At 43.0% G+C, this 144,179-nt stretch overlaps 4 protein-coding genes across 4 annotated transcripts in view; 1 reads left to right on the forward strand and 3 right to left on the reverse strand.

The window, feature by feature from the left end:
• C1d (C1D nuclear receptor corepressor) overlaps positions 1 to 5,516 on the reverse strand; it is an 11,762-nt gene extending 6,246 nt beyond the window's left edge. The window contains exon 1 of the mRNA XM_041669401.1: positions 5,430 to 5,516. The gene's annotated coding sequence lies outside the window, so the exon portion shown is untranslated. The remainder of the gene's footprint in view (positions 1 to 5,429) is intronic.
• Positions 5,517 to 16,227: 10,711 nt separating this feature from the next.
• On the reverse strand, positions 16,228 to 40,869 carry Dnaaf10 (dynein axonemal assembly factor 10). The gene is made up of 8 exons (XM_041669199.1): positions 40,615 to 40,869; positions 34,622 to 34,722; positions 32,401 to 32,531; positions 29,893 to 29,994; positions 26,316 to 26,431; positions 25,337 to 25,471; positions 20,516 to 20,613; positions 16,228 to 17,358 (listed from the first exon to the last, which is right to left on the reverse strand). Exons 1-8 carry the CDS (start codon positions 40,795 to 40,797, stop codon positions 17,151 to 17,153), a joined length of 1,074 nt encoding a protein of 357 aa, XP_041525133.1. The 5' UTR covers positions 40,798 to 40,869; the 3' UTR covers positions 16,228 to 17,150.
• A 361-nt stretch (positions 40,870 to 41,230) lies between these two features.
• Positions 41,231 to 46,765, forward strand: Pno1 (partner of NOB1 homolog). Its single transcript, XM_041669445.1, has 7 exons — positions 41,231 to 41,469; positions 41,589 to 41,738; positions 43,236 to 43,319; positions 43,469 to 43,529; positions 43,724 to 43,841; positions 45,789 to 45,859; positions 46,342 to 46,765. Exons 1-7 carry the CDS (start codon positions 41,266 to 41,268, stop codon positions 46,407 to 46,409), a joined length of 756 nt encoding a protein of 251 aa, XP_041525379.1. The 5' UTR covers positions 41,231 to 41,265; the 3' UTR covers positions 46,410 to 46,765.
• A 5,461-nt stretch (positions 46,766 to 52,226) lies between these two features.
• Ppp3r1 (protein phosphatase 3 regulatory subunit B, alpha) lies at positions 52,227 to 98,666 on the reverse strand. Its single transcript, XM_041669505.1, has 6 exons — positions 98,297 to 98,666; positions 75,199 to 75,238; positions 60,293 to 60,469; positions 58,756 to 58,815; positions 58,200 to 58,384; positions 52,227 to 54,319 (listed from the first exon to the last, which is right to left on the reverse strand). Exons 1-6 carry the CDS (start codon positions 98,297 to 98,299, stop codon positions 54,272 to 54,274), a joined length of 513 nt encoding a protein of 170 aa, XP_041525439.1. The 5' UTR covers positions 98,300 to 98,666; the 3' UTR covers positions 52,227 to 54,271.
• Between the last annotated feature and the right edge of the window lie 45,513 nt (positions 98,667 to 144,179).

Here is a 144,179-nt window from a genome sequence, read left to right on the forward strand (position 1 = left end):
AATACTAAGGAAATGAACCTGTAGCACAACAGGAAGAGCCTCTGTGAATGCATTTAACAAACAGGCAGAAACTACACACAACTCCACAGAAAGTAGACAAAGAGGCGAGCAGCTCACAAAAGAATCCAGATGACTACAAAGAAAACTACTTGGGGGCTGGAGAGATGGCTCAGTGGTTAAGAGCACTGACTGCTCTTCCAGGGGACCCTGGTTCAGTTCCCAGCACCCACATGGCAGCTCACAACTGTCTGAAGATCAGTTCCAGGGGATCTGACACTTCACACCAATGCACATAAAATAAAGTTAAATAAACCATAAAAATATTAAAAAAAAAACTACTTGACTCCACCAAGGAAACCACGAGAACAAAATGCCATTTTTCATGTGTGAAACAATACCTAATATAAGCAAAAGGTGGCCACGAACAGGCCCTTTTCACCGTTAGCCGTTTGATTTAATTAAGCATCTTCTGGATTTGATACTTCATTTCAAAATCGTATGCATGTGTTCATTGACCCAGTAAACATATTTCTCAGAAATGTACATTTAATTTACATGAAACATGTTAGTGTGCATCCGCAGCAATATTTCTCAAAACCGCAAGACAGTGCCTACGAATACAGACTGATTAACTAAATTAGGACATACCATCCGATAAAGCACCTGCAGTAGTAAAAGCACTGAGGTGTGGTTCAGAAAGATTTGTAAGGTAGGTCAGGAGGTGAAAACTGAAGAGCAGCATAAATAATATACCTCACTTGTTTCTTTACTTAAAAAATTAATGTCCACAATGGGTTCCATTATGATACTGAATATGCGGGCCTTATTGCACCACGCGCATATTCAACCCTCATATTACCTTCTCTTTATTTAAGAAAACAACATGAGTAGACACATACTTGGTTGCTATGGCCTGGGTGTGAATCCCAGAAAGACCCATGTCAGACTGTGGTCCCCAGCTCATGACAATTTTGGAAGATAGCAAAACCTAAGAAGTCTAAGAAATAGGGGGCTGGAGAGATGGCTCTTCCAGAGGTTCTAAGCTCAATTCCCAGCAACCATATGGTGGCTCACAACCATCTGTAATAAGATCTGGTTCCCTCTTCCGGCCTGCAGGCATATATACAAGCAGAACACTGTGTACATAATAAATAAATAAATTTTAGAAAGAAAGAAAGAAAGAAAGAAAGAAGGAAAGAAAGAGGCAGGGAGGGAGGGGAGGAAAGGGGAGGGGAGGGGAGGGGAGGGGAGGGGAGGGGAGGGGAGGGGAGGGAAGGGAAAAGAAACCCTAAGACCCGGCTGGCAGTTTTTTTAGTCATACTGGGGGAGGGGGCGGTCTCCAAGAAGACTGTGGACTTGGGTGGATTTCCCTCCCTCTCAGCCTCTCCCTGGCACATACAAGAGCAGCAAGGACCAGTCATGGACTGAATCTCCAAAACTATAAGCCCAACAAGTCTTTCCTCTCTTTACATTTATCCCTTTTTCAAGCAGCAACTGAAAACTAACATACTTATACATACATGTGAGTTCTCTAAAACATACAAAATAAACTGTTAACTGTAGCTACTTCCAGGAAAGGAAAAGCAGGGAAGTGAGACAGCATACCTAGTTCTCGGAACTAGGACTATAGGAGATTTACACAATGTGTTAAAACAAATCTATAATAAAAGCTTCATGTGTTTGACAATTTGAAATGTACTGGGGATGACAGACAGATGATCAATCCCCCTACTTAGCAGCTATAGGCAAACCTATGACTCTTTAGCTCCACTACCACATTCAAAGAACCAAAATGTCTTCTTTTCCCTGGGGCTGAATTTTCTGGCCAACATAGAGGTATATATATTCTTCATCAATCTTATTGCCTCTTCTAGCTTAGCTTTCTGAACGGTCACACCTCCCACCAACTCTCTCAGAGACACCACCACAAACCTAACCTCCCTTGGTGCCCACCAGCCAGTTCTCAACCTTAGCTCGAGGTGCACTAGCCTTCCTGAGGACACAAACACAGAGCCCAGCTGGGAGCACTATCAATGCCCTCATTCATTCCTGAACCGACTGTGCACTGTCTCCTCGGCTTGCGGGGCACACTGGGATATCAAGAAGAGCATGTGCTGAACAGTCACTCGCCAGCCACAAGGGCTTGCTCACTCACCACACAAGTATCCAGAATTGACAACAAACAACCCTGATGCTTGGAATGCATTGATGAGCAGAAACCTGGACCCTGAGCTTCTGTGCTTACTGCACATGATACACCTCAATCCAATAATCACAGAAACATAAAAACACAATGGCGTGGGGAGATACAGGGTGCCCTGACACTGCAAACTAGCAGGCATAACAAGACCCGAGGAAAGCAAACCCATCTCCAAACACTCTTCAGAGTGGAGTCAAGTAGACAAGCACAGTGGGGAGGAGTCTTCATGGCAATACCCTAACTAGGTACTGACACTCGGCTCGTTGAGCCCTGCAATGGCGCCTTATCCTTTCAGGACAAAACACTCTTTTATACAACATGAAAGCAACGTCAAAGTCTGGCCCTGTCATCCTTCAGCCTTAATTCTCTTTCCCTCCCACCAACACCACATGAAGCTTCTGCGTCTGTCCTTAATCTACAAGAGTAAAATCAACATCTACAACTCTGGAGCTACACCCATCACGGAAGCAGAATCAGCTGTGGGTAGCAGGAAAGAGGACTTGCTAAAGCGCCCTTCAAACAGCTGACTGGGGCAGGGTGGGAGTCCGAGGAGTTAGGAGAGGAGTGCAGTGAATATGATAAAATATATTGAATGCGTGTTTAGGATTAGGTTAGGGCTAGAGCTAGTTCTCAACAAATTAATAAATGTATTAGAATCCAGCTGACTGGGAGGTGTGGCAGGGCGAGAGGGGAAGAGACCAGCAAGTAAAGCAATGAAAGTCCTCTGCAGGCGTGGCGGGCCACGCTGGCTGCTGTACAGGATGGATGAACTGTAGGGGACTAATTATGAAGGATGAAATGACAGCATCAGCTATGAACCTAAGCAGGCAGAAGGAACTGAAGGTGGAGGACAGTGGTCCAGCTTGGGTTGGATTTTGTAGGCAAAGGCAGCAGAATCCACTCAGGGGCTGATTGTGGGTTACGAGAATAAAGTGAAACAACCATAAGAGCGGAGCTGCTGCTAACCAAGACTTGAGTGGACACAGTGGTGCACACTCACGACCCCAGCCTTGGGAATCTGAGGCCAGAGATCCTGAGTTCAAAGCCAAGTCCTGTTACCAACAAAGCCAAGCAAGCAAACAAACACAAAATCTGCCCTAAAGCAGGATGGGCAGGATTGTGGGAGCAGAAAAATATTCAGATGTTTGCTGAGTCATCAAATAGAAGGGTTGAGGGGGAAGCTAAGTATAAGGAGTCTAGAGTTGAAGGAAGTGGTCGCTGGTTAAATAAAAAATTGAAAATTGTGAATGAACAGATGGTATTTAAAGTCATAAGATGGGAACCAGTCACTAAAGGAATAAATGAAGACAGAAAAAAGAAGTTGGTCCAAGGCCAGAGTGCTGAGGTGTTGAATATCTCACTAAGTACACTACACACTATGTAATTTACCCTCAAGATCACAAGAGTCACTTGAATCCATGCTGATACTGCTCACCGTCATGAGCACCATAGCACACATCATGAGCCCAGAAAAGATGAAAACTCGGAGTTCAGCTTCTACACCCCACACATAGTCAACTGGGACAAAAAAGATGAAATCTCAGAGTACAGCTTGTACACCCCACAGACATGCACACTCAAAGTACAGCTTCTACACTCCCCACACACACTCAAAGTACAGCTTCTACACACCACACATACAAACTCAAAATGCAGCTTCTACACTCACACCCAACCCCCTCCCACACACAGAGAGTTAACTGGGACCCAAGTTTAGAGAATCTTAGCATCATGTCACAGTTTGGACTTACAAATACTAGAAGTTACTACATGGATTCAGGAGGAAAATATATGGTAATGTATATTTGGAAGCTGTTTCCATCTCTACGGCAATTAGAGTTCCATATAATAACCATATTAGTGACAGAAAGAAAATACAACATATACTTAATGTATTTTTGTAACAAGAAAGCAATTTGCAGGTTCGGCACCATAATTCTATTCTTATAATTACATTTTATACAACATTACCTTTGAAAATAATGATGAACCGTATATATAAGTTCTCAATAAATACTACTGTCTTGGTCAGTGATTCTGTTAGTGTTACCTGCAATTTTCAGTAAAATCTGAGAATATACAAGGCTACCTTTTCAGATGTATTAACCTCTAAAAACACATCACAGGAGTTAGAGAAGTTGCTGACTGGATAAAGCACCTGCCCCCACCCCAAGCTTGAGGGCTGGAATTCAGATCTCCTGCACCCTCATAAATGTGGGGCGGGTATGGAGGGGGCCCAACACTCAGAAGGCAGAAACGGGGAATCACTTAGCATCCTAGCTAGAATGGCTGAAGTTAGTGAGTCTCGGGTTCAATGAAAAACATTGTGGAGTGCCACTCAATAAACAAACTGAAGGATGGAAGAAGAAATCATGTGCGGACTTCCACATACACACACGGGCACATATTCCTGCAGATGAGAAAATACACACACACACACACACACACACACACACAATCCAAAAGTTCAGCAATAAAAAAGCACATAAATTACAAGGCTGGCAAGGTGGTTTAGCAGTTAAAAGTACTTGTTTATCTTCCAGAGGACCCAAGTTTGGTTCCCAGCAACCAGATTGGGAAGCTCGCAACCACCTGTAATTCCAGCTCCATAGGGCCTGACTCTTTTTACTGTTGATGCTGGCAGGGCATGGTGATGCACGCCTTTAATCCCAGCACTTGGGAGGCAGAGGGAGGGGGAGCCTCTGAGTACAAGCCCAGCCTGGCCTACAGAGAGTACTCCATGGCACCCGGGGCTACATAGCGAAACCCAGTCTCAAAAAAAAGAAAAAATGAAGAAAGAAACATTAAGGAAGCCTTTATCTCAAGTGAGCTAACATTGCCAACGTGAGCGTTCCGATCTTGGGCAGAATAGTAAGGAGTGCATGGAAAAATTACTCTTTTCGCCTTCCATCACAGCCTTTCTCCGTTTAGATTTGAAATCAGTTAGAAACAGATTTCGTTGGGTTTTCACTTGTTGCTTTTCAACCCTTGAAAGGCAACGTTAAACAAGAGAAGGGCAAAGGCAGAGTAGGGAGAGAAACCAGGGGCCGAGGAAAGGCAGAGCCTGAGAGCGCCATTGCCAGGCTCAGGGGACTGCAGGGACCACGCTAGCGGCACCGAGGCCCCGCTGGCTCCCCAGTCGGCCACAGGACGGACGCGATCCCGGGACGCCGGAAAAGGGGCCCTGACAGGAGCGCGACAATCACCCGAACCCAGCTTTGCACTATACCTCAATACCGTGGACGACCGGCTCCGGGAAAGAGGTCGCACGTTGATGACGCCATGTCCCCGCCCCTGCCTGCCACGCGTGCGTCGCTCCGAGGCTCGCGCATGCGTAGTTCAGTACCGCGGCTCACACCTCGCGCCCGGATGAGAAGCGTGAGGAAGGAAGCCCTGGCATGTTGTGTCGATTAGGTTTCTGCCCTCACCTACCCTAGAAGCAAGTTGAGCGTTCTCTATGGCTTTGTTCAGATCTTTCCCTTGCCGGAAACTGGGTCCGGAGTTCTCAGATCAAATTTTTGAGGGGCTCCTCTAGACTAGGTAGGGTCTGCTGCCTGTCTGCCAGCTACTAGGCTAAGGGATACTTATGAAATACAGTAAAACAAAAATTTTTAAATAGGGCCGTGGCCATATGCAGAGTACAAGCCCGGTTTTCGTTATTTTGCTTCTGTTTTTGAGCGGGTCTCATGCATTATGGATGGCCTTCAATTCACAACCCGCTTCACGTGTGTTGGCTGTGCCACCCCAACTGCTGGGGAGTTTTATGTCAACTTGACGCGAGCTAAAATGACTAAGAAGAGGGCCAATTAAGAAAATGCCTCCAGGGGGCTGGAGAGATGGCTCAGAGGTTGAGAGCATTGCCTGCTCTTCTGGAGGTCCTGAGTTCAATTCCCAGCAACCACATGGTGGCTCACAACCATCTGTAATGGGGTCTGGTGCCCTCTTCTGGTTTGCAGGCATACACACAGACAGAATATTGTATACATAATAAATAAATAAATAAATAAATAAACAAATAAATAAATAAAAAGAAAATGCCTCCATAAGATGAGGTTACAGGCAGTCCTGTAAGGTATTTTCTTACTTAGAGATTGACGGGAGAGGCTAGCCCATGACTACTGATGCGGATCCTGTGCTGATGGCCCTGGATTCTACAAGAAAGCAGGCTGAGCAAGCCTTGAAGAGCAAGGCAGTGAGCAGCACCCCTCCCTGGCCTTTGCATCATCTCCTGTCTCCGTGTTCCTGTCCTGTTTGCTCCTGTCCTGACTTCCTTAATGAAGGACTATGATACAGAATTGCAAGCTGAATAAATCCTTTTCTTCCCAACCTTTACTGAACTGAGCCATCTCTTGGGTCCCTCAGTTTAAACATTCATCTAGGATAAAATATGTAATACTGTATTTTCAGAATTTATCATCAATATCTATTCAGTTGTCAGTTCTAACAATTTACCCTTTAAAATTGCCTTTTAAAGTTATTGAATTTTATTTAATCACAACTAAATTATTTGGGGGTGCTTTTCAAGACAGGGTTTCTCTGTGTAGCCCTGGCTACATAGGGCTACACTATAGACCAGGTCACACTATAGACCAGGCTGGCCTTGAACTCAGAGATCTGCCTGCCTTTGCCTTGTAAGCACTGGGATAAAATATAAAAGATATGTGCCACCACCACCTGACTAAATACAGATTTTACACATTGCTGGAGTAAAACAATTTCCTAACATTAAATTTTCTCAAACTGTTATTAGCAAAAGCCATTTCATTTTTGTAAAGCTTTTCTATTTTTGTTAAACTTGCAAATCCAGTAAGTACAGCAATTTGGCTATGTGGTGGTTTAAAAAAAAATAGCCCCCATAGGCCAGCTAATCCAACAATGGAATATCCAAGAATCCAGTAGTTCTTCAGTTCAGAAAGCTGGATGTCTCATCTGGTTGTCAGTATACACTGGGATCCCAAAGTAGCGGGCTCTAATGCCAGTGGACTTGCTATTAAGGGCAAGAACAAAAGGGGCAATGAAAAACTTTCTTCTTCCACGTCCTTTTATAGGCTGCCATCAGAAGGTTTGGTCCAGATTAAAGGTGAATCATCCCACCTCAAAAGATCTGGATTAAAGGTTTATCTTCCCAGCCTTAAACGATCCCAATTAGAAGGGGATCTTCCCATTTCAAGTGATTTAAGAAAAAGCCCAGCTGGGTGTGGTGGCGCACGCCTTTAATCCCAGGACTTGGGAGGCAGATGCAGGCAGATCTCTGAGTTTGAACCCAGCTTGCAGAGTGAGATCCAGGACAGCCAGGGTTACACGGAGAAGAGAAGAGAGGAAAGGAGAAGAGAAGAGGGGAGAAGAAAATGTAGTACAATGGAGTATTACTCAGCTTTTAAAAAATGAAATCATGAAATTCGCAAGTAAGTGGTATTAGAGAAAAATCATCCAGAGTGAGGTATCCCCAGACCCAGAGTGACAAACATGGTACGTGTTCCCTTATATGTGGATATTGGCTGTGAAGTCAAGGAGCACCACAGAGGGTAGGTAGACAGTAAGGGACTAAAGAAGACAGAGAGATCTTATTAGGAAAGGGAGATAAACTAGATGGTTATGAATGGGGTTGGCGGTTGGAATGGGAGGATCAAGTGGGGAGGAGGAGAGAAGACGAGAAGGAATGAGAGAATACACGGAGAGAGAGCCAAAAATAAGTGCATTTGAGGGGTAGTAGGGAAACCTAATACAATAAAAGCTTCCTAAAGTATGTACATATATTAAGGTGATCTAAATGAAATCACCAAATAATAGGGGCTACAGAGTTCCATCTGGCCATCTCTTGTCACCAAATGAAGCTTCCAGTACCAGGACTGGGTTACATCTAACCAGTATATGTATATGGCCAAAGGGAATTTCATGGGAATCCCCAAACAACCAAGGCTGTTGCCAACTGTAGCTTGCTCTCCACAAACTGAAGGCAAGGCCTCATTGCTGAAAATGACACCTACACAACTCAATGAATATGAAGGAATCAAGCTGGTGGCTACATAGAGACCTCACCCCTACGACGTTCAGTGTCTTTGGCACAAGAAGGTACTCTTTGCCGAGCAGTGGTGGCGCACGCCTTTAATCCCAGTCCTCAGGAGGCAGAGGCAGGAGGATCTCTGTGAGTTCGAGGCCAGCCTGGTCTACAAGAACTAGTTCCAGGACAGGTTCCAAAGTCACAGAGAAACCCTGTCTCGAAAAACAAAAAACAAAACAAAAACAAAAAAGAAGGTACTCTTCACACTACCAAAAGAGAAATGTAAACACCGACCCAGCCACAAACCCTTGGAACAACAATGGTGTCCTGGCTGCAACGCAATGGTGGCACAAAGCTTGTACAAGTAACCAACGGATATCTGATTTGACTTAAGGCCCACCCATGAGAAGGAACCCATCCAAGCATGGCTTGGATGACCAAGAAGCTGAGCCTATACAACCCAGGGACTTATGGTAAAACCAAACACTACTAGTCTTTAAAAAAAAAAAAGTAGCAGGTCAGGGCATGGTAGTGTATGCCTTTAGTCCCAGCACTCAGGAGGTAGGGGCAGACAGACATCCATGAATTTGAGGCCAGCTTTGTCTGCAAATTGAGTTCTAGGACAGTGGATGCTGTTACACAGAGAAGCCCTGTCTCAAAATATACAAAAATATAGTCTTAAAATGACTCCTAATGATATTCTACTATACTCATAGATCAGTGCCTTGCTCGGCCACTGTCAGAGAAACATCCTTCTGCAGCAAATGGAAACAAATACAGAGATCCAAAGCCAAATGCTACACAGACAGTGGGAGACCTTGGAACACTCAGCCCTAGAGAGGATGTCTTTATCAAATCCCTCCCTTCTGGTTCAGGGAATCCTGAAGAAGAGAAGACATAAGGAGTCCTTAATCTTGGGCTAAAGACATCCCTCTTTCAGGGCTCAGGAATCTTCATGGCGAAGGGGACAGAATGCCGTAGAGAGTGAATGACAACGAAGTAGTGTTGTTTCCGTGTGAAAGGCATTGCATATGAACTCGAAGTGACTGTGATCAAATGCACAATTTCTTTTTCAAGACCAAGCAAGATAAAATCCTGGCATGGGAGAAGGAAGGGTCACGAAATTGCACCCCTAGGTAGGGAGCTATCTATGGGCAACTGATGGCTGTGGGAAGCAGAAAGTAGTGTAAATTCTAATTGATCTTAATAATAAAAACCCTGAGTCAGACTTTAGGGGGTGAAAGCTGAAAGATCAGAGAAGCAGAGCAGCCAGTCACAAGTTTTTACCTCTATGAAATCCTCAGACCGAATGGGGTGTCCTGTTTCTACAAGTCTTCAGTCCTGTTTCTACAAGTCTTTAGGCGGAATGGCTTGAGCTCCTGTTTCCCCCACGCCTTTTATTCCTTTCTCCACCCAGCCATATCCCTTCCTGTCTCCACCCACCTAGTGTTGGGATTAAAGGCGTGTGACTTCCAAGTACTGGGATTAAAGGTGTGAGCCACCACCACCTGGCTCTGTTTCTCTTTGAGATTGGATCAATCTACTGTAGCCTAGTGTGGCCTTGCCTGTGGCTCTGTTTCTCTTTGAGGTCGGAGCAATCTGCTGTTGCCTAGTATGGCCTTGAACTCACAGAGATCCTTCTGCCTCTGCCCCCTTGGTGCTAGGATTAAAGGTGTGTGCCACCACTGCCTGGCTGTTTCTCTTTGAGACTGGATCAATCTACTTGAACTCACAGAGATCCTTCTGCCTCTGCCTCCCTGGTGTTGGTGCTAGGATTGAAGGTGTGTGCCACGACTCCCTGGCCTCTATGTATAACTAGTTGCTCACTTCTCACCCAGATCCTCGGGCAAGCTTTATTTGTTATAACAGAAACAAAATATCACCACAGAGAGCCCATTCTCTTCAGGTACATGGCCCTAAGAGGGTGCCCATGGTCCAGGGGATGGCCTATACTCATGCATACAAGGGCAGCATCAACTAGGCTGAGTGGGTTTAAGAATAAATGTCGGGAGTCTTTGTCCTGCCAGCATTCTCTCTGCCCCCAAAATTCTGCTTAGTTAGCTATTGGCTATTTAGCTTTTTATTAAACTAACCATAGTGACATACTTCACTCAGTATAAAGGAATATTCCACAACAAATAAAAGCACAAGAAATTGGGAGGAAACAGAGGAGAGGGAATAGGAAATGTATTGGGAGGATGAAAATGGGGGGGGGGTCATCAAAACACATGTACGTATGAAATTCTTTTTTATTTATTTACCTTTAAAATGTTTTAAGTGTTCCTTTTTTTATTTGTATTTGTATGAGTGTTTGGCCTGCATGTTTGTGCACCACATGCATGCCTAATACCCACAAAAGTCAGAAGAGGGCATCAGTTTTCCTGGAACTGGAGTTACGGGGGGGGGGGGGTTGCCATGTGGGTACTGGGAGTCAAACCCATGTCCTTTGCAAGCATATCAAGTGCTCTTAACTGCTGAGAAATTTATTTAGACCCATGTATAAAATCTTTAAACAATAAAAGGAAAATAATCATTAGAAATTAAGTATTTTTTATTTTAAAGAAACTGATTTGAGGGCCTGAGAAGACAGTTCCAGTTGGTAATGTGCTTGTAGCCAGAATAAGGACCTGAATTCGATACCTGGCACCTGCATGAAACACCAGGCACAGTGGCTCGTCCCTGTAACCTCATAAACTCAAGGATATGAAAATATTTTCACATGTATTCCCCCCTCTCTGAGACAGGGCATTTCTGTCCTGGAACTCTAAGTAGACCTGGCTGGCCTTGAACTCAAAGAGATCCACCTGCCTCTGCCTCCAGACTGCTGGGATTAAAGATGTGCCCTGGGATTTTCAGCTTTCTGGGTCTTTCCACTGCTTTGCGGAGGGTCTTTTTCTCTGTATGTCTGCAGCATGCATGCATTTCCTTACCCTGAAAAACACCTTTCTTTAATTGCTAAATAAATGTCACCTTTATTTTTTTATTTCATTTTATTTTATTTGATTTTTGAGACAGGGTTTCTCCGTAGCTTTTGGTTCCTGTCCTGAAACTAGCTCTTCTAGACCAGGCTGGCCTCGAACTCACAGAGATCCGCCTGCCTCTGCCTCCCGAGTACTGGGAATAAAGGCGTGCGCCACCACCGCCCAGCTCCCTTTATTTGTTATAAGGACCAGTCATTGTGGATTCCCCACATTTTAGGTAGCTGTCAATACATTTTCAATTTTTTCCACAACCATCTTTCACCATGTGGCAGTTCCTCCCACCAAGGGGCAGAGTATGTTTTCCAACTTTTGACTCCAGGTATGGCTACTTGAACTGTTGTGGCCAGTAAAGGATACAGGCTTATGAATCAGGGTTTGATGTGCTGGGCTTCTGTCTTCACCATCAACAGAATAGGCCCTCACTGGTATATTGTGCCAGGGTGAGAGACAGGAAAGAGAGCCAGCTGTGCCCACCGGTATTAGCTCACACTCACAGCTGACTCAGACAGAGTCCATCTCCTAACGAAATTTGTGAGCCTAGCCGCAACCAAGAGGTAGTTCAATTTAGAGAAGCATTCTTCCTGAGAAGTGGACGGATCATTATTACTTATAGGAAAGATGACAGTAAAGCAAAAACATGGAATGCAAGTCTTCCATGAGCTAAGGAATCAGAACTGGGGGGAAATCTTGTCTTTGGGGAGCTGCTCTCCTGGGGCCAAGGCTTCAGGCTGCTGCTCTCACTGTGAGCACTGAGTTTCCTGGAGACATTTGCACTCGGGACACTTTACTTTTTAGAGGGCCCTGTTAAACTATCTCACAATGTCATAGCGCTTCCCCAACATAAACTTCTGGAGACACTAGAATGAACCATGAATTATCTTCAGGGAAGAGATTTTTACCAAGTCTCTCTAGAGACAGGCTAACAGTTTTCTCCCTGACTCGACCCCTCTGAGGGCATCTTGAGCTACAGTAACCTAAACATGAAAACAAGACAAAACATAAGAAATAAAGTGAGAAGCATGTCATTTCTCCTATCTACAACTTCACTAAGCGGACCTGCAAGTTTCATTCAGGCTCCAAGTGCTTTAGTAGCCTATAGCTCCTGGGGCTTTCCTCGATCTGCCTTCATAGAGCTCAGTGCTGTGATAGCTTGGGAGTGTAGGGTCCCCTTCTCTGAGCACTCGGAGTGTAATACCAGGGCGTTGTTCCAAAGCCTTCCTTCAGTCAGGGTGGGTCTAACCAGGAGTTAACAGATCCAAATCTCCTTCTCACAAAGACAGACACTCTCTGTGTGAATGTTATCTCCTGCCAGATAAGCGATCAGCAGGTCAGACACCTCCTTATCTGTGGGTGGAGAGAGCCAGCTGCTCTGCTCCTGTTGCTACCTGGCTTATTCTTCACCCTTATTGCTAGTGACCTGGCATTGCTTGTGCACCTTTCTCGGGTTCTAACTACCTAAACCAAGAAGTTCCTGGCTTCTCAGAGGGCAGAAGCACACCTCAAAATAGTGCAGACTTTCAGGGAGGTCCTGAGATTTCGATCTAGGGGTCTGTCTCCAGACAGATGCATTGGGAGCAATGCCTCTGAGACATCTCCTGAGCTAATATCCAACTGTGAACAGCTGAGGTCTGATAAAGAAGGAACAGTGAAGAAAACAGGGTACAGAAGCGAGTGCCTTCAGCTTCCTGTGGGAGGGAGAATGTCTTTTGACTACAAGGTTCTTTTGCGGGTTTTGTCTGAGCTGAATGATACACGGCACTGCAGGACAAGTCGGGGACTTTACTCAGGCTTTCTAAAGAATAACGGCTCCCTCCCATGTAAATCTGAAGCAAAGAAGGTGGGAAGAAATCTCGGTGTCCTTCAGGGAGAGAACTGATGGTGTGAAGAAGCCCTTAATTGAGAACATGTCATTAAAATCAGAACTTCCAAGCAGATGACTGGCTGGCGGGAGGTGAGGGATTTGACATTTCTTTTGTAAAACAATTACTTGCTTTAAAAGCAAAGCTAAGTCTTTTTCCTGGTGCTAGGAATCAGATCGGCTCTAGGATGTCATGATGCAGCTTTACTCTCTTTGCATCAAAACAACCACAGATGCTATGTACACAGTGGGCTTTCTCATGTGTTTATAATTGGGGAGAGAGATCCTTCTTAAGGTAATGTATTTCTTGGGGTTCAGTCTGACTTGTGTGTGCTCTCTGGGACTTAAACTGCAGATTTCCCCAGCTGGCTTTAAAAGGCTCAAAATCATTTTCTTCTTGTCATCAGAGCTCTACAGTGCAAACATCACCCACGAGGGGGCAGTGCCCTCTGGGTATTCAGTTAAACTAAGCTTGGGATTTGCAAAGCCCATCTCCAGGACAGCAGTCACCAGGACACACGTGGTGAAAGGCAGGTCTCAGCACATGAACATTACCGAATTTTGTGTCTCCCAAGCACTCAGCGTTTATCAGGAACTTTATGGCCCTTTCTAAGGGTGGGGTGAGGAATACAACCGTTTTCTGTTGCATTGTCCTTAGACCTCCACAAGGAAAAAAAAATCTGTAGAGATGCAAAATACACGCACTTAAGACACCAACAGATATGACTTGAGGCAGATGCTGGCACTGCCGGGACAGGAATGCTCTTCTGTTGGTTTAAGTTCCTTTTGTGAATTTGTGAAGATCTGAGGACAGCCGAGTTCCTCCAATGCTTTGTACCTGCCTTGGGACTGCCCTAGTTGCAACAAGTACTTAGGGTTTGGAAGAAATTACAAAGTGGGACTTTTCAAGGAAAAAAAACGTTTAATCTAGAAGATCAAGTTTCTTTTACTATTTCTACGAAGCTGGGTTTCCATCCACTGGGCACAAATATAATGCACATGATCCGAAGCAGAAGAAATAAAAGCACGGAACATCAGACCACAATGACAGAAAGGTGATGAAGGAGTACTACTGGGTACTCCCAGATGAGGAGAAAGATGAAGGGAACACTGGGTACCAAACTCCAAATGATGAGAAAGATGAAGAAACAGCACTGGGTACCAAAGCCCAGAAAGTGTCTATAAAAGCATGAGTTGACCACACCCCAGCATTTGCCCCTTGGGTGAACTCTACCAGAGGATCATGCTTGACTGGCTTACTGTACGTAGCAGGATCTGTTTGCATCTCCTGATGGCCTCCGCTCCACCTGCCTCAGCACCAGAACCCCCAGTTGTCTGCTTGCTGTTTGGGTGCACATCACCCTATCACGGCTTTTAATGTCTACTTTCCAGCGGTGGCACCATGCTGACTGCAGGCAGAGCCCTTAGTGGGGAAGACCTAACCGGAGGAAGTAGCAGTGGGCCCTTGAAGGTGCTACCTGGCAATCTGGTTCTGGTACCATTCTCTGGCCTGCTTCCATGCGAGCAACTTCTCCCACATGTTCCTGCTGCCACAGACTTTTTCTTTTTTTTTTTTTTTAGTTTTTTGAGACAGGGTTTCCTCTATGTAGCCCTGCCTGTCTTGGAACTCGCTGGCCTCGAACTCACAGAGATCCGCCTGCCTCTGCCTCCCGAGTGCTGGGATTACAGACATGAACGGTCACCTCCCCACATCCAGCAAGATATTGTAAAACCCTCTGAAGCCACAAGACAAGCTAAGATTCATCTTCCTTTGTCTATCAGGCACAATGAGTGCAACAGTGTGCACACAGGGCGATTGTGCAAATCAGCCTGAGTTTGCCTCATTACAGTGTACGTGGTGCTGTGACCAGTATGAAAGCGGAGGGACAGCCTTTCAAACAGCAAGGGGTCTTCCGGCCTTATTTTCCTCTTTTGTTGATAGGGTGAAAGCCGGCACTGAAATGGAAGTCTCAGCATCCACGTTGGGCAGTTAAGGTGAGAAGCATACAATGCATGGTTAAGAGCACCGGCTGCTCTTCCAGAGGACCCAGGCTCAATGCCCAGCACCCACGTGGGGATCTAAGACCAGTGGCAAGACACCAATGTGCATAAAATAAAAATAAATTAATATCTAATTCCTTTAGTGTATGCTGAACATGTGTGAAGCCTTGGGAACAACGCCTGGTTCCACTGGTAAGAAAGCATGGTATCATCACTGGTGGCATCTGATAATTCTACAGCTGATGACATCTTAGATTTAATGAAATATATATTATATATATATAAATTGTTCTACTTAAACCTTTCTGCATTATCAATAACAAATATTCGAAGCCAGATTTTCACATATTTTCCATTTTTTGAACATTGGGGAAATCCAAGCAGACTTTTTAAAGGTTAACTGTTGACTGACTTTTCTGTCCTGCCCGGATCCTACAATCATTTAGTCCCAAAGAAATCACACAGAGGTCTACATTAGTCATAAATTGATTGGCCCATTAGCTCAGGCTTCTTATTAACTAATTCTTATAACTTACATTAGTCCATAATTCTTTTCTGAGTTAGCTAGCCATGTGGCTCGGTACCTTTCTCAGCGAGGCAGTCACATCTTGCTTCCTCTGAGGCTGGGTCAGGACTGCAGACTGAAACTTCCCTCTTCCTAGAATTCTCATTGTCCCGCCTATACTTCCTGCCTGGCTATTGGCCAATCAGCATTATATTAAAAATAATACAAGTGACAGGATAAAAGACCATTGCCCCACAGCAGTTAATTTTATTTTTACTTTAATATTATACCCACAACCTCGTTCCTTTTACAATTCCATGTGTATTTCATGTGTGCACACATGTGCCTGTGGCCAAGGGTGAGACAAGGCACTCATCACACAGCACTTACCCACTGAGCCACTGAACCATCTCCTCAGCCCCCCAACAGCTCCGTCTTATAAAGCATTTTGGAAATAAAAAGTTCAGAGTTTTGTATATTATGAATGCTGTAGGTGGCTCTGTTCTTATGGAAAGTGTGATTCATTCACCCAGTGGACTTGAGGCTCAGCTTATGATGTGGACCAGAGGCAAGGACAGTGAGCTAAAGGTACATACTGAGAACTCAGAAAGGGGGAAAAAAGGGAAACAGTCTGGCTCTCTCACTACTACTAAAAGAATCCAAGCTTCCACAGACTTTAAGAACTGGTTTATTTAAAAAATATATTTTAAAGGCTTAAAAAAAAGCAGTCTTCAACAGCTCATCATCGTTTAGCACAGTCAAGGCCAACCAGGTCTCCCCGACTCAAAAGCTGCACTTGAGCAGAGAGACGGTTCTAAGTCGCAGTGCGGCTGATCGGGCTCCAGCCTCCCAGGCCTAACAGTGTTTCCAGTGCTTTACAAATGAAGTGATTCCTACAATACGGAAACGCTAATATGAAGCACAAACGTACAGAGAAAATATGGAACTTTTGAGATACAAAACAAACTTAAGATACAGTTAAAAAACAACTACTGACTTTGGTCTTTTTTTTAATTTAAAAAAAATTTAAATACAATTTTTTAAAAAATTCCTAAGTCAGTGTGTGTGCCTATGAGTACCATCGCCTGCTACAGCCAGAAAATGGCATCAGAAGCCCTGGTGTGGAGTTACAGGGTGTTGTAGGCCACCTGACGTGGGTGCTAAGCCCCAAACCTGGGTCCTCTGCAAGAGCACCGAGCACTCTCATCACTGAGTCGTCTTCAGTGCCACCCCCAACTGTTTTTAAAGGCAGCCCCTGACTGTGCCGGTCAAGCTAGTCTTGATCTTAGGGACTAAACTGATCCTCCTGCCTTAGCCAGTTATATAGCTCGGGCTAAGAACAAATACCGAGCACCTGGTTCTACATTTTTTAGTAGAAATATGGGGAGAGGAACAAAGCTGGCCCTGTTGTGTGGCACCTTCACGCACAGCAGCATGCCAGCCAGGCCACCAAACACCCCGGGAAGCTGGAGGAAGACTGGCTGTGTGCTCGCGGCTGTCAGTCAGCACTCCGATCCAATGTCTTCAGTGAGGAAGGAGGGTGCAGGACGGACCTCAAATTCTGTGAGCCACCCTCTGGGAAACGTCCAGTTCAGAGCGCTGGGTCAGATGGTCTGGAGCTTGGTAACAATCAGCACGCGCACTGTCTGGTCAAAGGAGCTGCAGATGCAGAGCCCCCTCTTGTCAGGACTCCAGTCCAAACTCGAGACAGGCTGCGTGGACAAGGTCACATTCTGGAGGAGGCTGACGGAACCTGCGACTCCCATCTCTACTCCCTCTGAATCTTTCTTTGACCGATGAGTTGGGTATTCACTAAAAACAAGATCAAAGTGGTCAGAAAGCAATCCCGGCACTCCCTGTTTCAATAACAGCTGATACTGACCATCACTGTGACTTTCCAGTACTGACCTATATGAGTAAAGACTGCCTCCCCTGAGCCCTAGGACAATACACCTAGGGCAGTGAGTAGTTTTCCCGCAAACTTCTCCACAGCACCTCTGCCCAGCATCTGCTGATGCTTCCTCTTCAATGTGAACACTGTAGCTAGCCTGACGGGGTGCTCTCCGCAGTCTTTTTTTCTAATTCTTTCCTAAATTTGGATTGCTAGACGGCAGGTGAAAAAGCTGTAAGAAGCATTTACAAAACTTCCACATAAAGGACTGGTACTGCACCCTGACTCCAGAGTATACCCACCATTCAGACCTGGCCCGGGGACCTTCTCCGTACTACTACTGTGGGAACGCCACTGCATCCACAATGGAGAAGGCAATGATGAGAACATATGATTTTCTTTCCAGCAGAAAATATAAACTTTTAAGCTAAGAAGAGGGAAAGGATAACAACTAAGTAAAACCTGACAGAGATCTGAAAGGTGGAAAAAAAGAAATAGCCTTCTCTACAGACGTGGTCTAAGGCTCCAGGGCAGTGGTCCTCAACCTTTCTAATGCTGAGACCCTTTAGTTTCTCATGTCATGGTGACCCCCCCAACCTTAAAATTATTTTCATTGCTATTCCATAACTGTAATTTTGCTACAGTTATGAATTGCAATGCAAATATGTATTATGCAACCGCTATAAAAGAGTCAACCCCCAAAGGGATCACCACCCAAAGGTTGAGAACCACTGCTGTAAGGTATAGCCCCCCACAGGGCCTTCGGAACGCACTGTGTATCAATTATTATACTTTGTGAATGCAAAAACCCAACAACTAACCAAGCAACAAAACAAGCAAACAAAAACAATGAAAAAAAAAAACAGACCCAGTGTTGAACAGACACAAAAGGATCAGACACAGTAGAAATGGAGGCGAAACCACAGGTAGAAAACACTTTCTCTTCCTTTTAAACCCAAATTATTTTACCTAAAAGAAACAAAATATTCACACACATACACACACAAACATGTCTTAAGTAAATACTTTCCCCACAACTCTTAGTAAACTTTGTAGTTATTCAGTATTAAAACAGGGCCATGTGTGGTTGTGTGTACCTTTAATCCCAACACTAAGAGGCAGAGGCAGGTGGATTTCCAGAAGTCTGAGGCCAGGTTGGTCTAAGTAACAAGCTATGGGCCAGCCAGGGCTAAGTAGGGAGAACTCATCTCAAAAACAAAACAAAACAAAACAAAAACAAATTGGTTCTAAAGTCTCTACATTATCTATGCAAGAGTTTTTGTTGTTTTTTAAACAGGTGTGGAAACTCATCTGCATTTCTCGCCTGGCTAGGTGAACGCTTCCAGTCTGACTGTACCGTGAAGGCAGAGTAGCAAACAGACACAAGTTCCGCTGCATCTTATTTCAGCCACTCTCTAGACAGCGTCACAGCAAAGCTCCAAAGTATTTACAAAGTACACAGGTCATCTGTCCTGACGACGGTCAGTGCCTACCTTAAGATGGCCTCCCGGAGTTGGGGAGACCCCCTCCGTGGTTAAAGCGCTTCTCCGGGAGCCTGAGGACTGGAGTTTAGACTCCAGAGCCAGGTAACTGTCCCTGGGTCAAGCAGGAAGTTCATCTACTAGTCACAATCAGGGAGCTCCCAGTCAACAAATCAAGTGGGGCGTGATCAAGACAGACACCTGATGCAGGTTTTGGGCTCCATATGAACACACAGCGGTCAATTTCAGAGGAGGGAAAGCCAAGGAAAAACTTCAAATGTCTAGGTGCCTACACTCTAGCCTTAGCAACATAAAGAAAAAAAATCTAGCTGCCACCATGCCCCGTTATGGAAAACTGGTATTAGCCTCTTTAGCAGACTCAAAAGTTGGGGAATCAAGGAAACAGACACAGCTGAGCTAATGAGACCTGCAAAACCCAAGGCGAGACTGGGTTAGAACCACGAAAGAATGGAGTGCAAAGCTTCCAGGATCAAACGGTCTCTCCACCCAGCATCATCCCAGAACACCCAAGACATATCTACTGCTTTTTGCTGACAGAAAGCATCGTAAATTAGTCAGCTAATGGTCGCAGTTCTCTACCAAGTACTATCTCACTACAGCCCTGCGTTTCAGCTTCTAAAAGGAGCGTAGAGAAGGTTTGTAAATGAGGAAGTCCAAGCCACACTGAACATGCTGTTTTGTTTTTTCTATAGAGTAGAAAATTTAAAAATTAAAAAACTTTAATTCTGAAATATCCTTCAGTAATGAACTTAACATTTTCTGAGTAATACTTAGAGATTTTTTTGTCACTGCTAATAAAGTTTTTAATCCTTCAATCTGTCCAAGCCCCGCTGAACTGGCAACTGAGCTAGTACCTAGGCCTTGGGAATCTCGGAACACACACATGACTACAGCTTCCACAGTAACTCATCCTGCCTAGGTTTACAGAAAAGAAACTCTGTTGATAGAGGCTGTCTCTGCAGACCAACCAGGAGCCTGGGGCTGCTTTCAACTCTACCATCATGAATTTAGCAAACTCATTACCCAAACCTAAGCAATGTAACCCGCTCCCCGACTTCAGAGGAAATGTTCTAATGACTACGAGGTAGTGTTTAATGAAAGTTTTCAATCAAATTTAAAAACAAAGCTATTCCCACCATCACCCTTCTCCCTTCCTTCCTCCCTTCGTCCCTCCCTCTTTTTATTTTTTGAGACAGGTTCTTACTCTGTAGCCTAGGCTGGCCTGGAACTCATTATGGAGTCCACGCTGGCCTGGAACTCATGGCGATGCTGGCTGGCCCTGTCTTCTGAGTGGTGGGATTATAGGTGTGAACAACTTCAAATTCACCGGGAGAACCACAACTCTGTGTCACTCATACACAGAGATATAAGTACGACAAATATATTTACTGTGTCTGGTAAGGGCGAGTTTTTATTAAATGTAAAATAAATACATTAGCAAAAGAAACTATTTAGAAGGCCAGTACGTAACAACACTGAAAATGAAAATCATACCAAAATGAATTAAGTCCGTGCCAGAGGAGAATAAGGCTGTGGACTCCTACATCACACCCAAAAGGAACTCAAAAGGACTTACTACTTCCACAGGTGAAGACTGCCGGCGCCGCCCGCTGTCAGAAAGAGCTCTCTGTTCTGAGGCAGGTGTCGAACTTGCCATATGGTGGACTTATGGGCCTGCTCAGACAAGACACACGGGGGTTAAAGACTAAACGACACCCTGGAGAGAAGACTCAAAAACAGAGAACCATAACCACTTCGACTGTCAGGAAAGAACATTTTGTTGCTGCTTTAGCTGATCAGGCCGTTTTGCTGAGGAGCACAGTGTGGGTTGGCGGTGGGCCTGTCAGGGCTATTTTGACTAAATTATCAGGCACTGTCCTGATAGGCCTGCCTGCATGAGTGGCCTGAACCTTCTCTTTGGCAGTTTCCAACCCCCCCTCCTTTGTCCATTTTCAGTATTTAGCGATAATATGTGACCGGAGCTTCTCTTCCCATCCCCTGGTCACTCTTCTCCAGGCTTCTTGGACCTGGCTGCGGACTCTTCTAGACTTGAAAAATTCTATGGTTTCAGTGAAAATGTGCCTTTGGTACAGTATTTGCTTTCTTCTATTCTCTTAATTATATGATCTGGTCTGTTTATGGTATCCTAGAGCATCTCATGTTTTATATGTATGTATGTATGTATGTATGTATGTATATGTGTGTGTGCAAAGTAACAGGATATAAAATCAACACACAAAATTCAGCAGTGTTTAATATCTAATAATGGTCTTGTAAAAAAGAAGTTGGAGCAAGAGGAAAGAACCCCGTTCACAGTAGGTAACTTAAAAAATAAAAACTTAGGAATACACATCACCAAGGAGGTGAACAACCTCCACAGTGAAAAGCTAAGACTTTGAAGAGGACACTAAAGGGTGGAAGGATTCTCCACGCTCACAGACTGGCAGAGCTATTACAGTAATGGCTACATTATACAGGGCTACACACATGCAAAACACTCTCCCTTCAAGTTGATACTGTTCTTCCCAGAACTACAAAAAGCAATTAAAAATTCAATGTAAGCACAAAAGAGCTAGAATAGTCAAAATAGAAAGAGTATGTCTGGGCATGGTGGTGTACACCTTTATTCCCAGCACCTGGGAGGCAGAGATAGGAGGATTTTTGTGAGTTTGAGGCCAGCCTAGTCTACATAACAAGCTCCGAGACAGCCAGGATTACATAGAGATACCTTGTCTAAAAACCAAACAAATCCAGAGTTATAGCTGTAAACTGAGCCATTCTATTCCTGAGGTGCTGAGAGCTGTACAATACTAGAAAAAAATCAGACACATAGATCAGTGAAATATAATGATGTCAAAAGTACACACACATAAACACACACAGCTTCTTCAGTAAAGAGACAGAAAAGCACGATATAAACACACATAATGTATTTAGATTCATATCTTTCGTCCTGTACAAAATCAATTAAAATGGATCAAAGACCTTAATGTAAGAATAGAAACTATGAAACTGCTGGAGGAAATAAAAAATGCACAAAGAATTGTAAAACATTAAGCAATAAAGCAAAAAGTCACTCAATGGTCAATGTTTTCAAAAGGAAAAATGTGAATGGCAACACATCCTTGAACTGTGTTTAACAACCTCAGTCATGAAGGAAACACAAATTATAACTGTTCTGAGATTTCATTTCACCTCCATCACAGAGAATATCATCAAAAAAACAAACAATCACTTTCTGAATGGACTGAAGACCTGCTTCACTAGATGGGACCCAGACCCTGTGGCTAGATAGGCCACAGGCCCTAGAGGAGAACCCCCTACTATTACTCTGCTAACAGGACACAGCATTGAAATGACTCCTAAGGACACACTGCTATACCCATAGAGCTCAGCTCTCGTTAGAGGAGCTTCTTCTTGCAGTAGAAGGCAATTAACACAGACACCCATAACCAGCGACTGTGTGTGCTCCATGCTCTTTTCAGGGCTTGGGGTCTTCCCAAAAGAGGAGGGAGGAAGTCTGTAGAAGCCAGGGATGATGAATAGCTTAAAAGAAACAGTGTTTCCTGGACACAGCAGGGCAGATGCACACACGAACTCACACCAGCTATGAGAGCGTGCACACAACCTACACAAGCTCAAGACAGACAAAAGCCCGAGTATGGTTAGGGCAGGTGGGCAGGAGTTCCACCCAACCTGAGGAGTTACTGGCATCTGACAGCTTCTAGATGAGGTGACCACTCCCTAGGGTACAGCCCACACTCAAGAGTGGCTGGGCAACACAAGCTGAACTTACTGGATGTTGGGGTGGGGGGAAGAACACAAAAACAAGAAGGTGGGTGGATAGGGAGGTGGAAGATGTAGGAGTTAGGGAGGGGAAGTGAATATGATCAAAATAAATTATATGGAATTTTCAGTTAATAAAAATATTATTAAAAAAAGAAAATGAACAACAAATGATGGCAAGAACATGAAGAAAGAGGAACCCTTACTGCTGGTGGGAATGTAAAGATGTAAAGTGGAACAGCCAACAGAAGAGAACAAGGAGATTTTTAAAAAGCAACCCAGTCAGGTGGTTCCATCGTGTAATGGTTAGCACTCTGGACTCTAAAAAGCAACCCAGTTATATCAATCCTGGATATAGACCCGAAGACTCTAAGTCAACATATTACAGAGATGATTGCACATCGACTTTTAACATAGCCGAGGAATAGAACCAGGCTCGACAGCTATCAGTAGATGAATAGGTAAAGAAAATGAACTACACACACACACAATGGAATTTTATTTCTTCATTAAAAAAGACAAATACAGATGTTTTCTCTCAAATGCAGAATCTAGGATTAACCTGCTCTGTCTGTGCAGATCATGAAAGCTGAAAGTGTACTGAGAGGAAGGGAGGGTTGTTAATGTGTGAGAAGAGGGGACATTGAGAGTAATGGAATACACGGACAAGAAGGCAGAAGAGGGAAGGAGTTGATGGGGAAACGGGGACCAGAAAGAGGTAAGCAGGGGCATGTGGAAGGCACTGGGGGAGTGCACTGAATAACAGTGATGCATAAAAACACATGCTCAATATGCTGCTTCTAATACTTTTCATATCTGGATAGCTTTTGATTTTTGTCATTATTTAAATGTGTTAATATATTTCCTACATTAAAAAAAAAGTAAAATATATTTCCTTAGGAGAATAAAGATAGGCAAGTGGGTAAAGGCTACCGGTTTATCAGGCCCTTACTCATACCAGTAAACCCCCTCCAGCATGCTGGTTTGCCAGGGGGTCATGAGGAGAGAGAGCTGAGCAAGGGAGGGGAGACCCAGGGAGAGGGTGGCACTGCTCGGTAAAGTAGCTCTGCTATTTGAGCTAAACCATTTCACATCTCAGTGGCTATGAAACTTGAGATTTAATTTTCAATCATGTGTATGGGGGTGGGGTGGGGAGTCTGTGCATGGCAGTAGTGCCTGAGGAGATCAGAAGATGGCATCAGATCCCTGGACTTGGGAGTTACAGGGCGTTGTAACTGGCGCGGATGTTAGGAACCTGCCTCAAGTCTTTTGAAAGAGCAGTGAGTGTTCTTAACTGCTGAGCTATCTCTCTAGTCCTGTATGATACTTCTTGTCATTGAGCTGACTATTCACTTGAGAGCAGGACCATTAGCATAGAAAAACATGAACCTCAAAATATACACTTTAAGTGTATGAGATTAGGTTCATACTGTCCAAATGAACTTGGAAGGATACTACTATATGTAGAAAATAACGAGTGATTTACAAACAAAATATGGAATAATTTAGTAATAGAAGATTGAAAGATTAATTATATTCTAAAATGACACTGACAAAATAATAGTTTGTAGTTACCTTGTTATGAATTTATCTCACCTGACACTAGCAATTTATGCTTCATAGCAATGACTGTATCATAAGATGACACAAAAGCACAAAGGAGGAAGTTGTGTGAAACCCCAGGGCATCCACAATGGGCGAAAGAACTGGAAGTAACTTATTTCCTGAGCAAACGGCACATTTGAGTCTCATGGAAACAAACCACCTGTAGCTGATTTCCTTCTTACGCTTCTGGAAGGAGGGCCACATTCCCCACCTGTCTCTTGCAAGTATCAGGACATTTTGGGGGTTTTGTTTTGTTTCTTTCTCTGTGTAGCAGTCCTGGCTGCCCTGGAACTCACTTAGCAGACCAGGCTGGAATTGAACTAACAGAGATTCGCTTGCCTCTGCCTCCCAAGTGCTGGAATTAAGTGCGTGGGCCACCACCTAACAGGATGTTAACATGGACTGTAGCTACTTTATTCCAGACATTTCTTTTTTTTGTGACAAGTATTTTCCCTTTGTTTTTCTTCCTTATTTATTTTTCTAATGTTAAAAATCAAAAGCCTTTCCCACTAAGCTCTCTCAAGCAGAAGCCAAAGTATAAATAAACAGAACACTCTTGACTATCTATTACGTCAAAACCACAGTAATCAGTGTTTTAAAATAAGTCCACTTTAAAAAAATGAACAAATTAATTAAAAAGTTCACTTAATAAAGCAAATCAGAATATAAAATAAAATGGGTTGAAATAACAGTGAAAATGCAATTTCTGGAAAGTACATTATTAGTTATTAATAAGCATATATTTATTAGAAAACATCAAGCTAGAATTTCCTGTTCAAATTCTTGGTATCAGCAAGGTTTCTTTCACTACAAAATAAGATTCCTAGCTAACCAAGATAATTATTATAATCAAGAAGTATAAAGCTGGCAACCTTTGGAAAAGTAACCTGCACAAAAACACCTAAGATCCCACAAGCACGTGACAGACAGAGGACGCCTGGCGACTCACTCTGCGTACTAGTCCAGAATGACCATCACGGCTCTCCACAGAGAGTCTCTCATTTACCTTTTCTGTAACAGAAGCAAAGCCTTTGGTGGGATGCTGTGTTCGCATGTCAAAGACGTGGAACTTGCCTTCCAGAGATGTAGCTACTAACTTATTCATACTTATGTCCTTTCTGTCAAACTCCAAACTACACACCTGAAAGCAGAGAATATATCTGTTATTGATAGGTTCTTACATTCTTTATTTGTTAAAGACTGGGTATGGGTGTTTTGCATGCTTTCATATATGCACACCAGGTGTGTGCTTGGTACCCAGGGAGGCCAGAAGAGAGGGTCAGAATTCCTGGAACTGGAGTTACAGGCGGTTCTGGGCCATCATGTGTGTGCCGGCAACCAAATCCTGATCCTCTGGAAGAGCATTCAGTGCGCTTTACTACTGAGCTATTTCTCCAGATCTTGTTCTCTTTTAAGTTATCTGAATGGCTTAAAATGGTGCTTGAATATTCATTAAGCCTTTTGAATCTATAATATAGCAAAAATATTTTCTGTTAATTTGATCAATAAAACCATGCTGGATTCCCTTGTTCAGTAGACAGTCACAATGTGATGTTTTCATTATTTAGCACAGGTAGGTGAGTTAAGGCTACCTTCAGAAATCAGAAAGGAAGTAGAGGTGTACAGCTTGAACACCAAAGCCTAAAGGCACTTGGTGAAACTTCTCCTATTCCAGCAAGTAAAAGATGACTTATTTGCTCATTTTGATAACATCTGTGTGGTCCCCATGGTCCTTAGATGGGCTGTGGGCACTACTGACTCCATGAACATTGTACAAACCATATCTGAATATGCAATCACTTTCTTAAGAAAGGATGCTTGGCCACCATTAGATTCAAGATGATTTGGCCCTGAAAGTTTAACTTTTGGTGGAAGGCCAAGAGACATGAGTCAGGAGAAAGGATCTGAGAACTTTGTAGTGGCTAGACACAGACAGTAAATGCAAACATTTCAGAGAAGCAGGACAGCACAGAAATGCACATTACCCCATTTTTAATGTTTGTCTCCCAACGCAGTGACATGTTTCTGAGATCAAACAGCTTGATATCCCCATTGTCATAGCCAGCACAAACAACACGTTCTTCTTGATTATAAGCATTGCCTGGAAATCAAGATACTTTTCAGGTCTTCATAAATCCACAGTGAAGTCTGCTAAGAAAAACTGTTACACATAAAACTTGGGACAGATGTAAATTTAAAAAATTATCCTGGGGATAATTCTGACAGGTGATGGGCAGCATTAATTTTTAAAAATGCTTACTTAGCACGGTGGCACACGCCTTTAATCCCAGCACTAGGGAGGCAGAGACAGGAGGATCTCAGTGAGTTTCAGGACAGCCAGAACTGTTACATAGAGAAACCCTGTCTCAAAAAACAAAACAAAACAAATGCTTACTCGAAATTCTATGGCAAAAGTCTACTTCAAAGTGTTTACGGATTCTAAATGGAAAGGAAATGCTCTCTCAGGCTGGAAATACAGTTCAGGCTTGTCTAAGCAGGAGCAAAGCCCTATGATCCATTCCATACCTACAAAGACAGACCAACTATAGTTCACAGACAGTTGTGCCTGGGAAGATACATATTCTTTTCCATTCCTTGGTAGGAGTTATATATGAACGTAAATACTGGTTTAAAATTATTTTGCAGAATATCTTCTGGTTATTTTATCTTTGAGGAAACTCTGTAATCAACTGGAGTGTGTTTTTAGTGGTGTAGATGACCATACCTAGAATTCAGAATGTGAAGTTAATCTCAGCACGCTTAGCTCCAGGGTGGTTTTCCTGCATAGCTCTTTTTTTTTTTTAATTATAACATTTTTATTGAATATTTGACAATATTATAGAAAGTTTGGGAAAAGACAAATGACCACTGTTTGCTATAAATGGCACAATGGGAAAAGTTACAATTCACAAATCTCTAACATACTTACATATTTATAAGGAAACATTTCCATATTTATAAGGAAACATTTATATATAAGCCATTTCTATTTTATTTCATATATTGGTATCAGTTCTTTTTCTTTCTTTTTTTTTATAATTTTTTTTTTATTAAGAAAAGAAGAAAAAAAACATAAACAAAAACAAGTGAGACAGTGGAGCTGATCTACTGGGAGCTCACCAAGGCCAGCTGGACTGTGACCGAAAAAGCATGGGATAAAACCGGACTCTCTGAACATGGCGAACATGAGGGCTGATGAGACGCCAAGGACAATGGCACGGGGTTTTGATCCTACTTAATGTGCTGGCTTTGTGGAAGCCTAGCCAGTTTGGATGTTCACCTTCCTAGATATGGACGGAGGGGGGAGGACCTAGGACTTACCACAGGGCAGGGAACCTGGACTGCTCTGTGGACTGGAGAGGGAGGGGGAGAGGAGTGGGGGGAGGGGGAGAGGAGTGGGGGGAGGGGGAGAAGGGTGGGAGGAGGGGGAGAAGGGTGGGAGGAGGGGGAGAGAAATGGGAGGCTGGGAGGAGGTGGAATCCTGCATAGCTCTTGCTGACGAAAAAAAACTGTGAGGAAAGAGGCCGGTCCTGTCAGAGTGTGAGGCCCCAATGTCTTCCACCTCAACTGCCTCCAGCTTCCCATTGTAAGCTCCAGGCCTGCACCCCACTGTGAGCTCTTCAGGTACCAGTGTCTTGCTCCTGCTGTGCCCCGAACTGACCTCACGGTTCTCCTTCACCACTGCCACACTGCGTGTGGAGCTTTCCAATGAGCAACAGCTTTCCCTCCATGAGCAATCCCAAAATGTCCCCACCGTGGACAGGATCCTTTTCCTTGTTCCTCATTTTATGGGCACAGAATCGCGAGTACAATTTATTCGGCATCTATCATATGAATCATTTTCATTGCTACATATCTTCTGTACCTGCAATACTGTCTAAAACTTCTGAACTCATCCGCACTATGCTGTCTGCCACCCCACACAATCATCACCAGTGACATCTGAGATGTTCTGCCTCAGAAGTTCTCACCAAGCACAGACCTTCCAAGGCCGACTGACCACTACGTCCAGTCCACCCAAACAACTGTGCTTTTATGGTGGCTATGGCAACTGTGGCGAGAGTTGTCTCTGTGGCCAATCTCTCCACCATCCTCTTCCACGGCACTTTGCATTTAGTCCCTATGTTGAAATTTCTCTACCAATTTAATGATTAAAAACCTCTATAAATCCTTGATTTGAGCTCAAAATGATTTTCCTCCCTCTGCGTCCTTTCTCCCTCTGCATCTCTCCCTCTGTCCCTCCCACTGCGTTTCTCCCTGTCTTTTCCTCTGCACCTCTCTGCATGGACAGATATTCCTTGTGATGTTTTATTACTTCTGTTTTATCCTTAATAAAGTGGATGCCAGTCCATCTTCACTAAACCGTATGTCTGAGGGCTCAATATGACTCAGTTTCACTATTGCATGTCCACAGCAGTTACAAAAAAAGGAGTAAAGCCAGGCATGGCGGTGCTCATCTGTAGCCCCAGTTAGTCAAAAGACTGAAGCAGGAGTATTACTCGAGTCCAGAAGTTTGAAGCTAGCCTGAGCAACATAGTGAGATCTTGTCTCCAAACAACAAAACAAAATAGAAACAAAAGCTCACAAAAGCCAGGTGTGGTGGCACATGCCTTAATCCCAGCACTTGAAAGGCAGAGGCAGGAAGATCTCTGCCATTCTGAGGGCAGCCTGGTCAAAAAGAAAACACAGTTTAAAGGTAAATATGGAGCTGCAGCCAGCAGTGCATGCCTGTAATTGCAGCTAGCCTGGGCTCTGGCCCACATCTTTTACAGTCAAAGGCAAGCACCAACATTGACAGGAATCAGTGGGCCTTATAAGTGTATTAATAAAGGGTGACAATTATCAGACTAATAAGAAATAATTGTGTAATGGCACAACTATGTCCTAGAAAAGAAATAAACTATGGAAAATGTGACAGTTTTTAGGTTATCATTTCCATTTGAGGCTTTATTTAGCCTTATTAATAGCATCTGGTACCAAACTAGGTCAATATTATCATAAAAACCTCTCATAATAATATTAGATATTTTAACACTCAACAATCTATGCACATTCTACAACAGTGGTTCTCAACCTTCTTAATGCTGTGACCCTTTAATATTCCTCATGTTGAGGTAAGCCTCAACCACAAAATTATTTTCACTGCTACTTCATAACTGTAATTTTGCTGTTATGAATCATAACATAAATGTCTGTATTTTCTGACTCCTGTGAAAGGGTCCTTAGACCCCTCACAAAGGGATTGTGACCCACATGTTGAGAACCACTAATCTAAGAGCTTTAGCATTACCTTATTGGCTCCTCAACACTATTAAGTAGTAAATTCAACTAGCACCACTGTGTAAATACAATAACCAAGAAGGAGTGAACTCTGGTGACTTTCTCCAAGCCACACAATAAACCAGGTGGTAAAGATGCAAATGCCAGCCTGAGCCTGATGTCAGCTACTATGATACTTGCCTGAATAACCTCTCAGAATAATCCACAGAACAGATTTCTGGAGACCACTGAGAATTTCCTAAAACACAAACTTCAAATGCAATAACCTTTTCAGTAACTTACCAAATGCCACGGTCCAACAGTCTCTCTTGTTTTCTCCTTGTGCGGGTTCCATGTTAGCAACAGGATCATCCTTTTGTCTTGGGTCCCACACCTTGACAGTTCCTGCCATGAATAAAAGGGAGCTGGCAAAATCCAATAGTGACTGATCACATTTCCCGTTTGCATTCTCCTGCCAATGTGACATGTGCCAATACTGTAGATGTTACAACATCTGAAAACTATTCGTGCTTTCGTGACTGCAAATTGGTTAAGCTGTACTCGATACCAGACATAACCCATATGCTAGTATTAGAAATGATTCCGAAAATAATAGCTATACATAGAAAAACACACAAGTGCTCCTAGGCTATCTATAAGTATTGACTGACAAGGCAAAGACAAGTGTATAATTCAAAACATGCCTTATTTTCCTGGTTCACACTCAAACTAATGTATGTATTTAGAAGACTGGAAGTGTTATTTCTTCATGTTTTCCTTACTACACACATAACCATTGGCACTTTTCCTATGCAGAAGAATAAGCACTGTTACTACACTTTCATAAGCGCTTTTAGAATGCCATTTCAAATGCTGGGGGAGGCAGTTCACAGCAGAGTGACCACCATGCATGAGGTCCCAGCTTAGCTTGTTGGCATCAGAAGAAACACCACCACCCATTTCATTATATAACTAAGCTTAACTTTCCATAACAAAATAGTAAGGAGGGAACTATTAAATAAAATTAGTCTAAATTAAATTTTAATCCTCTTATATCAATGGATATTATAGGATTACTAACTTGTGCGACTGCCAAAACCAACATAAATGCGTGCAAGGAGATGGCTAACAGGCACACATCTGAGCAAGAACAGGGGAAATCCCTGATAGAGACAAGAACTTAAGACTCATCTCCATGCATAGAGCTGGTCATTAAAAGACTACAATCCTGCATGGAGAGGACTCCCACCAATCTGACAGAGATTACCACTCAGCTACAGATTTTACACAAGCCACCATGATCTATAATACATTTTCCACACTTGAATTAGCAAAGAACATAAAAGTGATTCATAATACAAAATAAGTTAGCAGTCAAGCAAAGACGTTCATGCAAGTGGAAATGGTATACAATTTCTAATCTACAAACTTACAGGAAAGAACAATCAGTATTAGGCAATTAGTCCCTCATCCACCAGAGCTGACCAGGTAGATAGGTACAATGGGTGATTTAGAAATCCACTTTATAAGTTATAAAATATTTATCACCAAGGAGTTACGTACATAACAATAATCACTTCTCCATAATTTCAAACCACTCTCCTAAGAGTACCCAGAGTGCACGGTTATTGCAGAAGCATAGTTGAGTGGAGTGGTAGAGCCACACGAAGGAATGGTGCAGCCGTCAGAGTAACAGTTACGGAAACAGAAGCATCTGTACATGACAAAGTATAAGGTAAGATGCATCATCTCAATGGCTGTGGTGATGGAGGAAGGTCATTGGTTAAAAAATAAAGAAACTGCCTTGGCCCATTTTATTGGTTAGAACATAGGTGGGTGGAGGAAACAGAACAGAAAGCTGGGAGGAAGAGGAAGTGAGCTCAGAGACGCCATGCTCCCCTCTCCCGGGCAGATGCGAAAGCTCTGCTCTCTGAGACACACGAAATGAAGCTCCGACCCAGGATGGACGTAGGCTAGAATCTTCCTGGTAGGCGCACCTAGTGGTGCTACACAGATTATTAGAAATGGGCTAAATTAATATGTGAGAATTAGCCTAGAAGAGGCTAGATATAATGGGCCAAGCAGTGTTTAAAAGAATACAGTTTGTGTGTTGTTATTTTGGGGCATAAGCTAGCCAGGCGGCCGGGGTGCTGGGGACGCAGCCCCACCGCTCATATTACTACACTGTGGCAGCATAGTGAACTGCTCATCATCTTTCCTTCTGTGTCCCACACGGCTTCCATGAAAAATTAATTTCCAACACAACACTGCACTTGAGTAACTACTAGAAAATTATATCTCATTTTTATTATAAAACAATTATTTTATAGAAACTAATACATCTCCATGTGAAGTAGCAAAACCTGGGACTCCATGGCAGTCACTGAGACCTGTCCTGTTGGTCACTATCGCTGAAAGCCAAGCTGGTGCCTGTGGAGCTTCTACAGGACTCAGGGACAGGTCACAGGGGGCATTTCCAGGCAGCTGTCCACCTGACACTTCCCGAAGGAGAAGAGAAGGAAAGGCTGCCACCCTAACCACATCACTGTCATCCACCCGGAGGACTTCTGAGTCTGTCAGAGTCAGGCCATTATTAGCTGTTGAACTACTCCACACTAAAATACTCAGGGCTATGACTCTCCCTGAAAATACACAAAAGTCTGAAACAAATGAAGAACGTGCAAGAAAACTTGCCTACTAGGATGCAGATGCACAGATTGGTAACTGCTGAGTGAGGCCAAACAAAGAGGATTCCATCACATAGATGTTTCCATTAAACGTTTGCTTAATATTTAAAATACACTGACTCACCATCCCGGCTGCCGGTCACAATTTCAGGTGCTCCTTCCCCAATTCCAAGTCCACCTATACCATCTATAGTGTTTATAATTTCTTTGTGGCCCTTCACAGAATACACTGGCATCTCTGGAGCTTCTAAATTCCTAAGCAAAAAACAACAACAAAATAAAAACATAGCTACTTATCACATGTGGCCCAAAAATCAATTCAAAATGAAATAAGTAAAAAAAAAAAAAAAAAATCCAAAATGGATCAAAGACTTTAAAACCCAAGACAGAGACTCCAAAAATGTTAGAGGAGAAGAAGTCAAACGCTGGGCGATACAAGCAAAGGCAAGGATTCTCTGCAAAGAATGTCAATTGCACACAAACCCAGGAAAAAAGACCCATAGAGACACAAATGGGTAAGGTTATACACAATTACATTTTATTCAGTCATGAAGAAAAATGAAATCATGACATTTGTAAAAAAATGGACAGAAGTGGAAGCCATTATGTTAAACAAATAAGCTAGAATCAGGAAAACAAATACCATGCTTCCTCTTATACATGAAAATAAATTAAAAATTATATACACACACACGTGTGTATAAATGCATATGTATGTTTGTATGTCGGTAATAAAATTGGAGAGGTTGGCCAGTAAGATGGCTCGGCAGACTAAGACACTTGCCACCAAGTATGACAACCTGCACAGAAGCCCAGATCGTTCAAAGCATAAGAGAAAACAGACCCCCAGAAGCTGTCTTCTGCTCTCCACTTGTGCGTGTAAATGTACACACACAGACACTGACTAAAATGTGAAAAAAAAATCTAAACAACGAAACAAAACTTGAAAAGGGGGTCAGAAGGGAGGAAGTGGGCAATGGAATATACACACTAAAGATATATCTCGCCAGGCGTGTTGGGGCAAACCTTTAACGCCAGCACTCGGGAGACGGGCAAATAGACTGTTAGTTAGAGGCCAGCCTGGCCTAGTAGTGAAAATCTGCCACTCGACACACTAACCCCTCCAGTCCCCTGGCCCAATAATGAAAATAAGACGCTGGCCCTTCTTTCCATTTCTCTGAAATTCTGTGTCGAAGTCTGAAATGACAACTAAATGTGAATTTAACAGACAAGCAGTTAAGATCAAGGAGAAATCACACCAGTTTCGTTTTGATGTTCCTGTTCTAAAACAGGTAACCGTGTGAGTGGAATTTAACTATAAAGTAATACAATCTAAGTGATAATCAAAACATCTTATTAGGCAGGGTGTGGTGGCCCTCTCCCTCTAATCCCATCATAGGAGGCAGAGGCAGGCAGATCCCTGAGTTTGAAGCTATTCTGGTCTATATAGTAAGCTCCAGTCCAGCCAGTGCTGCAGTGACCCCAACACAGAAACAGTCAAGCAGCCCAGATTAGAAATGAGCTAATAACAAACTGGGTGTGGTGGCTCACACCTTTAATCTTAGCACCTAGGGAGGAAGAGGGGCGGATCTCTGTGGGTTTGAGACCAGTCTGGTCTAGTATTCCAGGACATCCAAAGCTACACAGAGAAACCCTGTCTTAAAAAAAAAAAAAAAATTCTAAAAAACAATTAAAGAGATATATGAATTCATTCAACTTTAATATTTTATTTTATAGAGACAATGGACACAACTGTGATTTTGTTCATTCAAAGTTCAAAGCAGGGGTTTACTGAGTTGCTCAATAGACATTTTCCTAAAAAGTTGTGTCTAGATCTTAAAGCATTAAAGACTAACAAAAAAAAAAAACTTTAATTGCAAGTTCTGCATGGAAAAAAGTAAAATCAGTGTATTGCTCTATAATGCCAAACTTATGGCTAAGATGGCATTAATTACCAGTACCAAGCAGCCTGTGGGCTAAAAGAACTGGTAACACTGTTTCAAGTTCTAGAGTTTGGTGATCTTTTTAAACTTTAACTTTTTAAACTTGTTTAACTTTTGAGGTTATATCATGCCCCACCCCCTTTCCTCCCACAGACCCCCTCCTTGCTCTTCATTCATGACTGTTTGTTCATTGTTATTACATACCTATACAGACATATGCATACACATTCCTACATGTAGTATGAACAGCATAGGATTTACAACAGCCCTCATGATTTTAGTTACTTGTGGAAGAAATCAAAATATTGGAAAGAATTTTAAAATGAGAATTCTCTTTCAGAAGGGTAATGAACCTATCAAACAGAATGCGTAATCCACTGGTATGCTGTTTAATCATCTCACCATATATGAAGATTTCCATCAAAATCCCCAGTAGCTAAGTGTCTCTGCTGCAAAGACGCGGCACCAAATGTTCCACACTTAATGGGCTTAGCCTTTTCAATCTGGACAGAAAGGAGAGAGGACACTTATATAAGCAGTTACTTACAATCACAAGGTCTACAGCTTTGTTCTGAGGGTTGAATACATTATATAATATAAAAAGCAATTAAAACATTTTCTGATAAAAATTTTTAAATTCTTTAATTTTGTATAATTTAGAAAGATATCACTATAAAAGAAACGTTGTTTTTGAGATAGGATCTTACTGTGTAGCCTTGGTTGGCCTTGAACTCAGAGCTCTTAGGCCACTGACTTCTAAGTGCCAGGGTGAAAGGCATGTTTTGGCTTTTTTTCTGGCTATTTTTAGATTCGGGGTGGAGTTTATTTATTTATATGAGTATGGGTAGTTTGTCTTCATGTATGTCCACATGTATGCAGTGACCTCAGAAGATAGAAGAGGGCATTGGGTTCTCTGGAACTGGAGTTACAGGTGGTTGCCATATCTGTGCTGGGAATCAAATCCAGGCCCTTTGGAAAAGCAGCCAGTGACATTAACCTCTGAGCAATCTCTCCAGCCAGATGGTCTGAGACGTGGTCTCTTACTTTGATGCCCAAGTCAGACACAATCCAGAGATCCTGTGTCCGTATGGGATCACAGGGGAGGGAGCGGAAAAGAGATGCCCAGTGAATGATTGCTGCTGCTGTTCTTATCTCACTGAGACTTGAGGCCCTGGTGTGATGGCTCACTCCTGCAGCCCCAGCACTCCAGACATGAAAGCAGAAACACAGTTGTGAGTTCAGGGTTAAGCTAGGCGACATAGTAAATTCTAGGTCAGGCTGGACTATAGAAAAGGAGACCCTGCTTTAACCTCTCACAGTTCTGAAAAGCTCTAACATCTCTGCTGGTGGGCATGTAAAAAGGCTCACTATGTACCATGCAAAGCTCTCAGCAGATACGCAAACACAACAGAGCCATTATTTCTTGAAGGATACAGGAACACAGCTGTCCATGAGCCTCTAGTCCTACCTATAGGACCTAGGAGGTGCTCAATACTCTCTGAATGAGGGAGCACACCTCTCATAGCCCTTCCGCACCAAACCTTGGGGCAGAGAAGCCAGCACCAGAGACCTCTCCCTGGTCCTTTCTGTCCTCTGGGTTTTCATGTGCTGTGTGTCTAAGATGGTGTCCGGTGTCACTTGCACACAATCACAGAAACAGTTTTCATATACTGAGCATATGACAGCAGACATCATTCTACATGCTTTTTCTAGAAAAGACCATTTTTTTTAAAACATGTACATCGCTGCAAACTGTTCAGGATATCACTGTGTGTGCTTGTGAGTGCGGAAATCAGAAGAGGACTTGAGGTATCCAGATCTATCACTCTGTTTTCTTCCTTTGAGACAGGGTCTCTCATTGAACCTGGAGCTAAGCTAGCTGACAGCAAGCTGCAGGGATCTTCCTGTCTCTGTCCTCCACATGCAGGAATCACAAGTGTACAAATGTGGCTGACTTTTTATACGGCCACTGCAGATGAAAGCCCAGGTCCTCATCTCTGCACGACAAGCAGTCCCTAAGCCTTACACGCAGTCCAGGGTACCATTTCAATTGAGAAGTGATGGCCCATACTTAGAATCAAGGGCCAAGCCAACCTCAGGCTCTCGTTCCTAAGTTCTAAGCTTGGAAGAGTGAACAAAATGGTGGAGGAATAAATTAAAGCTAATTTCAGATTTCTCTATTTTGGTTTTTTTTTAAACCCTCATTCATTTTTTTGCAAGAAAAATACATTGTATCATGCTTCCCTCAGAGTTTCTATTTTTGTATCAAAACCCAGAAACTTAGGTATTACTTGTGTATTTTTCAAGAATCAAAACTCAAAACAATTGCCCAGAGAGGCTGAGCTCTGTTGTATCTGGATTTGGAAAACAGTCTTGTTTCCTCTAAGCTCAGACACTCATAAAAGTCAGTAACCAAGGGGACATCACAAACACACAGGTTCATGAAGCACACAAAAGCAACACTGTTAAATTTTTTTCTATGAAAAGTGGTAACTTTAATAAAATACTAACTGGTTAAAAATAATGATCTACTTGGTTAAAATTATTTCACACAAAAATCAGCCTAAGAAATTGGTAAATATGATATTGAGAATGACCATCAATGATAGTTTATTTGGCCTAGATTTTTATAATCTTTGCCAGAAGCATATGCCAGCATGACTAAAGAAGCCCATGATCAATAATTGCCACAGAGCTATTTTCGCTCTGCCCGAGGGCGGGTCTACTGCCGCTTGTCAGTACTTCCTCCTCCACATCCTGGCACTACTTAATTAACACTGAAAGCTTTAGTCAGGCAAACGCTAACAAGCACTGAATGCAGGAGCGCAGGAGCTAAAACACCAAAGCCTCACTAGCTCACTACCAACCTCACCCATGATTCGTTTTTCAGGGATGTCTTTGTCCATACGGTACCTTCGTGTACATTAGAAAAGTTGAAGTCTCGGGAAAGGATGACGAAGGGACACTTGGACAGATACTGTTATGTGGCCCTACACAGTGTTCAACTAGGGAAGGAGGCCCTGCCCTCCGTTTATTTATTTATTTTAATGTATGTGTACGGTATTCTGCCTGCACATATGCCTGTGCATTAGAAGCACGACTGTTGCTGAAGAAAGCTAGAGGAGAGCATCAGAGCCCCTAGAAGTGCAGCTACAGACAGTATGAGCTGCCATCTGGGTGCTGGGACATCAAAGCTGGGTCATCTGGAAGAGAAGACAGAGTGCTTTAACCACGGAGTCACCTATCCAGTCCCCTACCCTCCAATTTTATCTGTTCAATTTTTGTTTGTTTTTGGTTTTTGAGCCAGGCTCTTACTATGTAGCCCTGGCTATTCTGGAACTCACTATGTAGACCAGGTTAGTCTTAAACAGATCCTCCTGCCTCTGCCTCCCGAGTGCTGGTGTTAACGATGTATGCCAAACTGCCCAGCCTCTTGCCCTCCATTTGTACCCATTCCTTTAGCAGTAAGATGAAGCGCCAGAAAGGAAACAGCTGATTTGCTCCTCTTACATGTATCTTGTGTGCATAGGCTTTGGTATAAGCCTTGTAGTAATCCACCATAACACAACGAGCATGACTCCTCCTATTGGGGTAAGGAATCCACCTGGTCCCACGGTTCTCAACTCCGGTACTAAAATCAACCAGCAGAAGGTCACATTTGTAGAGGTCACATTTGTAGAGGTGGGAACAGAGCATGGATATTTTAAAACCTGTACGTAGCCAGGATTAGCAGCCAAACACAGAGGACTTGGACACAGGAAAGCCATGGGCCATGCATTTAACCTCCAACCTTTTCTCTGCACCCCTCAATAATACAAAACAATACAATGCAATAGTAAGTTCTGAAAGGCGCTTTGTTCCTAACGTTCTACTTGCTTTTTAGAAGGAAATGTTCAAGTACCTGCGGTTCTGTTTTGGCAGAGGACCTCTACAGGAGTCTCAGTAATTCATGGAATGAAGAGGATCCAAAAACAGAAGTCGTTACGCCTGGGGTTCAGATCATGTGTGATACTCTCTTTTTTAGCCCTACCTATATTTTCTAAATGTTCTCTTATAAACACTTGTTACTTTCACTTAAAAAATAAATAAGCTTGGCGGTGGTGGCACATGCGCCTTTAATTTCAGCACTCCGAAGGCAGAGGCAGGGGTGAGGCAGGCGGATCTCAGTGAGGTAAAGGCCAGTCTAGTCTACGGAGCTGAGTGGAGCGAGTTCCAGGACAGGCTAGTGTTGTTTACACAAAGAAAACCTGTCTTGCAAAACTAAGTAAGTAAGTAAGTAAGTAAATAAATAAATAGAATTCATAAGATTCTTCAGAAATTAGGACACCAGAACACTATTTCACTTGGAATAGCTATTACTGAAATGTATAAATGCACCATAATCCTTGGGAAAACAAAGCGCAAGTCTACAGATGCTTTCTGGCTGAGGGTTGACGGGCATTTATTCCTAATGCTTCATTTTAAAGTTTCTGTTACGCCAACGTTGCCCATGTTCAGAGTCCTTAACCCACACTGACTAGCAATTCCTACACCAGTATATAAAACTCCCAAGTTCATTCATTCCTCTTTCTTTTAACAAATTTGCGTTGAGTCGCTGGTCCTTACAAATGATACTAGAAGGCATTGTCCCCATTCTCCAGCTTACGACCTAGAAAAGTAACACAGCCTGCTTACTTCTGCACAAAAGGTCAGTATTATAGGGACATAGAGCAGGAAGGGCTTCCTCTGTCAGCTCACCTGAACTGGCCACTGGGACAGCAACAGGTGACTGTGGGTTAAGGGATGAAGAACACCAGCAAGGGAGAGAAGACCAAGCCATGTGTAGATTCTCCAAGTTGAATGCTGGCTACAGAGTACGAACTAACCCTGAAAAGAGGCTCTCAGCAAAGCTCACGGAGAGAGGGCGCGTCACACACCTTCTCATGTAAGTTTATGTATCCGCTACCTGTCCTAAACTCATTAAACTCATCTGCAAGCCAACTCTTCGCATAGCTCACCAACACCTCAGTGAGCCTGGTCATTTGCTTCAGTCAACTCAAATGGAAACAGTTTTCAAAACTGTAACTATAGAACTGTTAGCCACAGCTCAGCACCACAGCACATGGCCTATAATCCCAGCCCACTGCGGGGACCGGCATGAGGATTATTAATTTGAGGCCAACTGGATAACACAGACAACACCCATCTCAAAAAGCAAAGGAAATGTTGGTTATTTTCATCATTCTGTAACTGGCTCACACTGGCAGCCTTCTACAAACCCTGTCAATCTGGTCTTGCATCCTCCTAAAAGCCCTTCAGTGGTGTCCTGTTCTTCTTAAAAGAAAAAGAAGGATAAATCTGTCAAAAGTCTTAGAGATCTTGCAAAGGTCCCTACTTACCCCTCTTTTTCAGTAGGTTTTGTGATTATTTTTCAGATAGCATCTCAAGCGGAAATTCTGCTTCTACCCCGAGTGCTGGGATTAAAGATGTGCACCACCACTTCCAGAGTGTGTTTTGTACTTTTTTAAAAATAGTAAACAGCATGGTGGTGGTGGCACGCACCTTTAATCCCAGCACTCCGGAGGCAGACATTGGAAGATCTCTGTAAATATGCACCTTTAATCCCAGCACTCGGGAGGCAGACACTGGGAGATCTCTGTAAGTTCGAGGCCAGCCTGGTCTACAAGAGCCAGTTCCAGGACAGGCTCCAAAACTACAGAGAAATCTTGTCTCGAAAAACCAAAAATAAATAAATAATGAAAAAAATAAATCTATCTCCCATCACTATCAAAGAGCTTTCCCACACGCTGTTTCTTCTGGAACTTCATACTCTGACTTTGCCCTAATTAGTTTCTGCTCACCCTAAATGTTTTTACTCTCATTGAACTCGACTTGATTTACATTTATGCACTCTTGCTTTGGCTGTTTTAACCGACTGTCTCTCCCAACAGAAAATAAACTCCACGAGACCCGTGACATTGCCATTCACATGCCTGGGACTATCAGGCATTCAAGTGATACTTGTCGAAAAGCACGGGGTATTTAGCTGTCTCCACATCCCGAGGCCTCCTAAGCTCTGCTGCACGACACGTGCGTGTATTGCATATACGTACTAAGAGACTATAAATGCAAACACCCTAAAAGGTCCACGAACGTAACCTTGAAATCTCAACTTCACTTCCCAGAAACCTTGCAACCGACTGCACGGAGGGTGGCGGGAGAAGGGGCTGGCAATGAGCCAAGGTACTAGTTCCCCAGTGAGATTTTGGGATGGATGACAAAGTTTTAAGCCCGAAGTATTTCTCAGTCTGTAATCTCCTTCTTTCTGGTCCTGCTGGAGCCAAGCTGGAGCAAAGAGTACTGCAGACCCCAGAACACGCACGCACGCCACAACAGTCGTCCACGCCTGCGCCCACCTCCCGCAGCAGCTTCAGGTCCCCGCGCTGGATCTCGTACACCTGGATAACGCCGGTTCCGCGGGCGAAGTTGCCCATCGTCACGAACTTGGCACTGCAGGGCACCCATTTGCAGTCGAACACCGTGTAGTTTAGGCCTTTTTGAATGTGCACGATGATCTGAGGCTTCTCGAAGGTGGACATGATGCCGAGGAAGACAAACACTAACCTGGAAACCAGACTACAAACATCGCAGGGGCAGTTTGTCCCTCCCTAGCCGCACTCTACTCGGACGCTCAAGCAAGTTGGGCTTGGGTGTCTCTGATAATGCCGGATGAGCCGCTGAGACGGTACCAGATGCTTCTCCACACACCGCACAAGCTGACTTTTCTGACTTTACCACAACGTTTTCAAATACACACGTTAGAGGTTGAGAATGCTTCGGCTCAGAGCGTGTGTGTGTGTGTGTGTGGAGGGGGGGTACGGCGACACTAACAATCAGGCATATACTCGGGCAGCCGGGCAGACACGAGGACCAATCCTGCTTTAGGCCCCCAAGCGTGGGCTCCGCCTCAGGAAAGGAGCGGTGCCCTCGCGCTGATTGGCGGAGGCTGGCGCACGCGCAGTATAACTTCGCACGTGTCCGGCTGGTTGGACTCACTCGGTTCGAACATGGCCGAGATGGAGACGCAGAGCTCCGGGACGGAGGACGGCTTCACTCCCGTCACGCGCAGAGGGAGCCGGCGGGCGAAGAAGCGACAGGCCGAGCGGCCGTCAGAGGCGGGACAGGACGGAGATGCCAGCAGCATGGACACAGAGGAGGCGCGGCCGGCGAAGATGCCGATCTTCCCGCCGCTCTCGGGCGAGCGGCTCCTGGTGCGGACCGAGGCGCGGCGGGGTGGAGTCGGGCGTCCAGGCGAAGGATCCGCTCTGGTTTTAAGTCTCGTCCCGCCGGTCTCCAGTCACCTCCTGAATGTGTGCGTGCTTTGTTGCAGGCCGAAAAAGAAGAAACGAGAAGGATTCCTGTCCCCGCTAACAGATACACACCATTAAAAGAGAACTGGATGAAGATATTTACTCCGATAGTGGAACATTTAGGGCTTCAGATACGCTTTAACCTGAAATCAAGAAATGTAGAAATCAGGGTAAGGAGAAGGGTAGCCCTTTCGCTGCCTACCGAGTTTTCTCCCTCAGAAATGAAGATAAATGAATGCATTTCCCTTAATAGAGCTTTTTCTAGTAAGTGGCTGGTGCTTTTGGTGGCTTTGCTCTCTGAAGAAAACTGTTTTTTTTTCCATTCTCTTCCTACTTAGTTCCAGACAGCTTTCAAGGTCTAGCTCAAGCACTTTCTCGTTAGAAGTTTGTACGTTTCTCTTGCGCTTCGGCACCTGCCTTGTTTATCGCAGGATCCTTAGTTGATGGTCTCAGTATGTGTTTGTTGATGCCATGGATCACGGGCATAGTGTGTTAGCCCGAGGTAAAGCTTGTCATTTGGTCTTTAAGGTATGATGTAGGTACCTTCCCATTCCTTCCCCCTACCCCACACATGCCAAAGGATGAGACAAGGGAAGGTTAGAGATTCAGTGCCTTGGCCAGAGTCTTCAACTTTGGTGCTAGAAAGGACCATTTAGGGTCTTCTACGACGACATTTTATTTTATAGATGAAAAAACATAAATCTGGAGTATTTATGGTACTTGCCAAAAGTCACATATAGAGTGGGATCTAGAGTTTGGGACTTTGCTGTTTCTTTCTTTCTTTCTTTCTTTCTTTTTTTTTTTTTTTTTTTTTGAGACTAGGTTTCACTGTGTAGCCTTGGCTGGCCTGGCACTCAAAGGGATCTGGAGGGTACTGGGATTAAAGGCGTGTGTTCCCCTACCCAGCTGGGTTCTGTTTTTAAATGTGCATATCCTGTTAACACAATCCTGTATGCTTTTAAGTTTGTCAAATGGGGAATCTCTTCAAATGGGTTGTGAATTTGTGTGGGAGACCGGAAGGAGTATTTTAGAAATGAGACTGTTTGGGTTTTTAGTACTTTAATTTTCTCGTGTCTGATAAGTGTTTACATTACAAAGCACTCAAGGTTGTCAAGGGGAAGCTTAGAGCTAGACGCGTAAGGCATATTATTTACAGTGGTGGGCGTTCTCTGAATAACAGCTATTTCTGTAGTTCAAGTAATTACTCACAGACAGGATTCCTGCTTAAACTATTCTTGATTTCCTCAGTGCTAGGCATGCAGGTAGTCAGAACTGGAGTTGTTGATTTGGGAAATAGGAGCATATAAATGGTCCCTTAAGACAGAACGTCAGGTCAGGACTCCTTGGGGGATACTGCCGTGATGGAGAAGAGAGGACTTGTCTGGACATTTACTAGAGGACAGAATGGGTGTGAGCCCCTGGTATGCTAGAGACCAACCTCCATTAGTCATAGTGAATGGGTTTGTGTAGAATTTCCCCAGCTTTGGGGCCAGAAGGTTCCCTTGTACAAATTAAAGGGAATGCTTATTCCACCTTAAAGGGGTCTCAACAATATTGGGGAGGGTGGTTGATGGTGAAGGAAATTATAATAAAATGTCATTTCTAGTATTTTATTTTTAGAAATGCTTTCTTTCTCATCCCCTCCATATGTGCACCTCTTTTTTCAGACTTGTAAAGACACCAAGGATGTCAGTGCCCTGACCAAAGCAGCCGACTTTGTGAAGGCCTTTGTTCTCGGATTTCAGGTGGAGGTGAGTGGTCTCACGAGACTTGGAAATGCACAGTGTAGACTTTTCAGTGGCTGGATCATTTTCCAAACCTTTGAGTTTTGTCATTGTGGTGTCTGGATTTTGGTTGTAAAAATGAAAAGGCCTTGATGATGCCTACTTTTGTTTTGTAGGACGCACTCGCACTGATCAGGCTGGACGACCTCTTCCTGGAGTCTTTTGAGATAACCGATGGTGAGGGAAGCAGGCGGGTGGTTCTTCTGTGTGAACCATCAGCCTTTGTGTTTCCGACTGTGTTGTGTTGTGTCTGGTTTTCTAATAGCTTCAGTTGAGCTGCATTACTAACACTTTTCAGAAGATGTATATTCGTGTTGTTTAGTAGAAAAACTCAATAGCTAGCCACCTGATGTCTTGTTTTTCTTGTTTAGTTAAGCCCTTAAAAGGAGACCACCTGTCAAGGGCAATAGGAAGAATTGCTGGCAAAGGAGGAAAAACCAAATTTACCATTGAGAATGTGACACGGACGCGGATTGTTTTGGCAGATGTGTAAGTATCTTGTCTTGAGAAAATTTTCATGATTTGTAGTTGATCTTACTAGTTTCAAAAAGGTCGTAGTTTTTATTTGTTGTAAATTTTTTCTCCTTTTGGTATTGGGGACTGCCTCTGGGATGTTGTGCATTCTGGTCGTGTACCATACCACTGCTTTATAATAGTTGCCTTTAACCCACATTGGGTTTTTCTAGTTGTGTTGTTCTAGTTGAATATTCACCAACTTGAAAGGATGATGAGATAATCAAGGAAATTTCAGTAATTGTCCCCCTGAGAATAAAAGAAATAACTTAGACATACTGTTAAGATGATTTATTAAAGGGAAGCTTTACATTTTATCTTGGACAAATCTATTAAATCCTTAAGGGAAGTACAAATAGTAGGTGTTTGAAATCCCATTGTGAGGTTTTCCTTTAAGTCAGATAGTTGCATGTGCCTGTATATAAGATGATAGAGGCTATCGACGAAGGTGGGGTTCTGATGCGGAGCTGGGAGTACCTCTGAGGTCAGAGCTGCTCTGTTCCCGTGTTGGTGTTAAACAGGCAGATATGTCTCAGAACTGATAGACTATGAAGTTGGCAGACAGCAGTTGACAGACGGGTGAGGATTTCATTTAATATTGTTTTGCTCTAAACATCATTATTTGGACCACATTAATGTAGGCATTCTTTATATTTAAGGGCAACTGTTATATTGGTGGTCCTCTCCTTGAAGCCAAATATCATAATTCTGCTCTTTTATGAATTGAGTCTTATGAGTCTGAAACATGAGCTTTTTTTCTACTGGAAATTTCAAAGGCACGGAAACAACGATGTTTAAGATGGCTGAACGTAGTCTGAAAGTTTTTGTAAAGTTGTTTGAGAAAGGGTATTTTTGGCACAATTTACATGAGTAAACAAATTCACCTGACAGCCTTGTCAGTCCAGCGGGTCCCTTAGCATGGCAGTCCTGCTGCCCTGCCACACCCATACTGCCCACCCTCAGGGTCCCCAAGCATCATTTTAACCAGTCCTTTACCCCACCCTAGTCCCAGTGTGTATTCATTTAGCACATTGCTTTGAACGCTTCATTTTGTTGGGACAGCAGTAGTTCACTTTTTTTAAATAACCAAGTACCATTCTAATTACAGTTGATGGGCATTTGGAATGTTTCATTTTGGAGTCATTAAATACCAAATTCTGATGTAAGGGTACTTTTTTTTTAATCTTTTGATTAATTTTGAATTAGATTTAAGATGTAACAATAGTTGTTTTTTGTTGTTGTTGTTACATTTAGAATTTTGTTGTTCATTATCATAAGCTAGTGGGCTTCCTGAGTAAAACCTGTGACTTTCCTCCTTTGGCAGCCTGTCAGTATCCCACATCTACTAGCATTGGACTTTTTATGTGATATTCTTTGGAATCAGAGAGAAGCATTATATCTCCCAAGTATAAAATAACATCTTATTTAAATGTATGTAAATATCAAAGCTTCTAAAGTAGTTTTTCTTAGCTTTGTAAGTTGAAATTGAAAGATGCATGGTAAGTGAATCAGTGTTACAGTTCTGGGTGTTCAGTGAGCAGCTAAATGGTCTAAGCTTTCTTGATTTCTGCGTCCTTTTCATGTTGTGTCCTCCATCCTTCCCATCCTTACTGCTCAGGATGAAGTCCGGGGCCTCACCCTAGGCAGGGTGTGCGCCTCTGAGCTACATCCCTAGCCCCAAGTCTGCTGATTTCCGACCTTGTATACAATGGAAATACTATCTACCTAGAAAGCGTCCCTTGGAGGATTACATGATAAACCACAGTCACTGATTTGAGAGTTTTAGAAGATTTAGAAAGTTGTCAGCAATCACCCCCTGCCCTGTTTTAGAATGTGGATCTGTTGCAGTTTCGAGTGTTTAGTTTCCCAGGATTCGGTACTGACATGGCTTCGTGGCTAACCTGACTCATTTGCTTCTTTCAGGAAAGTTCACATTCTCGGCTCGTTCCAGAACATTAAGATGGCGAGAACTGCCATTTGCAACCTTATCCTAGGTAACAGCAGTTTATTATTTCCTTGGTGTTTCCTCTGCTTAGGGAATAGAAGGATTCAAGCCTCACTTACAAAGCAGCTTTCATATTGTTAAAGTACTAAACGGAAGTCAAAGAGCTGGTAAAAAGGGAAAAACAGGAATATTTCACTTAGATTCCATCTGTTAGAGAAGAGAAAGGGTTCCTTGGCTAATCTCATTAAATCTCTACACAGAAGAGCTATTCCAAATATAACAGAACAGTTTAGGTTCTACAAAATGGGGGCTGCTGAACACATCCGGCAACTTGATTTAATCTAGTTCTAGAGTTAGCAATTTGCTTAGAGAACTGGAGGTTTTTCTCTGGTGTTCAGGTCTGGCTAGCTGGCTTTTTGAAATGCTATTTTTACAACTGACTTCTCTTAGCAGTGCAAAGTATTTGTCTTCTGTGTAGTTCTGTGTATTTGAATATATTTGTATATATACTTTGCTTTTTTTCTTGAACAGGAAATCCTCCATCAAAGGTGTATGGCAATATCCGAGCAGTGGCCAGTAGAGCAGCGGACCGGTTCTGATTCTCCTCCGACCCTTGAGATGCACACATAAAACAGGGGAAGATCTCCCAGCTGCCTACAGCTCAGGTTCCACGTCAGCCAGAGCAGAAGCAGAAAGAGGAGGTTTAACAGGACTTGTACTCCCCAGCTTCTAGGATAATTTAAATATCAAAATGTAATACTTGTAATACTTAATAATACATTATGTATAAATTGCTGTATTTTTCCCTTAATCCCATGTGGCAGAGTCACAGTTTAAAATCCTGTCATTTACAGGCAACTTTGTAATTTGTCATTTACAGACAGATTTGTAAATAAAGTTACAGCATTTTTTTCTTCTCTGAAAATTTTCATTAAAATCTCCGAAGACTTGTGAATCATTATCCCTGCTACAGGGCACCGACATGACTGCTTCAGAATTGGGGCATAGCACTAGTCTGTGCTATTGAACCTTACGTGCTCAACTTTGCACTCTCGGTGCAATTTATGAAGCCTACATCACAAGGCTTCTCACGTAAATGATGAAAGTAAAGCCATTTTCCCAAGAACTGTTTTCCAAACAGTGTATTCTTATAACTAGTGTCTGTGTATGTGGATTTACTTGTTTCTTATATTGTTTAGAACCTACTTTATTAAACATGATTTAGATACTACACTCTTTTGTTTCTCAAAGGCCCTGGCCAAAACAGTGATTGGCGTATCAGGAAATAACTAAAAGTAGTAGTACTTTTTTGAGCCAAGTGGTGGTGGCGCATGCCTTTAATCCCAGCACTCCAGAGGCGGAGGCAGACTTTGAGTTTGAGGCCATCCTGGCTCTACAGAGCAAATCCCAGGACAGGTTCCAAAAGCTACACAGAAACCCTGTCTTGGGGGGCAGGGGAGTAAATGTTTAAAAAATTTTTAAAAATTGTTAAGTATTTACGAGTGTTTTGTGCATTGGGTATGTGCACTATGTATGTGCCTGGTATCCCCAGACACCAGAACGGGATCAGATCCCTCAAACTGGAATTAACAGAGAAGGTTGTGAACCATGTTTTCTGGGAATAAGTCTGAAAGGTCAGCAATCTTTAGCACTGAGCCAGCTCTAATAAAGAAGGGTTTGTGTGTTTGGAGATAGGTATCACTGTGTAGCCCTGGCTAGCCTTGAACCCACAGAACTTCCCCTGCTTCTGCTTCCTGAGTGCTGGAATTCAGGGTGTACACCACCACATCCAGCATAAATTTTAGTTTCATTTATGTGAATTTGGTGTGTGTGTGTGTGTGTATTCCTGCCACGTGTATAGAGGGGTGTGTGTGGGTGCCGGCCACATGTATATAGGTGTGTGTGTGTGTAGGTGCCTGCACACGTATAGGGGTATATGTGTGTGGGGGTGCCTGCCACGTGTATAGGGATGTGGGGGGGTGCCTGCACATGTGTATAGGGGTGTGGGGGGGTGCCTGCCACGTGTATAGGGGTGTGTGCAGGTGCCTGCAACATGTGTATAGGGATGTGTGTGTGGGCGGGTACCTGCACATGTGTATAGGGGTGTGTGTGGGGGGGGTGCCTGCCACGTATGTATAGGGGTGTGGGGGGGTGCCTGCCATGTGTATAGGGGTGTGTGTGCGGGTGCCTGCAACATGTGTATAGGGATGTGTGTGTGGGGGTGCCTGCAACATGTGTATAGGGATGTGTGTGGGGGTGCCTGCACGTGTATAGGGGTGGGGGGGTGCCTGCCACGTGTGTATAGGGGTGTGTTGGGGGGGTGCCTGCCACGTGTATAGGGGTGTGTGTGCGGGTGCCTGCAACATGTGTATAGGGATGTGTGTGTGGAGGTGTGCCTGCACATGTGTATAGGGGTGTGTGGGGGGTGCCTGCCACGTGTATAGGGGTGTGTGCAGGTGCCTGCAACATGTGTATAGGGATGTGTGTGTGGGGGGGTACCTGCACATGTGTATAGGGGTGTGTGTGGGGGGGTGCCTGCCACGTATGGATAGGGGTGTGGGGGGGTGCCTGCCATGTGTATAGGGGTGTGTGTGCGGGTGCCTGCAACATGTGTATAGGGATGTGTGTGTGGGGGTGCCTGCAACATGTGTATAGGGATGTGTGTGGGGGTGCCTGCACGTGTATAGGGGTGGGGGGGGTGCCTGCCACGTGTGTATAGGGGTGTGTTGGGGGGGTGCCTGCCACGTGTATAGGGGTGTGTGTGCGGGTGCCTGCAACATGTGTATAGGGATGTGTGTGTGGAGGTGTGCCTGCACATGTGTATAGGGGTGTGTGGGGGGGTGCCTGCCACTTGTGAATAGGGGTGTGTTGGGGGGGTGCCTGCCACGTGTATAGGGGTGTGAGTGCAGGTGCCTGCAACATGTGTATAGGGGTGTGAGTGCAGGTGCCTGCAACATGTGTATAGGGGTGTGGGGGGGGTGCCTGCCACACGTGTATAGGGGTTTGCCTGGAGCTGTAGCTACAGGTGGTTGTAAGCCTGATGTGATTGCTGGGGCTGAAACTCCAATCCTCTGAAAGAGCAGCAAGTGCTCTTAACCACCGAGCCATCTCTCCAGTTCCTCTTTGACTTTTGAGACAGGTTATGTAGTTAGTCCAGGCTGGCCTATGACTCACTGTGCAACCCAACTTGCCCCAAACTTGGGACAGTCTGCTGCCTCAGTGTCCCGTGTGCCAGTCGGGGTTACAAACGTGTGCCATCCATGCCCTGCTTAGTTTTTGTTGAGTCTGGGTTCCCTTTTATTTTTTATTTTTGGTTTTTTTGAGAGGGTTTCTCTAGTTTTGGAGCTCTTGGAGACCAGGCTGGCCTCAAACTCAGAGATCTGCCTATCTCTTCCTCCCAACTGCTGGAATTAAAAGTGCGTGCCACCATCGCCAGGCAAGTCTGGGTTCCCTCTTACCGGTAGTGCTAACTACTCAAGCTGCTTTGTACCTTGGATATACTGTCTACCAACAGGAAATTGCTGGAGTGTCCCACCAAAGGAGAAAATATTATCAAATGTTGGGAATTCTCTATTCTGGAGTCTGTAGAGCCTGTAGGAGGTACAAACACATGCCCAGTGAGAGGGATTAAAAATTGTGATGACGCGGCATGTGCTTTTCTGGGAAATCACGTCTATGGCCTTTTCAAATGTCAAATGTGATCGGTGGCTGGGTAATGGTCAGTGTTTTGGGTTTAATTCTAAGGAACTGAGACAGAGTAACATAGTTTTTGCCTGAGAAAGTGTGAGCGTCTATGTTAAAGTATTTTTATTCCTCCTTCCCAAGCACCATGCAATCAGAAGGAGACAATGCTAAGAGGGACTCTCGGAATGTGGATGAATGCATGAAAAGCAATTTGATTGCATCTTGCTGGTAGTTTATCTTAACAACCTGGACCAAATCACTCCTTTAACATCTCCAGTGATAGCAATCCACAGCCAACCTGAAACCTCAGTTTCTGTGGACTGCTACTGGACTAGCCTGTTAACTGAAAGGCCAATTTTGGATCCGCAGCGTCTTTCACAACTCTTAACTATACTTTACTTATTATTACATTGTCTGGATTAAAAGAGAACTGATTTTCTTAGGTAAGCTATGGTACAACTTGGTAATTCTTCTATTGGGGCTCCAGCTCTTGTGTCTGCCTAGCAATAGTGATAGGGATGAAAGTTGACTGTTGAGCACCTGGAGACAGACTTTACTGTTCTAAGAGCCATGTTATGATTGGAGCAATACACTGTTACATTATTGAAAGCATCTATAGCCATTCTGAAAGCTGCAAAATACCTGTCTTGGTAAAGTTTTACTTATTTGGCCAAAGAAAACCAGAATCTCTAGAACTCTCATTTGGATGCTTAGCTGATGGGAAAGGTTGCAACAGGCCTTACAGCTCTACATCAATGTGAACCTGCAACGTGGGGGCGTTTTAAAGACACAGGTGAACACCTCAAGACGTGAACACTACTTTGTACATCCTGAGAACTACACAGAAAGTAAATCTTTAACATCTTGTCCACACCTCTCATTCTAAAACATTCTACACTAAAAAACTCTTTTTGAGGGCTGGAGAGATGGCCCAATGACTAAGAACACTGACTGCTTTTCCAGAGGACCCAGGTTCAATTCCCAGCACCCACCTGTCTGTAACTCATTTTAGGGGACCTGAAGCCATGGCAAAACACCAATGCATGTAAAATAAATAAAATTCTTTTCTGAAATACAGCTTTCCACATTAATCATTGTTAATTGTAGATAATGCAACTTTGTTACTATTTAATGTGCAACCATCATGTTCTGTGTTCTGATGCTCTAAGTTTTTAATGCTAATTGCATTTCTTCCTGTTGCCCTTGGCACAAATTTCATTCATCTCCCGGAATTTTATTATATCAATATAAAAGTGGAGCTATTTCACGTAACAGAGTTTATCCATGTTAGGAAATATGTCAGGTTGTTCCTTCCTGTGGCAGTGTTTATACTTGCCAGAATACCTGGACTGCTGCCAGCCTCTAGCTGGTGCAATGCTGCCGGAACTGAGCCCCTAGTTCAGTAGTAACTAAAGAGGCGGCCAAATCTCTCTCCAATCCTGTTTTTCTAGTTTTTGGAGGAGAGGAAGAAGTTACAGTCTAAAGCTTGTAAAATAGATGGATTTGTGACTTGCATTCCCTTAATGACAGTGCTATTGAACATCATTTCCTGTGCTTAGTGGCCGCTTGTGCATCTACACTGTTCAAGTCCTTTGCCCATATTTTAATTAGGTGTGTTATTGCTGTTGTGTAGACCTTCAGGTTTGATTATCAATCCCTATTTTTCTATATAGTTTACAAACAGAGTTTCCATTTCATTCTGAAGTCATTTTCTTAGGCTCTCTCTCTTCAGATCCTCAACAGTGTGGAGTCCACTATTCAGTGCACACAAATCTTGAAATCTGTAAACACATATGTATGTTCTGGGTCAAAACACCCAACACCCCACAACTCATTTGGGTAAGGGACTTACTTCATTTACCTACCATGAGTATCTCAACACAATTACAGTGCTAATCACATTAAGAATTCTGCAGTACTTTCAAAAATAGGCCAGGCATGGTGACACAGGCTTTTAATCCATCCCAGCACTGGGGAGGCAGAGGCAGGGAGAATCTTTGAGTTCCAGGCCAGTCTAGTCTACAAAACAAGTTCCGTGACAGCTGGGGCTACACAGAGAAACCCCACCTGAAAAAACAAGTCTCAAAAATAGAAGATATAAAACAGCCGCATTTATAAGATTGTAACCAGCCTGGTTTAGTGTGAAGTTAAATGCAATTACAACATGTGTAATCCAAGAACTGCATATAGTTAATTTCCTAAATAATGATCACATACCAAAATCCAGGTGATACTCTGCAAAGTGGACCTATCTGCCAAACAAGCAAACCGCTACTGTGTAAAGCATTGGTTTTTTTATTCTATAAGCAGGGAAGACAAAATATGCTTGGAAGAGGAGGCTGTGGAATAAAGGAAATGAGACCGGGTAAAAGAGTCCCAAGAGTATTTACGTTTTACACCAGGACAATCAGAAAAGTCCCTTTGAGCCAGCACATACACAGGTGAGCAAGGCATTAAAGGCAACTGGAAACGAGGCTGATACACAAGGGTGGGACAAAAGCAAACCAAACCCCCAAGGCACTAGTAACAGGCCCGGGTCGGGAAAGTGAGTGGTCAGGGAGGTAAGCGGAGTCAGGGGACTTTATGATATCAGCATTTTCGTTTGTTCCAGATACTTTGCCTGTAGCTTATGATTCAAAACAAGAAAGCACTGTATCAAGGTTTGTAAACCCTAAAGCATGGGCTGGCCTCCCAACTGTAATAGATGTAAAAGATGACAGAACACATCCAAGCAAGTTTCAAATATTTTATTGTCTTACTCATACAGTATGAAGTCCTCTAAAGATTTCACAACATGACGTGGATCATGCAGAAGAAAATTTAAACATTCAACATAAACCATGCCCTCCCCGCCTCCCTCACACAAACTAAAAAAGAAAAACCCTCATTCCCCAGTAAGGAAATAGTTCGCACTATTTTTTTGTTTCCACAACGCCAGCCAAGATATGCACAAGCAAGAGATATAGAAAGCATTTGCTAAAATATTTGTAACAAATAATTATGTACAAAAAAATTCACAAAAGCCTAGTTCCCTCTTGAGCAGAGCACATGGCGGCTGACACTGGGACAGACCAAACCGCGGGCTGGGATTGGAAGCCACGCACTGATCCAGAGGAACAAAGTAGTTACATGTCGTGGAGATTTTCATTTTGAGTATTATTAACATTTCCAAAGTTTGGCAACATCATCTTTTAAAATTATGCAAATTATGTAAACAAGAGGTACATTTTAAATTGATCTACATGCAAAACTCCATGTCATGCAAAGACACCAAGCACCGGGATTTTTCTCTCACAGACAGAGCCCATGGTGTGTGCAGCACTCAGTTGAAGGAACAGCGGTGGCAGGCAGGTGTGCTCAATTTAATATTCTTTCACCTTGATTCAACCCGCCCTTTACCAGTCTTGATTATCATTCTTGATTATAAAACCAATTTTAATAGAAAAATTACATAGGGAAGACTCATATAAAACTAACCCAGAAGGGTCTACTTCCAGCCAATAGTACCTTTGCAGAAAAGGGAAGGGATAAGGTCACGTGGTAAAACATGACATACTTTTATGTCACACAAATTTAATGTCATTATCCATCACTAATCATGTGGGCAAAACAACAAAAACCTTTATGTGCTATCTTGCTTTCTGGCAAAGAAATTTTAAAAGTACAAATCTGAACAAAATCTATTCTCCTCTGCATATGGATTAGCAAACAGGATTTTACATAAATATGTGCTCATTAAAGTGTCACTAGTTTTTTTTTTTGATTAACTGATACATCTTTTGAAATGCAGAAGGGAAATTCATGATTCATACACAGTTTAGTGACAAAGTCATTGTGGATAATAAAGCAAGGATAATCCATTACATGATTACTTTGGATTTTCTTCACTAAATAATACATTTTTTAAAAAGTCATGACTGCCTCAGAAAACTCCTGACCTTTATAAAATCACAATTGCTAATTACAATTACTCAGGGACACCTAATAAAAATAACAGCGACTGTAAAGTATCAGCCTGAAGCAGCCATAGCATATGCAGTTCTTCTATGGACAAAAGAGCCCACTCTTGGCAACAGCACTGAACTAGACCTCCAACTGAGATGGACTAAACGCTGCTCAGCAATAAGACGCGGTCCCTGGAAATATATCAGAGATATAAATAAAGTTATAGACTCGTTACAAAAATGTAATTAAGGTAAATAATAGGGCATTAACAAATGCTTTATCAATCTCTCAAAGGAGAAAGCACAGAGAAAGGAAATAGCTGGCCTAATACCTGGCGCAAATTGTACAATCCTATATCTACATATAAAACTGTGTGAAATAAAAGGAAGGATGTTTTATGTTCTGCTTGGCACTTTTTGTACTCTAACATTTTGTTTCTGAATCAAGTATATTAAATTAAAGCCAACCTACTAAATATATAGAAAGCTACATATATCTATATATAAATATTTACATATGTATATATAGATACTTTCTTGTTATAAAAGATGAAGAAAAATAAATTAAAAAGCCAACCCCTTCCCTTTCTCCACCATGCTGATATGCTCTTTTCAGGTTGCTGTCCTTCAAACCTTAAAGTGCTACACAGAGTTATTGAGAGAGTAGGAGTTCAATAACACTTAGTTGGCTTCATGAGGCTCATGTTGGAAAATGTGGCTTCACAGAGAAAAATACTTCCATTTAAATACACAGAGAGCATTGCTGGACGTCTTGAGCAGATCTTCAGAGATGGAGAAGAAAGCAAAAGTGTTGGATGGTATTCTCCAAAGAGTCACACATCTACCACCATCTTTTTGTGGATATCTAGGCCACCTACAACCTGCGACAGACAGAGACAAGTCTTTAGTAGTAAAACAACTGTCCTGGCGACTTTTGTCAACTTGTCAGGCTAGCGACATCTGGGAAGAGCAGCCTTAACTAAGAAAATGCCTCCATCAGAATCAGACTGCCTGTGGGTCAGTCTGTGGAACAGTTTCTTAATTCATGATTGATGTGGGTGGGAGGCCCCAGGCCATTGTGAATGGTGCCACCCCTGGGCAGGTGGGCACTGGGTAGGTGAGCAAGCCACGGAAGACAAGACAGTAAGCAGTATTCTCCGTGGCTTCTGCATCAGTTCCTGCCCTGATTTCCCTTCCTGGTGGATTACAACTCTAAGACGCTGGTGACTGAGAAAACTTAGTGACAAGGTCAGGCCCATTTCTTTCATAGATAAATATCCTGCTCCCTACCCATCCCCCACCCCACCATTCCTTCCTACCATCTGCCTGGAGGATCTGACTGTAGGTGTCAGGGCAGGTTCCACAAGACTGAACATGTTAATGTGCAATTATTTTTATAACAGCTGCTGAAGAACTAAGCTCAGCCCAACTGCTCCTCAAAGCAACTACACACGGAATTGTTACCCAGGATCAGCACAAAGAAGCTGATGCAACTGGTGGACTGGGCCAGGCTCTGTTTCAAGCTGGAAGAACTGGATGGTGTCATCTGTGTGTTACTGGTTTTGAAGGCTTGAGGGGAGATGTAGACCTTGGGAAAACATTGCCTGAAGTCCTGAAGGTGAATCCTAGATTTCAATAGATAGCCTAGAATGTTAGATGCCAGGACCATGGAGGTTCTGCCAGGGAGAGCTGTAGAGCTGGAATGAAGTGGATCAAAAAAGAAGGGCTACGTGTGCTGCAGACAGACAGTCCCACCCCTGGGCAGATGGGCCTGGGCTGATGGAAAAGGAAGCTGAAAAGAAGCCTGGAAGCAGCGATTCTCCACAGCTTCAGTTCCTGCCTTGGCTTCCATGCTCATTATACACACTAAAAATACCTAAGAAGAAACTCCAACTAGGGCTATGCATCCATCACTGGCCCGTGGGGCACTTTCTTGATTCACGAATGATGTTGGAGGGCCCAGCACACTGAACAGCAGTCCCACTCCCACCCACAGCAGGTGGTTCTGGTTGTATACAAACAAGCGGAGCAAGCCCCAGAAAATAAGCCAGCAAACAGTGCTCTTCCACAGTCTCTGTGCCAGTTCCTACCTCCAGGTTCCTGTCTGGAGCTCCTGTCCTGGGCAGGCTACAGTGTGGAAGTGTAAGATAAATCCTTTCTTCTCCTAGCTTGTTCTGTTTGGTGTTTACCACAGGAAGAGAAACCAAACTAAATCCAGACCTGCTTCTGCCAGTGATTTAACTGTAACTTTTCCTTCCTCAAGCTGCTTTTGGTCAGCAACAAGAAGCCAGCTAGAAGACTACTCCAGCTTCTAAGAGGATGGAGGTGTGGGGGTGAAAGCGGTCTGGTTCTTACAGAACGCCTCCATGCAGGACCCCCTCATAAAGGTCTACAGTGACATCAGCTACCCAGCCTTGTCTGTCTGTCCTTCTCTCTGACTTGTTATGTTACACTGATTGCATTTTATATTATAACATGGTTATAACCTTATGGGGACGGGGGTAGAAGGTGTGGCTTTTAAAATGGTGTGCTTGGGTGTCAAGCTGACAAAAGGTGAAGCTGTTTGTTAACCTGACAGTCTAGAATCGCCCTTGACAGGCTTCTGGGTGTGCCTCTGGTAGATAGCAGAGTACCGAGATAGCACTAAGAGTGAGAAGATCCGCCCCACTGCGGGCAGACATTCTCAGGTTAGATCTGCAGGTGGAAAGGAGAGTCGAGTGGAAGCTGCATCCGTCATCATCCTCATCCTGACTGGTGACATGTGACCAGGTGCCTTGAGATCATGCCACCCTCAATGGGCATGGCAGACTCTATCTAGTCTTGAACTGTGAGCTAGAATAAACCCTACCCTTTAGTCACCTGCTACATTTTTAGACCAACAGGGTAAGTCTGTGTGTACACATTACATAATATCCTAAGACAAACTTGTGCTTCTCTCTCACTTTTAGGAAACTTCACTTTAAGCACATTTTATTCCACTCACAGGCTGTACTGTGAGGAAATCGGCCTATGGACAGACAGTGGGGTGTTTGCTTGTCTGATGAACCCGCCGTGAGCTGCACAACTATCAAATGGGCCCACTTGTTGCATAATTTCCATTTGTCTCTATCTGTGTGAGTGACCCCCCCCCCCCGGCTCCAGAAAGGTCAACGAACAACTTGAGAGGCTTGGTTCTCCCCTCCCACCAAATAGGTCACCAAGAGATCAGATCAGTAGGCTTGCAGGCCAGCACTTTTACCCACTCCTTGTGGGGTCTAAATGTAAACCAGGACTGGGAAACCTTCCTAGGTAAGTATCTACCAATGACTGACAAAACTCTCAAGAACGTATATCTTTGCCTCTCGTCTAGAAGCGTCTATATTCTCTGCCTTTAGCTTGTAGTTGAAAATGCTTTGTGCTAAGGACAGTGGTACAGAAGACAAACTGCAGGAAAGCTAAGAGGCACTGAATCCTTGGCTCTGGAGTGAAGGAAGGTTCTACCTCGTGCTAAGTTTCCTAGAACTCCCAGTACCTATGAGACTCCACTGGACACAGAACCCCTGTGACAGAACAGAAGAACCCATTCATTGACACCTTGAAAGAGGAAGGCACAAACCACTAGGCCAACTGCAAAGCATCTAAGGTTAGGATGGCAGGGCTCTTGCCCCTTTTCTAGGGTCCTCGTGACTCAGTTTCTGGTGTTGTCAGCTAAAATTCATGAACACAAGACTGTTTTACACTGAAACATCTTTTTCTCTTTTAAAAACAAATAATTTATTGGTTTTTTTTCTAATGTTCATTAGTATTTTGCCTGCATGCACGTTTGTGTGAGAGTATTAGACACTCTGGAACTGGAGTTATGGACAGAAGTGAGCGTCACGTGGGAATTAAACCTGGGACCTCTGGAAGAGCAGCCAGCACTCTCAACCTCTGAGCCATCTCTCCAGTCCCATCAAAGCATTTTCAAACATGCTTTTTGTTGCTACTTGCAGTACTGAGTGGGCACTGGCCCAATGCTGCATGCATGGTGGCAGGCAAGTGCTCTCCAACTAAGCCTTATTCTCAGCTCAGTGGGTGAGTTGTAAACAAATCTTAAAAATATATCCGACTTATAATTTCGATGGCCTATCAGCAAGTAAGTTACTAGTACCGTAGAGAGAAGGCTATGTTGGTCAAAAGCTTGCCATGCAAGCGTAAGGCTCTGTGTTAGAACCCACATAAAAAGCTGGGTGTGGTAGCATGTATTTGTTGGGTTTTTTGTTTGTTTTGCAGGGGGGGGGGATGGTTTATCTTAGTAGCCCGGGCTATTCTGAAACTCCCTCTGTAAATCATGCTGGCCTTAAACTCAGAGATCCATCTGCCTCTGCCTCCCAAATGCTGAGGCCCACTGTCAGCAGCGGTGAGGCCGACAGGAGACCCTCGGGGCCTGCTGGCCAGCTGGTCTAGCAGAAATCGTGAGCTTCAGAATCAGTGCAGAAGAGTTCAAAAACTAAGGACAGCATATGAGACAGACACTTCCAGCCTCCACATACACCCACGCACACCCATCCCCAATCATACCACTATCATTCCTGCAGCGTTTTATCAGACTGCTTATGTATACTATTTCTTGAGAATAGTATCTCTTAATTACCAGCAGTTAAAACATATTCCAAAATTTGAATGTGAGGCAATTGGGTGAAACAGAATTTCAAATCAAATTAATGCTTATGCAATTGTCTAGTCAATGGTCCTTAAAAGGTTTTAGAACTCGCTAACAGAAGAGTCAGCCTTCGCACTTACAGCACAGAATTCCTCGAAGGATATTCGCCCGTCTCCGTCCTTATCTGCATTTATGATGGTCTTGTCTACAATCTGCTGTAACTGTGTATCTTTCAGGTTATTCCCCACCATCATCTTCAACACCTGGAAGAGTTCCCCATTGGAAATATAGCCATCTTTATCCATGTCATAGATACGGAAAGCAACTAAAAACAAACAAGAAACAGGCAAATCAACGCAATTATAAGGCAGATACAAATACTATAAATGAAAAGCTGTATTACCAACTATCTAGAGTTTACTACGAAGATGGCACCTTTTAAAATATAGAAGCTACATACACAGTTTGACTTAACATTAACTGATTAGAAGTTGAGCTATGGAGTGTAGACTACCCGGGCACAAAAACCAGTACAACTTACAGCACGTGATGTGCCTGTTCTCAGAAACATCTGCTTTCCAGCTACACCGCTACAAACAGCGTATATTCAAATATACTACTAGCTGCAAACATAGTAAGTGCTTTTCAGAAGTCTAAGACGCAACACGCAATGGTAGTTTAAGGGAGAATACTTACACCTCAACTTCTGTTCCTTATCGCCTTTGACACTGAACTGAGAGACTCCTTCAATGAATTCTAAATAAAAGTTGAAAATGTTTATAAATCACAACTTTAAATTTTTATAAAGAAAAGCAACATTCAAAGGGTTATTTCTTGTGCAAAACACTAAAAATAGTGAACAGAGAAATCCTGTCTTGAAAAACCAAACCAAACCAAAACAGTAGCGCTGAAAAACCAGTATGTTAATTTTAAAGCTTCCAAACACAAGGTTTCTTTTTTTTTTTATTTAAACTTTTAATTTTATTTGAGTTCTCAAGATTAATCAATTTGAGTTATATGTTAAGGCCTGTAAAGCCATTAACACTCAAAACCACCCTTTAAGGATATTTATTTAACCAGTTTTCTTTATACTATGACAAGAAAAAGACTGTACATTATTTTAGCAAAACAAAAAAGCATTTAGGTTTGTAGCTATACTTTGTTTATAATGTAACAAAGCTTGCCTGAAGAGGGAAGTGCAGAGCTAAGCCACTAGGTAGCCACAGAGGCCAGGCAATGGTGGCACACACTTTAATTCCAGCACTTGGGCGAAAGGGGCAGAGGGATCTCTCTGAGTTCAAAGACACCCTGGGCTACACAAGATTGAATCTGTCTACTTAAAGAGAAACAGAGCTCACACAAAAAATAATGCCAGCACTTGGGATCACAGTCTTTATTCCCGCACTAGGGAGGTGGAGACAGGACTGATATGGCTGGGTGGAGAGAGGAATACAGGTGAGAGGAGACAGGAGCTCAGAGCAGTCTGAGGATGCAGTCTGCGGCTTCACAGAGAGAGCATTCAGTCTGAGGATTCATGGAGAAAGGACTGCCCTTTCAGTCTGAGGTAGATAGAGGTAAGAGCTAGTAGCTGGCTGTTCTGCTTCTCTAATCTTCACACAAGCTTTATTTTTTAGATTACAAACAAAATATCACTATATATGTTTCCATTCCAAAACATGTAAAAAATACTGTTAGAAATTTCTAGAAAAATTATTTACTTACAATCTGGTAAACAATAATTCTTAAAAAACAAAACAAGAACATTGACAATTCTAGCTAAATGTGTATTTTTAAAAGCTTAAGATCAAATGTACAATGGTACATCAGTTGATCAATATTTGCATAAAAGATTCCTCGATGTCGAGCTGAAATGAAGGACACATGGGCTACCAAAATTGACCAGTACAGGTCTCATTAAAATAAAATTTTAAAAAAGGTAAGAAAAAGGAAAAAATATAGTTTTTAATATTGTTAAGCTGTCCTTGAATGAGAATGATTTTTCTTAAAACAGGAAATATTAAATATTCCTTTTTGTGGTAGACTATACTCTTAAAGACACACATCAACAATTTATGAAGCAAAAAGGATAATTAAATCTACATAACAAATTTTCAAGTTTTAGCATAAACTTTAATTATAAAATCATCAAAAATAGACACTTAAAAAAAAACTAGTTTCATTCTTGTTTAGAGTGTGCTAAGACTAACTTTAAAAGCAAAATGCTCTTCATTACCTTTGAAGTCCACCTCTCCATTTCCGTCTGTGTCAAAGATGTCGATTACCCGCTGCACTAAAGGGTTCTGTTGTAACTCGGGCAGAGACATGAACTCTTCCACACTCAAAGAACCAGAATTGTCCAAATCAAGCTTCTTGAATCTCTTTCCTAGCCTTTTAATTTCATCAGCATCAACTAAAAGCAAACCAAAAAGTAGCAAGATTTTAACTTCCAATTTGATCTAAGAAACCACAAATTGCTTCTAAGTAAATACAACAAATATTTTTGCTTGGTTACATTTCTATTTGTTCTTGCCATAGCCTATGGTTGCTAGGCAGCCAGCTATCCCAGAGTGACAATGCTTTACCAAGCTGACCCTGGAGGTCTGTGATACACACTGAATCAGTTTCTGCTCCTTTATTTCCATTTTTAAAGTATAACTTATGTCTAATACCGCATGATTAAAAATCCCAACCTTTCCCACCCATTTTACCCAGCAAAATATTCGGGGACTTTATGTGGGTTTCTTGAACATTCTTTCAGGTTTTTCAACATTCTTCCAGGTATGAGCAACTATAACACACCTTTTACTTCTCTCCTCAAAACTCGCTTTTCGGTACTTCTAAAGAAAAGCAGAGGGTACAGAGATGGCCAAGTACTTAAGAGAGCTGCCTGCTAGCACTTCCAGAGGACCCATGTTCAACTACCTACCAGCACCCACATAGTAGTTCATAACCATCTGTAACTATAGTTCTAGGGAGTCTGATGCCCTGTGCTGGTCTCTGAGGGCATCAGGAACTTAAGTGGTGCACAGACATACATGTAGCCAAAACATACAAACACATAAAATTTAGAAAAGAAAAGCCGGTGTCAAAGTACCTTCTAAATATCTATGTTTATGACATACACACATGATACTCATCGTAGGAACTTAAAACTAAAGGGTACACTTAAAATATAAAAACATATTAAAATGGATACAGCAAAAAAAATATCTATGATACTAAAGACCAGAGTCACAGGATGGCACTGATGTCTCCCATAATTCAAAAAAGGTGAAGAAGTAATGTCAGTAAAATATGGACCTCTATGTATTAATGGAGATTTCCCCAGTACAGACACTCTAAGACTTACACTCACAGGAATGCACAGAAGACATCACATCTAGCAGACATCACACACTAGCCTTGTCTCACATACATGCATTGACAGCTGGGTGAAACCTAACTCTCCAAGCTGCTTTTGGTAAATTATGCCAAAGGCCCCTGTAACAGAGCACACTACAGAACACGGTATCCACCATGGCAGCTGGTAGTTACAGCTTACTGTACTGTGCAGCGTTCTTCAGAGTATTGGGGGGGGGGGGAATATTTATGTCACATGTATGTGGTTACATAGATACTTGTGTGTACATATACATATATACATACACACACACACGTATATATGTATGTATCACGCATCTTAGAAGACCAAAATTCTCTTCTCAAAAGTGTAGCATCTGCCCCTGATTACCTGATTTAAAGCTGACATGGAAGGCAAAGCCAAAAACAGTGTTTAGGGGTGGAGGCCAAAAAAAGAAAAAGGTGTTTGAAGTCAAGATCAGAAAACACAAAGTTCAAAAAAGGAAGCATAGTTCTCTTCATACACTGCCTGCAGTGAGCAAGACCTGCTGCGATCATGGTAACATATCAGATGGGATTTAACTAGGGAAATGCCAGTTTTTACCAACCTACCACCCATGGAGACAGCACTAAAACAGCTCAAACTAATCCTGTGCCGCCATTCAGGCTTTAGCGGTAACCAGTCAGCAGTGCTGTGCGTAAGCAGTGAAGCATACGTTCCCACATCATCTGATCCTACTACCTTTTACCAAAAATTTCATTTCTCCTTTAAAAACAAACAAACAAACTTCAGTCTGTCATGTGTTTCACCAAACTGTAACGTGTGGTTTTTCCACTTTTTAGAAGGACAGCTATAAAAATATTTTTTCCTTTCAAAACAGGGTATTGTCCTGAGGGAAGGCCTCACTATGTAGCCTTGGCTGGCCTGCAGTCGCTGTGCAGACTGCACTGCCCTTGAGTTCAGAGGATCTGCTTGGCTCTGCCTCCCAGGTGCAGATTACCGTTTCTTTACAACTTACCTATCAAACTGAACTGTGTGAACCCAAGTGAACCGTAATGCCACACTTAGGCCGAAGAGTTTTTAAAAGTGATCAAAATTTCATGATTATGTACTTTTAGTATGTTCCAAATCCAGTCTAAATTATCTTAGACCTTGGTTTCCTTGGTAACTGTAACCTTTGATCCCTGTACCTGAGCTAACACCCTACTGACTATTAGGTTTGGGGTAAATTAACTTAGCAGACCATGGTCTTCCAGCGACCCAAAAGCTAAGAATGTTAACCAGGAGCATCTGAACCTACAGCAAAGATTTCTCGGCTTTAAGGTAATCTATTCATCACAGATCCTCGTCAACAGATTTCCTTAAATACATTAGTTTTATAACTTCCGTTCATTCTGCAGCTATCAAGAAGGAATTTAATGGTGACGTGTTATTCAGATAACCCGACTGTCTGTCCCCGACATATAGTCACTTTTATTTGTGTAGAGAAGACTGCCTTCCCACTGGAGTCCAGGATGGGATTCTCTGTTTCTGCCATCCCATGTGACTCACGGGAGCATCTACTTCACACCGCTGTTTACCTGTCAGCACCTAGGACGATACACCCCAAGATCTGCGCTGCCTTCCCAGGTACATGAGAAGTTCCTTCTGGGGCCTGGATCTCCTCTTTGGTCAGCAGTCTGGTATGTTCTAAAACAGGTCGTTAGATGACCCTCACTGCAGAGTGGCAGGCCTTTGTCTGCCGTCTTTCCTCCACCACTCTTCTGGCTTAGCATTTGCTTCTGCATCTTCTGTTTCCTGTCACCTGGCTACTTTAGTATAGAAATTCTCTGAGCAACTAATCCTAGAAACACTGAAGAGGCCTATGAATTTTCCAGTCCTATAGGGTGCAGGTGTTAAGGGGACCTTCCTAGGACCTTCAATGGCCTCAAAGGGAAGCCCTAAGGTGGCATACTTCCTGCCTAAATTGGAAAAAAACTTCCATATGTGCAAGACATACTTACGGGTAATCTTTTAAATACTGGGCTGCCTCATGACACCCCAAACTCCTGTGAGATAATATTCCTAGTTATTAGTTCCATGGGAGGAACTAAGTACCTCAGGGTGAGAGCAAGGAAACCACTCTTGTTAGCTGCACAGAAATATAATCCAAAAAAAATCCCATCAGATCACATAAACAGTTTTAGGAAAGAAGGCGGACAAAAGACTAAAATGGGAAATAAAACTTCAGGAAAGGAAGCATTTGCTGGGGAAGGGCTAATTAGTAGCTGACTTCACAGTTTACAGTTAGCATTCTACCTGGAGAGCTGCGAGTATTTGGGGAAGTAGAGAATAGCTGATATTCCGGAACGGTCTACTCACTTATTTTTTACATACTACAAGTTCCAATCAAAAGATTAAAAATAGCCAGCCTAATAGGAATTCAAAAGCAACCCAAGAAATGAAGAAATTAGTAGTTTAAGAGAAATTCAAGTGTTTAGCAAACTACGGAACTCGAGGAGCAAAGGAACTATTAAGGTGCAGGAAGCCAATCTTAGAGACACCACGGAACTGAAGGCGAATTCTGAGGGCCCCAACTTGCTCAGCCCCTCGCCTCTCTTCTCTGGCTTTGCCTCCTCACGCTCTCCTCGCCTTAGGAATCCCCAAGGAAACAAAGTACTGCATCAAAGGAAGACACTGTTACATCCTCTACCCAGGAGCCTAAGGGGAGAGAAGAGTTGATACAATCTGTTCTCTGGACAAAAGCCCTGCTGCACATGTCCTCAATTAGAGCCGGACTATGAGATCTGCTAAGGAACTTCAGGGTTCTCTGGCTTTATTCATTAGAAGAAAAGTTCACTTGCAAGGACATTTCCTTTTCTACTCATCAGCCCCTGAAACAAGAAAAATAGCAGTCTATGGGCACACGACACATCGCCTTCTGATCTTATTTAGGTTAAGTTGTGGGTTTTTTTTTTACCTTGTTTTCAGAACATGCCAACTTTAATATGATGATTGTGCTATGTGTTTTTAGTTTCTTGATAGTTTATTTTCCTAATGCTGCTGATTTCACATTAGATAATAAATCCCATTTATCTACTGGTCTAGCTGTCAACCTCCATGGGTGATTTGATTTTGTGTATGTATGTGGGAGACTACAGTACAGCCTTTGCCTCTGCCTACTTGCTCTTGTTTTTTTCCTCACCCCTTCTGCTTCTAAGAAACTGGGTCGTCCAAGCCCATCCTAACCAAATACAGATACAAAAGATAATTATCAAACTAACTTGGGATTAAAGAAAGAAATACGAACTTATGGTAACAGCAATAGGGTTTATTTAAGACAGAACACAAAGTTTTGGCTGGGCAAAGTAATACATAACAAACAGGCGATCTTGATTTCACTTTTGTTAGAACATGGGCCTGCCCCTAAAAGACAGTAGTCACTTAAAACCCCACAGCCAGAGAACAGGCCACACCTCCCTGCAGCAACAACCCCCATTTATGGTCCTAACCAGGATCTGGCTCCTCCATGCTCTGAGACGCCCCCTCTTCTGCATCTCAGTTTGTCTCTCTTCTTCTTCCCCCTTCTCTCCCATCCTTTTCACTTCTTTCTTCTCCCCTCACTCTGACGTTACTCTCCAGACTTTAAAGGGAACTTCTCCATCCCTTAAGGTTCCAGATATACTGTACTGTTTCTGACATGGCCTCCTTTTTTCTTGATCTACTGTGTTTCTTGGAAGCAATTATTGTTGCTCTTCCTTTAGAATATTAACAACTTTGTTCAGGGTCAAAGGACTCAAAAACTGTAGCATCTTGACATATCTCTCTCCCCTCCTTTTCTTCCACCTGTTCAAGTGTGATGCCTGCATACATTCCGTGGGAGGTCAGAGGTAAGAGAGCACTAGATTTGGAGTTAAAGGCAGTTGGGACCCACCTGGTTTGGATGGTGGGAATCAACTCTATTCCTTCCAAAGAACAATATGCGCTCTTTCTTAACTGCTCAACCATCTCTCCAGCATAAACAAACTGTCATGGTCTTCTTATTTTATTTGAGACAGGTTCTCATTATATAGCCTTAGCTGGCATTTACTTCAAGAGATCCATCCACCTCTACCTCCAAAATGCTGGGATTAAAGATATAAAGCAGCACCCGATGCTTACCTGACAGGGTTTAAGAGCCCTTAGTCAGCAAACTGTCGCAGTGTATCTTCCAGCTTTACTGTTCCCAAACCGACTTGTAACATACTTTGTCCTTAGAGTTCTGGTTTTGTCTAGCTTCAATTTGTACAACCCTTCTATGTTTGCAGCTCTGCCTCTTTACTCAATGTTCTAAAGAAGCTCCATGATTTGTTTTTATTCTATGTTTCTCCAGCTAAAAACGTATTTTAATATGCTCTATTTTCCCCCTTGAAACCTTCACTTGGGTTGCTGCAAATGGAAAGAAAGTTGACACTTTAGAGGAAGAAAATCCCATTCGAAATAATTCCGCCTACTTAGTGCATTCCTGCTAATTACATAGTAACTACTGAATAATGTTATTGGGCAAATACTCAAATTATTTGCAAAATTGGTTCTATTACATAAAATTTTCATTGTGCTTATCATCTTCCATTCTCTTGATTAGGGGCTAAATGAATAAATAGCACAGTATGAAATCAACTTTCAAAACTGACAATTCTTTCCTCATTTATTAATATGTGCCAGGTATGGTGGTACACCTGGGAGCAAAGTCTGGGAGATCTCGGTGAGTCTGAGGCCAGTCTGGTCTTCACAGTTTCAGGCTAGCTGAGTTTACATAGTAAGACACTGCCCCCCCAAATTTAAAATAAATAAATAAATAAATAAGTGGGTGTCCCATGAATCTAGGCATCTCTAGTAAATGTAGATTTTAAGTCTTGGTTCCAGTTTTTCTATGGAAACTCCTGGGAAATGAAGAAGTAAGAGAGCCTGAACCAGGAGATGACGTCAGTTAGGAAGCCATCACACCAAGGCATCCTCGGCTTCACTGACAAGGACCATCCAGCACTCGCAACCACCTCCTGTGTTATACAACTGCAGCTTTGGGCTGGCAAGATGGCTCAGTGGTGGGGTGCTTACAGCCATGCCTAAGTTTGATCCCTGAACCCACATGGTTGAGAACTTATTCTTGCAGAGTTTCCTTGGACTTCCACACGTACGAACACATAACATATAGCACGTACAAACACATGAGCACACACACAAACCTCCAGGGGATACACTTGTCATCCCATATCTCACCCCCGATATGTGCAATTCCCTATGTGGGAACCTTCAGATGACTTCCAAACTGTGTTTACCGACTTTCAGCTCTATCAACAAAACTCAAAACCCTCCTGGCTGCATTTCCACTTAGCCCTTTATGGTTATGTATATGCAAACTTATTGAACAGTGTGTTTACTTAAATGATAGGAATAACCCTGCTGCTGGCTTTAGAGGGACCACAGCAGGCTGTCCTAGTTACTCACGCTTTCGTAATGGCTGCTAAGCAAGGCCTCCTTTTACAGGAGCCAAATGTCCACGACTCAGAGTTCTCAAAGGAACTCTCAAAAAAATTCTCTCACGATCCAAGATAAATTGGATTTTGAAAAATTCCAATTTCAAGATCAAACAGGTTAATAGTTCCAGCAGGGGAGAGGGTGAACTCCTGAGGCCCCCGCCCTAGGTGAAGCTGTTGCTGGCTGGTACTGGCAGGTGCTCCAGGCCCCAGCAATGAGCCATGCCCACGTACATACGGGCAGCCTTAGCTGAATTTCATAGGTTAAAGACATCAGTTTTAAAGGGAAGATGCTAAGTTGGGAGTGAGATATCTCAGACAATGTGGAGGGAGTTGGAGGGTGAGCAAGCTGTCCTGATACATTTTAAAGAAATTTCATGACGGCAGGCACTTATTTTAAGTCTTCTAAAAAGAACTCCATTTGGGGGAATGCCTCTACTTTAGATCCCAAACCACTATAGCGAAAACAACAAAATTCCTTCCTACATTTAGAGAAAGAAGGGGTGGGGAGTTATTAACGGGATCCAACCTACTGAATACCTGTTGCTACTGATATTACCAATATTAAGATACAACAAATTCTTAGACGCGATGGTCAATCTGTTATAGCTGCAGCATAACCTATCCTGATGACCAATACGCTGTGCCATGGGCCAGAAGCACTCTATTCCATACACTCTGATAGGAGCCAGGTGAGGGATGCACTACAGAGGAGTGTGGAGGGCTCTGGGAAGTCGTAGGCATGCTCAGACTTCTGCCTACACCAAGCAACTCTCACGCTATTATCTTGTTAGGAATAACTAAAGCTTTTGGGTTGGCTCTTTATCAAGTGTGCCAAAGCAATCTAGTCTCCAATGGCAACCAAAACTGTCCCAGAGCAACACCAAGAGATCTTTCAGGAGGTACTGGATTCTGGAACTAGCTAAACACTTAACGACATACCAAAAAAAAAGGATGCATGCTCAGAAGTAGGAATAATTGAATATTATTGCAAATAAGGAGGAATTCACAACCTAAGAAACTGTACATTTTTCTTTCTTAAAGTATTAAGAAATCTTCATGGTATCCTATAGTGTTAGTCAGAGCTATAAAAATACTAAATAACACATGTATTTTGCCAATAAAATGTAAAGGACAACATTAAAAAGTAACACCTATTGGAATTCCCTTTCTGACTGTGAAATAAAAATAAGATTTGGAGGCTAGCAAGATGGCTTGGCAGGTAAGGACATGGACCAAATACCTGAGATCTGTCCCTGGAACACATATGGAAGGAGAGAAATGACTCCCAGCTATACCATCCTTTCATAGGAACTCTAAGGAAAGAGTGGAACTGTCAACTCCAGGAAGATAGACTGGAGATTCCTAACTGAAACTCATAAAGAGAAACACGCCATGTTTCCTCGGTTTCGAATTCATAGAGAAGACACGAAAGGAAAAGCAAGACTGTCTGAGGGAAAGGGGAAAAACAGGGGGATGAGATTACAGCACATTACACACTGGAACAAACATAGGGGGATATGGTTACAGCTCATTACACACTGGAATACATGGCTTTGTGCAGCCGCCACTAAGTACTCACAGTGAGTATAATGTCAATAAAAACAAGAAGCTTTCTTACAGACCAGCAGTGTAATATTTACAGTCTGAACAAAACAGATCAACTACCAAATGAACAAAGCAAAGAAAGTTATTACCAATATATGAAAGACTGAAGCAATATATTAAAATATGGATAGTCACACACATTTCAGCTGTCTATTTTCTTGAGCATGAAACCTCAGTGGTTTAAGAGCCTAGACTACAGACTGGGAGATGGTTCAGAGCACTCTCTGCTCTTGCAGAGAACCTGACTTCAGATTCCTGTACCCTCATCCAGGGACCTAACAACTGCTTCTAACTCCAGATTTGGGGAATCCTCCTCCGACGTACACAGAGACCTAGGCATAAACATAATTAAAAATAAAATGGCTAGATTTTAGATATGTACCATAAATTTAGAAGGCAAAACTAACTCATTTGGGCTTTCAAAGCTTCTAGATTAAAATTCTTTAGATACTTAAAAATTATCAGGTAAAGTCAAAGGGACAAAGGTAGACATCACCAACAAACACCTCATCAACTGGATGTACTGACAGCTGCTCATAATTCAATTCCAATATCCAGAAGGTCAAGGCAGGAGGACCAGAAGTTGAAGGTCAACTTTAGTTTCAGATAAAGTTCAAGGCCAGCCTGATGTACACATGAAAACAAAAAAAAGTAAACCAGCAATTTCTAAGGTAGATGTGGAACATGTTTACGAGGCAAAGGCTGAAGCAAAGTACAGCTTTAAATTCAAGTACAATCTCACAGCTGCAGGCTAGGCTTGGCTAGACAGCAAAACAAAAGTACAGACTGGCTCCACAAGTCTGCAAACAAAACCGAAACAAACAAAACAACAACAATACATGGGTTCAAACAAATTCAAACCCAGAAGAGTGATTTTAACAGCACAAAACCCAAGAAGCAACGACTCACTGGAAGGCGAGAGGATCAGAGTAAGGCAGAACTAGCCCCAGCAAAAGGGCTAGCAGAGCTGCTTTTGCTGATGCCAGCAGAATGATCCGGAACTCTGGAAGCTTCAAGCTATCATAACCTACCAACAGTCTCCAATACAATTCCAAAGACTCCACCCTTCCCTGAGAAAGGCCCTTTCATGGGATACCTGGTGACCACTAGTCAGTCAACACGAATGACTAAGGTCGTTACATCAAGTCCTCAGCCATCGACATCCCTACTGTTCACTGCGGACACTCGTGTTTCTGGAACAGCTATCTGGTGTTACCAAGGTTTTCTCCTAGAGAGCACTTTTTCTGCGGGCCAAGGGAAGCACACTGCACACACTGTTTCTCTTCTGTGGTGGGGCTTCCTTACTCCTCACCTCCCAAGGTCAGTCACTGTTCCATTCCCGAGAGTGCACAACCTGCAAACATCTTCCATCTTCCCTCAAACTACTGTGCTACCCAGTCAGGGTTCTACTAGAGACAACCCAGATGAGTCATTTGACAGACCACAGGCCTCTGTTGTTTCTTGAGACAGTTTCATGACATACTCTAGGCTGGCCTCCAACACGTGGTGACCCTCCATCCTCAGCTTCCAAATGCTGTAGTTACCTTACCATGCCTAAGTTTAGGCACTGATTTTTAACAATAGAAGACATGAGAAAAGGAGAGGCAGAGAGGGTGGGGGAGAACGAGAGAAGGACTGTATTAACCTTTAAGACATTCCCAAGTCTCACTATGGAACTGCATATCAAATCAAGCATTGCCTACCTACCCTAAAAATCAGGAAGCTACAAACTTAATCTCAAGCTTCCAGCTCCAGAACAGTACAAAGCCACAACAGTACAAATCACACCAGAATTCTACAGGGAAAAAAAAAAAAAAAAAAAAGTCCTGGGTCATTTTACTTTACAAACCTTACACAACTTTACCTGTGGCAGAAACAAAGCAACACAGAACTGTGGCTGCCAAGGGGTGGAATAGGTACTTGCTAGCTTTACAATTTCTAAATACCAGAGCATGGTTGGAGCCACGCCAACCAATGCTGATAACGTAAAGCAAAATTCTACTTTTCCACACTGACAGACCCTACTAGAACTGGAAAACACTGTGACAGGTATGGTGCTTACAAAGGGGGATTACTAGCAATATAAAAAAAAATTAAATAAAAACAGACAAATAAACAAATGAACAAAGCCGCCAACACCAAGAGAAACTGAGGGAATGAAGTTGTTCAGACACAATAGAAATTACAATGTGAAGATTAAGGGGAGCAGGTCCATAAACAGTATAGAAACAGTGTGACTGGGCTGGAAAGACGGCTCAGAGATTGAGAGCACTGACTGTCCCTCCAGAGGTTCTCAGTTCAATTCCCAGCAACAACATGGTGGCTCACAGCCATCTATAATGAGATCTGGCGCCCTCTTAGGAGGGTGGGAAAACAGGCAGGCAGAACATTGTGTACATAATAAATAAATCTTAAAAATTAAAAAAAAAATGGTATTATAAAAAAAAAGGAGAAAACAGCAGTGTGACCAAGCCCATAAGCCATGTGCTTTTTGTTTCTAAATATTACATCAGCAATGAAATAAGATGTAAAGATGTTATTCTACACACCAATTTTTTTTTAAGATTTAATTTCTTGCCCCGGGGATTAACGGGAATCACAACGGGGACAAGTGTGGAGGTAAACTGTCAAGTGTCCCAAAGGCCACTCATCCACCTGAGCGGAGCCTCCACAGAACAGCCCGTCCTCCAGTCACCAACAGCATGGGCCAGGCAAAAGTGATCTCAGTGTCCTCAAAACTCTTACAACACACTGTTCAAGTACTCCATTTACAGTCTAAATTAACACCCAGGCCTTCAAACAGTAAGCTTCCATCTAACATGTATATAAAATTAAGACCTGGGTTGGCAAAATAACTCAGAGGGTAAAGGGCCTTGAGGAGACCTGAGCTCAACCCCTGGAACTAACTTCCTCCAGAGTCGTCTTCTAGCTTACACACACACATGCGCGCGCACACACACACACACACACACACACACACACACCCCATGCACTCATATGCACAACAGTAAGACTAAATAGTCAGGCATGACATAGGAATGGCCATAGGCTTACAGATTTGGATGCTCGGGCACAGGAGTTGACACAATTTAAAAGGATTAGGAGGTATGCTGGTCGAGAAAGTGTTTCACTGGGGTGATGGGCTTTGAGGTTTCAAAAAGACAAGTCAGGCCCAGAGAAACCTCCAATGACTGTGGATCTGGATGTAGGACACTCAGCTACTTATCCAGCAACATGCCTGCTTGCATGCCCCCATGCTCCCACCATAATGGATCTAAATATGAAATGTTTGGTTTATATATATATAAATAGCCATGGTCACATATCTCTTAACAGCAACAGAACACTGACTAAGACACTGTATGAGTTGGTACCAAGGAACAGGGTATTGCTCTGACAGGCCTGCCCATGCTGCTTGTTGGCAGAATGTGGACTTTGGGGTTCTGGATCAGGAAAGCAGGTTGAACGTGTCAAGCTGGTCTTCACGGGCCATCCTAGGAGAAGCACGGAAGACAGTGGCAAGGGTGATGTGAACTGAGGTTCAGCTACAGAAGTTTCAGAGGGGAAGAATATTAGTGCCCTGGACCATTCTTGTGGTATTTTGGCCAAGAATGTGGCCGCTTTCTGCACTTGTCCAAAAAAAATCTACCTGAGGTTAAACTGAAGAGTTTGGATTAATAGCATTAGTGGAGATTTCAAGACAATCTAATACTGAATATACCATGTGGTTATTAGTGGTCACTCTTAAGCAGATCTATAATCAGTAGTGAGCTGCACACGGAAAAATACAACATGTTGAGCCTGAGAGGAAAAGGAGCACCAGGAAGGGTAAGGAAGCTAAGTACACATCTCGAGGAGATAAAACGTACTGGCTTTGTGGGAGCCTAGGCAGTTTGGATGCTCAACTTACTAGACCTGGATGGAGGTGGGGGGTTCCTTGGACTTCCCACAGGACAGGGAACCCTGATTGCTTTTCGGGCTGAGGGGGGGGGACTTAATTAGGGGAGGGGGAGGGAAATGGGAGGCGGTGGCTGGGAAGAGACAGAAATCTTTAATAAATAAATAAATTAAAAAAAAAAAACTCTAAAGAAAAGCCTGACACTAACCGGAATAAAGGGAGTGTGAGCTCAGCGTAAGACCCCACCCCACCCAACCAAGCTTCCTATTTGTGAGCAGTAACTAAAGAAAAGCTAAAGCACTGAAGGAAACCACTGAAAACAGAAAGTTGGTGAAAACGTATCTGAACAAGGCGCCCAAGTTCTTGCCCCATTAAGCAGAAGAACTCGGCAGCCGTGTGGTTCTGTAGAATCTCCCTCTGCGGAAGAAAACTGCTGAGTCCAGGGTGCCCCGGCACAGAAAACCAGAGAGGTCAACATAAAGGCATGAAGGTGAAGCCTGGATTGTGCTGGAGACCCCAAAGTCATGAACTACCCGCCAAAGAAAGCCGCTAACAAGGAGTTGAACCAGCCCAGTGGATAAGAGTGTTACAGATCTGAGGAGCTTTTTGACATCAGACGTGGAGGAGATGCGAGTCTGGAGTTTGTCCAGCTGGCTTTCAGTCTTGCTTTGGTCCAGTATTCCTCACCATGTGCCCTTTCCTCCCCTTTGAAATGATAATGTACATTCTATGCCACTTTATGCTGGAAGTACGTGGTTTGCTTTTCATTTTTATTTCATAGAGGTGAGTTAATAGATTACTTTGAGTTTCAGAAGACTTGAACTATGAATTTTTAAACAATGTTGAGACTTACATAAACTATGGGGAGTTTTGAAGTTAAGCTGAACACATTTTTAAATTATGATATGGCTACAAGCCTATGGGGGGGGGGAGAAATTTGGTTTAAATAAAAATGGTCCCATAGGCTCATATACTTGAATGCATGGCCGCCAGGGAGTGCCCCTATTACTTGCTGGGAGATCGGTTCTGAGATTATTTATTTATTTATTTATTTATTTTTGGTTTTTCGAGGCAGGGTTTTTCTGTAGCTTTGGAGCCTGTCGTGGAACTAGCTTTTGTAGACCAGGCTGGCCTCAAACTCACAGAGATCCTCCTGCCTCTGCCTCCTGAGTGCTGGGATTAAAGCCCTGCGCCGCCAGCCACAGCCAACGCCACCGCAGGAACCAGAGGCGCGCACGCGCCCTCCCTCCCTCCCTCCCTCCCTCCCTCTCTCCCTCCCTCTCTCCCTCTCTCTCTCTCCCTCCTGCCCCTGTGGATTCAGATGTAGAACTCTCAACTACTTCTCCAGCACCATTCCTGCCTGCACGCTACCATGCTCCCCTCCATAATAGGCTAAACCTTAACTTGTTTAAAAAAAAAAAAAAGCCCCCAATTAAATGCTTTCTTTTGTAAGAACTGTCGTGGCCATGGTATCTCTTCACAATGGTAGAACACTGACTGGTGGATGCTTTTAGTCCCAGCACCACGGGAACAGAAGAAAACAGATCTCTCTGAGTTCAAGTCCAGTGTGATCTACATTAAAAATTTCCAGGCTAGCCAGGACTACAAGTGAGAATCTGCCCCACAAATAAATAAGCAAATAAATACAACTATACTGTGAAAACTTATCTCATAAAGAAACAAATAATTAATCAAGAAGGGCTACATTGTGAGAACCTTTATAATTCATAAATAAATAAATAGGGACCCATGGTGAGAGCCTGGTAAGCAAACAAATAAATGTGTGGGTAAGTAGGGCTGCACAGCAAGAACCTACCCCATAGTTCAGACAGACAGACAGAGATAGGTAGGTAGGCAGGTGGGCAGGTGGACAGGTGGGTAGGTAGGAATGGGTAGGTGGAGAGATGGACAGATGGATGGATGAACAGATAAGACAGGGCTGCACAGTGAGAACCTGTTTTATAAATAAGTAAGAAATAAGGGGCTGGTAAAAACTGCTCAGCAGTAAAGGGACTTGCTGCCACACTTAATAACATATATCCAGTTGGATCCTCTGGACCACTATGATACGAAAAAAAACCATCTCCCACAAGCTGCCCTCTGATCTCCACAGGACACCATGTCACACATATAATCCCAACCCCGCCCACACATATGTAGAAAGAGTCAAATGCAATTGTAATTTTAAAAAAACAGCTGCCCTTTCCCTCTAGAGACCTGCTACCCGTCGATAGTCACCCGCCCCAGTCCATCCCAATCTGAAAAACTGCAAAAATGCAATTTAATACATCTGTTTCTCCTTCCTGAACGCACAGAAGGATCTACTCTCCAGTCTATGTGATAACTGACTGGGCTATGTGATAAGTACAAGCCCACGAAAGACCAGCTTTCATGCTCTCGCAATTCCATCTCCCAAATGATTTGGGGAATGCTGGGTACAGCTATTAACATCACAAGGTAAAGGAGTCCAGATCCTTCGACCAACAAACAGAAAAAGCAAAACACAAGACAACATGATTACAAATTCACTCGGAAACTGCAAAGAACCCTCTGTGAACTTAGGACATGGGGATTTGGGATCATAAAATGTAATAATTACAATATGGTGTAGATACTAATCCTAATTTTTTTTAATTCTCTACTCTGCTAACAAAATGAACATCTGATCCATGTGTTCTCCATTTTAAATGTGAGCACATTTGACACAAAAATCAACAAGTATGAATTATAGAGACACAACACACACATAGATTTATAAGCAAAACAAATGGCTGTTACACGCATTATATTCAACTTACAGTGTGAGCACATTTCCAAAGGGTAACTCGCCTCATTTCCCTGGGGAAAGAAAGAAACAATTAGTTATGAGAAACACCCAAACGCCTTTGGAAAATTAAACAACTTTTTTTATGTGACAAGACAGGTAAATGAACCCCAAATTTATTATTTAGAATTATAAACTATACTTAACTGGTAAGAAAACATATTAAGCAATATTGTAGACAAGGGAAAGGGTAAGTTCTCATTAAAATTTATGCAAGCATTTGATAAAATATAGTTCAAGTTTTTTTAATACCATAAACACACTACACACAAAATTCCACATGTTAGAGACTGTCAATGCAGTCACTTGTCTTGCTGGACAAACTAAGTTTGCTGACGTAGAACTCCTGAAGCTCCTGCCTCAACCCCCAAGTACTGAGGTTACAGGCCTCTGCCAACATATAGGGCTAATGAACTCATTTTGTTGAAAAGTTCAGAGTGAAAACATTCCTGTCTTTTCTGCTTAATTAAAGTTTAATTACACCGCAAAACAACCTGTTAAGAAAAGCCTTGGCCTGGAGAAATGGCTTACAACCCAAAATATAAGAGTTCGGTTCCCAGCACCCATGGCTGCTCCTCCGGGTACAAAAACAAAAACAAAAAAAATGTGAGATGTGAGAGCATCTAGCCTAGTGGGGACAGAGCCAGCCCTGCGTGGGTCCTAGATGAGTAAGAAAGCAGATGAGTAAGCCCCGAAGAGAAGCCACTCAACAGTTCCTTCAGTTCCTTAACTGAGCAGTAAGGAATAGTCCAGAGGACACTGTTCCATGTTCTCCCCTTTAGGTCCTGTTTCCAGGCTCTCCCTTCAACAACGGACTCACGTGGAAGCATAAGCAAATGGGCCCTTTCCTCCACAAGTTGCTTTTGGTCATGGTGCTCATCACAGTGACAGAGACCCTAAAACAGTACTTTTTAATAAAAAACAACAAACAAAAAAACACTGTGTAGTCGGAGGCTACTTGTTCGTTCCCTGCTGCTCAGACCCAAAATAATTATACAAAACTGTACTAATTAAAATACTGCTTAGCCAATAGCTTAAGCGTATTGCTAGCTAGCTCTTATATCTTAAATTAACCCATTTCCAATATTTTATATTTTACCACGAGGCTCGTAGTTTACTGGTAAAATTCCCCAGTGTCTGTTTCCTTCCGGCAGAGGCTACATGGTGTCTCACTGACTCTGCCTCTATATATCCTTTCCAGCCTGTCTATAGTCTGTTAAATCATTGACTGAAAGCAGCTTCTTTATTCACCAACAGCAATAAAACATACCCACAGCATACAGAGGGTAATCACAACTGGAATACAGGCTGGAGACTGTCCTGTGCTTTGCATAGACTTCAGACTTTTTACCCTCAATGCTTGCCTGACACCACTTCTGAAGGTGGTGATTGATTTCTTCTTCAGTCTCCAGGGACCGGGGGCAAAGATGATGGAGGGGTCTGACCCTCAGCATCGCACAAAGTAGGGAGGGGCTAGCTGGGAGGTTGACGTGTTCATTCATTTCTAATATTGGTAATCTTAATTTTAATCACTTAAGATATGTCCTCTCAGAGGCAAGCTTGGTGGCAAAGGCCTGAAATCTACCACTTGGGATGTGGAGCAGGGAGATCAGGAACTCACAGCTAGCATGCAATAAAATAATAAAACCCTTCAGTTCTCACATCAGGAGCACAGTGTCTCTCCTTCTGGGTATTTAGTAAGTAAACCTTGGGGGAAGTTATTTCCAGACTAGGTAAACACCTAAACTACACTTAAACTTCACCTAGTAGCTTTAACAACTACAGACAGTATCAGAGTCAACTGTATTGTGTTTATTACCATGGTAGCAGATTTCTAAGATGGTCACAAAATTGTGCATTATCCTGTGCTTGTGTAATCTGCTTTTTAAAAAAAATTGATGTAAAACTAAGGTATGATTACAATTAATTCTGTAATTAGGTTATAAATTACTGCAGAATCTATTGTGCTGATAGTCTTGCATTTTTCAGCTTGCATACTTGATCATGTGGCATGAAACTTGAAGGGGCCTTCAGTCAGCCAAGGAACCAACTGCCCACAGCTGATTAACATAGCTAAGAATCTTTCTCTCAACCAAGCCTTCACTTGAGACTCTGTGCCCCAGACACCCTGATTCCAACTTTTTGAGACAATAAAGCAAGCCAGCACAGTAAACACTGAAATTATGAATATGTTTTAAGCCACTGACGCTTTTGAATAATGGCAACTGACACGACTGTCATGTGGCAATTTTCTAATTTTATCATCCTTCCAACATGTCTTGTTTTCTGTGAAGTTTTCCTTTCTCTCTCTCGAGATAGGGTCTCACTGTGGATGTAGTCCTAGCTGCTCTGGAGCTCACTCTGCAATCCAGGTTAACTCTGGAACTCAGAGATCCACCTGCCTCCGCTGCCAAATGCTGGGATTAAAGGCGTGCAAAACCATGCTTGGCATGGACTTGTGGATTTTTCTGACACTGAGCTATAATCATTTATCAATATTATCTAATGCTTAAATGACTTCAAATATCGCCAGTGACTTCCTACTCAGCGAGTTGGTTCCTGTGTCCTTCAGATCCGTGTACATCCTTCTGCACACTTTATACTTTCCGTGCCAGGGCCAGGAATTTCTCTAAGAAACTGGCCTCCTTTTGGAAAGAGACGCACTTTAAGTCCCGAATTTTAATCTGATTTATTCATACTTTATGTTTTTATACTACGACTAATACCTAACATACTGATTCTTCTTTCATGGTACTATCTGGGTGCAACTTTTCCTATGGAATTTACATCTGACTAAATTGATGTACTAATAATTTAAATATTTTCCTATATGTAAAGACAAGAGTATATTATTAATCCTCTTTAACAGAACTACTTGTAAGGAAAACTGCACAAATATAATGCAATATGGTATGCATGATCAAAGTTTAAACTGATGTTCTCAATACTATTCCTCCAACATATAACTTTGAAAGTATAATCTAATCCATCTATGGATATCCGTGTGTGTGTGTGTGTGTGCGCGCGCGCGCGTGTGCCTGTGTATCTGTTTGTCTGTCAAGAAATTACAGAACCTAGGCTCAGAGGAAAGTGTCACTAAAGACAAAACTTTACAGTTTTGGAAATCAAAATTCTCAACATATACATGGTAAAATTACCTCACCCAAAGGACAGATCATAAAAACCCACATAACATGAATCCTAGCTCAGTGGGCAAGAAATTTGCCTGCAGTTCCAGTACTCAAGAAGCTAAAGCAAGAGGATCACTTGGGCCCACTATTTAAGCTGGCCCACAAAACACAGCTGAGACAGTTATTCAAAACTTAAAAAGGGGGAGAAGGGTAGGCACAGTAGCACACACCTTTAACGCCAGCAATCGAGAGACAGAGGCAGCAGGTGAATTTTTGTGAGTTTGAGACCAGCCTGGTCTACATATCAAGTTTCAGAACTGCCAGGGCTACCCAGTGAGACCTTGTCTCAAAACAGCAACAAAGAAGTTAAAACTAAAACATCACTTAAAAAAAAAAAAGAAAAAGAAAAGCAACCAAAATTTAAAGAATTTGAAGGAGAAATCTGTTAACTGCAAAACGAGCAAATAAGAAATAGAGAAGAGGGCTGGAGAGATGGCTCAGTGGTTAAGAGCACTGGCTGTTCTTCCAGAGGTCCTGAGTTCAATTCCCAGCAACCACATGGTGGCTCACAACCATCTGTACTGAGATCTGGCATGCAGGCATACTTGAAGGCAGAATGTTGTATACATAATAAATAAGTAAGTCTTTAAATAAATAGAGAAGAAATAGAGGTGGGAGTTGTGCTCATGTTTATAACCCTAGCAGCAACCAGATGGGAGCCAAATGCCAGCAGCAAGGCCAGCCTCACCTAATCACACTATCTCAAAACAATGAAAAACCTAATCCAGTGAACACAGTTCTACAGTCTATCATGGCTCTATCATAATCTGTGTTTTTCTATATTCTTAGAATATATGTGTTTATGTAGTCTATTAATATATAATCGATGATGATGTAGGATGCATATAAACAAACTAAGGAAAAACTTTAATCAGTTGTTAAGAGTAACAACAGGGACAATAATTCCCAATTTCCTCTTCACTGTAGATCTTCTATGAATCATAGTATTAGAACAGCACAAACTGAATATGATCGGTAACTGTAAGCTATGCTGGTTGCTAAACAACAAGAAATGATCCACATTATCCATTCCCCTCCTCCCTGCCAAGTGTCTTTAAAGCGACCTTAGGAGATGACATTTTCAAAATGACTTGCTGATCTAGTCTAATATAATCAAAACATTTGTAAAAGTGTGTACGGGTGTTTTACCTGCAAGGATGCCTGTGTCCGTTTGCAAGTCTCGTACTCTTGGAGGCCAAGAGAGGACATAGGTTCCCCAGGGTCTGGAGTCACAGTCATGTGGGTGTCAGGAATCAAATCACAGCCCTCTGGAGAAGCAGTCCGAGCCCTAACCACTGAGCCTCTCTCCCGCCCTCACACACTTTCTCATTTACTAGCCATAGACGACACTATTCTAAGTCTTCCTCTTCAGCTCCTCAGAAGCAAATGCCTGCTTTGTTCACTATGTCCTTTACTGCAGGATGCAGAGCATACCTACATATTCTAGTCCTAAAACATGCTTTCAGAAATATGAAGTCAAATGCTGACTACCGAGCCACTATGGATGAACTTCCAACCATCTTTCCTCTCCGCGTCAACCACTCATTTGTCCAGGAACATTTGTCCACGACATTAAACAAACTCAAAAAGGGTGTGTGTGTGTGTGGGGGGGGGGGTGGCACTATATCCAAAATGGTGTTTTAGCAAGTAACCAGTATACTGCAGGTATCACCGCACAAGACTTCAGTGCCCGGATTTAAGAATATAATCCAAATGTATACGCTTCACATCGAGTATTGTTGGATGCAGCGAAAACTTGTACAAGAGAAAGCCTTCCGAGTCCACACAGATGCAATCTGCTGCTCTCTGTGATAGGTATGTCCTAACAATAGTGCCGCTCTTCCTAAAACCCTTCGGATGCCTCAAATGTATTAATTGAAAACTTAATTACCTTTAAATTAGAACTAAATGAAGACATTTTAAAAGCAGAATAATCTGCTAATAAAGCAAAGAAAGACTCTAGAAGTTAACCGAACATGAGTGTGGATGGAAAGGGGCACTCTAACATTCACTAAATGAAAAAAAAAAATGAATTGACATTTCTGTTGCTGGATCCTTGCTAAGAGACTTGACATTCATATCCGCATTTCCTCTCCAGCTACCCTTCAAGTAGGTAAGGGCAACCAGGTTAAGCAGCAAGTACACAAAGATGGAAACAAAATGTGAACTAATTTGATGCTAATAAAACCGTAATACCAATACTCCTTGGTCTGTTGCACAAAATATAAAGGGAAGAAACACTTTCAAATTAATTTCACAAAACCAGTGCCATTCCAAAAGCAAAATCAAATAAAGAGAACAAAACTAGAAAACCACAGATCCGTTTCTCTGAAAAACAGAGATGCAAAGATTCTCAAAATATTTACAAACTGAATTCAGGAACACAGTAAAATGATTACACCATGACTTAAGTGGACTACATCCTTGAAATGCTTGAAATGCAAGGTTGGTTCAACAAATGCAAATCAATAAATGTAATACATTATATAAAGTTAGAACAGTTATCATGCAATCATCATAATGGATGCAGAAAAGGCACTGAAGAAATTTAACACACTTTCATGATAAAAGTCCTGGAGACATGAGGAATAGATGGAACATAGCTCAAAATAATAAAGAATCTATACAACAAGCTAACGGCCGATACCATATTGAATGGATGAGAACTAAGAGATTTCCTCCAAAACCAGAAACAGAGAGACATCTACTCGTTTCCCTTACTCAATAAAGTACCCAAACCTTAACTATATCAACAAGGAGGAGAAAAGATATAAAAGAGCTTAAAATAAAATGGAAAAAATCTGTCTCTATTTGTAGATGAAATAATTCTGTTTTTTTAAAAAAACCTATAGATTCAACAAAAACTCTCAAAATAAGCACTTTCACTGAAGATGCAGAACGCAAAAATCAATATATAAAAGTCAGCGTCCCTCAAACATACAAACAATAAACGCACAGAAACAGAAATTAGCTTTCCCCAAAACAAAGTACTCAAGGATAAACCTAACCAAAGAAGACTTCTTTCTGCAATGAAAACTTCAATACTTTGCAAGAAAACCAAGACAACACACTAGACAACAGGAAGAACTTCCTTGCTCCTTGACTGACAGGATCAATATTGTGAAATGGCCATGTGGCCAAAAGTAATCTGGCCACAATGCAATGCCCATCAAAATGCCAATGTTATTCTTCAGAGAACTAGAAAGAAACAATCCAAGAACTGGTCCGGAGCCAGAGAGGACCATGAACAGCCACGACTCTGAGAGGAACGGCACGGCTGGAGGTCTCATAGCACCTGGTCTCATAATACATCCAAGAGTTACAGTAACAAAGACACCTGACACTGGCATAAAAACAGACGATGGAACAGAACACGGGACTCTAAGAGAAACCAAGCAATGTCTACCTAACCTTTGAGAAAGGCACCAAAAACAGGCAGTGGAAAAAATATTACTGAACTAATGGTGTTGGAAATCAAATAACCAAGACGGAAGAATGAAGTTAGATAGGTAGGGTCTTTCACCCACTATGTAGATCAAAGGGCTTATCTTAATACCTAAAATGCTGACATGGTTAGCATAACACGGAGAATGCCCTTCAAAATACAGGTTTAGGCAGGAATTCCCCAACAGCATAGGAACTTGCCCTGAGAATCAGAAGACGGGACTCCATGAAGGTAAAGTTTCTAAGGGCTAAGGAAATTAACATCAGAACAGACAGCCACAGTACAGGAGAGCATCAGTAACCACATTCCAGGCAGACAGCTAAGCTAACATCCAGAATTTTTTTTAACAGTTTTTAAAATTTTTCTTTCCTTTTTTATTGATTTTTTATTGAGCTCTACATTTTTCTCTGCTCCCCTCCTCTCTTTCAACCCTCCCCCAAGCTCTCCATGCTCCCAATTTACTCAGGAGAGGTTGTCTTTTTCTACTTCCCATGTAGATTAGATCTATGTGAGTCTCTCTTAGTGTCCTCATTGTTGTCTAAATTCTCTGGGACTGTGATTTGTAGGCTGGTTTTCTTTGCTTTATGTTTAAAAAACCACTTATGAGTGAGTATATGTGATAATTGTCTATGTCTGGGTTACCTCACTCAAAATAACGTGTTCTAAGTCCATCCATTTCCCTGCAAAATTCAAGATGTCGTTATTTTTTTCTGCTGTGTAGTACTCCGTTGTGTAAATAACATCCATAATTTTAAAAGGGCCACAAAAACTAAACACCAAATCAACAATGTACTAATTAAAAGAATAACCCTCCACCAAAAAAACCCACAAAGAAAATCCCTCAAGTGACTGGTACATATTTTTTTAATTGTCCAACATCCTTCTTCAGGAAATGCAAATTAAAATCACTTTGAGAATAACACTTCACCCCATTAAGAACGGTTCGCATGGAGCAATCTAACAAATGTTGGCAAGGGTGTGAGGAAATGACCCTTCTTCACTCCCGGGAGAGGGCAAACCAGTGCAATGTTAAGGAGGTCAGTATGAAGGCAGTTCAAAAAAAAAAAAATTAAAAAGAGAACTATCATATGACCCAGAAAACCATTCCTTGGCACATCCCCAAAGGTATCCCTACACTACCACAGAGACACTTCCACATTCAGAGGAATGGACAATGAGATGTGACGTATTTTTTCATACATCTGTACACTTATTTACATAACTAATGTACTTAAATAAAATCACGGTATTTTCAGGCAAATGGATGGATCAGAACAGTATAGTTAATACTAACCAAGGCAATTGAAGTTCAGAATGAAAAATGATATGTTATCTCTCACATGAAGATCCTAGTCTGTAACGTATACATGGATATGGGGGTAAAGTCTAAAAAAAAAAAAATACCAGAAAAAAGACCGAGAAAGGGTAAAATTAGGTGAGGGGGAAGCCTTGGGTGGTGGGGGCAGGAGAGTAAAAGGATACACATGATATAAAAGAGGAAAAAGGACAGGGAGGGGAGGACACAGGAGATAGGGATAAGGGGGTACCAGAGAAGAGTGGGAGATGAAGGAGAAAGAAGAAAAAAATCACTAAAACAGTTTGAAAGTGCCATAACAATATTTAAGACATTGTGTGCTAACTTTAATAAAAATCTCAGCTTTGCGCCAATATATCACAAAACAAAGTTTATATACATTGTAGAGGAGGAACGTGAAGCTATTTCAACAGAAAAAAAATAAGGAAGTCCCAGTAGAAGGCCAGGTGGTGCGAAACAGCGCTGGCTATGGTCACAAGAGCTGAAACACAGACGGGGCGGCTAATGTACACTATAGCTCAGGGGGCTATTACAACCAAGTGACAGCTGAAGCTAGGAGGACACCTTGAGGTAGGCACTTACATTTTGAATGAAACTTGAGCTATCCAGAAGGCAGATAGTAAAATGCATTAGAAGAAATTAAGGGAAGTGCAATCCAACAGAAAATTACTTTGCAGGAGACTGACGAACCAACTACTAGCCAACAAACTATGGCCCATGCCAAATAAGGCCGACCAGCAGCTTTTTATTCAATACAACATGAATGAGAGGAAAAGGAGGGAAGGCCCAACCAACTACATAAAAAAAAAATGACCTACCCAATATAACAAAATTGTTCAACAATAAAAAGAAATATACTGATTTTTTTTTTGTTTTCTGAGATAGTCTTGATCAAGTAGGCCTCAAATCCACAAAGCTGCCCAGCCTCCTAAGCGCTTAGATTACACACATGCACCACCATGCCCAGCTGTCATACTGATTCATGGAACACTGATTCACCATAAGAACACTTTGCTAAGGAACATAAGGATAACATCCATAAAGTGGGATTCGCAGATCACGCAGTGATCCTGTGTTCAACATCTGATGGACTGTTTCCCAAACAACTATAACATTTACACTCCCACCACCAAACTTTTCACATGCCTGTCATACTGATCTGTTTTCTTTTTAAAATTGTTGCTGCCTTTTAATCCACAGCTGTCTAAATCTGCAGCTTCAACTCTGCTCAGTCCTGGTCAGGAAATTCTGTTCCTCAGACACTGATTCTTTCAAAACTACAAAGGAACTTAACTAAATCTCTGTCCCTCTAAACAACTCAAAGAGATTCAAAAGTTGAGGTGGAATTCTGCTTCCCAGAGAGGCTGAAAAGCAAGTAGCTCACCTCCTCTCCTTGCGTCTTTTCCCAGAAGCCCACCTCGGCCTCCTCGCCCCTCCTAAAAAACCCTTCTCCACCAGGCTCTTCCCTACCACTTCCACTCAGCTAGTTGCTGACTCAGCCTCCTGACCACAAGTGAGTTTTATTCATTCAAACACATCTTTGCATCATTAAACAAATGCTCCAAAGCGTAAACAAAAGTAACACACCTTAAAATAATATTCTACAGCACTGATCTTTTTGTTTCTAGCATTTTAATGAGGCTGACCACATGGAAATGGACAGCTAAAAGCCAGAGAGAGATGAAATACAGAGAGACACTGAAAGCCAGACAGTTTTCACTACTTATTAGCTCACCAGTAATCAGTGAGCTTCGTTCAGAACATCTAGTATTAAAGAGGCAGCTGTTAGTTCTTTCAAGGCCTAGCCTTTGGTGACAGAAAGCAAGCTAGGACCATGTTACAAAAACTGGACCCTCAGAATAATGAACTGGGTCTTGTTCTTGTGTAGAAGAGCCAGGGAGAAAAGAGAGACCTAAGGAAAAAGCCTACTTTTCCTTAGAAAAGCAGCAAAGATTTACCTCTCTAACACAAAAGACAGTGGAGGAAACTATTTCCCTCACACTTCTGTCAGTGTCTGAGGGAGGCAGAGCTTAGGAAACACAGTTTATGCAATCAAAAGTGGCAAACTGTTAAACCACCCCATAACTCTCTGGCTCTTGAGTTTCTTATTCTGTGAAACAATACATTCCTTATTGTTGAAGCCACCTTGATACTTGTAAACAAAAATACCCAAGGGATACATTTTCTACTTTAATAATCACTGTACTGAGCAGACATAAAACGGATTATGTGGACTGAAGAGATGCCTCAGGGAGTAAAAAGTTCTGCTGCCCCAGTATGAGGACTGGAGTTCAGATTCCTAATATTCACATACTTGGTGGGCATAGCAACCAGTCTCTAATCCCAGTGCCTGGAAGGCAGAGATGGGGGAGGGGAGAAGGGGGTTATCCCTAGAAAGCTGGCTAGCTTGACTAGACCAATAGAGAAGCTCTCTATGCTCTTCTACTGAGAGACCCCAGGCCTGGATAGCTAACCCGGAGAACAATCCAGGCAAGCATGCAGTGTCAACCTCAGCCTGCACATGTGCACATATACGCACACTCTGCTACACACATACACACACTTTGAATGCTGGTGTTGACTGTTAATTTGACAGGGCCTGAATCGCCTAGGAGACAAGCCTTTGGTGAGCACCTATGAAGAATTACATTGATTAGATTAAGTGATTTGGAAATACCCCCCCCCCACACACACACACAAAGTATGTGACATTGCCACTGTTTCCTAGGCTTGTGTTCCAGGTGACATAAAGGAAGAAGCTAGCTGAGCACACTTACCACTCTCTTACACACACACACACACACACACACACACACACGCACGCACCCACGCACCGGCAGGAACGCAAACCTGTAAATCAAGTGGGCATTCTGCAGCTATAAAGGAGGGTGAAAAAAACACAAGGCCAGGGCTCTAAAGCACTGGTACATTATAGAGTATCACCTGAAACTCAGAGAAACTATGTAACAGAATGAAGTGTTTTTCAGCTCTTACACTCCATGGGTAATGTGACTAGAATCAATGTAACAAAACAAAGTTCAAACTGGGCAAGCAGAAACATCGCCTTCCGACAGACCCTACTGCAGCACTCCTTATACTTAATACTTCTTCATTCTAGGCATCTGACTCCTCTATGCTATGAACATCTCTACCGCTCTGCACTCCTTCTTTGTGTCTGGCAATGCTTGCTGTATGTAGTAAGTGGATATTAAGTGTTTGCTCAATGAAATCAAAAATTTAGAATTATACTCAGTTCAACCATTGTTTCTAGACTGCTCAGAAAAAGCAAAGTTAGTTTAAATGGAAAGCAATCACTATTCATATTTTGAGTTTCCTAAAAACTGAAAAAATTTACTACTTACAAATAAAAGCAATTTTACACATAACTCCCTATTTAAATATGTAATGATCTTTAAGCAGAACACTTCTCTAACTTTCAGAATCATTAATACCTTCCTCTGGGGCTCACTTTCCCAGCGTACCTAACACACACCTTGAAGGCTATGTAATTGTCTGGGGGAATTGAGTAGTTTTTCACAAAATGACCCTGGCATAGAATTTACCATACAAAGAGAAAGGCAAATCAGACAGGAAAAAGATTACAAACAAAGCACCAAAAAGTGAAAATGGATGAGACAGTTCAGAAACAGCCTGACTGGGTTAAAGAATCAGAACAGGAAGAAACTGTGGGTCAGGACATACATATCGTGCAAAGGAGTTTAAAGTTTAGATCTAGGAGATGCGACAGTAACTTTTAATTGAAGGTAGAAAGACATCAGACTTTCTTTCCAAAAGAGAACTAGTGGAGACATGGTAAGTGAAGAAACTAAAGGTAAAAACTTGAAAGCTCTGCACTGACTTCAGAAACAATACACAAGAGGAAACTGTGACCATACAGTGTGATAAAAGAATTGAGAGGTATTTAACAGATCTAAATTATAGGATATTTTGTTATCATAACACATTAATACCTTTTACCCCACTCCTGTAAAACGCTGAAAGCTCTTCTTCTTCTTCTTCTTCTTCTTCTTCTTCTTCTTCTTCTTCCTTTTCCTCTTCCTCTTCCTCTTCTTCTTTTTTTTGGTTTCACTGTAGCTTTGGAGCCTGTCCTGAAACTAGCTCTTGTAGATCAGGCTGGCCTCGAACTCAGAGAGATCCACCTGCCTCTGCCTCCCAAGTGTTACTTCATGTTCATTAGACTATACATTGGAAATAACATGGGAGGCAGAGGCAAGTGGATCTCTGGAAACCCTGTCACAAAAAACGGAATGCAAGGAAGTAGGGGAGAGAGGCAGGGCAGGAGACAAAGGACAGACAGACATGGGCTAGTTGGAGGTATAGCTCAGTCATAGTCCTTGCCTAGCATATGTAGTACTTGGGTTAGTCCCAGAAGGTGCAAACTTGGCCTGAGGAAGGTAGACTTTGGCGCAGATACTCAAAATCTTTAATTCTATAGCTAAAGTCTTAAACACAGTTACTGTTGTGTGGATAATAATCCAATAGCTCTGTAAAGGCACAGATGAGCAGTTGGAGGCATAAGGATGACCTAGGTGAAGTGCAGAAACACGGGATAGCTCTGTAGCATCTATGGAAGTATGCAGTCAATTCTTCTGACACATCAGAACGGAGCCTAAGTGAAGAGGATACTGTGCTTTTCTGCACCAGACATGGCGCCACATTCTTTGGCAGTTTGTTTTCATGCATATTAGTATACTCTCGATTCAGCTGCCACTACTTGGTGGGGGAAAAAAAGATTATTTTATTTGTTTGTTTGTTTATTTATTTATCTGGGGGGGGGTGTTGCGAGACAAGGTTTCTCTGTAGCTTTGGTGCCTGTCCTGGAACTATCTCTACTAGACCAGGCAGGCCTCGAACTCACAGAGAGATCTGCTTGCCTTGGCCTCCCGAGTGCTGGGATTAAAGGCGTGTGCCCCCACCAACCAGCCATAAAAAGATTAATTTTATACTGACACTGTCACTCACTTCCTTGTCTACAGACAGTACTAAGCCAATCTGTGTTCCAGAAATAAGAACTGTGTGAACTGAACATGAGTGATTTGCCTAATAGCTTAGAATGTGGGGAAGTGGAGAAAAAAAGCACGACCAGACCGTTTCCACTGAAGAGTGAACCTTTCTAATGAGAAAAAAAAAGAAAAAAAAAAACAAAAACACAGCAAAGAGCTATGGAGTCTTCAGGCTATACTGAAGTTTTTCTCTTTATAACTTTAAAATGGGAACGTGATATAAAAGAATCTTGGGCTAAACCCAGAGGAAAGGCTAAAAACAAATCCTAACGATGGTCAGAGTGGCAGGACAACAAGTAGAAGAACTAGTCACAGAAGCCACAAGAAAACAGAGCTCTTAACTTTCCAGAGAGGCACACAGTATAAAGAGGAACGAATAGCCAAATATACCAAATGACTCCCTACTAGATTTCCAGACAGTGTGGACTGACTCAACTGGAAGCGGTGTTTTCCTATTTTAGGTAGAAGTCTTATGCACTTATGACATTTATTCAGGATCACAATGCGAAGGAAGGAAGGAAGAAAGGAAGGAAGGAAGGAAGGAAGGGAGAAAAAAAACAGAGCCAGAATTCAAATGAGACACATAACAATTCTAGACCAGCACTACCTAAGAAAAACTTCTGCAATGTAGAACACAATCCTATGGATTGAATATCCCTCCTAAACTTTGGCTGAAACTGTCATTGTATTATAAAGGACTTTAAAGAGATATTAGCTGAGAAGCCTGCCTTCATAAATGGATTAACCTCACTTCTGTAGGTGACGGCTCAGGAGAGGACTGTGAGGAAAGCTCAGAACTCCTCAGTGATTAAGAGGTCCTAACTACAATGCTGTGGAAATATGCAAAGATAGGCTGGCGAGATGGCCCAACCATGCACGCTGACAGAGACAAGTTCAGTTCCCAGCAACAACAGATGGCTCACATCCCAGTGCCAGGGGAACTGAGGCCCTCCTAGGGCCTTACGAACCAAAACAAGGCTTAAGAAAAGGAAATGCATCCAGGTAAAGCCATCCTGGTGAGGTCTGAAGTACAAATGAAAAGGTACTCGAAACCAGAGCCAGCAGTCACCTTTGTTACAAGGAACACATAAATGTTCTAGGATTTCATGGAATTTGGACAGAACTGATGCAATAAACTAGGCCATTCAGAAGAAATGTCGAAGCCGCAAAGCTTGAATGGGCATGCCTATTCTGTAGGACCTAGCACTGGCTCTAGAAGGGTGTGACTCAATTTCACAGTTCAGAGAGGAATTTAACTTGCTTGGGGATGACTGATGTGCTCATTTACACCAGATTCAAATACGACTCCAGATTTGGACCTCTGCAGGAAGCTAACCAGATAAGGCTTCTAGGACGAGAAGGGTGAGCCTAGGGAAAGGGAGCAGAATGCCAGGGCACAGATGTCCCCTCGAGAAGGCTCTTGTGCTGAAACTTAGCCATCAAAGCGTGTGTTAACATTTCAAAGTACAGTCTGTGAGAAAGCATGAGAGCAGGATCCCTGTACCGGAACTGGAGGCTTTACAGGAGGAAGGGGTCCAAGCCTGCACACTCTCACTCCCTCCTGGGATGCCGTCCACCACACGGACACAGCAGGAACCGTAGCAAGCTTTTCTCCACAAGTCACTCAGCCTCAGGAAGACACACACAGTAGCCACCCTGGGCTACTGAGCACTGCTGCACCTCAGGATCAGAAATCAGGGTACTGAAACCTTACAAAGTGAGGTATGTGAAATAAGAAGCAGAAAAGTGGTAAAGGCAGAGCCGCAGCCAGTCAGAGGCTCAGCTAACATAACCAGTGTCCCTGATAAACTCGCCATGACCGAGAGATGACATTCTACTGTTACTAGAGAAGAAAAATTTATAATCACACATAAAATTTACATAGCCCCACCACCCACTTTAAGTTATTTTTTCATCAAACCTTCTCCCCTTTTTGATACAAGCTCTCTCTACATAATCCTGTGGCCTAGAACTTGCAATATAGAGCAGGCTGGTCTTGAACTCAGAGATCTGTCTACCTCTGTCTTCTGAGGGCTGGGATTAAAGGTGTGTGTCACCAAGCCCAGCTTCTAATCTTTATTAGTGATTGTGCTAACAAAAGAAAAACATATAAAGCCCTAGCCCTCCCCGAGCTGTTATAAGCAGTTCAGGGTAGATGGGCAAGAGGAAGATGTATTCCTCAGTACTGCAGCCACTGCTAAGTGGCTGTGCCCAAGTAAATATCCCCCATATGCTTATGCAGGCAACCCTAATTAAATGTACTGGAAGGCAAGGCAAGAAGGGAGCAGGAGGGAGGGATGGAGGCTTGTTATAAAGAGGGGCTTGGTGCGAGGGAGAAGGGAATAAGGGAGGGTAATGGAGGTATAAATTATGTATTATGAAACTGAAAGAATAGAAGCAGCAGGCATTTAGTATTTCACACTTTGTCCTACAGAACTTAGAGTTCTGCAACACAGTATTACAAACATTACCAAATGATAACACTACAGGTAAAACAAGTATCTGGGCAGGTTCCCAAGAACCCAAGTTTCTAGCATCCCTCATAAAACCCAAGCACAGCCAGGCAGTGGTGGCGCACACCTTTAATCCCAGCACTCGGGAGGCAGAGGCAGGCGGATCTCTGTGAGTTCTAGGCCAGCCTGGTCTACAAGAACTAGTTCCAGGACAGAAACCAAAAAAAAAGCTACGGAGAAACCCTGTCTCGAAAATCCAAATAAATAAATAAATAAATAAAACCCAAGCACAGAGCTAAACCCTAAAAGGTACTCAAACATGTTCTTGAATTTGAGACATTCCACCTATCCAGTCACAAAGGCAGGATTCTCTAGTACCCAGCCCATCTTCTGCCTAGATGCATATACATCCAGTCCTGCCTTTCCAGCCTCACTATTACTGTATTCTTTCAGGTCCTTACCTGTGCTGTTTTATGGCAATCTGCTAAAGCTGGAGTCACCTGAGAGGAAGGAGTCTCCACTGAGAATATGCTTCCATAGATGGGGCTCTATCAGCAAGCCTAGACATTTTCTCAACGACTGGGAGATGTGGGAGGGCCCAGTCCGTTCTGATATTGTCTCTCCTGGGCTGGTCCTGGGTGCTGAATGAAAGCAGGCTGACAAGTCAGGAGGAGCAAGCCGGTAAGCGGCACTCCTCCTCCATGGCCCTACACCAGCTCCTGCCCCCACGCTTTTGCCCTGCTTGAGTTCCTGCCCCGACTTTCTTCTCCGATGGAATGATGGTGTGGAAGTATAAGTCCCCCCAAACTGATTTTTGTCACGGTGTTTCGTCACAGCTGTCATAACCCCAAGACACTTCTCAAATAAATTACTGCAATTACTTTTATGTCATTTTATATTTGGTACTTATTTAGGCTGCATGAAATACCTTTGCAATACTTGCTCACATATTTCATTTATCTTAACCAATCCTCTTCCTCCCAAGCTGCCTCCTTTCTAACTCGCATGCCATCTATATGTATGCACAGTCATGTAAGCCAATGGGTCTCAACCTGTGGGTCACGACCCCTTCTAGGTCAAACGACCCTTTCATTGGAGTCGCACATCAGGTATTAACATTACGACTGCTAACAGTAGCAAGACTACAGTAATGAAGTAGCAATGAAATAATTTTATGGTCGGGGGTCACCACAACATGAGGAACCGTATTAAAGGATCGCAGCAACAGGAAGGCTGGGAGTCACTGATTGACATCTTTATTCCATGTATGAAATGTACCTATCTAAAACGAGCTGTCAGCTTAACATGACAAGCTCCAATTCTACCCACACGCCCCTGCAAATAACACGTCTCTATTCTCCTTTATGGCCGAGTGAAACGCCACCGTGTGTACATGCCACACTTCTGTTGCTCACTGCACGGCTGGTGAGCACACCGGCAGGCAGCATACTGACTACTGTGAAAAATGCTGAGTAAACATAAGGAAGCATCTCTAACACGCTGCCTCAGATTCTGCCATGTACTTGCTCAAGAGCGGTGTGGCTGAATCCCGGTAGTCCTAGCTTTTCGATGTTTATTTTTATTCACGTGTGTGTGCACACCACCATACACATGAGAAGCCAGAGGACAGCTCCGGCGTTGGTGCTCCTTCCACCAGGATGAACTCCAACGGCAGGCTTGCATTTTCAGGCAGCACACACCTTTGCTCACCGGGCGTTTCTTACCTGGGAAAAGCAGCTTCTACTGTGAGCTTTTCTCAACAACCTCCATTTTGACCACCACTGTGGCTGCTTCAGTTTTATGTATTTCTTAATTCTCAAACCTAGAATAACTTATTAAAATAACCAAATAACTAGGAAGTAATCTCTTTTTTAAAAATGTCATTCTAGTCAATAAAATCAATTTTAAAAAAAATGCCATTCTGGGGCTGGAGAGATGGTTCAGACGTTAAAAACACAGGCTGCTCTTCCAGAGGGCCCAGGTTCAATTCCCAGCACCTACATAGCAGCTCACAACTTCAGCTTCAGGGGACCTGACACCCTCAAACAGACTTAAGTGCAAGCAAACTAGCAAAAGAGTTACAACGTACGTTCTTAAAAGCAATGGTTTAAAATGCATTTAAGAGGACGTACCCTTTAATCCCAGCACTTGGGAGGCAGAGGCAGGCGGATCTCTGTGAGTTCGAGACCAGCCTGGTCTACAAGAGTTAGTTCCAGGACAGGCTCCAAAACCACAGAGAAACCCTGTCTCGAAAAAAAAAAAGAGGACGTACCTCTAAAATCTAGTATAATTTTTCTCACATCTCTCCCCTCCCTTACTCTACAGCCATGCCCATCACAGCTGTTTCTCAACTTTCCATGGAGTTAACTGACTTATAAACCTACTGTCCATAAAGTGAAAGTATCATAAATCTCAAACACACATTCAACAATCTAATCTATTGAACACTGTGACCCAACCCAGCCTGCCTACAGCCAAGCAAAACCACAAAGCCTATTTTATAATAAAGTGGATGTCTAGTGTAATTTGTTGAATATTATCTATGGAGTGGAACAAATAACTGTTAACAGTTTAATGTATGCTTAATAAAAGTATGGTATCTACTGAACACACCATGCTCCTATAAAATTAAAAAATCCTGAGAGAAACCAATGTTAGGGTCCATCTGCACTTCCTATATCTGACTGGTCTCGTTTTTTCATGTCTCCATGACTGTGAACATAAGCTTCCTATGGAGTGCCCCCTCCCAACAACGGACAGTTCTTTTAAGACAGTTCTGCAAAAAGCTAATGACTCCCACTCTAATCTGAGTTACTTGCCCCCCATCACTCTTACAGCACCCTAAGTTTGTTGAAAGCACACACCATACTCCATTACCACCATCGGTTTACCCACTTTGACTCTGCTTAGAGATAAGAATCATTTCTTCAACGTTTACGTTGTTAGTGCTAAGTAGATTATCAGACCCAACTACAATTTAGATAAGTAACAGTCTCTAAGCAGCGGCTCTCAAATGTTAGCATCACGATTACCTGAAGACCTATAATAACTAAAGTTCATGGCTCCTCGCCAGGCTGGCCTAGGGTCGCACACCCCAAGCTTCCCGATGACCAGCCCTGCTGGTCTCAGAACCACAGTGGAGAATCCCTATTCTACATAGATCCTCTCTTCCCACCTCCAGGCTATGAAACAGCTCCTTCTCCTAGGTGCCCTCACATCCTCCTCCTGCAGGCCCAATCATCTTTAGACCTAGCACAATCCTCTACATCACAAAGCTTTCTCTAATTTCCAATGCATTGTGTTCTTTGCTCAATTACTGTCAGGCTTTGTTTTTTATATTATTTGCAATACATCACACGCTATTTCACAACCACTGACATGTCTTAAGTTTCCTACTTACACAGGCAAGAAAGCTTAATTAATACCTTCTACAACACAGACAACAGTACGCAGTGACCGCAGACCACGCCTCCAAATATCCGTTGGTATGAATGAATCCCTGTTCTTTTACCCAGACTCATGTCCAAGCAGCCTCGCTTCTCCTAGCCCAGCCTGACATACTCATCCTGCTTCCCTGTCTGTACTTCCTTCTTCCATATTGCTCACCCCTCTCATTGCTGACTGATTTTTAGCTGGCTTCTGTATATCACAGCCTGACACAATTTTTAAAGATCATTTTTTAATTATGTATACAATGTTCTGCCTGCATGTATGCTTGAGCACCAGAAGAAGGTACTAGATCTCATTACACTCACTACAGGTGGTCGTGAGCCACAACGTGCTTGCTGGGAATTGAACTCATGACCTCTGGAAGGGCAGCCAGAGTTCTTGACCTCTGAGCCAACTCCCCAACCCCCACCTGATGCATTTTTTAAGTTTCTCATCCACGATGGGAAGTAATGAGAGGAGACACTGTCTCCTCCAAACTTGACTCAATTTTAACTCTACTGACAATAAAACAGATTCACAAATACACAGTTTGTGAAAAGGGAAACGTTAAATAAAAAGCTAAAAATGACTGAGAAATAAATCTCTTTGAAATTTAAAATTGTCTTAAAACTTATGACAATGCTCATATGCATATCCACAACAAAATCCACAGTACTGATTTTGTTTATGTGTATGGTGGGGTGGGAGCTGCATTGCCAGTCCAAAGACAAATTTCAGGTATCAGTTCTCTTGCACCATGTCAGTGTGAAATCTAACTCACATCATTAAGCTTGGGAGGACAGCACCTATACCCACTGGGATGCAGATAACACCCAAACAACCTGAACGTAGGAAAACTTCTGAGGGGCTCTGTCCTCACAGATCTTATAATACATCTAACCTACATTGTTCTCGATGCTTAACAGTTTTAAATTCAAATAGAATGAAGGCAGGGATAGACTGACTAGTGGAGGACATGGGGTTAGCTATAGCCCAACTGCCTGCAACTTGCTAGGTAGACCAGTCTGACCTCAAATTAACATCAGCCTGACTCTGGCTTCCAAGAGCTGGGCTAAAAGGTGTGCGCCACCAAGCCAGGCTGAAATGGACTGCTTTTAAAAAAGCAGCAAACAAAGCACTTGTCCGAAATGAGCCTTAAGAGGGCTGGGGACAGTCAGTAGGCACACAAGCTTGGGGCTTGAATTCTGATCTCCTAGTACTCTTAACAGAACACACCTCTAATGCTGGTGTTGGGGACACAGGGACAGGAGTCCCTGGAGCTCACTGGCCACACAGACCAATCAGGAAGCTCCAGGCTCAGTGAGAGAGCCTGTCTGAAGGGGGGGGGGGGAGATAAGGGGCACCTGTGGAAGGTACCCAAAATCCACCTCTGGCTCCACAACCATGTGAATGGGCACATGTGCACAAGCAAGCACACACACAAAATTCCACAGGAAATTCAAAACTTGGACTTGCTAATTTGATCAGTGATAACAAATTAAAGCTATAAAAACTATTCTGAAAACGTAACAATTCCATGGCACCCACTAAGACTTATAGAGATTTTCTGAAGGAGGTTCCACCTGGGATACTAACCAGATCACTGCGAAGCCCAACATATTTTCAGTTAGTCAGTGTTCCATATGGCCAAATCAAGTTACCTACGTGGTCTTGTTTTTTTCCAAACCAATACTATGAGGATCCCAGGAAGACAGGCCTAGTGAGGGCAGAACTGGATGGAGAACAAGGCAAAAGGGAATCGGGAAAAGTTTCAAAGGGAGCTGAAAAGACCAGGGAAATAATGACCTGAAACTATTACAAAGCGCATCTGAAAATTATGCAAACGGCTCGGAAACAGAGAGAGGCACAAGAAAATAAGGAACTTAGGAGTCAGCGGGTTGAGGGGACAGCTGGGGTAAAGAACAAGTAACACACAGAGGCCTAAATTTAATCTGCAGTACCAGCAATACAAGCTAAAATAAAAATTTTTTTAAAAAAATGAAAGAGCTGGAGACACATGCGCTTGCAGAGAAACTGGGTTTGGTTCCCAGCACCATGTGGGAAATCACTACTGCGTGTGTATCTCAGAATGGGGGGGTGGGGGGGGTGGGGGGTGGGGGGGGTGGATCTGGCAGCCTCTTCTGGCCTCCTGTGACACCTGTCCTCTAGCACACATACCCTTCTTCCCATATATGCACAGTTAAAATTAAAAATATTAAAAAAAAATCACCGCAGTGCCCAATGATCTGCAAATAAATGTGCACAAAGTTCTATTAAGACCCCAAAGTCCTAGGGTGAGGTGGTTCACTCCTTTACCTGCTAAGGTATCTGGCCGGACCCCAAGTCATGTTGTATTTCTTAGCTTCAGTTACTCTGTTGCTATAAAATATCCCAATCTGGCAGGTTAATCGATGCTACAAAGTATAAACCACACAACCGCCTTAAGGTATCCATTTGAAGTATGGGCGTCAGAAGGGAAGAGAAACAACTGGGCCTTTTGGTCTGCTACTCTGCCACACGGTGATGGTATACAACTCAAGAGACAAGAATTCTGAAGCAGGCCAACCATGAGCTGCAGATCAGCCTAGGCTACAGAAAGAAATACAGACTCAAACCAAAATAATATATATATTTTTTTTAAGAGAAATTCCTAACTTCAAACTACGACAACTGTATTATGAACAGATATGATCTTTCTAAGTGTCCTATAAGAGTCCAGAAAAGCCTAAGTTTTGTAACCTTCAAAGACCCAAGTCATCTAAACAGCTTCCCAAATTAAAAAAAAATTATTCTACATACCCAAATACCAGTCATTGAAGCTGCTCTTAACATGGGTCTTAACGATGCCAATAAGCCCTACATGTTAAATAAAAGCTGGCCCTTACTTGACTATCTTAACTTCAGTTTCTCTCATCTCGACCCCCTAACTGATTTTCAATGGCAATAAACAATCTCTTCTTTGACCCTCATTTGAATCATTTAAATCTTACATAAAAGGGACCATATTGCACAATTAAAAGGGGCAAGAGCCCCCAAGTCAGTCTGAAATGCTTTTAAGTATTCAAAGACTTTTACACAAAGTGTTACAATCCAATGCCATGTTTGGATAACTGACACATTCGTGCAGTGCGGCTACGTTCTTCTGCGAACACAATTCTTGATTGCAAAGAGGAAACAGGGCCAAGCGGAGCTACAGAACCAGAAAGGTAACAAGCTAAAGGCGTCATAGATTTCTTGGCTGTGGGTGACAGGCAGGAGGCACACCCCTAGCGTCAGCCAGAAACAGTACATGGTGAATTCCACCTAGGGATTAAGGTGAAAGTAAGCAAAGGAAAATTGAAATCGCCGTGGTTCGAAAACGACTGCCCCAAGCACCGGACGAACAAAGGTAACAAAATTAAAAAAACAAACAAACAAAAAAAACACTAAGAAGGCATTAACAGTATAAGTATTTCTCTAGGGCCGAGATGCTCCGTGTCTCAACGAATATACACGCTGGCCCTTTCAGGTCCACCAACGCAGAGAAAAGCAGCCGCGAAAGAAAGCCCCCTAAGTTGCATAGAGCAGCGAGATAAATACGAAAACGAACGAAGGCAAGAAAGTGGAAGGATTCCTGCCAAGGCTCATTGCTGGAAAATGCAGAGTGAGTGGGAGGAAGCACAACTCTGGAGAAGTGGGTCTTACATAAAGCGCCATTTGCCGCACACTATCATTTGCACAGGATTTCAGAACTCCCAACCTGGAAACCGAAATCTGGGGGTGGAAAGTGGGCTCCACGTGGAGGAGGAGGAGGAGGGGGCAGACCCACGGCGCAGGGGTTCAGCAAAGGCCGAGCGAGACGGTGGGTCGGGGTTGAGCGGAGGCCCACAGGCTTAAGAGCCCGGGGGCGGAGGCGCTGTTGGCGATCGGAGGCCCGGGGGCGGCGAGGATCGGGGCGCTCGGAGGCCTCCGTCCGGGTCGCCGGAGGGTGGGGGTGGCAAGGCTCGGGGCGCGGAGACATCCAGCGCTTGCAGGGGGCGGGGGCGCGCGGAGGCCCGGAGACGAGCCGGAGCTGGGGGGCTTGCAAAGGCCTTGCAGTTTGCAGAGGCCCGGGAGCGCGCAGGGCCCGGGGGCGCACAGGCGGCCGTGGACCTCGAATCCGGCATCCGCAGTTCTTTTCTCCCGAGAAGAACGCGCCGGGCCCTCCCTCGCCCGACCCGGGAGCCCAGGTCTCACCATCTTGCTCGGCGGGCGGCGCTGGCGGCGGGCGGCGGCTGTGGGTTCCGCGGGACGCGGTGACGGCGGCTGGCTGTCCGGCGCCGGCTGGGGTGCAACGGGGCCTGGACCCGGAGCGAGGCGGGCGGAGTCCGGGCTGGAGAGGCGTCGGAGGGTGGAGAGGGTTGCAGCCTCACACTCGCACACGGACGGCCCCGACTCGCTGCAGCGGCTCGCTGCTGACCGCAACCTCAAGGCACGGAACAGGGCGCGCAGAGGGCGGAGCGAGCGCGGGGCGGGGCGGGGCGGAGCTTGCGGGAGGCCGACATCCGGGAACCCGCTCCCGGCCGTGCCCACGCTCTCCAACCGGAGTGCGCCCAGAGTGGCGCGCTACCCCCCCACCCCACCCCAGCGCCTGCTGCGTACGGTGCGCCGGGGCGGAGGCAGACGTCTTGACGTCGGCAGAGGCGCGCTTCCTGTGATGCGACTGGCGGAGGGCGGGCGGTAGGAAGGCTCCTGGGAGGAGGAAATGGAACGGTTGGCTGGACTTGGTACGGAATTGCGCCTCTCTTTTGGCTACTGTGGCACTATGGCGAGGCACGGGCAAGACCGCACTGTAGAGTCAGGCGCGCCGAGGGGAAAGTAGGATAAGCAAAGCTAGCTGCAGCTTGAGCTTTGGGGAGCTGCGGACGAGTAGAGGGGTTGCTTCCCACTCCACCAGCAGGCGACCCTTCAGCTGGTGCAGAAGCCACGAGATTGCCCACTTAAATCCAAATAGTATCCAAAGGTATCTCCGTAATGGTGGCAGTTACCTTACTGTAAGAAGTAAGACTGCTGTAGGTGCCGGGTGATGGTGGTACACGCCTTTAATCTTAGCACTTCGGAGACACAGAGGTAGGAGGATTTTTGTGAGTTCGAGGACAACCTGGTCTACAAAGCGAGTTCCAGGACAGCCAAGGTTACACAGAGAAACCCTGTCTCAGGAAACAAAGCAAATCCACAGATAGAAGTTTAAAAACAAAAAGTTGGTAGGAGAGGTGTGATAAGGATAACTAACATGTTTATGTTGCAATTATTTGTGATAGCCACTTTTTGGATGGTTAGAAACCTAAGGTCAGCCGCGCTGCAGTGACGCACGCCTTTAATCCCAGCACTCCAGAGGCAGACACAGGCGGCTCTCTGTGAGTTCGAGGCCAGCCTGGTCTACAGAGTGAGTGGCGGGGCGAGCGGGGTGGGGGTGAGGGGGTGACAGAAAAAAGAAAACTAAAAACCTAAGGTAAGAGCCAGGCAGTGGTGACGCACACCTTTAATCCCAGTGGTTGTACTCTTAACTCCTTCATCTTCTGTGAAAGTAGTTGGTTAGTTTTGTTTTGCTTTTTAAACTTTGCTCTACATTGTACGAGCAGCTTTCAACTCCATTTTGAGGATGGGAAATGCCTGCACCAGGGTGGACACATGAACACAGCATGGAGTAGAAAGATTGCCATCTTATGAATTTATAAGGGCAAATTGAAACTGTAACAGTACATGAGATTGTTACAATCATATCAGGAAACCAGGTAGAACTTATTGGACATATCAAACCAAGAAAAGAGTGTAACTTCCTCACCTGGACTCTAAAGAGACAGATACACCACGAATCTGTCATCTGATCATTCTGGGGGCTGGAACTAACAGGCAAAGAACTCTGACTTGTCCCTCAGCCTTCCACCCAGCTGAGGCACCACTGTGGATCCGGTTTACTCAACCCCAGCTGCCCACCTTCTAGTCTCCCATCTGGACCATCCATCCATTCCTTCATCCCGGCCGAGATCCCATTCTTTGTCCTCTACATCTGAATTCACTCCTATAGCTTCTTATTTAAACAGTGGCACTCCCAACAGCGGGCTCCCACATCTTTCCTAAAGCTCAGGCGTTCATTTTAGCATCAAAACAAACTACATTTCTGTCATACCAATAAAACCTTCTGAACTCTGTTGTTGCCCACTTCTCTTTGCAGACATACTGTAATAGATATAGATAGATATAGATATATTTATTGTATGATCTGAGAGTAGATTAGATTAGAAGATAAGCCTCAGGGAAAACATGGAACATTTGGCACATAGCTGTCATTGAAACTACAAAACTCTGAATTTTTGCTATTCAATAAATGAAGATCTTGTGGAAAGACAAATGTTTTTGTCTATGTTTCTGGCATAGGTCACTCATGACACTTAGCATTCAGACAGTAGCAGGCTTGGCAGCACTTGAGGAAGTACCTCTCTGTCATAATCAGCTTGGACCTCATCTCCTGTGCCTCCGGTGACACTAACTTGAAGGAGAAAAAGTATCACAATTGTCCTTCCTCAATATTCAAATACTATCTGAAAGGGAGAAAAAATGGAGGTAGGGTTTTTTTGAGATTCCTTACGGGAAGGTTATTTCTTCCTGTTATCGTATGGGTATTTTATAGATTTATGGTTCTTTTAGTTATTTTAATCTACTCTGTTACGTGATTTTTTAAATGTATTTATTATTACTGTGATGCAGAAAGAATGGGACCTGAGTTGACCTCTGGCCCTGGGTGGAGGCATGAGAGGCCGAACAGCCATGGGATTACTATCGACCTTATAACGAACAAGGGTTTGCTTATATTGAACAAAGGCATGCTGTTGTTCCCTTCTGTAAGAGTTAATCAGATAGGTAGTGAGCTACTTGGGCACAAAAAAAAAAAAATGCCCCTTGGGAAGCTGCCTGCTTCAGCAACTTTAAAGAACATGATTCACCTGAAAAATGTGTTAGTTACAAGGACAGGAGGTAGAAATAGGAAATGTAGTTTAGGGTAAGAGGACCCCAAAATTAACAATTTTTTCCCTCCGTTAAATTTCAGAATATCCTTGGCCCTGTCCTAGCTGGAGGTCAGAAATACCAGAAGTACTTCTGGGCTCCAAATCCCCAGTCTAGTCCTTAAATAGTATTAGGGTTGCCCCTATTATGGGGGTGGCTATAGTAGCCATGGAGGTATTTGAATCTTTGGATCCCTCTGCCATTTCTCTGGTAACACAAGAAAGATAAACATCGGATTTGTCCCTTCTTGAGGCCAGACCAAAAGAACAGAACATCTTGAGCCTTGAGTGGAGACATGACATTCTGGTCTGCTCTGAAGATTAGAACAGTTCATACTGTTATCTCTTTACTTAGTGAATCAATTTGGGCCTGCCAAACCTGGCCAAGAAACCATCCCTCAAGAAAGCTGGTTAACTTAAAACCATGCTAATGAGATAGAAAGAGTAATTACTCCCTAAATGAAATAATGCACTTTTTCTTCCCAGAACCCCTACTTCAAGGAGTCCCTTATGGGGCTGCCACCTTGCAGCTCTGAAAAGCATAATGTAGTCATACCAAAGAGTTCCACAATAGCCCTGACTGGGGTATAACAAAGGTTTATGTATTTGGGGATAAACTCATAGTAAGAGTAGTGATCCACAGTCTTCTGCATGCGCAGGGAACTGGAACCCAACCCAGCAGCAAAGAGAGCTGTGCACACTTTTTCTCTGCCTTAATAGTACATAAGACCACGCCCAAAGTGGGCTGGTATCTTAAAGGCTATTGGCTGAAGGAGTTCCCACAGCAGCATAATTTTTCCTGTTTCTTCTTTTCTATCTTTTTCAGACACTGGCCAAAGCCTACTCACAATTTCTCTTGCACTTGGGGATTTCTTTCTAAGAAGCTACCCTCCTTTTGCCATGTGGCTGCTTGCTGACCTAACTCAAAAGGCCAGACTGTCTTCCTTCTCTCTAGCTCCCTCCCCTCTTTGTGGTGGCTTGGATGAGGATGCCCCTCATAGGTTCATATATTTGAATGCTTAGGGAGTAGCACTGTTTGTTAAAGTATGTGAGACCTCATTGGAAGAAGTTTGCCACTGGGAGTGGGCTTTGAGATTTCAAAAGCCCAAGCCACATAGGGTATAGGGGCTCACTGAGATTGAAGGGGCAATCACAGAACCTGAGTGGGTCTGAGCTAGGCCCTCTGTATATACATTCTGATCTTTAGTTTGGTGTTCATATAGGACTCCTAACAGTGGGAGTGGGGGGGCATTTCTGACTCTTTTGCTCGCTCTTGGGACGCTTTTCCTCTTACTGGGTTGCCTTGTCCAGTCTATATATGATGGTTTGTGCCTTGTCTTATTGTAACTTGATTTGTATCTCCGGGAAGCCTGCTCTTTTTCTGAGAGGAAACAGAGGAGGAGTGGACCTGGAGGAGAGAGGAGGGGAGGGGCATGGAGGAATGGAGGGGAGGTAAACTGATGTCAAGATGTAATGTATAAGAGAAGAATTTAAAAAAAAAAAAAAAGCCAAAACCAATTCCAGTCTCTCACTTCCTGCTGCCCGTGGATCCAGATGTAGAACTCTCAGCTTCCTCTCCAGCACTGTCTGCCTGCGTGCTATGCTTCGTACCTGATGATAATGGACTGAACCTCTAAAGCTATAAATAAATCCTAGTTAAATGCATTCTTTTTTAAGAGCTGCTGTGGTCATGATGTCTCTTCACAGCAATAGAGCACTGACCAAGACAGAAGTTAATACTAGGAGCGGGGTATTGCTGTGGTAAGCCTGACCGTGCTGCTTGCTGGCAAAATATGCACTTTAGGACTTTGGACAAAAAAAGCAGTTGAATGTTTTAAGCAAGGCTGACTGGGTCATTCCAGTAGGAGTGTGGAAGATAGTGGTACTGTGAGCGGTGTAGATTATGATGGACTGGCTCAAGAGGGTTTGGAGGAGAAAAATATTAGTAAGTAATCTAGAGATCATTCTTCTGATGTTTTGGTGAAATAGAAAATGTGACTGTTTCATGCCCTTGTTCCAAAATAAAAAAAAAAATCTGCCTGAGACTAAATTGAAGTGTTTTGGATTAATGACACTAGCGGAGGAGGTTTCAAGACAACCTCATATTGACTCTGTCATGTAGCTATTAGTGGCCAATCTTATCCAAATCTATAATGAAAAGGAGTAAGTTGAGCAAGAAAAATTACAAAATATACAGTTTGAGGAGAAAGGGGGCACCAGAAGTGTAATGGAGCTAAGTGCAGTGCTCAAAGAGATAAAAATTTAAAGAAAAGCCTGATGCTAAATGGAATAAAGGGAGTGGTGACTTCGGGGCAGGACCCCACCCAGACAAACTTTCAATTTGTTAAAAAGAATTATATAAAAACTTAAGCAGTAAAGGAAACCAACATTTGGTGCAAATATATTTGAATCAGGGACCAAGTTCCAGCTCCAGTAAGCAAAAGAACTTGGCAGCTTCAGTCACGTGGTTCTGACTTTACTGTTAAGGATACACAAAAGCAGCTATCAAATATCCCTACACAACTAAGCAGAGCTACTGAGGCCAGATGTGCGCCAGGGGTGTTCCTGCATGAAGGCTCAGGGAGGCCATTGCATGAAGCTATGACTCTGAAGCCTGGATATCATTTGAGAACCCAAGATGCTGGAGATGCCAGAGTCATAGGATACCTGCCAAGGACCTGCTAACACCGGTAGGGAAACAGCCCAAGAGAGGAAAGTGTGTGGCAGCCAATAAAGATGAAAGGGGTTGGAGATCTGAAGAGAGCCCTGACATCAAACACCGAGATGCAGAGTCTGGAGCTTGCCCAGCTGATTTTGGACTTGCTTTGGTCCAGTATTTCCTCACTATGCTCCCTTTTCTCACGTTTGTCATGGTAATGTATGCCCTGTGCCATTGTATGTTAGAAGTATGTGATCTGTTTTTCATTTTGATTTGACAGGGGATTATAGTTAAGTGATTGCCTTGAGTCACAGAAGAGACTGTGAGCTTAAACTTTTCAACAATGTTGAAACTGTTACAGACTATGGGGGCTTTTGATGTTAGACTGGATGAGTTTTTATCTACAAGCCTCTGTGAGTCAGGGAATGGAATGTAGTGGTTTGAATAAGAATTGTCCCCACGGGCTCAGCTGCTTCAAGCACCAAGGAGCTGGAGAGATGACTCAGCAGTTAAGACACTTGCTGCTCTCCCAGGGAACCGATACCCTTTTTGGCCTCCACGGGCACCAGACACACATGTGGTACACAAACATACATGCAGACAAAACTCTTGGTTTTTGTTGGTTTTTGTTGTTGTTTTGTTTTGTTTTTGGAGACAGGGTTTCTCTGTAGCTTTGGAACCTGTTCTAGAACTCACTTTGTAGACCAGGCTGGCCTTGAATTTAAAGAGATTCAATGGCCTCTGTCTCACAAGTGCTAGGATTAAAGGCCTGCACCACTACAGCCTGGCTGACAAAACTCTTATACATATAGAATAAACAAAAACTTTTCAAAAGTAAAAGATGACCGAAGCTCCTGATACCATTAAGAGAAGGAAGTTCCAGAATTTTGATTACTTTTGAGAAGAGGTGAGTTTGGATGCAAGTGAAGATGTAACATTCTGAGCTGAACATGTAGTGAGTATAAACTATAAAACTTCAGAATGCTAAGGTGCCTGGTTAATCTCCAGCACCAAAAAGAAGTACAGTTTGAGTTGATGGAAAAGCCCAAGTAGAAGCTGGAAGTGATTTGAGGAGAGAAGAGAGATGTTATCGTCTACTTTAAGATAGGTTGGAACTCCCGTTCAATTCCAGTACTTGGGAGGCAGAGGCTGATGGAGCTCTGTGAGCTTGAGGCCAGCCTGGTCTACAGAGTGAGTTCCAGGACAGCCAGGGCTACACAGGAGGATCCTGTCTTGAAAAATCAACCCCCCCTCAAAAAAAAAAGCTGAAACTGAAATATTCACATCTACTCCTTATTTAGTGACAGAATAAAGAAAGAATTCAAAGGTATGATTAGTAGAACAGGAAAAGAAACCATTAAAAAACAGGGCAATGGGGACTGGAGAGATGGCTCAGCAGTTAAGAACACTAGCTGCTCTTCCAGAGGAACCAGGTTCAATTCCCAGCACCTACATGGCAGCTCATGCCTATCTGTAACTCTGGTTCTACAGCTTCTGACACCATCACACAGATATACATGCAAGCAAAACACCAATGAAAATAACATGAAAGTAAATTTTAAAAAAGAAAGAAAGAAGCAGAAACAGGAAGAAGGATGCTGGAGAGATGGCCCCTTCGTTAAGAACACGCACTGATCTGGAAGAGCGGAGGTATGCTCCAGGCCCCACACTGGCAATCTCACAGCCAACCGTAACGCCAGTTCCAGGGCCCCTGGACTCATGTGCCCACCCCTTTCATACTGATCTACATAATTAAAAAACAACCAAGAGAATTATTCAAGAAGAAAAAGCGAGAGGGATTGATAGCCATATCTGAACCTAAGCAGCATCAGGGTTTCAATGCCTCCAAATTAACTGTAGTTAGATATTTCACAATATCATGTGGGTTTTTTTTTTTTTTTTGACAAGGGTTCTTTGTTAGCTCTACTTTTTCAACAGCATGGTAATACCCTGAAAGTCCACTTTGCCTGCCGTTTATCTCTGTGGAATACCTGGGCTACAGAAGCAGCCTTTCCTATCCTCTACGGCATTCTGGCACATTAGTCCTCCCAAACAGTCATCGGTATCCATGACTTACTGAGCTAGAAGCCACGTTTGATTGTAATACAAAGAAAACTGAGAGGGAACACCAGCTCCTCCTCCTACAGAAAACGTATATCTCAGTCGAAGAACCCCAGACTTGATAGCACCTCTATACCTTTTTGTGGCCCCATCTCGGTTTATAAAATTTCCTGGAGGATGGGTACTTCGGTTTCCGAAAGTACACATTGTCTTTTGTCTCAGAACCCTTTCCTATAGTGACAAAAGAGTAGGAAGGTAGGCTATCTCCCTGCTCCATGGCGTGGCTGAAGAAGGGTTCCATGGCGCCTGAAATGGCAGAGGGAGTGGGGACATGTCCTCTCTACTCAGCAGCAAAACATTCTGCTAAGGATTCTAAGTTCCACCTGAAACTCATTGTTCCATAGAAACCATTGTATCACGGCTGTCTCACAAACAGTGGCATCCCTAAATAATCTTACTCTAAGGCTGACATTCTATTTATTTGCTAATGGAAATTTGATAGAAAATGACACTCTTCAAATAATTATGAATTAATTAGGCATGGTGGCATACACCTTTAATCCATGCAGGAGACAGGCAAGTGGATATATATGAGTTCAAAACCAGCCTGGTCTACACAGACAGTTCCAGGTCAGCCATTAGTGAGACCTTGTCTCAAATAAATAAAGAATAAAATTTGTGAATTTCAGGTGGCTATGGTGGCACATGTCTGCAATCCCAGCATTTGGGAGGCAGAGACAGGAAGATTAGGAGTTTAAGGTCATCCTCAACAATGGATGGCCAGCATGTGCTATGTGAAATCCTACACAGCAATAGCAAAAGCTTATGAATGAATGTACTTGGAGTAATTATATCTGAATGAAAAAAAGGAAATAAAAAGGAAAGGACTTAAACAAAGAATAAACAGGACTGTTCCTAGGTGTGGTGGAGGAGAAAGTATATTATAGAGGGAAGGAGAGCACAGCCAGAGACAAGACAGCTGAGAGTCCAGAGCGGACATGACCAGGCAGAGCTAAGCTGTGTGGGGAGGGGGAGGGGAGAGAGAACGGAGAGAGGGGAACCAGGTGCAGCAGCCAAGAGGGCAAAGGTCCAAAAGGGGTGGGTAACCAAGAAGTCTATCTATAGGGAAGAGTCTCCAGGGGAAGGGCAGCCCAGCACCTGGACGAGAGAGTTCAGGGTAGAGGGCAGATACCAGCCATACCCTGTAATAGGCAGGGACTGAGGGAGGCTGAGAGAACCTGGTGGCCAGTACCAGCTTTGATATGTTAAACAGGCACCTTGGTCATTTGTCCCAGGTTTCAAACGTAACAAAATACAAGTATAGAGTTAATCTTATTAAAAAAAAATTTAAGTATACATAAAAATTTTAGCTTTATGCAGCTTTTCTAATTCTAACAGAAAGTTAATAACATTGAATTTCTTCAGAGTAAAACCTTGATCATTTACTTTTTAGATAAAGTATGAATTAGGACAAGTTCGTCTCCTTTCTTTTATGATCTTAGAAATAGGAACCAGGACCTCAGATGGTATTAGGCAAGCACCCAACCACAGGCCTATGTTCTTGGCCCTGTTTGTTGTTGTTGTTGATTTATCAGGAGGATTTCTCTGTGTAACAGTCTGGGCCGATTTATAGACCAGGCTGGCCTTGAACTCAGAGGTCCACCTGCCTCTGTCTCCCACGGGCTGGGATTAAAGGTGTGTGCCCACACTGGCCAGCTTTTTTTGTTTGTTTCTGAGATAAAGGCTTTCTATGTTATCCAGGCTGGCCTCAAGCTCATGAACTCAAACAGTCCTCCCCCACAGCCTCCTACGTAAGGAAGACTAGAGGCACGTGTCACCACCGTGCCTAGCACTACAAGTTTTAAATCAGAAAAAGTTTTAAAGTATATAAGTTGTTTATTAAACAATGGGCCAAATGGAAGGGGAACAAAATTATTTAAGATTTGTTCCTAAAGTTCTTAGTTGTTCACCTACTGAATGTCATGATAATAATAGACTGAACTTCTGAAACTGTTAGTCACCCAATGAAATACTTTCCTTAAGACTTGCCATGATCATGGTGCCTCTCACAACAATAGAAATCCTAACTAAGACAGAAGTTGGTGCCAGGGACTGGGGTATTGCTGTGACAGCTGGCCATGTTTTTGTTTGGAAGAATTTGGACTTTGCTACTTTGGGTTAGGAAAACAGTGAAATGTGTTAAGTAGTGCTTGATGGAGCATACTAGTAGAAGCTTGGAAGACCTGAACTGTGGGAGACTGACTGTTTCGGGAGGATCAGAGGGGAAGAATTTTAGTATTTTGCTGAGAGATCATTCTTGTGATATTTTGTTTAACAGTGGCAGTGTGCAGGCAGACATGGTGCTAGACAAGGAGCTGAGACTCCTATATCTTAACTCACAGGCAACAGGAAGTTAACTGGGTTTAGCTTGAGCATTAGAGACTTTCGCAGTGACACACTTCCTCCAACAAGCCCATACCTACTTCAACAAGGCCACACCTCCTAATAGTGCTACTCCCTATGGGGACCATTTTCTTTCAAACCACCACAGGAATTTAAGGGAGGAAACAGTTTATTGCGGTTCAGTTAGAGGTACACTCTACAAGGGCAAAGAAGCTAAGTGTTCCTTCCACCTCAGCCCTGAGGCACCCCAGACAAGAGGCATGTGCCGCTGTGTTTGGCTATAATCTTTAAATGGGCTAAAATAAATTCTTTTTTTTTTTTTGTAAAGAGGTTTTGTTGGGGATAATTTTTACAACAGCAACTTGAAAGGTAACTAAAACAGACAATTAGTACTGAAAATTCTGTCTCACAACCAGCTGTGAGCCCCAATCCAGGGCACCTGGACTATATCTGAGGTCCTGGCTTTTAAAAAAAAACATTCCTATGCCCTGAGAACTTGAGTGAAGTTGAGTTAAGAAGTAATTCAACTCAAACTAACTTGTCTGACAGGGTATATTAAGACAGAAAAGCATCTGAGCTTGTGCAGAGAAGGCAGCAGTACAACTGAAGAAAAAAAAATTCCTGCTTCACACTGGGAAATAGGAAAGACATCCTAAGGCAGAACTCCATGTATTGGAGGCTCTGTCTTATGGTAATTCCATTTTATTTGAAGGAAGAACTAGAGGTTCATGCTTGAAGACATCTGACCAGAAAAGTGTTTCTGAAGGACCGGCACATCAAAGTTCATACAACTGTGATCCAAAGGATGCAGACTGGCTACATCTTGAGTTAAAAACATAACATGGCCATGCCATTCATGGTGATACTGGTTTTGCAGTTCTGCATTGTGCAAAATTTTCAGAAAGTAACTGAGGCAGGCAATGTGTGGCAGGGACAGAGGCATTGTGTGAAGCTGTGAAGGAGAGGCCTTCATGGTAATGTAGATCCAAAGATATGAGAGATGCCAGAACCAGGGAACAGCCACTGATGGAAGCTGCAGGCACGAAGTGGAGCTGGCCTAAGAGAGTAACTTCATATGGCATAGTCTGCAGAGCTAGTGGGTTGTGGCTACCTAAACCATTTGGAGCGCAGCCAGTTGTATCATGAGTTCCAGATGCTAGACACAGTGCTGCAGAATTTAGTGTTTCTCCTGATGGAGTTTTGTCTTTTTTTTATTCCAATTCTTCCTTGTTATGCCTTAATTCTTCCATTTTAGAAAGGGAATGTCTATTCTATACCATTTACCTCAGTAGTCTATAACTTGTTCTTTATTTTATAGGCACACACAAAAAGATTAATTTGAGTAACAGGTAAGATTGGGCTTTTAGACTTTCATACTGTCGAAATTGTTAAAAAACTACAGAGACTTTGGAAGCTGTATTGTATTTTGCATTATGAAATAAACATAAAACTTTGGCAGGAAGGGCTGGAAGGTTATGACTTAAAGTGATGTACTTAGGATGACAAAACAACTCAGTGGACCAAAGTACTTACTGCCATGACTGACACTCTCAGCTCAATCCCAGAAACCCACATGGTGGAAGGAGAGGGAGAGAGAGAGAGAGAGAGAGAGAGAGAGAGAGAGAGAGATTTAAAAATAAAAAATATTCCAGTACTAGGGAGGCAGAAGCAAGTGTATCTCTTTGTGAGTTTGAGACCAACCTAGTCTACATAGTGAGTTTCAGGACAGCCATGGCTATGTAGAGAGAGATCATCTCAAAAACAAACAAACAACAAATAATAAAAGTTAAAATAATAATGATAAAAAGAAAGTGATGGTTTGATTCTGTGGAATAATCCTCTTGTACACTGTAATGATTTGTCATTTGAATTGGTTTAATGAAACACTGATTGGCCAGTAGCCAGGCTGGAAGTAAGTGTAGGGTGACCAAACTATGGATGATGGGAAGAAAGGCAGAGTCCAGAGATGCAAGCCAGATGCAGAGAGAGCAAGATGGGCACACCATACTGAGAAAAGGCACTTCCATGTGGCATAGTGGAAAAAAGGATTATGGATTAATTTAAAATATAAGAGCAAGTTAAAAAATAAGCCTGAGCTCTTGGCTGAGCATACCTGGCCTAGCTCTGGAGTTAGCACCCAGCCCCTATTCTATCCTTTGTGTTACAGATACCTTTTGTTGCCCTTGTGAATCTTGTCTGAGAGTTTCCTATGAATACAAAGTCAATGCAAAACGTGGTTAAGAGGAAACCTGGAAATGCCAAGAGAAGGCTACAGGGGCTCAGCCTCTTTGAACTGAATTGCTTTCCCTTTGCCTCTTGGCATTTTTATTTCCTCCTGTTTATGCATTAGCTAGTAGATTTCCATATCTCAAACAAAATGAATAAAGCTTCCAAAAATACAGTGCCAAGTACAAATACCTGATTCATGAGGTACCATGGTTTTCCAAGTTTCCAAGTAACCTGGAAGTAACCCAAGCAAGAAGACAAAAACTACATGTTCTCTGTCACATGCATGTCCTAGGTTGTTGGTTACAAACACATGGGGAGAAGGGTTAAATGTGGTTGTGGTGGTTTGAATGAGAAATGCCCTTTGCCTTCATAAGCTCATGTATCTAAGCACTTGGTCCCCGGCTGTTGGTGCTGTCTGGGGAAGATATGAAACCTGAATAAAATGACAAGGAAGAATTTTCTTTCTGTGTCTGAGAAATCTAGAACTGTGTGATTTTTATTTGAACACAAGTAAATCTCCTATTTTGACTTCTTCTAAATTATGTGGCAACACAAGATATTCCTGATCATATGGTCCTAAGAAAGATCGTATAAAAGGAAACTCTTTTATAGTTAAATTTAAGTTACAATTAAATTTATAAATATTGAAGGCTTAATGAATAATTTTGTGTAGAATAAGGCCTCTTATCCATGAGATTATAAAAGCTGTTGTGAGATTGGGGAAAGGGTACATTATAAGGAGACGTGTGTGTGTGTGTGTGTGTGTGTGTGTGTGTGTGTGTTGAGTGTCATTATTTAACAACTTGAGTATCATTTATTAACACTTTCTACATTCTTTGAGACAGAGTCTCTCATTGGCCAACTAGACTAAACTAGCTGGTCTCCATGAGGATACGGAGGGGGCGGGGCTTCCACTATTACGTAAGGGCAACAGGCAATTGATCAGTCATTAACAGGCCTTTTGGGAGGTAAGACCAAAGGAAATCAAAGAAGAACGGCAGAGGCTGAGAGAAGCTCAGACATACTTTGAAGACAACCTTAGCAACCTCCAACTGTTTGGCCACAACCTGCCCTTCACCTTGCAAGGTGACACTCCACCTGGACAACATCCCTGGCCTGGTTCCTGCTGAAATTAGTGGCCTGTGACGCTTTAACAGGAAGCACAGAACGCTGTCCTCCTGTAGAAATGTCAAGGAGGCAAAACCCCAGAACCAACTGGACAGCTTCCAGCACAGGAGAGAGAAAGGTAAATCTGCAGCCAAGCCCTCTTGAGACAGCCTGGGCCTATGGATAGCAAGATTTGGGCTTCCTGGCTTGGGTGGAGTGGGTTTCCCACCAGCTTCTTTCTAGGCATTCTTGTGTTTGCTGCCTCAACAGACTGAACTTTTGTTTGAGGAGGCAGCTTGGAGCCCTCCAGCTCCTTGGTACTACCAAGATGCCATCTTGCCATTAACAGAATAAGGTCATATTCACATTCCCCACCTTCCAGAAGAAAGAGGAGGAAGCAGGGGAGGAGGAGGATGAATGGTCTTTCTTGTCAGACTTTCTCTTGGGGACAACCAGCTCCCAAATAATGACATGGAGACTTATTATTAATTATGGAAGCTTGGCCTATAGCTCAGGCTTGTCCCCAACTAGCTCTTATAACTCAATTAACCTGCATCTATTAACCTACATTTTGGCATGTGGCTTTTTACCTCTTTCATTCTGTATGTCCAACTCCCTCAGTGCCTCACTGGTGTCCATGGCCTTTCTTCTTCCCAGAGTTCTCTCTTTCCCCAGAAGTCCCACCTACTCTCTCCTGCCTAGCTGTTGGTCATTCAGCTTTCTATTAAACCAATCAGAGGACACCTTAGGCAGAGACACATCTTTACAGCGTACAAAAAGATTATCCCACAATAGGAGGAGGAAGGTAAGAAAAGGACTAGCATGGAACATTGACATCTACATGACTTCCAATACCAGCACATGCTGGAGACCTCAACATGGCAATACAGACCACTGTCATCAACACGGCCCTCTGTTGCATCACAGGCCACAGACACCAACATGCCCCTCCCCCTTGTGGCAACAGGGCCCACGGACATTGTCATGGCTTCAGACAGCAGCATAGACCAAGGACATCTGCCTGACCTTCAGTGGTAACATGGCCATGGACATCAACAGCCTCTCTGACTGCAGCAAGACCATAGGCCCCCAGATGGCCTCAGGCAGTGGCCCAGGCCATGCATGTCACTGTGGCCTCTGGGAGCAGCCAAGACCACAGAGATTACCTTGGGCTGCTGTGGTAGCACAGACTATGGATGTCCGCCTTGTCTCCAGGGGTAGCATGGGCCTCAGACGTCGACACAGCCTTCATTGGTAGCCCAGACTACAGATATCCATGTGAACCTTGGGCTTCAACACATTCTGGGGCAACATGGGGGACCATGGATACCAACATGGCCTGGAGGTGGGGAAACAGACCATGGAGGTCTTTCGAGGAAGACCAATCCCGAAAATGGACTGTTCTTAATCTCCAGCGTGTTCTCCTATCAACCTTAGCCTTCTCTTTCACTTGTCTCCACCTCCTCTCTCCTCTGCATGCACCTCTTTCTGTTCCTCCATCTGTCCCACATCTCTATCGAATGTGTTTGTTGTAGTGGCTTTGGAAACTACAGCATGTGTAGCCATTGCCCAAGCAGCATGACCTGGACATAGTCATCACAATTAGTCATTGGTCTGGTTTAAGGTTTCCATTTTCCAAGGCACCATAAATACTGGATCATTGTAGAGACTCTTCCTGGATATCCTGCTGTTACCCAGAGTCAGGGCAGGTTCTAGTCAAGCTGGACTGCCACACACCTCCCCTACCTGTCCTCTGTCAGCCGATCTGAGTCTCTGTTGATCCTCGCCAGGCTCGACCTTTATGCCTGTAGTGTACAGGCAATACCCCAGCACCCCTTCCCTGTGCTCCCAGACCCCCAGGAGGGCTAGCAGCACTGGTGGGCCTAGGACCGGTGCTATTCAGGAATGACATCTGCTCTGCAGGACTGGCTTCTCCATGTGCTCCAGCAGCCCCTATATAGAGTAGATGTTGGGGTGGACAAACTCCAAGCACTGGAGTTGGGCCTGGATGGCAGTCGAGTTGGTCAGCCTGGGACTTCTGGCTTGGTGTGTCCACCTCCAGCGTTTCAACTCTTAACAAAAGTGTCATGGGACTAACCTTGGAAATTAGCGTGGACAAGATGATCTAGTTTGTGAAACACAGCTAGTATGAAGGAAGTCCTAGGTTCCGTTCCAAGTAACAGGTGCATACCTGTAATTCTGAGACCCTGGAGGTGGAGGCAGGCTGATCGCTAAAGTCATCCGCAGTTTCCTATCTAACTAGAAGCCACTGTGGGCTGTATGAGACCTGTTTAGAACCACATTGATCCAAGATTTTCTCAGAGACCCTGGTGAAAGGACAAAAGTAACCTAGTTCTGTGTCCTTGCCCAGGGGCAGACTTGGCAAGATCCATTCTGGGCTGGTGCCATAACCAAGAAGAAGCTAAGGTTTCAGTTTCTGGGAATTGGGCTTCCCCCACACCCAAAGAGCCTGAAGCTACCCATTCTCAAGACTGCTATGTGCTAAGTCTATTGTACACTTGAGATATCTTATGTTCCCCTTGTCTAATATTGCTTGATTAACTTCCTTATGACTATTACATTATATAAGAGTTTTCTGCTGTCTCATAACCTGCATCCCAAGTCGTATATAAGATGCTGTAGTCCTTAAACTTTCTTGGCATAAGCCATCAGCTTGTACAAGACCCCTGGTCTCAATTTTTCTATATTCTTTGTCTTCGCATCCTAATCCTCCACCTTAAGATTGAGCAACCTACTCATCCTGTCTCAAAAAAAAAAAAAAAGAATTCATAAATAGTGGGTGTCTTGGTTAGGTTTTTTATCGCTGTGAAGAGACACCATGACCATGACAGCTCTTACAAAGGAAACCATTTATTAGTGCTGGCTTACACTTGAGAGGTTTAGTGCATTGCCATCATGGCAAGCATCACGACAGCATGCAGGCAGATGTGGTGTTGGAGAGGTGGCTGAGAGTTCTACATCCCCATCAGCAGGCAGGAGGAAGAAAAAGTGACTTTGGGCCTGGCTTGAGATTCTACAGCTTCAAAGCCCACTTCCTGTCACAGACACACTTCCTCTGACAAGGCCACATCTCTAATAATGCCACTCCCTATGAGTCTATGGGGGCCTTTTTCATTCAAACCAGCACAGTGGGTGAAGATCGCTCCTAATTAAATCTGGACTTGATATTTTAATATCCAGTCTCACACTTGAGTTTCTTGTTCAGCTTTCCCAAATGTGCTTCAGTTAATATTATAGTGATGTTTGTATTTTAATAAATAAATCTTGCCCGAGGATCAGAACGCAAAGCTAAGCCACTAGACTCCAGGGAGTGGTGGCTCACCTTTTTAATCCCAGTGTTTGGGAGTCACACACCTTTAATCCCAGTACTAGGGAGACAGGAGTGATATGACTGGGTGGAGAGAGAACTATAAGGTGGGAGGAGACAGGAAATCACTGGAGTGTAGACTTGGAGGATTCGTGGAGATGGTCTTGCCCTTTTGGTCTGAAGGTTTGGTAGAAGACTCTTTAGTGGTTGGCTGCTTTGCTTTTCTGATCTTTAGCTTGAACCCCAATATCTATCTCTGCATTTTTATTATTCATGATATAATATTAATTGTTTAGTCAAAATGTGTTGTTGGAAGGTCGCTTGTTTGTTCCCAGCTGCTCGGCCCTGAAATAATCACACAGAAACCATATTATTTGCAATACTGTTTGGCCAAAAGCTTAAGTGTATTTCTGGATAACTCATATCTTAAATTAACCCATCTCCATTAATCTGTGTATCACCATGAGGCTGTGGCTTTCCAGGTAAAGTTCCAGCATCTGTCTCTGGCTGGGCTACATGGCTTCTACTGACTGCCTTCTTTCTCCCAACATACCCCCCAACCTCCCCAATCCCACCTAGCATTCAGAGGGGAATCCCACATCAAAGATGAAAGTGACTGTCCTTAGCACTTCTTGTCAAAGCAGTCAACATATTTTATACTGGGTTATGAGTCATATCTATCAGCTCCAAGTTTTGCCCTGTAAAATTTTCAGCTCTTTCAGGAATGCAAAGTAGATCCTCCCACCCCATTTTTCTCTGGCAAATAGAGAGTTTAGCTAGTTAATAGGATATAAATGTTGTTAGTGGGAATTTGAATTTTGAAATGGCTTAAAAATAATGCACACAGCTGGGCATAGTGTCAGATGTAGGTATCCCAGCACTGGGGAGGTAGAAGCAGGAGGATCAAGAGTTCAAAGCCACCCTTGCTACGTAGCGAGTTTGAAGAAAGCCTGGGCTCTATGAGACCCTGTCTCAAAAGACAAACAGAAAAACCAAAATCACAGTCCCCTGTAGGGTGCATTTTTTTCCTCATCTTTAAGATGACAGAGTTAAATGGGTGAAAGTTAAGCTTCATCGCTCTAGCTCATAGGGGCTCCTCAGCTCAGGAAATTCTCCAGGCAGAATAGATGTGAGCCCTCACTAGCAAACTCCTAGCTTTCTTTGGAGACTCTTATCTTACTCTACTAAATCACATGGATTGGTGTCCTAGAGACTGAACCTCTACTTTAAAAAATAATTATATGAAAATAAAAGTTAGAGAGAAATCTAGGAGATCTGTGGACATAAAATTACCCCCAGGGCGTGCAAACGGAGTTCAAGAACACAACTATGATCAAGTTGAGTTTACTCTGGAGCAGAAGGGACCACTGAAAACACCCAAACCAATCAATGTTATAAATTACCTAAATGAACACAAGGACAGAATCACAGGGTTCTCTATAGAAGCTGAAAAGGCCTTTAAGCAGACTCTGACGTATCTTCACATTAAAAGCTCTGCAGAAACTCAGAGCAGAAAGAATACGTCTCAACATAGTAAATGCTATATATGGCAAACATCCAGCCAACATCATGGTGATGCGATATTCTAAAAATACCTCTTATATTCTGAGACTGGAACTTTTGCCGGACCTCTCAGCCAAAGTTAATAATACATCTTGAAGGGGCTAAGGCTTCAGACTGCTCTCCTCTTGTGGACTCAGGCTGTTTGTTTATCCTGTCTTTAAGAGAGAAATGTAACAATCAACCTTACTTCCCAAGAAATCAACTTTTGCATAGTCGTGGACTTAAATTATATACTCTTTTGTGGTGGCTACTTTGTTTGCACATTGACAAATGAAGCCTGTCTGGAGATGAGGGTGTGGAGCTAGCCACTAGTTAACCACAGAGCCCAGGCAATGGTGGCACATACCTTTAATCCCAGCACCTGGGAGGAGGAAATAGGCCAAGAGAGGAAGTGATAAGGGAGGGTAGAGATGGGAGTTTGGCCCCTTTTCGGCTGAGAAACTGGTGAGGTAAGAAGTGGCTGTGACTTGCTCCTCTGTCTTTCTGATCTTTCCGCATTTATCCTGATATCTGACTTGAGGATTTTATTATTATGACCAGCTAGAGTTTATGCTATACTCTTCCATGCCGTCATCAGATAATGTCCAACTATCATTTGCTGAAAGTAGCAAATACAGAAGTTGGAAGCAACTTTTTAAAAATCTAACCTAAAGGTTGAAGAAAGCATTTAGGGGTTATTAGTTTTCAGCAAAGATGTTTGTGTCTGGGTCAGTGGGGATCAGTTGGAGCCAGCGACTTAATCCCTTCTAAAACCCTGTTAAAGGTTTCTGTAAAACAGTATCTCATTCCTTCCCCATGTGATTCTCTCTGTGCTGTTCAGTAGAGACAGAGCAAAAGACACACACACACACACACACACACACACACACACACACACACACACAGAGAGAGAGAGAGAGAGAGAGAGAGAGAGAGAGAGAAAGACAGAATATTAGTTCAATCCTATATTGGTGAACAGTGCTTTCTCAAGAAGATATGAATCATTATGAATCATTAAATGAACACCTCAGTGCCAGGCTTGTGATACCTCTCTACTGGTTGTTACTCATAGAGACCCCCAGAGGCTTACACAATAACATAGCCTATTCTATTGCTCATATCTCTGAGCCACAAGTAGACAGTAGGATTCTACTGGCTGTAGGCACAACACATTGGCTACAGGACTTAGAGCAACCTAACTGGAGCTAGTCTGAAAACTTCCTTTCTGTTAGCTAGCTTTCTCAGTTCTCGAAGGTGCTATGTAGGCCACTGGAGGGGGAAAACCACCAACGAGTCAATATTACCCCATGGCAAAGCCTACATGCTATATTACTGACCTTCTAGGCAAGATAGGCACAGGGGTACAGTAGGAGGCTTGACAGTTATCGGTGGAAGAATAACTTTCTCATTGGATTGCAGGGCCACCCATAGGAGGGAATCTGTGCTTGCTATTATAAACCTAGTCAAAAGTCCATAGCTAGGAAGGTCGTAGGACCTGGGAGGGAAATCTATGACCATTGTCTTGTTGAATAGACATGTTGTCAAATTGCTTTCTAAATATTTATGATTATCTATATAGATTAGTACTGCCGTCGGCATTAGCCAGAGAAACGTCTCTGCCTTGTGGCCAGAAGTGAATGCAGAGACTCATAACTGGTCAAAGTGCTGAGAATAAGTGGGTAATAAAGACTTAGTCCTAACTGAGACACATATCACATCTACATCCATCCCCCCGATCCCAAAGCTCAGGGGACATTATAGAATTAGTGGTAGAAACAATGTCAAGAGCTGGAGGGGAGCCGTGCTGTGAAATGCTGTCCTCTGGGCATGACCTAACCATTGAACCCACAAACACACTGCAGCTATGGTTCGCTGCTGCATAAGGCCAAACCATCGAGATCAGTCAGTATTCTAACATCCAGTGCTAAGTAGACTCTGTAGTTCCCCCCACCCCCAAAAAGCAAGAAAATAACTTCAAAACAACAACTCAAAAAGGAAAATATAAAGTAGGAAGAGGGATGATGTCTTGGGGGTTCCTGAGTAAAGTGAAATGGGGTGAGTTTGGGGGTGGATGTGATCAAGCTACATTATTTGTATGTATGAAATTGTAAAATAATAAGAGATATTTTGCTTAAAAATGTCGCAAGAATAAAATGATTTTATAAGGTAAGAACCCGTATCAAATACCCCTTAATCCCAGGTTACTTATATCCCGGGACACAAGATAAAGCCTTCAAAGACTGCATTCAAACAAGTCCTCTGCAGTTTTGAAGGATTCTTATTTCCACTGATGCATCTAATAGAACCCTTCCCAGAACAGTTTGTTTTAAAAGAATAAAAGCCGTTAGTTTATTAGATTCTGATTTTTGATGAGATTCTTTGGCACAGAAATAATGTCCTAGGCACAGACTGTTAGAGAAATAGGAATGTATGGGAACTTGAAATGTTCAAAAATATTAATTTGGTGTGTGCTTGAATTTGATCCCCAGCACCATGAAAGAGAGAGAAAACATGCCAAAATGTCATGCAATCGTTGGAGGCATTTAAAGGCTTTGTTGTCTTTGTTTACTTAATGTACACAGTCAAAAATAAATTTAAAAATCAAATATGCAGCCTAACTAACCAATCTGGAAACTAAGCTCTCTGTGGTAGAATTAAATGTGTGTGTGTGTTTTTAATTTTAGAATTATTCATTTTATCTTTATATGTATAATAATTTTGTCTGAATGTTTATATCCATGCTCTAAGAGGGTGCCGGGGCCAGAGGAGTTCAGAAGACGAGTCTGATCTGCAGTTATGGGTGATTTTAAACCACCGTGTAGTTTCTGGGAACTGAACCTCGGGTCCTTTGCAAAAGCAACAAGTGCTCCTAACTGCTGAACGGTCTCTCCTGCCTTTAAATGCATTTTAATTGTGGGTAACTGATTAATCGCTGTTAGAAATGAGTGTGGGGGTCTCAGGGAAATGGTCACACTATTCAAAGCAAAATTGCCTCTGCGGGAGGGTGCTGAGCCTCCTGCCTGGTTGTGGAGAGAGAGCCACACAAAGAAGCCCCAATGGGCGTTTATTCCTAAATGCACAGGGGATTCTGTTCCTTGTTCTGGGCGCTGAGGGCTCAGCCTTCCTTTCTCATGTCGTCTGCAAAAACGAACCTAAAACCCTTTTAAGTGGCGCGATTGTTAAGTAAGGGATCATTTCTGAGCACCAGATGAAGAGGTGAGCACAGTCTTGATTTTAGACGCATGTTAGTTTCTGAGCCTGTCCAGAGTTCAGTCTCCTGAGGTGACAGTCACTTGCTAGACACTGTAAACTCGAGAAAGCAGAGGCAGACTGTGCCTGGCTCTTGAAACCCTAATTGCACATTTTTGAAAGCTTGAAGACAGAACATCTTACACATGTTTCCCATAAACACCACTATAAAAAGTCTTCTGGTTCGCCAGCAGCCGAAGTAGTTGCTGCAGGACATCAGCAGAAGGTGGCATTGGCATCAACACATAGATGTGACTATTAACCTCACCCACGTTCTTTCTGCCTGCTACCCCGTTCTCCTCCCGAACTACACCCCCCTGTGTCCTGTGCATGCTGAGCTCTGTTGAAAACCAGGGCGGGTTCTGTGTGTGGGAAATCAGCTCCCTTGCATAGACAGCATATGGCTCGGAGTACAGAGGATGCCGAGAAGACATTACATGCCTGTATTCTCTTTATGGAGTGCTCAGCCAACAATAAGTCCTAGAACCTGCATCTGTGCTCACATATAGTTCCCACTCTTACCAATATATATATAAATAAAAGAAGAAAAGAAAAGAAAAGGAGGGATGACGAAGGAAGGAAGGCAGAGGGGCAGAGGGTTGGGGAAGAATAAACCACTATGAAAGCTTTTTTAGCCTCCACAGGGAAAAAGCAGCACAAACCCACAGATCCAGAACTGTGGAGCAATAGACCTGTCTATTTATGAGTGACAGATCTAATTATGTAACCGGGTAAACTAAGGAAATCTAGTGATTTTATTCACAGTGGGAAAGCTATGCTTTTGAATTATCCAAGAGACTTTGACTCTGAAATAGGTTTATATAAATTGTTGGTTTATTTTCCGTTGTTATAAATTCAGTTCATTATCTTAGCATGTCAAAAATAGTGTTTCAGGGTCTGTGACGAGACTTAGCAGGGAACGGCACTTGCTCCCAGGCCTGACAACCTGAACGATATCCCAGGCACTCGGACTCCCACAGGTTGTCCTTTGACCCTCATGCATGTGGGCCCGTCCACATGTGCACACCCACACGAGGTTAAAGAAATTAAAAATAGTGTTTGCATGTAAATGATATTTCCTCTTTCTTTATTACTAACACTAGATAGCTTAAGATGCTATCTTATGACAGGCGCTATTCTGTCAGCTTGCACTTAGATGGGGTACCTCTTTTGTCTGCCACCCTGTAATTCCTCTGATTTAGCAGGGAAAGAAGGTGTACTGTAAACAATGGGTCAGTTCTAGCTCTCCTCCACATTTACCTCACAAATCCTTCTCTTATTGGTTTACTTAAAATTTTAAGCTGAGGAACTGTATTGTGTTTACAAAATAAAAAAATTAAAAATATTTCTATGTAAATTGAATATTTTAAAGGTTTTATTATTTCGTGAAAAGTGTGTGTGTGTGTGTGTGTGCGCATGCACTCCTGCACTTGTGCACCAAGGTGCTTGTGAGGAGGTCAGAGGACAACCTGATGAAGTCACTTTTCTCCATAAGGGTCCTGGGAATGGAACGCAGGTCATCGTTCTTGGAAGCAGATGCCTGTCTTAGGGTTTCTGTGGCTGCAACAAAACACCATTATCGAAAGAAAGTTGGGGAGGAAAGAGTCTATTTCATGTTACAAATCTCAGCCCACAGTCCACCACTGAAGGAATTCAGGGCAGGAACTCAGGCAGGAATTGAAGCAAGAGTTCCTAGAGGAGTGCTCCCTACTGCCTTGTCGCTCATAGCTTGCTCAGCCCACTTTATTATACAGCCTAGGAGCGCCTGCCAAGGGGTGGCACCACCCACAGTGCTCTGGGCCCCCACACATCATCACTAGTTAGGTCACTGCCTCACAGACTTACCCACAGGCCAATCTGATGGGGGCAGTTCGTCCACTTGGAGTCCCTCTTCCCAGATGTGCCTAGGTTTGTGTAAAGTTGACAGTGATCTCACTCCTGAGCCATCTCACTGGCCCATAGATTTTTTTTTTTTTTTAGATAGAATTAGTGTAAAAATTTCCACCCGAGGGGCTGGAAAGATGGTTCAGTGGTTAGGAACACTGGCTACTCTTAGGCAGGACCTGGGCTCAGTTCCCAGTAATCACATGGTGGCTCACAACTCTCTGTAACTGCAGTTCTAGGGGATCCTTTTCTGGCCTCTTCGGGCACCAGGCACAAATGTAGTATACAGACATGCATGCAACCAAAACCACCATACGCAATACATAATTTTTAAAAATGTAAATGTTTACTCTAAAGGGAAAAGGCTGGAAAAATAAAATATTAATTCATAATTTGGATTCATAATTTAGCAAATTCCATAGATACTCAGCAAAGCACTTAGCAGATGTTTTCTGATTTTTTACTACTTGCACTTATATTAATACTATCTAAATGCTTTTTCCTGAAATGTAAATTGTAATGAAGTCTGAAATAATAAGTAATCCATTTCTCTATTTTTCATTACTTATTGCAGGTGGGGTGGGTCATATGTCACAGCACATGCGAATGGGGGTGGGTCATATGTCACAGTACATGAGAATGGGGGTAGGTCACATGTCACAGCACATGTGAACAGGGGTGGGGTGGGTCGCACATCACAGCATATGTGTATGCAGGCCAGGAGACAGGAGCCATTTCTTTTTTTCCTACCAAGCAGGTCTCAGGGATCAAATTTAGGGCACTTGCCTCAATGGCAAGCATTCTTATTGGCCCAAATCCTTTTCTTTTTCCTTTTCCTTTTTTCACCTCCCTTGTCTCTTTTTCATTTGACTACTGAGTACTGAACTCAGTTTTCCACCCAGGGCCTTGTGCATGCTAAGGCAAACATTCTACCATTGGACCACATCCTATCCTGGTTTTTTACCTTTTTTTTTTTTTGACAGGACCTCATTAAGTTGACCTGGAGAACCATAAGCTTGAACTTTTCCTGCCACAGCTTCTCAAGCAGCAGGGAATAGTCACTTGCCTTAATCAATGTGCCAGGCCTGGGGCATTTAACTAACTTGATAACAAACTAAACCCGAACTGAAGTTGAAAAACCAGCAACTTCATGGGACTATCTTTTCCTTTGTCATCTGGTTACCTGTTATTCAATCGGGTTGGTTTGTGTTGTGTGTGATTCCCTAGGTGGTAATCCCAAGGGAACTGTGGGAGAATTATTATGTTTTTCAGCAGGCAGACAAAAGCTCTGAATTCAGTCCCCCGGGAAACTTCACAAGGTGTTTTCTGCTTATGGTGCAAGAGTCTCAAAAGCAGGAGCGAGCTTCCCAGCTGGGACAGACTCCCAGGGGCCTATTCGGTGCTTGTACCTGCCATGCCATAATTGACTCTGAGTACAGGGATTAAATTCCAAGTTACTCTTACAAGGCATGCAAAAAAATAAAAGCTTTTTGTTATTGCCATAAAGCAAGGTTTTTGTTCTTTCTCCCTTCTACCAAGTTTAAGACAGGTTGAACTGATTCACTGTCTGGAGAAAAACATGTTATAATCAAGTGCAATATAGCCCTGTACTTGGGGAGACAAAACTCAATTAATTGTGTATTTCCAGTCTAACAGCATCTTGTACCTCTATGTTGGAAGGTTTGATATTCACCAACATAGGTTAGTGTTATGAACTAGCTACATGGTCTTCATCACTGAGCAGTAAGTCAACGGTAAACAGAAGAACATGAGTCGATATTAAGGACAAAGAGAGCTATCAGCTTGGGTTAGATTTGTTTGAATTTGCTATTCAAATCCTTGAATCTCTTTATACTTTAAAGACAGACTGTTTCTAAAATAGGTAATTTATGTAAAGGTGACATGTATGAACCAAATCTTATACATCTAGACTGTGAATTAAACTCATTATTAAAAAAGCAATAATTTCTAGGCATGGTAGTCCATGCCAGCCCCCGGAGGCAGAGAGAGGCTTACCACAAGTTGGAGGCTATCCGGGTCTACATCATAAGTAATTGCAGGCTTGCTTTCCTTTATATTAAAAAAATAATAAAAAAACATGGTTCGGGAATGTAGCTACATTAGAAGTGTGCTTGCCAAGTATATATGCATAAGGCCTAAGGTTCTATTGCTAACACTTGAAAAAAATGTAGTATAGTATAGAGCAATGCCTGGTTATAAAAATTTTAAATTGTCATTATGTTTCCTAACCAGTTGCCACAAGACATAAGAAAGTATATCATCGTCATTTAAAGTGATAATCAGAATTGTAATAATCCTTTATCAATAATGTTTAACTTAAATATTAAGGTTACTAATTTGAGGTGTTCTTAAGTATATAACCTGGAACTCACTCTGTAAATCAGGCTGGCCTTGAACTCAGAGAGGAACTCAGAGAGCCTATTGCCTCTGCCTACCTGTGCTGGGATTAGAAGCCTGGGTCACCACTGCCCCGTAGGAAAACATTCTTATATTCATAATACTTGAAATACAAAAACATTTGATATATATTTATTTCTTAAGTTGAAAAAAGCAAAAGGCTTCCGTATATATTCCAAATTATATATCGCTTGAGGATCTTAATGGAACACACAATGCTAATTAATTTGCTGACACCCCGTGGTAGAAGCCTTTTTATCCCTCCTCTCACTTTAATAGGCAAAGAGGCCAAGCAGAGCCCCCTGGGGAAGCGTGAAAGAAATTGTGTAGCCTGAAACGGGGACCCAGGAGGTTGAAGCATGAAGTCTATATGATCTACAATCTGAAGAAGAGGCCATTCCTCAGGTGTGAACTTTCTGCTTTTCTTGACATGGTGGACTTGTGGAGGAAATGAGCTGTCTGTATTTCTGAGACTCCTGCCAATGTCACCTGCCTGTCAGGCTGATGCCAGAGTCACAAACTTACTTTTAGAGGTAATACTTCAATCCCTCAGATCTGAACTCACTCAGTAAGCTTCAGATGGTTTCTAAAGGTGGATTAAAAATGGAACTTAATAACAATAAGGACTGAAATCGACATGGAAAGATAAAACAGACTTGGCAGACAAGTCTTTACCTTTGACCTATTTATGATTTTACACACACGTTCACACATACTACATGCAAACCTTTTCTAATGTTTTACTTTTTAGAAGTGTGTGTGTGGTGTATGGTGTGTGTGTGTGTGTGGTGTGTATGCGTGTGGTATATGGTGTGTGTGTGTATGTGGTGTATGGTGTGTGTGATTCTGTGTGTGTGGTGTATGGTGTGTGTGTGTGTATGTGGTGTATGGTGTGTGTGATGTATGGTGTGTGTGTGTGTGTGGTGTATGGTGTGTGTGTGTGTGTGTGGTGTGTGCGTGTGGTGTATGGTGTGTGTGTGTGTATGTGGTGTATGGTGTGTGTGATTCTGTGTGTGTGGTGTATGGTGTGTGTGGTGTATGGTGTGTGTGGTGTATGGTGTGTGTGTGTGTGTATGTGTGTGTGTATGTATGTGTGTGTGTGTGGTGTATGGTGTGTGTGTGTGTGTATGTGTGTGTGTATGTATGTGTGTGTGTGTGGTGTATGGTGTGTGTGTGTGTGTGTGTGGTGTATGGTGTGTGTGTGTATGTGTGTGTGTGTGTGGTGTATGGTGTGTGTGATTCTGTGTGTGTGGTGTATGGTGTGTGTGTGTGTGTGTATATGTGTGTGTGTGTGGTGTATGGTGTGTGTGTGTGGTGTGTGTGCATGTGGTGTATGGTGTGTGTGTATGTGGTGTATGGTGTGTGTGATTCTGTGTGTGTGGTGTATGGTGTGTGTGATGTATGGTGTGTGTGTGTGTGTGTGTGTTGCCTGCAGAAGCTGTCTGGATCAGATCACCCTGAGGCTAGAGTTACAGTTGGTTGTGAGCAGATGGCCGTGGGTTCTGGGGACCAAACGTGGGTCCTCTACAAGCTAGATTCACACTCTTGAGTCATCTCTTTGCCACCCTCCCCTCTTTTTGTGGTGTCTTTTTGGTAACTGAATGCAGGGCCTCATGCAAACACTCTACTGCTGACATATAGTCCACGTCCACACCATTATTTTGATTTATTTTTACTGTGTATATATGGTGTGCGTGTGTGGGCACACACAAATCATGACATGTATATGGAGGTCAAAGGGCAGATTTGTGGAGCCGGCTCTCTTCTTCTATCATTATGTGGATTTTAAGGATTGGGTTTAGGTTGCCAGGTTTGCACAGCAAGCCACCGTATCTGCTAAGCAAGCTCCTGGTTCTACTTTTATTTTTCTGTCCTAACAGTTAGCTCTTATGGTAATCCAGAATCACACTGTTTCAACCTTAGTATCTGTAGGCAGCACACAGTACAGACGTGCTGCCTGAACATGGCACTCAGCCTGGTCACAGACTGACTGATGTCTCGTGCAGGAGATTGGAACATGGGTAGCACAATATAAAAAATCGTCACTCATTCAAGCCTTTGTTAACATTCATTTAAGCACACAAGTTGTGATTTGAAGAGTGGAGAAATGAACTAGAAGTAGCTGGGTTGATGTCAGTTCAGTTATTTTGGTAAATGAATACATAGTACTATTTTCTCTTCCAAAACTAAAGACTTAATGTTAGGTCTCAGGAAGTGCCTATGTCCAGAAATGACAGTCTTGACCCAGTCAAACTGTACTATAGAAGGATTTCTTGTGGTTAGATAAAAGCCAGTACGTCAGGAACTTGTGAAAGGGTTCCTAGCCACCAAAAGAAGTTATTTCCTTGCCTCTGGCAGAAGGGGCACACGGCTCTCCATTGACAAGCTCCTGGGTTTGTCTATGAAAGCCCATGCTGGCTTCCAGGCTCCAGTTCCCTCCCCCTCCTCATCCTCCTATAACCTGCATGGTTTTTCCTTGCCTGCTTCCCTTGCCCTGGCCATGGCCACTCTGCTTATTTTTCTCTCTGCTCTGGACTCTTCCGGATACATCTGGATATTTTCTTTCTCTTCTCCACAATAAAAACCTCCCCCCAAACCATGGAGTGGACATTTGTTGGTTTCTTTACAGTGTTCCTCACACACACACTTGCCAGGGTAGTGTAGCTTAGAGTTTAAAAGTCAGGTTATTTCAAGACCCAGCAAATCCACATTTGTCTATGTTTCATCAAAAAATAATTTGTTTTCTTGAAATTTACCCAAGGTTTCTAGCTTATTCTAGAGATGCTCCGAGGCTCCAGCTGCCTATCCCAGTACTCTCTCCCTCCACCCTCCCCCAACCTGATCTCACCTGTTCCCATACCCAACCTCTCATTCAGACACCACTTTAATGTCTGACAATGTTGGACACCCCGTCCAACAGCAATGTCTATTCTATTTCCTCTTCACAGTGAGATTCCTGCATCCCTGCCCCCTTGGGCTCTGCTTGTTACTTAGCCTCTCTGCGTCTGTGGATTGTAGCATGGTTATCCCTTACTTTACACTGGATATCCACTGATAAGTGAGTCCATACCGTATTTGTCTCTCTTGGTCTGGGTTACCTTACTCAGCATGATCTTTTCCAGTTCCATCCATTTCCCTGCAAATTTCATGATGTCATTGTTTTTGCATCTGAGTATTACTCCATTGTGTTAATGTACCACATTTTCTTTATCTGTTCTTCGCTTGATGGACATCTAGGTTGTTTCCAGGTTCTGGTTATGACAAATAAAGTTGTCATAACAAAGTTCAGCAGGTGCCCGTGTGGTGTGGTGGAGCATTCTTTGGGTATTATTTCCAGGAGTGGTATAGCTGGGTCTTGAGGTAGATCTATTCACAGTTTTCTGAGAAACTGCCATACTGATTCCCAAAGCGGCTGTCCAAGTTTGCACTCCCACTGGCAATGGAGGAGTGTTCCCCTTGCTCCACACCTCCAGCATGAGCTGTCCCTTGTGTTTTTCATCTTAGCCATTCTGACAGGTGTAAGATGGACTTGGTGTTTTGATGTGCGTTTCCCTGATGGGCTAAGGATGTTGAAGATTTCTTTTAGTGATTCCCAATCATTTGAGATTCCTCTGTAGAGAATTCTTTGTTTAGATCTGTACACCATTTAAAATTGGATTGTTTGTTTGTTTATTGTGATGTTTAGTTTCTTGATTTATGAATATATTTTGGAGATCAGTCCACTATCAGATGTGGGGTTGGTGATGATCTCTTCCTATTCTGTAGGCTGCCTGTTTTGTCTTATTGACAGTGTCCTTTGCCTTACAAATGCTTTTCAGTTTCATGAGGTCCCATTTGTTAATTACTGATCTTAGTGTCTGCTCAGTTGGTGTTCTATTCAGGAAGTTGTCTCCTTTGCCAGTGCACTCAAGACTATTTCCCACTTCCTCTTCTATCAGGTTCGGAGTATCTGGTTTTATGTTGAGGTCTTTGGTCCACTTGTACTTGAGTTTTGTATAGGGTGATAGTTTTAGATATGGATCTATGTGCACTTTTCTACATGCAGACAACCAGTTAGACCAACACCATTTGTTGAAGATGCTTTCTTTTTTTTTTCATTGTATAATTTTGGCTTCTTTGTCCTAAGGTGTATAGATTTACTTCTGGGTCTTCGATTTGATTCCATTGATCAACCTGTTTTTATGCCAATACCATGTGGTTTTTATTACTATTGCTCTGTAGTAGAGCTTGAAATCAGGGATGATAATGCCTCTGAAAGTTCTTTTTTGTACTGGATTGCTGTAGCTATTCTGGAATTTTTTTCCATATGAAGTTGAGTATTGTTCTTTCAAAGTCTTTAAAGAATTGTGTTGGAATTTTGATGGGGATTGTATTGCATCTGTAGATTGCTTTTGGTAAGAGGCCAAAATGTATTACTTTTTAAAACCAAGAATAAATGCTAGAAGCTGCTTGACTACTAGCATTAGGTAGGATGAAACAATACCATTGAGTAGTTTTTTTTTTCCCATAAAACTTTCTGTATGGATTTAGTTGCACCCTTGCAAGCTTCTCCTATCACTTTTGGGTTATGATAAATAAAACAACATCCTGAAACTGTTGACTATGAGTCAGGAAAGCACGTTTGTGTTTGGTTTGTGTCGTAAGTTTCACATTTGAGATTTTGCATCAGCACACCACTGAAAATAAGCTTTGCCAGGCCATTTCCAGCAGAATATTTATGGATAACTGAAGTGCCCCTCCCCAGAGCTGGGCATGCCATGCCAGCAGTAGAAAGATGAGGAGAAAATGGAAAGTTTGCAGCTTCCAGGAGAGAAACACACACACACACACACACACACACACACACACACACTTACTTTATTTATTTGTTTATTAAAGATTTCTGTCTCTTCCCCGCCACAGCCTCCCATTTCCCTCTCCCTCCCCCAATCAAGTCTCCCTCCCTCATCAGCCCAAAGAGCAATCAGGGTTCCCTGCCCTGTGGGAAGTCCAAGGACCACCCACCTCCATCCAGGTCTAGTAAGGTGAGCATCCAAACTGCCTAGGCTCCCACAAAGCCAGTACGTGCAGTAGGATCAAAAACCCATTGCCATTGTTCTTGAGTTCTCAGTAGTCCTCATTGTCCGCTATGTTCATCGAGTCCGGTTTTATCCCAGGCTTTTTCAGACCCAGGCCAGCTGGCCTTGGTGAGTTCCTGATAGAACATCCCCATTATCTCAGTGACACACACACTTTTTTAAAGAGCTGTCCACCCCCTTCTCTCTTTTCCAGCCCCACTGTAATGGAAGAGAGCCACTTGTTAGAAACTGTCTTTGTGGCTCTTTCTGACAGACAGACTGTATATATTCTTTCCTCTTTCTGGGTTCAATTTGAAAAGCTCCTGAGATTTTAATTTTCCAAAGAAGAAGAAAACTGTTGAACTGCTTTGTGTTATTTCTAGATCCAGGAATTGAGGTAAAAACTATCAGAAAGGCAATCAATGCCAAGTTGACTTTTTGTTTTGTAGGTTAATACTGGTGAAGAAGGAATGTAGTAATAAGAGCGGCAGGGCTGCGTCCCCAGCACCCCAGCTGCCTGCTATCTTATGCCCTGAAATAACAACACACAAATTGTATTCATTTAAACACTGCTTGGCCCTTTAGCTCTAGCCCTTACTGGCTAATTCTGATATCCCGATCAACCCATCTCTAATAATCTGTGAGCACCAGTCTTAGTGAGCACCGGTCTTACCGGGAAGAGTCTAGCCTACGTCCATCCTGGGTCGGAGCTTCATCGCATGTGTCTGCCCAGGAGAGGAGAGGATGGTGTCTCTTCTGAGGCGTCTGCTCCCGAGAGGAGAGCTGTGGAGTCTGAGCTCACTTCCTCTTCCTCCCAGCATTCTGTTCTGTTTACTCCACCCACCTATATTCTAAGCTATGAGGCCAAGCAGTTTGTTTATTACTTAGCCAATGAAATCAACAGATTGATATACGACACTTCCACATCAAAGGAATATGTAGCCTATGTTCGCTCTCCTTCTCTCTCTCTCTCTCTTTCTTTCTTCCTCCTCCTCCTTCTTTTTTTAAAATGACCAAGATGTATCCAGCTTATTCTGAGGCTGTGAGTTCTTGGGTATCAACCTCATTTCCCTCTGCTTATGTTCTTACAGAGATTTCAGAGCAAATGAAAGGAGAGTCATCTAACTATTAATCATACTCTTACTGGAGTTGTTTGGGTCAAAGCCTGGGCTCTGGCAACCATAACAAGCTAAGTTCAACCACTCACCCTCAATAGGCCAATTAAAGAGACAGAGTAGTACTAAAAAAGCAGATTTAGTCAAGGAGGCCATAGTAGGAAGAAGAACAAAGAGGTTCGGTGACACCTCCAAGTGCACTTTCAGGTTGCTACACCAGATCAGATTTAAATAGAAGTGGCAAGAGTTGTCGTGTGTGTAGCTAAATGGGTCCTGATGAAGGCGTGGTCCTGTCTGTTGTCTCAGGTCCAGTCTCTCTTACTAGGTGATCTGAGAGTTGTCAAAATGATGTGAATGTCTGTTAGAGTCAGCCCCCCTTATGGATGGTTCTAGGCTCTTCTTTTTTCTTTCTCACCTGGAGACTCATGGGGGAGATTCCAGTTTCTTGGGTTTATTGTTTTAATACTCCATAATTGACGGGAGAAGTGCAAGTGTCTGTTAGAGCATCCTCATTGTTGCCATGGTACTTCAAGTCTTTCTTACAACTTCTACTTCTTTGTGAGGATTAACTTGTACATTTCAATAAGGCTGTCCGCCTCCTTCTCATTACTCTTGTTATTGTTATTTACTTGGTGGTGCTGGAGATTTGATCCAAGGATCTCAGGCAGACTTAGCATACTCTTAGAAGTGTGCCACAGCTTCAACCCCAGTAATACCCTTCACACACAAAAGTTAGTGTTTGAAAACTCGTTAGATGCTGTTGCTGCTGCCAATAGATATCTGTGTAATGGGACTAAAGGCCATTAAAATACACTGTAAGAGTATTGTCTGGTTAGCATTCTTTTAATCATTGTTTTGCAGACCTTTCTAAACCAGAAGATGCAGGCAATTAAGAGCCTAATTTTAAGAATTGGGCAAGATATTGTTTCATTAAGCTGTCCTTTGCCCCTCTGGGCCTTATTAAGTCCTGTATAAACAAGAGTGTCTCTTACCTTGGCTGATTTGGCTTCTGTACACACCTCTCGGGCAACTGTAGCCAGCCTTCTAGAACTGGCTGGCGTGTCTTGAACAGCTTATCATTCACAGTTCAGGGATTATTTTTTCACACCTTTTTGCAATTCCACTTTATGGTCAGAGGATCTGATACTCATGAAATCAAGTGAAGGCAGATTAGAAGATAAACGTTCTGACTCAGACAATAGTGTTGGGTGTGCATGCATGGTTTTTAAAGCAGCACAGGGGGATTAGGCTCTAACACAATTTGCATGAAATGTGCACAAGAGGAAAGAAGCAGAATTTAGAAATACCTCTTCACCTCCTTCCCAAAGCTGTAATGGTTCCCAGGTCTAGCACTGAACACAGAAGAAAAGATTCTCAAAGGTGTTTTAGATAACGTGTGCACAAGCCATACACATTGGCATTTTCTATTTGTCCTAACAGGGAGGAGGGTGGTACCATGTGGTAAAAATATGTTTCATTTGGCCTCACTGGGACTAAAGTCATGGAACGTTTGTAAGTGTATGCTAAGTCTGCCTGAGACCCTCGGATTCAATTTCCAGTTCAATTTATTCTTGGGCTAATCTTAGTGGTATAAAGTTTTCTGCATATTTATGGGTAATGTCCATTACTGTTAATAAGAGATAATCACATGTGTAGAAAAGAAAACATGCCCTTTAGAACTGAACTTGGACCTTGGGGATTAAAGTATGTCCCTTGCTAATAGATGATGAAAATTATAATCTTGTGTTTGGTCCCTGCTGACCTGACATCATTGAATTTGGAGTAGCAGAGCCAGGTTCATCTAGAGGTAGTAGAGGGAAAAATATGTTTTGAAAAAATAAAAGTGTGTGTGTGCATGTGTGTGTGTGTTTAGTCACAGTTCAAATTGTCACTGAACTCTGTGCCTAGTTATATGAGGAAGTGAGTCTTGGTGCAATGTTTCTGGAAAAGAATATTTGTGATATGTTTATTCTTCTTTACTATTTTCAGCCAGTCAAGCTTTTCTTTATGTTTTAAAAGTATTTGTTTTATTTTTATGTGTACGTGTGCATGTGTGTACTTGAGTGTGTGGTGTGTCTGCGCACCACACGCATGCAGAAGCTCACAGAGGTCAGAAGAGGGTGTTGGATTGGAGTTTAACAGGCAGTTGTGAGCCAAGATCAGCCGGTGCTCTTAACTGCTAAGTCATCTCTCCAGCCCCTTTGCTTTTCTTGACACAATAAAATTTAACTCATCTAATAAAACTAGCCTTAGCTGATACATTAATATTTCAATTTGTTTCCATTTAATTTCCAAGGGAAGTTAATGAGGAAAACATTAATTTAGAGGAAAATACTTAAAAAGTGATGAAAACCATCCTGGCTTATACTCACTTCCTGTAGAAAACGTGAAGAAGGGCTGGAGCGATGGCCCACTCCTTAAAGAGCACAGCTGCTCTTCCACAGGACCCTCGTTCAACAACTGCAAGACTGTTCACAGTTCTCTAACTCCATTTCCAATGGATCTGAAGCCTTCTTCTGCCCTCTGTAGGCACCTGACATGCATAACAAGACGTCTGTTAAGGCAAAACACCCATACACGTAAATTTTGTTTTAGAGTTAAAAATAACTTTTAAAAACAAAATATGTGCATAGGTTAACCTCTCTCCTATTTTTTTTTTTTTACCTTGACCTTGTCTTCTTCCTTTTGAAAGGGTAAGTGAGTGTCAGAAGCCATTTCAGGCTTCTCCTTTCTCACGTCTCACAGGGCCTTGAGGTGGAAATCTTGAGACAAAAAAAACCTTAAAGTTAACTAAGACACCGTGTTCTGACCTTGGATATTCAAGCTTCAGAGGGCACCTCAGAGTGTCTTCTTTGCTCGCTGCTTATCACTAACAGCAGGTTCTCTAGCCACTGACCTCGCTACTGCCCTCCTTAGCTGTCAAACTGCCCCACTTAGTTGCCTAGCTACCGAGCTCCTCCTTTCCTTCCACCCTTTCCCCCTTCCTCAGTTCGCCCCTGCCCGAGTTCCTCACTGAAGAGTATATAAGACACAAAACTTGCTTCAATAAACAGGATGCCTTGACAAGAAATACTGCTTGGCGTCCATTTCTCTCTCCCCCCATGTCTTTCAGATAGTGCCTCTTCAAGACCCTGGAGTATCTTAGGACCTGCTGGGCGGGTCAAGTGAGGAGTAAAGAGGAGAAGAGGTGAAGGTCCCCAATAGGCCATTAAGTGACATATCAAAAGGTCTTTGAACACTCAGAACATTTAACTATCTTTAGACTAAGAAGACAAATTTTGAAGCAGATAGATCTGAGCTGGGCATCTTGATCTTTTTAACTCTGTGCTTTCACATCTGCAAAACAAGAGCAATAATTCTGCTTTACAGTATGATCGAAAGCATCAAAGAAACAAAGCACTTAGTGCAGGACACATCAATGACCAGGAATTTGAATAAACAGTAGCTTCATTGCTATCAATTATGGATAGTGGTTGTCCATTTAAAATTTAAAATCCATTGAACAGAATGCTCCTGATTTCCCTCTGGGATTATTGATGACTTAACTGGGCATGCGGATGGGCAATTGCTACTCTTTAAGAGACTAGTCGATCTCTTGGTTTAATCTAAGCAATTGACTCAACAAACTACCCTGATTGAGAGCTGTGTGTGCATGTGTGTGTGTGCAGAGTGAGAGGGGGAAGAACGGGTCACCAGACCAGCATGCCAGTGCAGGCATCACACTTGGCTTTGTGTTCCCTGCAGAGGAGCAGCTCTATGTGTGCTAGGCAGTTCTCAATGGTGTTCAAAGAGAACACAGGAAAGCTTTCATGGCATCCTTCCTATGGTAAACTAACTCGAAGACTGGGATGCTAAGGCTTTTGGTTTTACTATGAAGTGTCGTTTTGGAGCAAGGGACAACATCCTAGCTAGTTCACACCATTCAAATGAAATGAGAAAATAGATCCTGCTTAGAGAAAAAATGCTCTCCAAAATGAAATCATACATGCAGTCTCATAATAGGTACATGCAGAAGGCAAGAGATGGAACACTTTTCCTGTGCCCATGTCAGCTGAGGTGATGGAAGACACACCAGCCTAGAATAATGAAGGTAAGTGGTCAGGAGAGGCCTAGTCCTGTAGTTGGAAAGTCAAGCGAAGGGTGCTATCAGCTGTCCTTGTGTGTTTTTTAGATTGTCTTGGGAATTCATATAGGCAGAAAACTTCGTCATGACATATGCAACTGAGCTGTGTCGATTAGATTAATGCAGGAAGTATATTAAAATCCTGCCACTCATACCTACAAGAGAAGAAAGGGGAGTCCCGGGGCTCTCCACTGGGAGCTCTGAAGGCACAGACCAGTAGTAACAGGCAGAGGCATTTGTTTCAGTCTGCAGTGTTAGAAACGTGGACCCATATGTAAGCATTTGAAATTAGACCCAGGTACCCAGGTGTCATGGATGAACAAGGGACGGGGAGGAGCCATCAATTCTGTTCTATCACTAGTACCACCTAGTGGTGGCCAAGATGTGCGAGCATCTTTTTGAAAGACTGCTTTAAAAATATTTTTTAAAAATTACAAATTGCAAGAAAATTTACTGCTAAATGTATATAAGAGATTAGAGCCCAATGTAAAATGGTCCTCTGTTCTCTTTCCCTCTCAGCCCCGCTGCTCTTACTTATGACCAGTTACTCTGCTTTTCCGCTTCTGTCTCTCAATCCTCAATCTCTCGCTCCTCTACTTAGCTGGCAAAAACACAGATGGAAATATACTACATACTGTTGGGTCTTTAACATATTTTCTGCAAGACTAGAAAGATCGCTTAGTGGTTTAGAACACTTGTTGCTCTTGAAGAGGACCTGGGTTCCCAGCATCCACATGGTGGCTAACAACCATTTGTAGCTCTAGTTCTAGGAGATCAGACACCTTCTTCTGGCCTCCACTGGCATGTATTCAAAACACTTGGACTCGGAGTGAAAAATCTAGAATCAAAGACAAGAGATTGGCATCTCACAAGTAAAAGGCTAGCTGGCATTATAGTACCTATGAAAAGGTCATTAGAGGTCTTTTTATTCAAGACTATGAACTTGGAGGATAAAAGGCCGTGAGGGCTTCTTGTCTAGTCTCAGCTCTAGAGAAAGCAGAGGAGACAGGAAGGGCTGGGGAGGAGCAGAGAGCACCTATAAGATTTTAGGGCGGAAGCAGCCATTGCTAAAGTGTTTTGGATCCAGAATGCGCTATTTCTGGGAGTAGCTTTCCCACTGTGTCTTTGGGTTTGTCTCACACATTTTATAAGAAACTTGAGGGGGCATCAAATACTGGGTGGCCAACCTTCAGGGGTCTTCTCAGAGGGCCAATAAAGTTCCATCTGACCTAGAAAGCCTTTATGACAGAATACAGAAGATTATTTTTCTCCTCAGTGTTAGTGGCATGTATTAAAAACACTGGGTCTCTGGAGAGGACAGATATAAAGGAGTCCAAGGCAGCAGGCAAAGTATGCTTAGCGGGACGGATTGACCAAATGACAGGCAAGCTCACAGCTGATGCTTTAAGACGGTTTTTAGCCCTACCCCACCGGCCCACACTGTTAGTGGTGAGGGGATGGAAACATGGCTCCGTACTTCAATCTTTAGTAGCCTGAGGAATCCCCCTACACTTCCAGGGACTTCAACTCAGGTTAACCTGAATTTGTGGATTTGGTGCTGAACATGACTTTAGGACTCACCAGCATAATATGATCTTTCAGAGTGATAAAGAATTTGGAGGAGACTCTTAATGTTTCTAAAAGAACGTATTCTAAATGATCACATCAAACTTGACTCCCAATTAATAAGGCCATAACGTCGTTGCATGTTGAATTTTCAGAGTACAAACTCGTCAACAGCAGACATGATGAAGTTGAGAGTAAAAGGAGTTTGTGTTAAGGGACAAAGTAATACGGGATGAGAATACAACATGAATTCCTTCGAACTGGATGTTGTGGGCCATGTTCTTTGTCTTCAAAATATTTCAAAAGTTGTTGCTTTTGGTTGACAACTGTGCCTTCTGATGAAAATCGTGGCACAACGGTGACTCATCTCACATTGTGTTCACCCAGTCTGCCTGACTGCAAACTAAAGGCCAGATTATCAAGGGGGAGTAGCCTTAGCGATTGTAAGGGAGGGCACAGCGAGCCCACCGAGTTAAAAGCCAGGACCACTCCATGTGTAAGAAAGACAAATGTGTTGGCGGAGCCAGTTACAGGATTGTCTCCAAGAATAGAGGACAGCCCTTGGTGGGAGACAGGAAGTGGATTTGATGTGACAGTCAGGAGGGTGGGAGTCTTTGAGTTGATGTGGGATGTTCGGATGAATCAGGATCTAGATGCCCTTGCTTGAGGTAACTGACAAGGGGGGTGGACAATAGAGGTAAACAGAAATTTGCCTGAGGAATGCTGGCTCTACTCTTCTGTTTGTCAGTAACCACCCTTCTGCTCAGCCAGCCAGAGTCCTTCTGTTCAGGGAATTGTTACCGGCACTGGCATTTGGGGGAGGGGGCTGCTTTGGACCAAACCATGATCACTGACAGTGTTACAAGGGTGTGGGAGGACCCCTAAGACTTCTTCAGCAAATAGCCAGGAAAACACATTTCGAGCACTGCGGGGCCCTCTAGATGGCTAATTAGAAGTCTGTGCTCTTTGCAAGAAGGGACGAGTTTAAACTCAGTTGCCATCTTATTTCCAGGACTTATATATACATATTTTACTGCGGCAAATGACTTATAAACATAGCTATGTCATAATTGCCTAGTGAGATGAGGAATCTGTCAGGGGAATGCATTTAATGCGGTTCTTGTGGGAAGTCAACTATTTTGATCACTGGATGTATAATGAGAGAGTATATTTAGAAGCCTAGAAAACTCATGGCCCAAGATATATAAGTTTCTTCTACAAGAGAGTGGCATTGTCAAAATCCTTGCAGGAAATGACAATGTCTAACGCATCATAAACACGACCGGCAAACATATTTCAAGAACAGGGACTTCACACCAACAAGGTGTGTATTCATAGTTTCTAAAATCACGAGGTCATTTTGGAATAAGAGTCTCTCTCTCTGCCCTCTCTTTCCTCTTTTAATTCCTCGGTGCTGAATTTCACATATTCTTAAGATACACAGTAATATCAAGAAATAGGAGTATGGTTTTCGGTAAAGTACTTAAATCAAATAAAATGGTTTGGGAGGTAACAGTGCTATCCTAAAGTCTACCTGAAGTTTGAACTTCATTTTCCATCTTCCTCACATCACAGTCTTGCTTTCCATTCCACAGCGACTTTGATGGTTTCCATTTGAAACACCAGCTAATTTCTTATTTGAGCATGGAGCCTACTTCTTTCAAAATCAAGATATTTTTTCTAGTTTATAAAGCAGCAGATACTCAATTTTTAATATGTTGGAGGAGGGATCCACAACTCCACTCTGGCAGCTTTGCTTAGGTTTCTGCTTTCTTTGAATCAGGTGGTTCCTGAAGTCTAAAAAAGCAAACAGTGTATACTTCATCAGGCCTCAAACAAAGCATCAAGGCCTGGCTTTTGTGGAAATTCTAACAGGGCAGGGGGTACTCTGTAGCCAGAAGACTGTTTTCAGGTGCATTTTCTGTCACCCATGTCTGGTTTTCTCTTTGTTAGCGACTTCAAACTTCATTTTATTGACTTCTCAGAAACCAAGTATATCTTGCTGTTTCTTCTTAATTGCCTTAGAGCCCTAAGAAGGTGCAGTACATACACAGATCACCAGTCTGGGAACAATGGTTTTGTGCAGTGCTGAAAAGGTCTGCCAGGCAGCTGCAGCAATAGCTGGAGGATGGCAATGAGAGAAACAGAGTTTAAAGGTGGGGTGGGGTGGGACAGGGGAGTGCAGGTGGAAGAGGAACTGTCCAAAGTCTGCCTCCAGTCTTAGGGGCTTTCAATGGTGGGGTCTTAAAATAATAATATTTTTATTAATTCTTTGAGCCCTTCTCAACTCCTCCCACATTCACCCCATCTCCCTACCCATCCAATTTTGTATATTTTAAGTTTTCTTTACAATAAACTTATTATTAAAAAACCCTTGCAAATAAAGCCATCCACACCAAAAGTAAATGAACTCAAAGCCTATACAATTCCATGAACTTATGTACAGATAGACCAACGCCATTTGTTGAAGATGCTATCTTTTCTTTATTGTGTCTTTTGGGTCCCTTTGTCAATAAGTAGGTGTCCATAAGAGCATAGGCTTATATATGGGCCCTCAAATCAATGTCAATGATCTTTGTGTGTTTACGCTAGTACCATGCTGTTTTTGCCACTATGGCTCTGTAGTATAACTTGAAATCAGGGATGGTAATAACTTCCACAGTGTTTTTACTGTTGCGATTTATTTTGTCTATCCTGGGTCATTTGTGTTTTCTTATGAATTTTAATATTTTTTTCTGCTGATGCTGCTATAAGATGTGGAACAACCCAAGCACCAATAGGACTTATGGTAGGTATGTCAGAGCTGAACTATATCCAGGGTCCACAGCTTCCTCTGAGGTCACTGGGAGAGACAGAGTTGCCACAGAGTCAGTGTGTCCAATACAGAGCCAAATCAAGCCTATACCCTGGATCTTCAGCTTGCATTGAAGCCCCTGCGAGGTATGGAACTTCCCTGGGAGTTATTGATATTTTAATTATTTTTAACATATCCTTTTACTATAAATAGAGTTCTTCAAATTCTTACTAATTTGCAAGTTATAATTTAGATGTTTAGATGTTTTTGAATTGCAATGAAAGCAGGTTGGTCACTTATGACCTTACCTTTATTGCTTAGAACTTCTGGTTAAACCAATTGATAGTTAATACATGTTCTGCCTTCAAGGAAATGTAAAGCTAATTTGTCTTTGTTTGGATTTCCCCCACTTTTTAAACACCCATAAGTGAAGTACAAGCTCATTAAGGATAAAGCCAGCCAAAGTCCCAAACAATTTGTTTTTCTCTGAAAAGGGAAACACTTTCTGTGAATCATGTGTGGGAGAAGTCACCAGAGGGAAAACAGAGTGCTAACAAATTAATGAACCAAATGGCCAGGAAGCAAAATAACCTCAAAGCAAGCAAGCAAACAGAAGGCTACCCTTAAATCAAACGCCTGAAAGTAAACCAAATAGAGGTAACCAACAAAGAGAATCTTTAAACATATATATGTTTAAACATACATATATGTATATATACATATATATATATGTCTGCCTATATGTCTGTGTCCCATATGACACAGTATCCACAGAAGCCAGATGAGAATGCTTGATCTTTGGAACTGGAATTAGAGATGTTTGTGCATTGCCACATGCATGCTAGGCCTTCTGGAAGAGCAGGAAGTACTCTGAACCACCCCGCAGCAAATAGGATCTCAATCAACCAGCTGAGAATAAATAAATGCACCATCAATCAAACCAAAGGAGGGCTAGCATTAAGCAAGGACTCATAAACATCTACGTGAGGAGATAAATGTTTTAGACACGATGGGTCCATGCTAGTATCTGTCTCCATCCCAGGTAATAAGTGAATTAATTCTTTTCTTTTTTTTTTTTGGCTTTTTCGAGACAGTGTTTCTCTGTAGCTTTGGAGCCTGTCCTGGAACTAGCTCTTGTAGACCAGGCTGGCCTCGAACTCACAGAGATCTGCCTGCCTCTGCCTCCCAAGTGTTGGGGATTAAAGGCGTGTGCCACACCTTACTTAAATGAATCATTCTTGAGGTTTCAGTTTGGGGCACCATAGCTGATGATGCAAGAAACATGTCTCAAATCCAAAGGATAAGACATAGTTTATTCTGGAGGCAAGTATGAGTGATCATGGCCCAGGAACAGTTTCAGGCTGCCCCAATTCCATGTTCGAACATGTTAGCAGTTTCATGGCGTTTTATAGTGAACGAACAAAGAAAATCAAAACTTATGATGTCTTTCAAATATATTGGTGCAAACAACAAATTGGCACATTATACAAAGGCAGGGAAACCTCTGTTGTAAGCCTTGATGCTCTCCTGGGACATCCTTAGTGTTTGAGTTGGTGCTAGACAGTCATCTATTAATGTATCCCAAATAGTTTCATGTGATAGTTGTGAGGACATCAAGAAGTCACACACAGCTGGGCAGTGGTGGCACATGTCTGTAATCCCAGCACTCAGGAGGCAGAAGCTGGTGAATCTCTGTGAGTTTGAGGCCAGCCTGTTCTACAGGGTGAACTCCAGGAAGGACAGCCAACGTTACACAGAGAAACTCTGCCTCCAAAAACCAAGAGAAGTCACACACAGAGGAGAACAATGAATATTCATGGGGTTAAGGTGGCCCAAAGGTAATTTGCATTTAGGCCCTAAGCTTATAACATTCAAATCTCTCCTCAGTTACTGGGCTTCTCATCAGCCTGTTGTAAGGTAGGTGTGTCTCCTCTCGGGGAATTTTCAACTATAAACACTTGAAGCGGACAATGAGGAATACTGAGAACTCAAGAACAATGGCAGTGGGTTTTTGACCCTACTGCACGTACTGGCTTTGTGGGAGCCTAGGCAGTTTGGATGCTCACCTTACAAGACCTGGATAGGGGTGGGCAGTCCTTGGGCTTCCCACAGGTCAGGGAACCCTGATTGCTCTTCGAGCAGATGAGGGAGGGGGACTTGATCGGGGGAGGAGGAGGGAAATGGGAGGTGGTGGCGGGGAGGAGGCAGAAATCCTTAATAAATAAATAAATTAAAAAAAAAATAAAAAAAACACTTGAAGCACATCATTATTGCATGTTGTATCGCTATTGATTTTCTGTTGTTTATTATTATATTCCAATGGTCATTTTTTTAACCTCTGAATACCAGCACATTTTACATGTGCTGCTTGAATGAATGAATGAATGAATGAATGCACATATGAATGGACTGTAGCGAATACCCCCAGGGTAATGCTTCCTAAGCTACAAAGTGGTAAGAATCACCTAATGTGCTTATTAAAGGATAGATGCTTCAACCTTATTCTCTGAAAGTCAGCAAAGTGAAGCTCATGGATCTACATTTTCAGAAGCATTCCAGATAATTCTGATGACTTGGGGAAAGCTTCCTTTAGAATACAAAGTAAGTAATTTGAGGAAAAAAAAAAAAAAGCAAAGAACATTTGTTCCTGAGTGGAGCACATTGAAGAAAGTGCTTGTTCCCTCAAGGGATCCCTGGAAGCGGTTGTTCTCTGCAGTCTAGAGAATAAATAGATACTAGCCTCATTGGAGGAAACCCCAGTGAAATGAAGCTTCGTGCTCTCGTTCAAGGGCTTCATCGTTTCTTTCTCAGGTCGATTGCATCATTGTTTTGCCAAAATAGTCACTGTTTGGCCAAGCCTGTTACCCCTGCCTCCATTAAAATGATGCATTTGTCAAATTTCTCTTTGGATGTTCTGTGAGTATTTTTAGCAGATTTAAGCCTGTCTTCCCTTGTTCCCTGAAGGAGGAACAAGTACAAGTTCCCGCCAACTCATTGGAGAGGCATTGCTCAAGAGCAGCTCCTGGGGAGCCAGATACAAGGAGTGAGAACGTGGGATAATTTCCAGCCCCTCCCTGCCCCTCTGCTCTGTCTCATTTTCACCACCCACCTTGCCAAATGCTCGTGTTATCTTTAGCAGGTGCTTTCCAGGCTGTTTAGATAATTTCCCTTACAAGAGCAATAAATCCCAAAGAATTCCTGGCTTCTACTCAGAGCAAAGGAACCACACTGGACAAAGAAGAGCCTTTGACAGTTACAGTCTAAAAAGGTTTTCAGAGGGGCTGGAGAGATGTCTCAGTGCTTAAGAGCACTGTCTGCTCTTCCAGAGGTCCTGAGTTCAATTCCCAGCAACCACATGGTGGCTCACAACCATCTGTAATGAGATCTGGCGCCCTCATCTGGCATGAAGGTGACCATTCAGGCAAAACACTGTGTATATAATAAAAACATCTTTAAAAAAAAAGGTTTTCAGAAAGTGGTAAAAAGAGATCATGCTGTGGTTCTGAAGGTGGAAACGTCAGGTACCACGTTTGTCTTAGTGAGGGTTTCTATTGCTGTGAACAGACACCACCACCACAGCAATTCCTAATAGGGAAATTATTTAATTGGAACTGGCTTACAGTTTCAGACATTTAGTCCATTGTCATCATGGCAGGAAGCATGGCGCATAAGCAGACATGGTGCTGGAGAAGGAGCCAAGAGTTCTTCATCTAAAATGGCAGGCAACAGGAAGAGAGAATGACCCTGGACTTGGCTTGAGCTTCTGAAACCTCAAAGTCACCTATTCCAACAAACTCACACCTCCTAATAGTGCCATTTTCTATGGGCCTTTTGGGGACATGTTTATTCAAACTACCATGACATCTCTACCAGGGACAGAGACCCAATCCCTGCCCTTCCTCACCCTAGAGACCCAGGAACTCTGACTGTAGCTACTGGGATATGCTTGGACTTATCTTGGGTCCTCATTCTGGTGAGTTAATGTTTCCGCTACCTCACTCAATTCTGAATGTTGCATTTTCCTCACTCATCTTTTTACCTTAAAAAAACCTTTCTAAGCTTTTCATACACATAGTCGGTCATATCCACCTTCTACTCCTCTTTCAATCTCTCCTGGGTCCACCCCACTTCCTATAACTTTATGTCCTTCATTTTGTGTGTGTGTGTGTGTGTGTGTGTGTGTGTGTGTTTGTGTGTGTATGTTCATATAACCCATATAAGTCTAATTTGTGCTGTCTGGTGTGAAGTTATGAACTGGAGCATAGCCAACCTCCCAGGAGCCACACCCTGAAAGAAAATTAACTCTTCTTCCTCCCCCAGAAGTCATATACTGTCCAGAGCACTTCAGTTAGGGATGAGGCTTCATGAGTCCCCTTCCCCACCTCCTTCCTAGAATGGGGACTGCCTTGATTTTGTGCAGGTGACCATAGTTGCTACAAATCTATGAGTGTAGTGGTCTTGTCAGGTTGAGGACACTGCTCCACTTTTGTCCTTGACCGCTGGACCTCAGAGTCTTCCTACCTGCTGGAGGAAGACTCCCCCACCCCTGGAGGAGGGGTGATCAACTGTGGCTGAGCTCTCTCTTTACCTTTCTCTCTTTGACCAACTGTGAATTTCTACCACCGCCTACTGTATCACAAACATATTTGTCCTCAGCTCCAGTGAGGGTAGCCCAGTTGGGTTAACCTCGTTCCGGGTTAGTGTTTCTCTTTCCCACTTAGTTGTGATCACCACGGTACCCCTATTCTTCAGTTTCTTAAGTCTAGATTGAAGATGACAGAGGACCAAGGCAATCCACATGTTCTTACTGCGTTTGCTTTGATACAGAATCTGCTGGGTGACTAAGAAGGGAGAGGCAAAGTCATGGGAGGATAGATGTGAATGGGGGGTGGGGGGTGGTGAGAATTGTTAGATTCTCAGACTTTTTCTTTGGAAAAGAAACCCTAAACTTTTATTTTCTTCTTTATTTTTAACATGTCCTTTTTAACTTACATGTAGTGAGCTCAGCTAGGATCTTTGTCTTTAATGGCTTATTTAGTTAAGCTTCTGCTTTAATGTAGGAGGTGTGTGTGTGTGTGTGTGTGTGTGTGTGTGTGTGTGTGTATGAGAGAGAGGGATAATATACACACACAAGTAAAGGGTAATCAGTTCTTAAAATTTAATTACTGTGACTACAGTTGAGTGTTGACTTTCAGAAATGTCTTGATTCATGATGTTTTTATTTCCATATTAAATACATCTAAGAACTAGTGATCCTGGGAAGAAGCTGCCCCCTGCATCGAACATTCATTGGCTGATTATAACTTCAGGTATTGAAGAGAGGGTGGAATGATGCAGCTTCAGAGTCAGGAGTTTTTTGTTTGTTTGTTTTTGTGGTTTTGGGGTCCCTCAATGGTCAGTCATTACTCATGTCTCTGTTGGACCTAACATCCTTGTGACTACCGAGAGAAACCTTTCGGAACATATTAACAGATCATTGATCATTGGCTTCTACTAACCCAAAAGCTTACAATGTCATCAGATAGCATGGAATTTGGTATA

The sequence above is a fragment of the Microtus oregoni genome, unplaced genomic scaffold (assembly GCF_018167655.1).
Source record: "Microtus oregoni isolate MIOR12 unplaced genomic scaffold, Mior012 000019F_ref0000042, whole genome shotgun sequence".
In the NCBI taxonomy this organism is placed as follows: Eukaryota; Metazoa; Chordata; class Mammalia; order Rodentia; family Cricetidae; genus Microtus; species Microtus oregoni.

Coding starts and splice junctions, on each gene's coding strand:
- Dnaaf10 (XM_041669199.1), bottom strand. CDS start 40,797: ATGTCCACCTTCGAGAAGCCTCAGATCATCGTGCACATTCAAAAAGGC. Junction 26,432..29,892: donor CTGTTGGACCGTGGCATTTG/GTAAGTTACTGA, acceptor CTTGATTTCCAG/GCAATGCTTATAATCAAGAA. Junction 17,359..20,515: donor AGTCTTCACCTGTGGAAGTA/GTAAGTCCTTTT, acceptor TCTTGTTTTTAG/TGAATACCCAACTCATCGGT.
- Ppp3r1 (XM_041669505.1), bottom strand. Junction 58,816..60,292: donor TGGAGAGGTGGACTTCAAAG/GTAATGAAGAGC, acceptor ACTTTTATTTAG/AATTCATTGAAGGAGTCTCT. Junction 54,320..58,199: donor CCTTCGAGGAATTCTGTGCT/GTAAGTGCGAAG, acceptor TGTCTGTCGCAG/GTTGTAGGTGGCCTAGATAT.
- Pno1 (XM_041669445.1), top strand. CDS start 41,266: ATGGCCGAGATGGAGACGCAGAGCTCCGGGACGGAGGACGGCTTCACT. Junction 43,530..43,723: donor GTCTTTTGAGATAACCGATG/GTGAGGGAAGCA, acceptor TTTCTTGTTTAG/TTAAGCCCTTAAAAGGAGAC. Junction 43,842..45,788: donor CGGATTGTTTTGGCAGATGT/GTAAGTATCTTG, acceptor TGCTTCTTTCAG/GAAAGTTCACATTCTCGGCT.